The sequence below is a fragment of the Xyrauchen texanus genome, chromosome 45 (genome assembly GCF_025860055.1).
Source record: "Xyrauchen texanus isolate HMW12.3.18 chromosome 45, RBS_HiC_50CHRs, whole genome shotgun sequence".
Taxonomy (NCBI): domain Eukaryota; kingdom Metazoa; phylum Chordata; class Actinopteri; order Cypriniformes; family Catostomidae; genus Xyrauchen; species Xyrauchen texanus.
In genome coordinates, this window is record NC_068320.1 from 26,524,913 (window position 1) to 26,669,091 (window position 144,179).

Consider the following 144,179-nt stretch of genomic DNA (forward strand, 5'->3'; position numbering starts at 1 on the left):
GTAACCACCCAGAACACTCTAGTAACCACATAGCAATGTATTAAAACCCTTCATAACACCTTAGCAACCACTTACAAAACGTAAGTAACCACCCAGAACACTCTAGTAACCACATAGCAATGTATTAAAACCCTTCATAACACCTTAGCAACCACCTAGCAACCATTTACAAAACCTAAGTAACCACCCAGAACACTCTAGTAACCACATAGCAATGTAATAAAACCCTTCATAACACCTTAGCAACCACCTAGCAACCACTTACAAAACCTAAATAACCACCCAGAACACTCTAGTAACCACATAGCAACGTATTAAAACCCTCAGAACACCTTAGCAACCACCTGGCAACCACTTACAAAACCTAATTAACCACACAGAACACCCTAGTAACCACATAGAAACTACCCAGAACACCTTAGCAGAGTTGCTACCTATGTAGAGCGTTCCAAAGCATTGACTTGTGAGGTTCCATGACAGTTAGTATGCTGCCTTAGAAGGCAGCTGTCTATGTAGACAGCAGCTAGATGCAAATGAGAGAGCTAATGACAACTGCCAGGCCAATTTGCCCTTGTGCTTGTGTTCATGTGTTTTCATCAGAAAGTTTCTCCCATCCCCTGGCAAGCAGATAACAAGAATGAAGCCTGATTGTAATGCTTGAGCAACAGCGATTTGTTCAGGCAATCGGTCACGCGTTGGATAAAGGTAGAGTTCCTCCAGGGCTGACTTACAAGGAAATAAACTAAACCACAACAAAAGCACAAGTGAGAGTTAGTCAAGAGAGAACAGCCAGCAGGGACTGAAGGGACTTAATCACTTTAGCTCAGAAGAATCGCTTCAGAGGACATCTTGTTTTTGTTCCAGTGAGGCACTTACAATGGAAGTCAATGGGGGGCCAATATGCAAATGTATAAATACTCACGGTTTTAAAAGTATAGCCACAAGATGTAAACAATATATGTGTTAACATGATTTTAATGTGATCAAATCACTTACTAACCTTCTGTGTAAAGTTATAGCCAATTTTACAACTTTGTTGCCATGGCAATGTTATGTCAACAAACCCCAAAATTATGATTTTAAACAACTTTACCGCTCAAATAATACGCACGTTTTACAGTAGATTTAATTTAAGTGCTTTTATAAATTTGTAAGCCTCACATTTGTGCCTTAAACCTCCTGAGACCCGAGTGTGACTGCTGTGTGCATTTTCCAATTCCCTTTTTTTATTTGTGATGTCCTCATATGTGGACAGCGGGACTAAGTTGTGAAATTTGAAATAATACCAAGCTATAGAAAGTCCAATTTTTTTTTTTTTTTCTTATCAGATTGTTTATGTTTGCAGGAGTGTTGATTATTCACATTTATGAGATGTTAATCAGAAATTTGCATAATTTATTCAGATCCAGCATCATCCAATCACAGCCAACCATGTTAAAATAAAGTGATTATAAATGGTGAATCTATGTACTGATGATCATCGTCCCATGTGTGTCAAACATGTTGAGTGATCCAAACATCATCTGCAGCCTGAAACTGAACTTTTGATCAGATTTTAGGAGTGAATGCACTTAACTGCATAGAGAGCTATAGGATGCTCCCTTGCTCCCTATTTAGTGCATGACTTAACCTTCAGTGTGCTGTCTGTCTGCACTGGTCTCAGAACAGTTATAGGAGAGATATAGGATGCTCCCTTGCTCCCTATTTAGTGCATGACTTAACCTTCAGTGTGCTGTCTGTCTGCACTGGTTTCAGAACAGTTATAGGAGAGCTATAGGATGCTCCCTTGCTCCCTATTTAGTGCATGACTTAACCTCCAGTGTGCTGTCTGTCTGCACTGGTCTCAGAACAGTTATAGAGAGCTATAGGATGCTCCCTTGCTCCCTATTTAGTGCATGACTTAACCTCCAGTGTGCTGTCTGTCTGCACTGGTCTCAGAACAGTTATAGGAGAGATATAGGATGCTCCCTTGCTCCCTATTTAGTGCATGACTTAACCTCCGGTGTGCTGTCTGTCTGCACTGGTCTCAGAACAGTTATAGGAGAGATATAGGATGCTCCCTTGCTCCCTATTTAGTGCATGACTTAACCTCCGGTGTGCTGTCTGTCTGCACTGGTCTCAGAACAGTTATAGGAGAGATATAGGATGCACCCTTGCTCCCTATTTAGGGAATGACTTAACCTCCAGTGTGCTGTCTGTCTGCACTGGTCTCAGAACAGTTATAGGAGAGATATAGGATGCTCCCTTGCTCCCTATTTAGTGCATGACTTAACCTCCGGTGTGCTGTCTGTCTGCACTGATCTCAGAACAGTTATAGGAGAGCTATAGGATGCAACCTTGCTCCCTATTTAGGGAATGACTTAACCTCCAGTGTGCCGTCTGTCTGCACTGGTCTCAGAACAGTTATAGAGAGCTTTAGGATGCTCCCTTGCTCCCTATGTAGTGAATGACTTAACCTCCAGTGTGCTGTCTGTCTGCACTGGTCTCAGAACAGTTATAGGAGAGATATAGGATGCTCCCTTGCTCCCTATTTAGTGAATGACTTAACCTCCAGTGTGCTGTCTGTCTGCACTGATCTCAGAACAGTTTGAAATGCAACTTATTTTCATCCTAACTCCATATAAAGCCTCCGAAAGCAACTTTTTCCAGCTTTTGGATGCATTCATTGATTCTCAATGGGAAAATGCACAGTAAATATAACTAGATAGGTACATTTCCTGAAGAAAATGTGAGTGGTGCTTGCCGTGGCAAAACTCGTCAAATAGCCTGCTTGAAAAGAACAGAAATTGTGGTCATAAATAAATCAACCCAGAAGTCTGTATAATTTTCTGGTGCAGAAATATGTGATTTGTTACTAGGTTGCTAGGGTAAGCCCATGTGGTTGCTATGCAGTTAGCAAGGTAATACAATACATGGCTCCTTTCCATCCTGAGTGAAATAATTCAACCCAAAAATCTGTACTGTTTTCTGGTGCAGAGATATGTGATTTGTTACTTGGTTGCTAGGGTAACCCCATCTGGTTGCTAGGCAGTTACCATAGTGATACTAATCAAGTCTCCTTGCCATCCTGATTGAAATAAGTCAACCCGGAAGTCTCTACGTTTTTCTGATGCAGAGATATGTGATTTGTTACTCGGTTGCTAGGGTAACCCCATCTGGTTGCTAGGCAGTTACCATAGTGATACTAATCAAGTCTCCTTGCCATCCTGATTGAAATAAGTCAACCCGGAAGTCTCTACGTTTTTCTGATGCAGAGATATGTGATTTGTTACTCGGTTGCTAGGGTAACCCCATCTGGTTGCTAGGCAGTTACCATAGTGATACTAATCAAGTCTCCTTGCCATCCTGATTGAAATAAATCAACCCGGAAGTCTGTACTCTTTTCTGGTGCCGAGATATGTGATTTGTTTCTCGGTTGCTAGGGTAACCCCATCTGGTTGCTAGGCAGTTACCATAGTGATAGTAATCAAGTGTCCTTGCCATCCTGATTGAAATAAATCAACCCGGAAGTCTGTACTCTTTTCTGGTGCCGAGATATGTGATTTGTTTCTCGGTTGCTAGGGTAACCCCATCTGGTTGCTAGGCAGTTAACATAGTGATACTTATCAAGTGTCCTTGCCATCCTGATTGAAATAAGTCAACCCGAAGTCTGTATGTTTTTGTGATGCAGAGATATGTGATTTGTTACTCGGTTGCTAGGGTAAGCCCATCTGGTTGCTAGGCAGATACCATAGTGATACTAATCAAGTGTCCTTGCCATCCTGATTGAAATAAGTCAACCCGGAAGTCTCTACGTTTTTCTGATGCAGAGATATGTGATTTGTTACTCGGTTGCTAGGGTAAGCTCATCTGGTTGCTAGGCAGTTACCATAGTGATACTAATGAAGTGTCCTTGCCATCCTGATTGAAATAAGTCAACCCGGAAGTCTCTATGTTTTTGTGATGCAGAGATATGTGATTTGTTACTCGGTTGCTAGGGTAAGCCCATCTGGTTGCTAGGCAGTTACCATAGTGATACTAATGAAGTGTCCTTTCCATCCTGATTGAAATAAGTCAACCCGGAAGTCTCTACGTTGTTCTGATGCAGAGATATGTGATTTGTTACTCGGTTGCTAGGGTAACCCCATCTGGTTGCTAGGCAGTTACCATAGTGATACTAATCAAGTCTCCTTGCCATCCTGATTGAAATAAATCAACCCAGAAGTCTCTCTGATTTTGTGGTGCAGAGATATAGTTACTGCTAAACGGTTGCTAGGGTACTCTGTTTAGTTGCTAGGGAGTGGCTTGGCAGCTGCCAATCATGAATCTCCAAAGGCTGCTTGTCAGTATGAATGATATAAACCAACTCCCATGCCTCTGTGACATTCAGAATGGAAGATATCCCTCTATGGATTTTGGTTGTTAAGGTGCTCGACAATGGTTGCTAGGGAGGGGCTAGGAAGTGTTGATTTGATGCATGATTGGCTGTTTGCTGTCCCGAGTCAAACGAGACCACCCTTGTGTTTCTATGACACTTCTATCCGGAGATATCCCTTTGATCTGTTTCAATAGAAGTCTATGGGACTTGTTGCTAAGGTGCTCTTAATGGTTGCTAGGGCGTGGCTTGATAGCTTCACAATGATCCTGAGAGACTGATTGGTCGTCTGAGTAAAATGAGCCCACCCCCTCGTCTCTATGACACTGTGATCCAGAGCTATGTTCAATACAAATCCCTATGCCTTTTCATGTCATGGGCCGTCCTACACCATTATAAGTCAATTGGGGCATTTTTGGGCAGCTCCTGCCCCCAGGGGTGCAACTTTTACCCCATATTGAGGTATGCTCTTACAGAGCCTGCCAGCCTCTTCAAATGTGGCAAATCACACGTTTCTGTGAAATCCTCGCTCGGAGCTGTGACGCCTCAAAGTTTGTCACAATGTTAAGTCTATGGGATTTTTCGGCCGCTTTTTTGCCCCTGGGGCAAATACCGTACCCCCGATCGCTTATAAAAGTCATAGCACACGTGTCCTCAATAGGCCGTTCGATTTGACACCTCATTTGTGGGTCTACGCCAAACGGTGCGGGACGAGTTAGGTGCCGAAGTTTTGTACGGAGATAGAATAATAATAAAAAGAAGAAAAATAAAAATAAAAACTAGATAGGTACATTTCCTGAAGAAAATGTGAGTGGTGCTTGCCGTGGCAAAACTCGTCAAACAGCATGTTGTAACTTGAAAAGAACAGAAATTGTGGTCATAAATAAATCAACCCAGAAGTCTGTATAATTTTCTGGTGCAGAAATATGTGATTTGTTACTAGGTTGCTAGGGTAAGCCCATGTGGTTGCTATGCAGTTAGCAAGGTAATACAATACATGGCTCCTTTCCATCCTGAGTGAAATAATTCAACCCAAAAATCTGTACTGTTTTCTGGTGCAGAGATATGTGATTTGTTACTCGGTTGCTAGGGTAACCCCATCTGGTTGCTAGGCAGTTACCATAGTGATACTAATCAAGTCTCCTTGCCATCCTGATTGAAATAAGTCAACCCGGAAGTCTCTACGTTTTTCTGATGCAGAGATATGTGATTTGTTACTCGGTTGCTAGGGTAACCCCATCTGGTTGCTAGGCAGTTACCATAGTGATACTAATCAAGTCTCCTTGCCATCCTGATTGAAATAAGTCAACCCGGAAGTCTCTACGCTTTTCTGATGCAGAGATATGTGATTTGTTACTCGGTTGCTAGGGTAACCCCATCTGGTTGCTAGGCAGTTACCATAGTGATACTAATCAAGTCTCCTTGCCATCCTGATTGAAATAAATCAACCCGGAAGTCTGTACTCTTTTCTGGTGCCGAGATATGTGATTTGTTTCTCGGTTGCTAGGGTAACCCCATCTGGTTGCTAGGCAGTTACCATAGTGATAGTAATCAAGTGTCCTTGCCATCCTGATTGAAATAAATCAACCCGGAAGTCTGTACTCTTTTCTGGTGCCGAGATATGTGATTTGTTTCTCGGTTGCTAGGGTAACCCCATCTGGTTGCTAGGCAGTTAACATAGTGATACTTATCAAGTGTCCTTGCCATCCTGATTGAAATAAGTCAACCCGGAAGTCTGTATGTTTTTGTGATGCAGAGATATGTGATTTGTTACTCGGTTGCTAGGGTAAGCCCATCTGGTTGCTAGTCAGATACCATAGTGATACTAATCAAGTGTCCTTGCCATCCTGATTGAAATAAGTCAACCCGGAAGTCTCTATGTTTTTCTGATGCAGAGATATGTGATTTGTTACTCGGTTGCTAGGGTAAGCTCATCTGGTTGCTAGGCAGTTACCATAGTGATACTAATGAAGTGTCCTTGCCATCCTGATTGAAATAAGTCAACCCGGAAGTCTCTATGTTTTTGTGATGCAGAGATATGTGATTTGTTACTCGGTTGCTAGGGTAAGCCCATCTGGTTGCTAGGCAGTTACCATAGTGATACTAATGAAGTGTCCTTTCCATCCTGATTGAAATAAGTCAACCCGGAAGTCTCTACGTTGTTCTGATGCAGAGATATGTGATTTGTTACTCGGTTGCTAGGGTAACCCCATCTGGTTGCTAGGCAGTTACCATAGTGATACTAATCAAGTGTCCTTGCCATCCTGATTGAAATAAATCAATCCAGAAGTCTCTCTGATTTTCTGGTGCAGAGATATAGTTACTGCTAAACGGTTGCTAGGGTACTCTGTTTAGTTGCTAGTGAGTGGCTTGGCAGCTGCCAATCATGAATCTCCAAAGGCTGCTTGTCAGTATGAATGATATAAACCAACTCCCATGCCTCTGTGACATTCAGAATGGAAGATATCCCTCTATGGATTTTGGTTGTTAAGGTGCTCGACAATGGTTGCTAGGGAGGGGCTAGGAAGTGTTGATTTGATGCATGATTGGCTGTTTGCTGTCCCGAGTCAAACGAGACCACCCTTGTGTTTCTATGACACTTCTATCCGGAGATATCCCTTTGATCTGTTTCAATAGAAGTCTATGGGACTTGTTGCTAAGGTGCTCTTAATGGTTGCTAGGGCGTGGCTTGATAGCTTCACAATGATCCTGAGAGACTGATTGGTCGTCTGAGTAAAATGAGCCCACCCCTCGTCTCTATGACACTGTGATCCAGAGCTATGTTCAATACAAATCCCTATGCCTTTTCATTTCATGGGCCGTCCTACACCATTATAAGTCAATTGGGGCATTTTTGGGCAGCTCCTGCCCCCAGGGGTGCAACTTTTACCCCATATTGAGGTATGCTCTTACAGAGCCTGCCAGCCTCTTCAAATGTGGCAAATCACACGTTTCTATGAAATCCTCGCTTGGAGCTGTGACGCTCAAAGTTTGTCTCAATGTTAAGTCTATGGGATTTTTCGGCCGCTTTTTTGCCCCTGGGGCAAATACCGTACCTCGATCGCTTATAAAAGTCATAGCACACGTGTCCTCAATAGGCCGTTCGATTTGACACCTCATTTGTGGGTCTACGCCAAACGGTGCGGGACGAGTTAGGTGCCGAAGTTTTGTTAAGAGAATAATAATAAAAAAAAAATAAAATAACTAGATAGGTACATTTCCTGAAGAAAATGTGAGTGGTGCTTGCCGTGGCAAAACTCGTGAAATAGCATGCTTGAAAAGAACAAAAATTATGGTCATAAATAAATCAACCCAGAAGTCTCTACGCTTTTCTGATGCAGAGATATGTGATTTGTTACTCGGTTGCTAGGGTAAACCCATCTGGTTGCTAGGCAGTTACCATAGTGATAGTAATGAAGTCTCCTTGCCATCCTTATTGAAATAAGTCAACCCGAAGTCTGTACTATTTTCTGGTGCAGAGATATGTGATTTGTTACTCGGTTGCTAGGGTAACCCCATGTGGTTGCTAGGCAGTTACCATAGTGATACTTATCAAGTCTCCTTGCTATCCAGAGTAAAATCAGTCAACCAGGAAGTCTCTACGATGTTCTGATCCAGAGATATGTGATTTGTTATTTGGTTGCTAGGGTAACCCCTCCTTGTTGCTAGGAAGTTACCATAGTGATACTTATGAAGTGTCCTTGCCATCCTGAGTGAAATAAACCAACCCAGAAGTCTCTACGTTTTCTGATGCAGAGATATGTGATTTGTTAATTGGTTGCTAGGGTAACCCCATCTGGTTGCTAGGCAGTTACCATATTGATACTAATGAAGTGTCCTTGCCATCCTGGTTGAAATAAATCAACCCGGAAGTCTGTACTCTTTTCTGGTGCCGAGATCTGTGATTTGTTTCTCGGTTGCTAGGGTAACCCCATCTGGTTGCTAGGCAGTTACCATAGTGATAGTAATCAAGTGTCCTTGCGATCCTGAGTGAAATAAATCAACCCGGAAGTCAGTACTATTTTCTGGTGCAGAGATATGTGATTTGTTACTCGGTTGCTAGGGTAACCCCATCTGGTTGCTAGGCAGTTACCATAGTGATAGTAATCAAGTGTCCTTGCCATCCTGATTGAAATAAGTCAACCCAGAAGTATGTACGTTTTTCTGATGCAGAGATATGTGATTTGTTACTCGGTTGCTAGGGTAACCCCATGTGGTTGCTAGGCAGTTACCATATTGATACTAATGAAGTGTCCTTGCCATCCTGGTTGAAATAAATCAACCTGGAAGTCTGTACTCTTTTCTGGTGCCGAGATATGTGATGTGTTTCTCGGTTGCTAGGGTAACCCCATCTGGTTGCTAGGCAGTTACCATAGTGATAGTAATCAAGTGTCCTTGCCATCCTGAGTGAAATAAATCAACCCGGAAGTCAGTACTATTTTGTGGTGCAGAGATATGTGATTTGTTACTCGGTTGCTAGGGTAACCCCATCTGGTTGCTAGGCAGTAATCATAGTGATAGTAATCAAGTGTCCTTGCCATCCTGATTGAAATAAGTCAACCCGGAAGTCTCTACGCTTTTCTGATGCAGAGATATGTGATTTGTTATTTGGTTGCTAGGGTAACCCCATCTGGTTGCTAGGCAGTTACCATAGTGATAGTAATCAAGTGTCCTTGCCATCCTGATTGAAATAAGTCAACCCAGAAGTATCTACGTTTTTCTGATGCAGAGATATGTGATTTGTTACTCGGTTGCTAGGGTAACCCCATGTGGTTGCTAGGCAGTTACCATATTGATACTAATGAAGTGTCCTTGCCATCCTGGTTGAAATAAATCAACCTGGAAGTCTGTACTCTTTTCTGGTGCCGAGATATGTGATGTGTTTCTCGGTTGCTAGGGTAACCCCATCTGGTTGCTAGGCAGTTACCATAGTGATAGTAATCAAGTGTCCTTGCCATCCTGAGTGAAATAAATCAACCCGGAAGTCAGTACTATTTTCTGGTGCAGAGATATGTGATTTGTTACTCGGTTGCTAGGGTAACCCCATGTGGTTGCTAGGCAGTAATCATAGTGATAGTAATCAAGTGTCCTTGCCATCCTGATTGAAATAAGTCAACCCGGAAGTCTCTACGTTTTTCTGATGCAGAGATATGTGATTTGTTACTCGGTTGCTAGGGTAACCCCATCTGGTTGCTAGGCAGTTACCATAGTGATAGTAATGAAGTGTCCTTGCCATCCTGAGTGAAATAAATCAACCCGGAAGTCAGTACTATTTTCTGGTGCAGAGATATGTGATTTGTTACTCGGTTGCTAGGGTAACCCCATCTGGTTGCTAGGCAGTAATCATAGTGATAGTAATCAAGTGTCCTTGCCATCCTGATTGAAATAAGTCAACCCGGAAGTCTCTACGCTTTTCTGATGCAGAGATATGTGATTTGTTACTCGGTTGCTAGGGTAACCCCATCTGGTTGCTAGGCAGTTACCTTAGTGATACTAATGAAGTGTCCTTGCCATCCTGATTGAAATAAATCAACCCAGAAGTTTCTCTGATTTTCTGGTGCAGAGATATAGTTACTGCTAAAGGGTTGCTAGGGTACTCTGTTTAGTTGCTAGGGAGTGGCTTGGCAGCTGCCAATCATTAATCTCCAACGGCTGCTTGTCAGTATGAATGATATAAACCAACTCCCATGCCTCTGTGACATTCAGAATGGAAGATATCCTCTATGGATTTTGGTTGCTAAGGTGCTCGACAATGGTTGCTAGGGAGGGGCTAGGAAGTGTTGAGGTGATTCATGATTGGCTGTTTGCTGCCCCGAGTGAAACGAGACCACCCTTGTGTTTCTATGAAACTTCTATCCGGAGATATCCCTTTGATGTCTTTCATTAGAAGTGTATGGGACTTGTTGCTAAGGTGCTCTAAATTGTTGCTAGGGCGTGGCTTGATAGATTCAAAATGATCCTGAGATACTGATTGGTCGTCTGAGTAAAATGAGCCCGCCCCATTGTCTCTATGACACTGTGATCCAGAGCTATGTTGAATACAAATCCCAATGCCATTTCATTTCATGGGCCGTCCTACACCATTGTAAGTCAATTGGGGCATTTTTGGGCAGCTCCTGCCCCCAGGGGTGCAACTTTTACCCCATTTTGAGGTATGCTCTTACAGAGCCTGCCAGCCTCTTCAAATGTGGCAAATCACACGTTTCTGCGAAATCCTCGCTCGGAGCTGTGACGCGTCAAAGTTTGTCGCAATGTTAAGTCTATGGGATTTTTCGGCCGCTTTTTTGCCCCTGGGGCAATTACCGTACTCCGATCGCTTATAAAAGTCATAGCACACGTGTCCTCAATAGGCCGCTCGATTTGACACCTCATTCGTGGGTCTACGCCAAACGGTGCGGGACGAGTTAGGTGCCGAAGTTTTGTACGGAGATAGAATAATAAAAAGTATAAAAATAAAAATAAGTATGTGAGATTACAATAGTGATGCTTTGCAAGCACCACTAATAAATAACTAGATAGGTACATTTCCTGAAGAAAATGTGAGTGGTGCTTGCCGTGGCAAAACTCGTCAAACAGCATGTTGTAACTTGAAAAGAACAGAAATTATGGTCATAAATAAATCAACCCAGAAGTCTGTATAATTTTCTGGTGCAGAAATATGTGATTTGTTACTAGGTTGCTAGGGTAAGCCCATGTGGTTGCTATGCAGTTACCAAGGTAATACAATACATGGCTCCTTTCCATCCTGAGTGAAATAAGTCAACCCAGAAGTCTGTACTGTTTTCTGGTGCAGAGATATGTGATTTGTTACTCGGTTGCTAGGGTAACCCCATCTGGTTGCTAGGCAGTTACCATAGTGATACTAATCAAGTCTCCTTGCCATCCTGATTGAAATAAGTCAACCCGGAAGTCTCTACGTTTTTCTGATGCAGAGATATGTGATTTGTTACTCGGTTGCTAGGGTAACCCCATCTGGTTGCTAGGCAGTTACCATAGTGATACTAATCAAGTCTCCTTGCCATCCTGATTGAAATAAGTCAACCCGGAAGTCTCTACGTTTTTCTGATGCAGAGATATGTGATTTGTTACTCGGTTGCTAGGGTAACCCCATCTGGTTGCTAGGCAGTTACCATAGTGATACTAATCAAGTCTCCTTGCCATCCTGATTGAAATAAATCAACCCGGAAGTCTGTACTCTTTTCTGGTGCCGAGATATGTGATTTGTTTCTCGGTTGCTAGGGTAACCCCATCTGGTTGCTAGGCAGTTACCATAGTGATAGTAATCAAGTGTCCTTGCCATCCTGATTGAAATAAATCAACCCGGAAGTCTGTACTATTTTCTGGTGCAGAGATATGTGATTTGTTACTCGGTTGCTAGGGTAACCCCATCTGGTTGCTAGGCAGTTAACATAGTGATACTAATCAAGTGTCCTTGCCATCCTGATTGAAATAAGTCAACCCGGAAGTCTCTATGTTTTTGTGATGCAGAGATATGTGATTTGTTACTCGGTTGCTAGGGTAAGCCCATCTGGTTGCTAGGCAGTTACCATAGTGATACTAATCAAGTGTCCTTGCCATCCTGATTGAAATAAGTCAACCCGGAAGTCTCTACGTTTTTCTGATGCAGAGATATGTGATTTGTTACTCGGTTGCTAGGGTAACCCCATCTGGTTGCTAGGCAGTTACCATAGTGATACTAATGAAGTGTCCTTGCCATCCTGATTGAAATAAGTCAACCCGGAAGTCTCTATGTTTTTGTGATGCAGAGATATGTGATTTGTTACTCGGTTGCTAGGGTAAGCCCATCTGGTTGCTAGGCAGTTACCATAGTGATACTAATGAAGTGTCCTTGCCATCCTGATTGAAATAAGTCAACCCGGAAGTCTCTACGTTTTTCTGATGCAGAGATATGTGATTTGTTACTCGGTTGCTAGGGTAACCCCATCTGGTTGCTAGGCAGTTACCATAGTGATACTAATCAAGTCTCCTTGCCATCCTGATTGAAATAAATCAACCCAGAAGTCTCTCTGATTTTCTGGTGCAGAGATATAGTTACTGCTAAACGGTTGCTAGGGTACTCTGTTTAGTTGCTAGGAGTGGCTTGGCAGCTGCCAATCATGAATCTCCAAAGGCTGCTTGTCAGTATGAATGATATAAACCAACTCCCATGCCTCTGTGACATTCAGAATGGAAGATATCCCTCTATGGATTTTGGTTGTTAAGGTGCTCGACAATGGTTGCTAGGGAGGGGCTAGGAAGTGTTGATTTGATGCATGATTGGCTGTTTGCTGTCCCGAGTCAAACGAGACCACCCTTGTGTTTCTATGACACTTCTATCCGGAGATATCCCTTTGATCTGTTTCAATAGAAGTCTATGGGACTTGTTGCTAAGGTGCTCTTAATGGTTGCTAGGGCGTGGCTTGATAGCTTCACAATGATCCTGAGAGACTGATTGGTCGTCTGAGTAAAATGAGCCCACCCCCTCGTCTCTATGACACTGTGATCCAGAGCTATGTTCAATACAAATCCCTATGCCTTTTCATTTCATGGGCCGTCCTACACCATTATAAGTCAATTGGGGCATTTTTGGGCAGCTCCTGCCCCCAGGGGTGCAACTTTTACCCCATATTGAGGTATGCTCTTACAGAGCCTGCCAGCCTCTTCAAATGTGGCAAATCACACGTTTCTGCGAAATCCTCGCTTGGAGCTGTGACGCTCAAAGTTTGTCTCAATGTTAAGTCTATGGGATTTTTCGGCCGCTTTTTTGCCCCTGGGGCAAATACCGTACTCCCGATCGCTTATAAAAGTCATAGCACACGTGTCCTCAATAGGCCGTTCGATTTGACACCTCATTCGTGGGTCTACGCCAAACGGTGCGGGACGAGTTAGGTGCCGAAGTTTTGTTAAGAGATATAATAAAAATAAAATAAAAACTAGATAGGTACATTTCCTGAAGAAAATGTGAGTGGTGCTTGCCGTGGCAAAACTCGTGAAATAGCATGCTTGAAAAGAACAAAAATTATGGTCATAAATAAATCAACCCAGAAGTCTCTACGTTTTCTGATGCAGAGATATGTGATTTGTTACTCGGTTGCTAGGGTAAACCCATCTGGTTGCTAGGCAGTTACCATAGTGATAGTAATGAAGTCTCCTTGCCATCCTTATTGAAATAAGTCAACCCGGAAGTCTGTACTATTTTCTGGTGCAGAGATATGTGATTTGTTACTCGGTTGCTAGGGTAACCCCATGTGGTTGCTAGGCAGTTACCATAGTGATACTTATCAAGTCTCCTTGCTATCCAGAGTAAAATCAGTCAACCAGGAAGTCTCTACGATGTTCTGATCCAGAGATATGTGATTTGTTATTTGGTTGCTAGGGTAACCCCTCCTTGTTGCTAGGAAGTTACCATAGTGATACTTATGAAGTGTCCTTGCCATCCTGAGTGAAATAAACCAACCCAGAAGTCTCTACGTTTTTCTGATGCAGAGATATGTGATTTGTTAATTGGTTGCTAGGGTAACCCCATCTGGTTGCTAGGCAGTTACCATATTGATACTAATGAAGTGTCCTTGCCATCCTGGTTGAAATAAATCAACCCGGAAGTCTGTACTCTTTTCTGGTGCCGAGATCTGTGATTTGTTTCTCGGTTGCTAGGGTAACCCCATCTGGTTGCTAGGCAGTTACCATAGTGATAGTAATCAAGTGTCCTTGCGATCCTGAGTGAAATAAATCAACCCGGAAGTCAGTACTATTTTCTGGTGCAGAGATATGTGATTTGTTACTCGGTTGCTAGGGTAACCCCATCTGGTTGCTAGGCAGTTACCATAGTGATAGTAATCAAGTGTCCTTGCCATCCTGATTGAAATAAGTCAACCCAGAAGTATGTACGCTTTTCTGATGCAGAGATATGTGATTTGTTACTCGGTTGCTAGGGTAACCCCATGTGGTTGCTAGGCAGTTACCATATTGATACTAATGAAGTGTCCTTGCCATCCTGGTTGAAATAAATCAACCTGGAAGTCTGTACTCTTTTCTGGTGCCGAGATATGTGATGTGTTTCTCGGTTGCTAGGGTAACCCCATCTGGTTGCTAGGCAGTTACCATAGTGATAGTAATCAAGTGTCCTTGCCATCCTGAGTGAAATAAATCAACCCGGAAGTCAGTACTATTTTGTGGTGCAGAGATATGTGATTTGTTACTCGGTTGCTAGGGTAACCCCATCTGGTTGCTAGGCAGTAATCATAGTGATAGTAATCAAGTGTCCTTGCCATCCTGATTGAAATAAGTCAACCCGGAAGTCTCTACGTTTTTCTGATGCAGAGATATGTGATTTGTTATTTGGTTGCTAGGGTAACCCCATCTGGTTGCTAGGCAGTTACCATAGTGATAGTAATCAAGTGTCCTTGCCATCCTGATTGAAATAAGTCAACCCAGAAGTATCTACGCTTTTCTGATGCAGAGATATGTGATTTGTTACTCGGTTGCTAGGGTAACCCCATGTGGTTGCTAGGCAGTTACCATATTGATACTAATGAAGTGTCCTTGCCATCCTGGTTGAAATAAATCAACCTGGAAGTCTGTACTCTTTTCTGGTGCCGAGATATGTGATGTGTTTCTCGGTTGCTAGGGTAACCCCATCTGGTTGCTAGGCAGTTACCATAGTGATAGTAATCAAGTGTCCTTGCCATCCTGAGTGAAATAAATCAACCCGGAAGTCAGTACTATTTTCTGGTGCAGAGATATGTGATTTGTTACTCGGTTGCTAGGGTAACCCCATGTGGTTGCTAGGCAGTAATCATAGTGATAGTAATCAAGTGTCCTTGCCATCCTGATTGAAATAAGTCAACCCGGAAGTCTCTACGTTTTTCTGATGCAGAGATATGTGATTTGTTACTCGGTTGCTAGGGTAACCCCATCTGGTTGCTAGGCAGTTACCATAGTGATAGTAATGAAGTGTCCTTGCCATCCTGAGTGAAATAAATCAACCCGGAAGTCAGTACTATTTTCTGGTGCAGAGATATGTGATTTGTTACTCGGTTGCTAGGGTAACCCCATCTGGTTGCTAGGCAGTAATCATAGTGATAGTAATCAAGTGTCCTTGCCATCCTGATTGAAATAAGTCAACCCGGAAGTCTCTACGTTTTTCTGATGCAGAGATATGTGATTTGTTACTCGGTTGCTAGGGTAACCCCATCTGGTTGCTAGGCAGTTACCTTAGTGATACTAATGAAGTGTCCTTGCCATCCTGATTGAAATAAATCAACCCAGAAGTTTCTCTGATTTTCTGGTGCAGAGATATAGTTACTGCTAAAGGGTTGCTAGGGTACTCTGTTTAGTTGCTAGGGAGTGGCTTGGCAGCTGCCAATCATTAATCTCCAACGGCTGCTTGTCAGTATGAATGATATAAACCAACTCCCATGCCTCTGTGACATTCAGAATGGAAGATATCCTCTATGGATTTTGGTTGCTAAGGTGCTCGACAATGGTTGCTAGGGAGGGGCTAGGAAGTGTTGAGGTGATTCATGATTGGCTGTTTGCTGCCCCGAGTGAAACGAGACCACCCTTGTGTTTCTATGAAACTTCTATCCGGAGATATCCCTTTGATGTCTTTCATTAGAAGTGTATGGGACTTGTTGCTAAGGTGCTCTAAATTGTTGCTAGGGCGTGGCTTGATAGATTCAAAATGATCCTGAGATACTGATTGGTCGTCTGAGTAAAATGAGCCCGCCCCATTGTCTCTATGACACTGTGATCCAGAGCTATGTTGAATACAAATCCCAATGCCATTTCATTTCATGGGCCGTCCTACACCATTGTAAGTCAATTGGGGCATTTTTGGGCAGCTCCTGCCCCCAGGGGTGCAACTTTTACCCCATTTTGAGGTATGCTCTTACAGAGCCTGCCAGCCTCTTCAAATGTGGCAAATCACACGTTTCTGCGAAATCCTCGCTCGGAGCTGTGACGCGTCAAAGTTTGTCGCAATGTTAAGTCTATGGGATTTTTCGGCCGCTTTTTTGCCCCTGGGGCAATTACCGTACCCCGATCGCTTATAAAAGTCATAGCACACGTGTCCTCAATAGGCCGTTCGATTTGACACCTCATTCGTGGGTCTACGCCAAACGGTGCGGGACGAGTTAGGTGCCGAAGTTTTGTACGGAGATAGAATAATAAAAAGTATAAAAATAAAAATAAGTATGTGAGATTACAATAGTGATGCTTTGCAAGCACCACTAATATAAACTAGATAGGTACATTTCCTGAAGAAAATGTGAGTGGTGCTTGCCGTGGCAAAACTCGTCAAACAGCATGTTGTAACTTGAAAAGAAAAAAATTATGGTCATAAATAAATCAGCCCAGAAGTCTGTACGATTTTCTGGTGCAGAAATATGTGATTTTTTACTCGGTTGCTAGGGTAAGCCCATGTGGTTGCTATGCAGTTACCAAGGTAATACAATACATGGCTCCTTTCCATCCTGAGTGAAATAAGTCAACCCGGAAGTCTGTAGTGTTTTCTGGTGCAGAGATATGTGATTTGTTACTCGGTTGCTAGGGTAACCCCATCTGGTTGCTAGGCAGTTACCATATTGATACTAATGAAGTGTCCTTGCCATCCTGGTTGAAATAAATCAACCCGGAAGTCTGTACTCTTTTCTGGTGCCGAGATATGTGATTTGTTTCTCGGTTGCTAGGGTAACCCCATCTGGTTGCTAGGCAGTTACCATAGTGATAGTAATCAAGTGTCCTTGCGATCCTGAGTGAAATAAATCAACCCGGAAGTCTGTACTCTTTTCTGGTGCCGAGATATGTGATTTGTTTCTCGGTTGCTAGGGTAACCCCATCTGGTTGCTAGGCAGTTACCATAGTGATAGTAATCAAGTGTCCTTGCGATCCTGAGTGAAATAAATCAACCCGGAAGTCAGTACTATTTTCTGGTGCAGAGATATGTGATTTGTTACTCGGTTGCTAGGGTAACCCCATCTGGTTGCTAGGCAGTTACCATAGTGATAGTAATCAAGTGTCCTTGCCATCCTGATTGAAATAAGTCAACCCAGAAGTATCTACGTTTTTCTGATGCAGAGATATGTGATTTGTTACTCGGTTGCTAGGGTAACCCCATGTGGTTGCTAGGCAGTTACCATATTGATACTAATGAAGTGTCCTTGCCATCCTGGTTGAAATAAATCAACCTGGAAGTCTGTACTCTTTTCTGGTGCCGAGATATGTGATTTGTTTCTCGGTTGCTAGGGTAACCCCATCTGGTTGCTAGGCAGTTACCATAGTGATAGTAATGAAGTGTCCTTGCCATCCTGAGTGAAATAAATCAACCCGGAAGTCAGTACTATTTTCTGGTGCAGAGATATGTGATTTGTTACTCGGTTGCTAGGGTAACCCCATCTGGTTGCTAGGCAGTAATCATAGTGATACTAATCAAGTGTCCTTGCCATCCTGATTGAAATAAGTCAACCCGGAAGTCTGTACGTTTTTCTGATGCAGAGATATGTGATTTGTTACTCGGTTGCTAGGGTAAGCTCATGTGGTTGCTAGGCAGTTACCATAGTGATACTAATGAAGTGTCCTTGCCATCCTGATTGAAATAAGTCAACCCGGAAGTCTCTACGTTTTTCTGATGCAGAGATATGTGATTTGTTACTCGGTTGCTAGGGTAACCCCATCTGGTTGCTAGGCAGTTAACATAGTGATACTTATCAAGTGTCCTTGCCATCCTGATTGAAATAAGTCAACCCGGAAGTCTCTATGTTTTTGTGATGCAGAGATATGTGATTTGTTACTCGGTTGCTAGGGTAAGCCCATCTGGTTGCTAGGCAGTTACCATAGTGATACTAATGAAGTGTCCTTGCCATCCTGATTGAAATAAGTCAACCCGGAAGTCTCTACGCTTTTCTGATGCAGAGATATGTGATTTGTTACTCGGTTGCTAGGGTAACCCCATCTGGTTGCTAGGCAGTTAACATAGTGATACTTATCAAGTCTCCTTGCCATCCTGATTGAAATAAATCAACCCAGAAGTCTCTCTGATTTTCTGGTGCAGAGATATAGTTACTGCTAAACGGTTGCTAGGGTACTCTGTGTAGTTGCTAGGAGTGGCTTGGCAGCTGCCAATCATGAATCTCCAAAGGCTGCTTGTCAGTATGAATGATATAAACCAACTCCCATGCCTCTGTGACATTCAGAATGGAAGATATCCCTCTATGGATTTTGGTTGTTAAGGTGCTCGACAATGGTTGCTAGGGAGGGGCTAGGAAGTGTTGAAGTGATGCATGATTGGCTGTTTGCTGTCCCGAGTCAAACGAGACCACCCTTGTGTTTCTATGACACTTCTATCCGGAGATATCCCTTTGATCTTTTTCAATAGAAGTCTATGGGACTTGTTGCTAAGGTGCTCTTAATGGTTGCTAGGGCGTGGCTTGATAGCTTCACAATGATCCAGAGAGACTGATTGGTCGTCTGAGTAAAATGAGCCCACCCCCTCGTCTCTATGACACTGTGATCCAGAGCTATGTTCAATACAAATCCCTATGCCTTTTCATTTCATGGGCCGTCCTACACCATTATAAGTCAATTGGGGCATTTTTGGGCAGCTCCTGCCCCCAGGGGTGCAACTTTTACCCCATATTGAGGTATGCTCTTACAGAGCCTGCCAGCCTCTTCAAATGTGGCAAATCACACGTTTCTACGAAATCCTCGCTTGGAGCTGTGACGCGTCAAAGTTTGTCTCAATGTTAAGTCTATGGGATTTTTCGGCCGCTTTTTGCCCCTGGGGCAAATACCGTACTCCGATCGCTTATAAAAGTCATAGCACACGTGTCCTCAATAGGCCGTTCGATTTGACACCTCATTCGTGGGTCTACGCCAAACGGTGCGGGACGAAGTTAGGTGCCGAAGTTTTGTTACGAGATAGAATAATAATAAAAGAAGAAAAATAAAAACTAGATAGGTACATTTCCTGAAGAAAATGTGAGTGGTGCTTGCCGTGGCAAAACTCGTCAAATAGCATGCTGTAACTTGAAAAGAACAGAAATTATGGTCATAAATAAATCAACCCAGAAGTCTGTATAATTTTCTGGTGCAGAAATATGTGATTTGTTACTAGGTTGCTAGGGTAAGCCCATGTGGTTGCTATGCAGTTACCAAGGTAATACAATACATGGCTCCTTTCCATCCTGAGTGAAATAAGTCAACCCAGAAGTCTGTACTGTTTTCTGGTGCAGAGATATGTGATTTGTTACTCGGTTGCTAGGGTAACCCCATCTGGTTGCTAGGCAGTTACCATAGTGATACTAATCAAGTCTCCTTGCCATCCTGATTGAAATAAGTCAACCCGGAAGTCTCTACGTTTTCTGATGCAGAGATATGTGATTTGTTACTCGGTTGCTAGGGTAACCCCATCTGGTTGCTAGGCAGTTACCATAGTGATACTAATCAAGTCTCCTTGCCATCCTGATTGAAATAAGTCAACCCGGAAGTCTCTACGCTTTTCTGATGCAGAGATATGTGATTTGTTACTCGGTTGCTAGGGTAACCCCATCTGGTTGCTAGGCAGTTACCATAGTGATACTAATCAAGTGTCCTTGCCATCCTGATTGAAATAAATCAACCCGGAAGTCTGTACTCTTTTCTGGTGCCGAGATATGTGATTTGTTTCTCGGTTGCTAGGGTAACCCCATCTGGTTGCTAGGCAGTTACCATAGTGATAGTAATCAAGTGTCCTTGCCATCCTGATTGAAATAAATCAACCCGAAGTCTGTACTCTTTTCTGGTGCCGAGATATGTGATTTGTTTCTCGGTTGCTAGGGTAACCCCATCTGGTTGCTAGGCAGTTAACATAGTGATACTTATCAAGTGTCCTTGCCATCCTGATTGAAATAAGTCAACCCGGAAGTCTCTATGTTTTTGTGATGCAGAGATATGTGATTTGTTACTCGGTTGCTAGGGTAAGCCCATCTGGTTGCTAGGCAGATACCATAGTGATACTAATCAAGTGTCCTTGCCATCCTGATTGAAATAAGTCAACCCGGAAGTCTCTACGCTTTTCTGATGCAGAGATATGTGATTTGTTACTCGGTTGCTAGGGTAAGCCCATCTGGTTGCTAGGCAGTTACCATAGTGATACTAATGAAGTGTCCTTGCCATCCTGATTGAAATAAGTCAACCCGGAAGTCTCTATGTTTTTGTGATGCAGAGATATGTGATTTGTTACTCGGTTGCTAGGGTAAGCCCATCTGGTTGCTAGGCAGTTACCATAGTGATACTAATGAAGTGTCCTTTCCATCCTGATTGAAATAAGTCAACCCGGAAGTCTCTACGTTTTTCTGATGCAGAGATATGTGATTTGTTACTCGGTTGCTAGGGTAACCCCATCTGGTTGCTAGGCAGTTACCATAGTGATACTAATCAAGTCTCCTTGCCATCCTGATTGAAATAAATCAACCCAGAAGTCTCTCTGATTTTGTGGTGCAGAGATATAGTTACTGCTAAACGGTTGCTAGGGTACTCTGTTTAGTTGCTAGGGAGTGGCTTGGCAGCTGCCAATCATGAATCTCCAAAGGCTGCTTGTCAGTATGAATGATATAAACCAACTCCCATGCCTCTGTGACATTCAGAATGGAAGATATCCCTCTATGGATTTTGGTTGTTAAGGTGCTCGACAATGGTTGCTAGGGAGGGGCTAGGAAGTGTTGATTTGATGCATGATTGGCTGTTTGCTGTCCCGAGTCAAACGAGACCACCCTTGTGTTTCTATGACACTTCTATCCGGAGATATCCCTTTGATCTGTTTCAATAGAAGTCTATGGGACTTGTTGCTAAGGTGCTCTTAATGGTTGCTAGGGCGTGGCTTGATAGCTTCACAATGATCCTGAGAGACTGATTGGTCGTCTGAGTAAAATGAGCCCACCCCTCGTCTCTATGACACTGTGATCCAGAGCTATGTTCAATACAAATCCCTATGCCTTTTCATTTCATGGGCCGTCCTACACCATTATAAGTCAATTGGGGCATTTTTGGGCAGCTCCTGCCCCCAGGGGTGCAACTTTTACCCCATATTGAGGTATGCTCTTACAGAGCCTGCCAGCCTCTTCAAATGTGGCAAATCACACGTTTCTGTGAAATCCTCGCTCGGAGCTGTGACGCCTCAAAGTTTGTCACAATGTTAAGTCTATGGGATTTTTTCGCCGCTTTTTTGCCCCTGGGGCAAATACCGTACCTCGATCGCTTATAAAAGTCATAGCACACGTGTCCTCAATAGGCCGTTCGATTTGACACCTCATTTGTGGGTGTACGCCAAACGGTGCGGGACGAGTTAGGTGCCGAAATTTTGTACGGAGATAGAATAATAATAAAAAGAAGAAAAATAAAAATAAAAACTAGATGGGTACATTTCCTGAAGAAAATGTGAGTGGTGCTTGTCGTGGCAAAACTCGTCAAACAGCATGCTGTAACTTGAAAAGAACAAAAATTGTGGTCATAAATAAATCAAACCAGAAGTCTGTACGATTTTCTGGTGCAGAAATATGTGATTTGTTACTCGGTTGCTAGGGTAAGCCCAAGTGGTTGCTATGCAGTTACCAAGGTAATACAACACATGGCTCCTTTCCATCCTGAGTGAAATAAGTCAACCCGGAAGTCTGTAGTGTTTTCTGGTGCAGAGATATGTGATTTCTTACTCGGTTGCTAGGGTAACCCCATCTGGTTGCTAGGCAGTTACCATAGTGATACTAATCAAGTGTCCTTGCCATCCTGATTGAAATAAATCAACCCAGAAGTCTCTCTGATTTGCTGGTGCAGAGATATAGTTACTGCTAAACGGTTGCTAGGGTACTCTGTTTAGTTGCTAGGGAGTGGCTTGGCAGCTGCCAATCATGAATCTCCAAAGGCTGCTTGTCAGTATGAATGATATAAACCAACTCCCATGCCTCTGTGACATTCAGAATGGAAGATATCCCTCTATGGATTTTGGTTGTTAAGGTGCTCGACAATGGTTGCTAGGGAGGGGCCAGGAAGTGTTGATTTGATGCATGATTGGCTGTTTGCTGTCCCGAGTCAAACGAGACCAGCCTTGTGTTTCTATGACACTTCTATCCGGAGATATCCCTTTGATCTGTTTCAATAGAAGTCTATGGGACTTGTTGCTAAGGTGCTCTTAATGGTTGCTAGGGCGTGGCTTGATAGCTTCACAATGATCCTGAGAGACTGATTGGTCGTCTGAGTAAAATGAGCCCACCCCTCGTCTCTATGACACTGTGATCCAGAGCTATGTTCAATACAAATCCCTATGCCTTTTCATTTCATGGGCCGTCCTACACCATTATAAGTCAATTGGGGCATTTTTGGGCAGCTCCTGCCCCCAGGGGTGCAACTTTTACCCCATATTGAGGTATGCTCTTACAGAGCCTGCCAGCCTCTTCAAATGTGGCAAATCACACGTTTCTACTGAAATCCTCGCTTGGAGCTGTGACGCGTCAAAGTTTGTCTTAATGTTAAGTCTATGGGATTTTTCGGCTGCTTTTTTGCCCCTGGGGCAAATACCGTACTCCGATCAGCTTATAAAAGTCATAGCACACGTGTCCTCAATAGGCCGTTCGATTTGACACCTCATTCGTGGGTCTACGCCAAACGGTGCGGGACGAGTTAGGTGCCGAAGTTTTGTTAAGAGATATAAAAATAAAAATAAAAATAAAAATAATAAGTATGTGAGATTACAATAGTGATGCTTTGCAAGCACCACTAATAAGTATGTGAGATTACAATAGTGATGCTTTGCAAGCACCACTAATAAAAATAAAAATAAAAAGTATAATAATAAGTATGTGAGATTACAATAGTGATGCTTTGCAAGCACCACTAATAAAAATAAGTATGTGAGATTACAATAGTGATGCTTTGCAAGCACCACTAATAAAAATAAAAATAAAAAGTATAATAATAAGTATGTGAGATTACAATAGTGATGCTTTGCAAGCACCACTAAATATGCATTTATTAATGTTAATGAATAGAACCGTATTGTACAGTGATCAAATAAAATATATCAAAAATGTATATTAAAATGAACCAAAATGACCCACAGATGTGTTCATGTTTATTCAAAATAAATAAATACAAATTTCCACTTTTGAGGGAATAGTGTCCCACAATCCACGTATGTGGACATCATGTTTATCAGGGCGCTGGCACGCGAAAACTTAATGGATTTTTTAAAGCGGCATATCAAACGAAACTAGAGACTCTCCTCTTTACAACCAAACAGGTTTCAATTTAAAAACATAAAGCGGTTTCTCACCGGAGGCACTTTTGCTTGCTCTGCACCTGTAGAAGCGCTTCAAGGAAATTAACATCATCCTGTTGTAACATGTGACTCGGTGCGCCAGAATTTTAACCCTTAAATGACAGTCTAGACTCTTGTGAACAGTATTCATTCAGTTTAAATTCATTGAAATTATGCTTTGCTTATAACAAAGCCAAAATACAACGTCCACGCATGTGTACATAGGGTTGCACGAGGTCAAACCCTCCAAAAATAGGCCCCATTCACTTCCATTGTAAGTGCCGCACTGTAACCCAGATTTTGAAAGGAGGGACGTGTTTTTATTATTTATTTGTGGTAATCAAGTTTGTCACTAATGGAATATTCCTTTAAGTACTTTTGCATTATGTTTCTATTTACATACCTGTATCACAGCCATTGCTGGTGTTTCAGTAATACAGATGTCCAGCTACACAACACCCCACATGATTCTGACAGCATGAAAGCCACTGAGAAACCGACAGAAATGAAGGCACAAACACATGTTCAGAGCTGAGCATTGATCACACAGCGAGAGCAACAGTGTACAGAGATAATGAGCTCTGCGTACAGACACCCATGAGCCTCTGCTCTGACTCCTGCCACTTACAAGCAACACACAACAGGAGGCGACACAGAATATCAAAGTGAACCTCTGGTGAGTAACAATACTGAGTGAGACACTGGATACTTGGTTTGCAACCGTAACCTAATGGTTGAACATCGTTAGCTTGGAGACCAGTTTTGCTTGTATCCACTCGGGGGTTTGTAAGGGTACAATTATTTGAAACAGTATGTATTATTGTGGCGTACATTATCCTAAATGATGCATTGTTTTACGCTTCAACTTTGTGGCATGTAATTCTAATGTTAATCTATTTCACTAATAAACTTTAAATAGCCAGTTATAATAACAGCCAGTTACTTATTATTATTATAACTACATTTAAGCATAGCAGATGGTTTTAAACATGTATGCCATTCATTTGAAACCATTGCTTTTATTTAGTGTGCAAGACTGCCATCTGTTGGAGAGTTTGGTAAGTGTGCATTTGGCTTCTGGTAACAAGGGACAAGGGTGACTCTTAACACCTGTTTGGCCCTGTTGGAAGTTGTTCAATGGATTGCTCAATAGATTCATTGTCTTAAGTCATTTTTATGTGTATAACGCTTTAAACAACACACATCGTTTCAAAGCAGCTTCACAGAAAATCGTGCATTAGTGGCGTTTTGTTTGAACTTTGTTTAAAACCCTTAAATAGTCAAAGTAACATGTTTTAAGAGGGCAGTTTTACTTAAGAAGCGACAAGCTCTCATGAAAATACTGAACCGGGACACTTGAATCAGCTTATGTTTGAGTTGAGAACATGTTTATATGCGTAAAGTCCCAGTGATATTCAACAAAGTCATCAAATAGTGCTCAGATCACATTGCAACGAAATGTTCAAATGCATTGAGACTTCTTCACTCGGTTAACGTATGCATGACAATTCTTCAGCATTTGGTCTCGGCATAATGACACTGTGTACAGTCCATCTATGTTCACTTAATCCAATCGTGTTGGGACTATGTGAAGAATATTTATTGCATAAAAGTGTCGTTGAAGCCGGGCTGGGGATTTCCAGTTCCCTGCATGCGTTTGCATAGGAATGGATTTGGGTGAGTAAAATGTAAGTGTTATTTGAATATATGTTTACACAGAGTGTTAATGCGTCTTGTCATGTTTCATTTTTTTAGGAGGTTACAACTGTGGAGAAAAGTGGAGCCAATGTTTAGCTCAATGTTTGGTGTGGCCATCTTTGCCTTTAAAACAGCCACAATTCCCCTAAATACACCTGGACGGTTTTACTTGGTTGGTGGCAGATCGGACGTTCAAGCTTCTTGGAGAATTCGCCGCAGTTCTTCTAATTATTTCGTCTGTCTCAACCGCTTCTGTATCGTCATATAATCCCAGACTGACTTGATGTTCAGAGGGAGGTTTTGAGGGGGCCATGACATCTGTAGCAGGGCTCCCTGTTCTTCTATTTTATTCTATTCTACTTGCAAAAGGAATGTTTGCTTAAAATGTAAATTTTCCATCATGGCTGGACTGGGAAGAGAAATCGGCCCGGGATTTTACATGGCAACTAGGCGGGGTATTTCTGCATATCGTGGCGCCGTTTTGTGGTCCGTTCACATTCGGATGTTTCGCGGTACACTCGGTTATCCCGCAGGCAAGTCCACCCCTGTTTGGCCCCAAAGTGCGTCGGCCCACCGGGAAAATTCCCGGTATGCCAGACTGCCAGTTCCCATTGACACACAAAAATTTAAGATATAAATAACCATCTTAAAACAAATGTTTTTGTGAAACATCTGAAGTGCCCAAGATTGTGCACAGAACTGTGTGCATATATATATATATATATATATATAATATGCTAATGTGTTTATAAGGTTCAATAGTTATTTAAACTGATAAAATTTAAGTTAGGTTAACTCTATTCATTTAGGTTTTCGCTACACAGAGTATTTGAGTAGAGCCTACATTTTCATTTTATATTATTCCAAAATTAGTGTGAAAAACTAGTTTCATACCATTTGGATTTTGACCTTTGTAAAAAGAGTAAAATGCATGTACAATTTATGGAAATAGCCACATTGAGAGCCGTACATTTCAGGGATTTAACCATATAGGGCCTTAAAAAGTTTGTTCTGAACCAGAATCTAGAAGGATGTCTTTAAAGGTGCTTTAAGCGATTTTTGGCCGTTCTACTTCCACGAGACTGATCCGTTGGATTAGACACGCCCCCTCTTTCCAAAACCCAAAGATGTAGAAGTGGCTGTCAAAACCAACTGCAGCAAAACAGCGCCCTCTACTGACAACTGTTATGAACAACATGGCATAAAAACGGCATTAAGCCTCAATAATTCGCTGCAACTACAATACTATGAGAACGCGTGAAATGATTGACAGGTCAAAAGCGTCAGAGGCTGCAGGCACATTTTTGTTTGTTGTTTACAGAGTCTAGTGATGTCACAGAGACCGGTGAGATATCTCACAACACTTATTTCAATAATATATTTCAGGGAGTACATTTACATTTACCTTTGGCAGACACTTCTATCCAAAGCAACCTGGAGTTAAGTGTCTTTCTCAAGGACATAATGGTGGTGGCTGTGGGGATCAAACCAGCAACCTTCCGCTTACCAGTTCTGTGCTTTAGCCCGCTACGCCAACACCTGGAGTTACAGGCGACAATTATTAGACACATGGTTGGCATATATGCAATAAGGGGTGCTAAAGTCAACTTTTAATCTCGTCATCACTTGATCAAAATCATCCTTTACGTATTTCTTTCACCAGTAAAAAATAAATAAAATGATCAAAAACAAAACTGAACTGGGAACTGTAGTCGAATTGACACAGAATGACCCTAAAATAAATGGTAAGAAGACACCCTAAAAACCTGATGCACTTACATAGAATTCATAAATCAACTACGCTTGTATCTCCATGCATCTGTAACACAATGTGTAAAAATTGAACCCAAATACGTATTTATCTCATGTTAAACAGTGAAAACAGACCCAAGTTTTGCTTTTTAATTATTTTTTGCCATGCTACAAAAATAGAGTTGGCACTGAATGGCAGAGGATGTAATGGTGTACATATCACAAAATAAAAACATGTTTTGTCTTGTTTTAAAAAATACAAACATTTCTGCTAAACTTATATCAATTGCCAGTATATCAAATACAAATATCAAAACTAGTTTCCATACAATGTCCATAAATTGTGGAATACTCGCACCTCTCACACACACACACACACACACACACACAATGCATATTAACTGAAATAAAATAAAAAAACTCGACCCATGCAAGGGATATTTGAATCAATCACTCGATTTCTCACATCCTAGAAAAAAGGATTTGGCAAATAATCTATATTTTTTGCAATTATTTCGATAGCACTCATTTGTTTCTAAAATTAATGAATGTTTGGTACACGTAAATGTTCCTATATTTGCACAGTCTCTCTCAAAATGGTAGAAAATAACATGATAATAATGCAATTCGAGCGTAAAATAAACTTTACAATATAAACAGGATGTATAGAACAGTCTACAGTCTGTTTGGAAACTTTTAAGAGTAACATTCAAGCTTGCTTTGAATGATACAAGCACTTTAGCCCGTAAGACACAGTGATGCATATGAAGGGAGACTCCACACACAGCACCTGATACATTCTCCCTCTGAAAACAGACAAATACTTCTATTCATATTGTTGCAATGATCCGACTATCCTACTGATGCACTTGATGAGCCTTTCCTGCACAGAAGGGATCCATGAGATCTGCAACATCTCACCAGGCGCTGCTCTGAAAGACATTACCGGATCGAAGTGTACCCAAACAGGGCAGCGAGAGTGTCTTTGGTGGACAGACGCGAGCGGAGAGATAAAACACATGCCACTGTTCAGAGAGCAGAAGGGTTATGGAGTAAGAATGAGCATTTAAAGTGACTGCAGTGTACCGTGTGATTCTAGAATACCGTGAGCATCATTTATTGCTCTCAAGTGCAAAATGAGTGTTTTACATCAAGTAACTAAAATGTTTTATTTCAAACACTTCGACATCAAAACAGGAGAAAACATCACAGCATTTGTGAATGAGGTCTGGAAAACCGTTGTGCATCCTCATTTATACCTGTCGTGTTATTTTCCGTTCCGTACCTGCCTTTACGTCACGTGACGTTTAATGAGCGTTTATTTGTCTGTTGCAAATACATCGTACGTATGCGAATCAGTAAATCGCTGAAGTACAAAACAACAGCACATCTGCTGTGTGTGCGGGCGAACATATCTGAACTGGAGAAGAAATATGTTTCAAAAAGAACAATGAAGCTCATTTTAGGTCCATTTTAAGCATTTTTATTGTTATTTTCATGACATTTTATTCATGTCCTCCACCAAAATGTCAAATAAAAAAAAAATATTATTAAAACGTTTTTATTCAAGATGGTGGTATTTATTGTGCCACCTTCAATTTATTATTATTTAAACTATATATATATATATATATATATATATATATATATATATATATATATATATATATATATATATTTTTTTTTTTTTGGATGGGTAAAAGTATTTATTTACGATGGTGGTTTTATTATTTAAATGGCATTTTTTAAAAGTATTTATTCACAATGGTATTATTTATCACAATACTGTATTATAGTCAGGAGAATCTGCTCTAAATCCCAATTGAGAAAAATGGGAATCGAAAAAAAAAAACTCAAACTAAAATATCCCAATGCATAATGGAAAATTGGAATTTAGGGGGGCAAATTTGTGTTTTCCCCCTTTTCTCCCCAATTTGGAATTCCCCATGCGCTCTTAAGTCCTCCTGGTGGCGTAGTGAGTCACGTCAATCGAGGTGGCGGAGGACGAATCTCAGTTGCCTCCACGTCTGAGACCGTCAATCCACGCATCTTATCACATGACTTGTTGAGTGCGTTACCATGGAGACGTACGTCGCATGTTTGGAGGCTTCACGCTATTCTCCACGGCATCCACATACAACTCACCACACGCCCCACCCGAGAGCGAGAACCGCATTATAGTGACCACAAGGAGGTTACCCCATGTGACTCTACCCTCCCTAGCAACCGGGCCAATTTGGTTGCTTAGGAGACCTAACTGGAGTCACTGGATTCGTGACTCCAGGTGTGGTAATCAGCGTCTTTACTCACTGAGCTACCCAGACCCTGGGGCAAAGTGCGCTTAATTGTCATGAAAATAATGTCACAATATTAAAAATTGTAATGGTCATAAAATAGGCTTCAATTTCTTCAATTGGACAAGCAAAAGCAACTTTATTACTGAATTCATAAAAGAACCGCAGCAGTGATCAGTGCCGGGTCGAATCACATGGGCAGGTCCGTGCTGTTGTGTCGAGTTTTCCTGGATGTGCCGTCGTCACGTGGCTGTGCTTTCTGCAGGCTGGACATAGCGGCCGTGCGTGCGATGTCTATAACCGTGTACAGCTCTGTCCGCCGCGTAGGGGTGGGTGGTAAGGGTGTGGTGGGTGTTTGAGGCCCACTGGAGTCCGATACTTTGTCCATCTCCAACTCAATGTAGTTGAGCTGCCGGAGCGGGTCGCCCACCCCGAGCCTTCGGAGGTCAAAGTTGAAGACTGTAGGTTGAGCGCTGGAACTTTGGAGGTTGTGCGCGCTGAACTGCACCGTGACGTTTTCTGTGTTGACGTAGTTGTGTTGGGGGTCGAAGGAATGTGGCAGATGAAATCCGTTGAGAGAGGGCGACTTGAGTTCCTCTTCGTCCTCTGCCTCGCTGTACGGTTTGCGAGTCTCCCACACGGGAGGCAATGCTGGCAAGTTCTCGTAGTTGAGCAGTGCAGTCCGCCTCTGGGCGGAGTTATTGGCGTTGTGGGTGTCGGGTAGAGGCACTGGGGGTCTGTTGCGTCTAGGAGGGGCCACTCCATTGTATTGCTCGTGCGACGCCTCCTTTCGCTCGTCGCTGTCATAACCGGTGTCGCAGTCTGTCCCGGATCCCGCGCAGCCATTTACGGTCTTTCCAGCATGTTTTACACTAGAACTGACCGCACCTAAGTCCTGCTCGCTGAAATCTCGCGGCCTCTCTTTAAGCAGCATTTGTCGCTGTACAGGGGTGGGGCCTAACACAAACGTAACACTCTCTGGCTCCAAAACCACCTGCGGTTCGACCTCATTGGGCGATGCTGGAATCGCGCTCTCTGAATTAGGCGTCTGGATTTCCAGAGGGGCGTGGCCACTGGTGCGACAGCGCCGCTCATCTTGCAGACCTGTTGTGTTGACATAAGTGTGCACCTGCAACGACAGTTCATACAATATTTATCAAAAGATGAAGAATATGAAATAGTAGTGCTGCTTACCCATGCAAAACTCACCGCCTAAGTGCTAGGGTGTTGCTATGTTGTTGCTAGGGTACTCTGATTGGTTGCTTAACAGCCCAGGTTAAAAGAGCCAACCAGTTTTGTGTATGTGTGAATGAAAGACCAACTCATGTTGCTCTGTGAGGATAAATTCCACATCGGTGCATCATTTTTGTCTTTGAATAAAATGCCCTTATTTTATCATGTCCCATTCATTAATTTCGACCTATTATTTTATGCAACAGAAATAACATATTTTAGATGATGATAATATGCAAAATGACAAAAACATGCATGAGATATTTTGAAACATGTATAAACTACTTCATGTATCAAACATGTTAGAGATGAATGTTTATGTGTAAGATTAAACAGAAGAAAACTGCCCTGAAAACCTGAATAGAATACACTGAATATACTGAATTAGCAGCTACGTTATAGAAGTACTCTTTTGTGAATTCTGTTTAGGATTTTGTGTTACATGTCATGTGTTTTTAAGTAAACAGCGTATTCACAAAGCAAGTTACACATTCTGACTAGTACGTAACTTAGTTTAAGTTCAGCTGCTCAATGGCTTCATTGTGCAGATATTACATTTTTGTTGTGGATATACTGTACCTGACTATTGTCACACATATACAGTGTATACATATATACAGTGTATATATATACACTGTATATATATATATATATATATATATATATATATATATATATATATATATATTAGGGCTTCTGATTTAACGCGTTAATAACGTGCGATTAATTTTACAAAAAATTATGCGTTAAAAAAATAAACTCATTTAATCGCAATGCTTTCCTGAGAAATGCAAATTTGTAGTACCACCTGTTTACTCCAGAGGGCAGTAAGTGAAACTTCAGCTGTGTGGGCAACGCGCAGTTTATACAGTGAAGAAAACAAACATCCAGAAGCACAACACAAACATGCATCTCAGTTGCCTCCGCTTCTGAGACCGTCAATCCCCGCATCTGATCACGTGACTCGTTGTGCACGACACCGCGGAGACTCACAGCACGTGGAGGCTCATGCTACTCTCCACGATCCACACACAACTCACCACACGCCCCATTGAGAGCGAGAACCACTAATCACCACCACGAGGAGGTTACCCCATGTGACTCTACCCTCCCTAGCAACCAGGCCAATTTGGTTGCTTAGGAGACCTGACTGGAGTCACTCAGCACGCCCTGGATTCGAACTCACAACTCCAGGTGTGATAGTCAGCGTCAAAACATGCTAGGCCCCCTAGTAAATATATTGCAGTATAATTGTTTTCTTGTCAAATTTTAATTAAAACCGCTTGATTATTGCCATGACGCATTTTTTTTTGTCTCATCATCGTTATCATAGACAAAGTCCCAAAAATCCTTTGTATACAAATATTTTCATCTATAGATTTAGCTTGAGTCCTCCCTATAATGTACAGTTAGTCTATACATTTTTTCACCTGTTTTATCGTCTGCTATGTAAGCAATAAATGCTTAGATTATAACAGCACCCCTTAAAAATATCAAAAAAATTTACCATTTCATCATTTAGCAGTAGCGGGTGTGTTGACTCCTCCCCGACTGATGGTAACCTAGCACTGCCCACTGACGGGTGACGGCTCGAAGGCCGTGAGGAACTGTCGCCAAATGACGGGTAACGTCCGACTGCGTTTGCTACCGTTGGGACAGAGTAACCAGGAGCTAAGGAAAGAGCAGTAATGGGGTTAGTAAGGTCAGTATTACCGTGAGGACAGAAGTGTGTTTATGAGTATATTCTTACTGGTGGGAGTGTGTGGTGTGACTGGAAGCTCCGGCTCCTGCACTGGTTCCTCCACAACACTGATGCTGTTGTTGTGCATGATGTCCTGCAGCATGTTGAAGATGTCCTCAGCTCGCGCACACTTAAATGCAAATATACCTGTGGAGAAAGCGAGAGGGTTATGAGTAAACAACACCAACAAAACACACACGAACAAGAGCACAGGAATGGCCGGTGACCGCGAGGGGATGAGGGGCTCCTAACCGACCACCTGGAGCGGTCAGGGCCGCTGCCAGGAGCGGAAGAGACCCCTTCCGTCCACTGGAATGCGGCGGGGCGTTCCGTCCACCGGGGGCTGGAGGACTGCCTCCGATCTGCCCAGGAAGGCGCGGCTGTTGTCCGCTAGAGCGTGGAGTGGCTGAGGACCAATCTACGGCATATCGGAGAACCGGCTAATAAATAATAGTTTAATATGAAACTGAACAAAAAGACAAACACACACACGTGTCGGACAGCTGCCCGTAACTCTCTCTCCCTCGCACTGATGTCTCCGGTCGCCCTTATCCCTCTCGGGCTTCATCAGCCTAATTAGCCCTCTGCCCTGCCACAAACCTCACAAATTTCACTCTAAATCTTGACAAGATTGATCCTAATGCTTGATGCATGTGTAGACCACTAGATGGTACAAGGAATTGTAATCAAGCTTGAAATCATGATCGCCAGAGTTATATTTTGGTCTGTTCTCACCCAAAACCGATTATATCACTTCTGAAGATATGGATTTAACCACTGGAGTCTTCTGGATTACTTTTATGCTGCCTTTATGTGCTTTTTTTGAGCTTTAAAGTTTTGGTCACCATTCAATTGCATTGTATGGACCTACAGAGCTGAGATATTCTTCTGTTTTCTCCTCTTTTCTTCCCAATTTGGAATGCCCAATTCCCAATGTGCTTTAAGTCCTCGTGGTGGTGTTGTGAGTCGCCTCAATCCGGGTGGCGGAGGACAAATCTCAGTTGCCTCCGTGTCTGAGACGTCAATCCGTGCATTTTATATTATGTGGCATGTTCAGCGCGTTACCACGGATACGTAGTGCATGTGGAGGCCCACGCAATTCTCTGTGGCATCCACGCACAACTCACCACGTGCCCCACTGAGAGCGAACCACATTATAGCGACCACAAGGAGGTTACCCCATGTGACTCTACCTCTCCTAGCAACCGGGCCAGTTTGGTTGCTTAAGAGACCTGGCTGGAGTCACTCAGCACACCCTGGATACGAACTCATGACTCCAGGTCTGGTAGTCAGCATCAGAGCTACCTACGCCCCTTGAAATATTCTTCTAAAATTTAAATGATGAGAGAATTTTCATTTTGAGGTGACCTATCCCTTTAATAACAGTAACATATCTTTATTAATGTTGAACATATCAGGATTCCTTCACACAGAGAGGAGCAGAAGAGAAGAATGTAAATAAATATAACAATATAACATTTGTATAGTAAAAGCAGAACTGGGCCCAACAGAGAGAGAATGAGCGTCAAGCATGTTATACAGTGACCATGAGAATCAAAAGTCTCACCTTGACCAGTTTGGCAGCGCCGGCCACACTCAAAAGAGAAGAGGTTGGAGTCGTAGCCATAGCGACGAAGGCAGAGGTAGGGCCACTTCACAGCGTCTCGTTTGCGCGTGTGCAGAATGAGCTCTTCCTCGGTTAACTCCATCACGCCCGACCCCAGTTCATTTCCATCATCGTCCACATTTATCACCTACAGAGCACACCGGTTTTAGGCTCTACACACTTCTAAACCCAATTTAATACTCTTAATATGACTGCTGAAATCAGAATCTGTACACTGTGTGCACATACACTACCACTTAAAAGTTTGAACACACTGGACTGAATTGATGTTTTATGTGTTTAAGCACAACAATGACTAAAGGTATTTATAGCACGCAGACATGATTTTAGTCATGAGATTTCACAGAATGAGTTTCATTCTGTGTCATTTGAGTCATCATTGAGTCTGTGTCATGTATTTGGCGCCATCTCCTGGTGAACATATGTAACATTGTGCTTTATGTTGCATCTGATTATCTTGTGTGTGGTAATGGTGCGTTATATGTTATGTTCATTGGCATTGGCATAAGTATTCAGACCCTTAACTCAGTACTTAGTTGAAGCACCTTTGGGAGCGATTACAGGTTCAAGGCTTTTTGGGTATGATGCGACAAGCTTTGTGAAACAAGGATTTGGGGATTTTCTGCCATTCTTCTCTGCAGATCCTCTCAAGCTCTGTCAGATTCAATGGGGACCGTCAGTGGACAGCTGTTTTCAGGTCTCTCCAGAGATGTTCGATTGGGTTCAAGTCCGGGCTCTGGCTGGGCCACTCAAGGACATTCACAGAGTCCCTAAACCACACTTGTGTTGTCTTGGCTGTGTGCTTTGGGTCATTGTCCTGTTGGAAGGTGAACCTTCGGCCCAGTTTGAGGTCATGAGCGCTCTGGACCAGATTTTCATTAAGGATATCTCTGTATTTTGCCGCGTTATGCTCTCCTTCAACGCTGACCAGTCCCCCAGTCCCAGTGGCTGAAAAACACCCCACAGGATGATGCAACCACCACCATCCTTCACCGTTGGGATGGTAACGCACAGGTGATGAGTGGTGCCTGGTTTCCTCCAGACATGACATTTGGAACTGAGGCCAAACAGTTCAATCTTTGTTTCATCAGACCAGATAATCTTGTTTCTCACAGTCTGAGAGTCCATTAGATGCTTAATGTGTCTTGCATTGAGGAGAGGCGTCAGTCTGGCCACTCTGCCATAAAGCCCAGATCGGGGAGTGTTACAGTGATGGTCGTACTTCTGCAAGTTTCTCCCATCTCCACACATGATCTCTGGAGCTCAACCAGAGTGACCATCGGGTTCTTGACCACCTCTCTTACCAAGGCCCTTCTCCCCTGATTGCTCAGTTTGGCCAGGCGTCCAGCTCTAGGAAGAGTCCTGGTTGTTCCAAACTTCCATTTAAGAATTATGGAGGCCACTGTGCTCATTGGGAACCTTCAATGCAGCCGGAATTATTTTTTGTAGCCTTCCCCAGATCTGTGCCTCTACACAATCCTGTCTCTGAGCTCTGCAGGCAGTTCCTTTGACCTCATGGCTTGGTTTTTGCTCTGATATGCATTTTCAGCTGACATTATATAGACAAATGAATTGAATTTGCCACAGGTGGACTCCAATCAAAGTGTAGAAACAAGTGTCAAGTGTCATAGCAAAGGGTCTGAATACTTATGTCAATGTGATATTTCAGTTTTTTCTTTTTAATACATTTGCAAAGTTATCTGGTTTTTGCTTTGTCATTATGGGGTATGGAGTGTAGATTGATGGGGACATTTAAAGCATTTTAGCTTAAGGCTGCAACATAACAAAATGTGAAAAGAAAATGAAGGGGTCTGAATACTTTCTGAATGCACCGTGATAGTCAAAGACATATACTTAGCTATTAGTTGCTATATTTATGTCAGCGAATAAAACGATTAGGATGCTTGTATTAAATTACGGACATATACAATTAAAAAAATATATTTTACTAGTTTTTCATCATTTTGGTGACATTTTAGCTTTTTTTTTTTTTTTGTCTATATATTACATCAATAAATATGGTGTATTGAATTTGCATATATTATATTGCATATATACAGTATATTGTTACATGTTTGTTGTTTACATCCCTAATTTGTACTATTTACAAGTATTTACATAGATATGTACTGGAACAAGTGCTAAAACTGTACTGTCTCTTTAAGACCAGCGACAGGGACTTTGACACTAGTGTTTGTTTGGTCGAATGGCTTCTTTACAGCATCCACGCTATGTGTGGTTAGATATACCGATGTCTATATATCGATGATTGAATGTATCGACACAGCCCTAGTAGTGTATGTAGTATTCAGTATTGTAACAAACACACTTACAGTAAGTGTCCCACCTTCTTAGATGCTCACCTTGAATTTATTGTGATGGTTGTCAGGGATGATCTCTTTCTCGGGACAGCTACAGCAGCTCCCCATGGCGCCTTCAACACACCATTGGACCCCTGCGCATTAGAAACGAGAGTGAGAGAAAGGCAAGAGAAGGGCTTGAGATGGAGAGGTGTAGCAACATTATAGACGATTTATAGATTTGCATTTACGAAAAACCTCCAGCAGAGGCCAGCAAAGTGCTCACCTACATCCAGCCATCAACACACACTGCTGTCACACCTCAACATCTCCAGCGTGTGTGTGTCTGTGTGAGCGAGAGAGATCAGCTTCCTGTAGAGAGAGAGAGAGAGAGAGAGAGGATATCCAGGTGAATTTTGGAACTTAGGTTCCAGTTCCTCCCTGTCGTTTGCATTGATAGCACAAATACACACCTGTTTCTACGCCGTAAAGGGCAGAAAATCAGAGACAAATGGATCAACCACAGTTTTGGGTCAAGGCTGGTCGCTTTAAAACAAGCATGAGAAAAGACCAGAGATTCAGTCCCACGGCTGCCCCGCACAATTTCATAATTAATGCGCACTCGGATTTGAACATATTCTACCATCTATCTCACACACACACGCTTCTTTACATTAGCATTTATAGAAACACTTCCAATATTATAAACGTTAACATATAACAGTACCATTTTCATCGGTTTAAACAAGATATTTAGCATAAAAAGCGTGACAAAATTAACAAATGTCACTTTAAAAATAGCCCAAATACAATACAGACTTGGGGGCTGTTCATTCTTTAATTGCTGTTTTAGGTAGAGGTAGACAGATATATCGGTGTTACCGATTAGTAGCTTTTTTTTATCGGTGTTACCGATAGTTGCTTTTTGGAACTATCGATTATCGGCATAAAACTATGTCAATAGTTGCCGATAGTGCTTTCACCATTTAGTCATTTCAAAATAAGAGTCCCGGGTGTGTTTCGGGCTTGTTTCGCGTTATGCACCAAATCAAAAACATATATATATATAATCTGGTTATTATTGGGATTTTGGTTGAACAAAAACTGCATCTGGGATTTTATTAATTTTGGACTCTTTGTCTTTGCCTGTCATAGGGAAGAGTGAATGGGATTGTGGCATGGCGGAGGGCGGGGCCGGGTCGTGATCCTACACACCCGGTCCCGTATTAGGCTAATTAAGCCTCCGAGGGATAAAGGTCGACTGCAGAGGATCGTGCGGGAGAGAGAGATCGTTAACGGACATGTCCTTCATGTGTGTGTTTATGTTGTCTTTTAAGTTTATCATTAAAACTATTATTTATATCGTCAAGCCGGTTCTCGCCTCCTCCTTTCCCGCATGATCCTCAGCAGTCGACCTTTATCCCTCAGAGGCTTAATTAGCCTAATACAGGACCGGGTGTGTAGGATCACGACCCGGCCCCGCCCTCCGCCCTGCCACAGGGATTACATTTTTTTTTTTTACATTCTATAAATCAATGTGAAAAACTATCGGATGATTAATCGGTTATCGGCCGGTCCCACCGCCATAGTTATCGTATCGGCAAAATCCACTATCGGTCGACCTCTAGTTCTAGGTAAACATTAACGATGTGCGGATCAACTAATTTGACTAGCGTTTAAGCGAAAACCTTGGAGTCGACTAATCTAAAAAGAAAGAATCCATCAGAAAACAGTCAAAAAACATTCCAACAGCCAAATCAGACGCTAATTTCAGCTGAAAATGGGGCATTTATCTGCGACGTGCTTGCCTTGCATTATTACCACTGTAGGCTACATTAAATATAGAGCATGACATATATTTAATGAATCAACGTTAGTGAATACAGGCATATTTAATGAAAACAACTGGATGAATAGCGCAGGACCAATAGCAACCAATATGGCCAGATCTAAATGTAAATCAAAAGTAAGTAAACGTTACTTAACATAATAAAACAGTGAAAATAACTCTACGAGAGAGAGAAAATGCACTGAAAAGCCTATGATGTACAGTAATACGACAGCTGTTTGGTTAAAAACGTTAAAACCAATAAAAACAAAATAGCTATAAGGCCTGTGAGAAATGTACAATACACCTAATGTATTGTTCTGAACATGACGTGCACACAGAATTAAGGATAGTTTAGCCAGTTAAGCCATCTGCACATTTATGAAAGTAGCCTTGTTGATCAGCAGGCATGCCCAGCCTAAACTGTATTTCTAGGCTACTTACGCAAAAAGCATACATTTTTGATGAACAAAATTAGCATGTCCTCATGGTGTGGTGAAAGACGGGACCTCGCTCACCTGAGGCGATGAAAACAGCCCGCTCGGCTGGAAAATAACTTGCAAGCACGCACAGATTTAAAGAAGACTCAAATGTGAACACAAGTGATTTCTATAGCTACATTGCTGGTCTTGCTAGAGGACTTTTTCAGCTTGAGGTGAAATTAAACTTTGTCAGCTCCAGATATCCTCTTTTTAATAATATTTGTATTATTAATTATATAGAAAATGTGTAACATTAGCAAGATGGTCATTTAAGCGCAGCCTTAGTAATATAAAGCCAAACGTCAATGTGTAAAAATGTTGAACAGTTTAATGGGGAAAAATATTGACCGAATATTGAGCAATTCCAGTGTCGACTAGCAGCATCAGAACCGTTAAGTCGACTAGTCTCGCTCCTCCCTAGTAAACATGCACTAAAACAAATTTGTTTATTTGAGAAGTGACCAAGAAATTGTGTGGAATCTTAAATATTTCTTATTCATTTACTGCCTTAGCCTTAATTGTTCAAAATCCTGAAACTCTATTGCCATGTTTAATTTAGATTTTGACTTTTTGGATTTTCTCCCATTTTCTCCCCAATTTGGAATGGCCAATTCCCAATGCGCTCCAAGTCCTCGTGGTGGCGTAGTGACTCGCCTCAATCCGGGTGGCGGAGGACGCATCTCAGTTGCCTCCGTGTCTGAGACCGTCAATCCACGCATCTTATCACGTGGCTTGTTGAGCGCGTTACCGCGGAGACCTAGTGCGTGTGGAGACTTCATGCTATCTGCCGCAGCATCCACGCACAACTCACCACGCGCCCCACCGAGAGCGACAACCACATTATAGCGACCACAAGGAGGTTACCCCATGTTACTCTACCCTCCCTAGCAACCGGGACAATTTGGTTGCTTAGAAGACCAGCCCCCCCTACATTTAATACAAATTTAGCTTGAGAGTCACCATCACTGTGTGGTTTATTGTGCGGTAAGTCTGGTTCTAGAAGTAAAAAATCCCATAAATTTATCCCATAGACTCATTGATTTTCAAAGATAAATTATAAACCTTTAAAGACAAACCTACCGTGAGCTATGAGGTTGTTAATCGATGGTATATACTTACGTTGAAGCCATCCATCTACGTTATCTCAACTATGTTCGTGTTTGATAGCAGAATTCATGGTAAACAACTACATTACCCATGGTCCACCACAGAAACATCCACCAATCAGAGAGCAGTGTCAAACGAAACCCTTGAAACCACCGCGCGCTCCCATGATGCACTGCGAATGGCGTAATTGAGTCAGTCTAAACTACTTATAAATTTGTACATATGGGTATATTTTGCAATAAACATCAAATATATTGTTTCTACACAGATGCGCTCTACTGAGGGTGCATGCAGGGTTGACAATATCAAGGAATAATAGTGGTCTTCTTATTTACATCATGCGTCATTTTGAAAGCAAAAAGCAACAAATAAAACCCGAAATTAAGGTTTTCATCCGCTCAACTGCGCAGCGCGACCAAAGCAAAGCGGATGCGTCCACTCGCGGGATTCACCGAAAGTGAGGCATTGCCCGAATTGATTTGCGCCGCCGGCTTGTGACGCACGAATGGCTTAATCACTCTTCTGCTGACTATACCTCGTCACACTTTAATATTGTTTAGATTTGTTCATGCATGCCATAGGTTGCCGACCCCTGGACATCTTTAAACATTGTAATGGCACGTAAAGTTGTAAGAGGTTCAGCTTAAAAATATGGCTCCAGACCCCCTGTTTTATGCTCCATTCTGCAGCATTGTGTTAAACTAAACGGCCCCATACTTAGAGTCAAAGTCAATTTTTTATAGTGACAAACAATGCAACAGAAGCGATTGCAGCATGACCTAAAGCACAGTTCATTATGTCTCCTCATGAGTATGAAACGTGAATAATTAATGAGCTCCAGTAAAGCTCTGCTCTAGTTTACAGTTCATCTTTCTGCAGGAAACACACGGCTCACAGATTCACTCCATTTTCAGAGATCAGACCATTTTATAATCATCCAGGGAAAATTCTACGGTTTTACATTCAATTAAAAATATTATAATTTACTACACTACAGTCGCTAAAACTTGGCCACTTGGGCAATAAATGACATCTTCAGTGTTTCCCCCATTTACAATGACCAAAATACATGATTCAAAGTCACCGTGTTTACAATACTTCTATTTTCAGCTTGTGTTTCAACAGCACAATTCTCATGTCTACACTTAAAATACAATTCCCTATGTAGTAAAAACAAAGATGAATTTCGGATTTTGCGTTGTGAGCTTGTAATTGCACCACCATCTAAATTCTACAAGCAGTCTGTGAGCTTCATGACCTTCTTATCTCGACTCCGTCTGGACACCATGTTACAGGTCACACCTCCTTTACGCAAAATTAACCCATTTTTCTTCTATATTTAATGACTGAAGTATGTAGGGCTGAGAGTGGAGGGTCGGTTACTGGTAAATGCCGTGTCCCACCTGCCCAGGTACATGGAGGTCATGTGATCACAGCTCACATACTGTTTGCATTCCAGCAGTTGGACATCCAGCAATTAGAACAACTAATAGAAACATTCCCTAACAGATATGTCATGTACAGAAAGGCCACAAGAGCAAGAGAGGGGTGAGTGTGTATTCCAATAGTCTAAAGTGGTTTTCAGTGAATAATGACAAACTTCAGCCAAAAATTATATTTCGACTAGTCTGTCCTTTTCTTTAAAAAAGCCAAAATCGTTGGTCCTGGGTAGCTCAGCAAGTAAAGACGCTGACTATCACCCCTGTAGTCGTGAGTTTGAATCCAGGGTGTGCTGAGTGACTCCAGCCAGGTCTCCTAAGCAACCAATTGGCCCGGTTGCTAGGGAGGGTAGAGTCAAATGGGGTAACCTCCTCGTGTTCGCTATAATGTGGTTCGCTCTCGGTGGGGCGTGTGGTGAGTTGTGCATGGATGCCACGGAGAATAGCGTGAAGCCTCCACATGCACTAGGTCTCCACGGTAACACGCTTAACAAGCCACATGATAAGATGCGCGCGGATTGACGGTCTCAGACGCGGAGGCATCTGAGATTCGTCCTCCGCCACCCAGATTGATGCGAGTTACTACGCCACCACGAGGACTTAGAGCGCATTGGGAATTGGGCAATCCAATTTGGGGAGACAAAAAAGCAAAAATCGATGTTACAATGAGGCACTTACAATGGAAGTGAATGGGCCACTTTTTGGAGGGTTTAAAGGCAGAAATGTGAAGTTCTATAAAAGAACTTTCATGAATTCTTTGAATAAATCTTGTGGATCGTTTGAGCTGTAAAGTTGTGTAAATCGTCATTTTTACAGTTGGGTTTGTTGACATCGTCATGCAATCGAAGTTGTAACATTGGCAATAATTTTACACAGAAAAGTTTAGCAAGTGACTATGACACTAAAATCATGTTAACACACATATTGTTTACGTCTTGAAACAGTGAGTATTTTAACGTTTACGCATTGGAACAGTTCACTTTAATTGTAAGTGCCTCACTGTCACCTCAATGTTTGCTTTTTTATTTTGTTTGTTTACGAAAAGGAGGTGCAAGTCAAAACTAGCTTTTGAGGTAATCAACATTATGCCACATTGAGCTTAACTTCTACTAAACCCGGAATATTCCTTTAAGGGTTCCACACGGATTTCAGAACATCAAGGAGAGTTAAATGATGAAATAATTTTTTCCATTTTTGGGCTAAACACTTTAGTTATTGTAAACAATAAAGCAGACTCCAACTTTAAAGGGATAGTTCTCCGAAAATATGTATGCACCCTTATGATGTCCTAAACCCTTCAGTTGTGAACTAAAGGAGATTCACTTTCATTGCATCTATTTTCCATACAATAAATGTGACAAAGTCGTATGGGTTTAGTGAGTAAATGATTACAGAATTGCAATTTTTGGGTGAACTATCCATTTAAGGCATCACTACAGATATAATGTGTTCTGATAACTGTAGTCTGAACTTCACTCTTGTATAACATCATTTTCACAATGTGCCAATTATGATTTCACTGACGATCATCAACACGCCCACAACAGTTTCACAGCAAACGCCCACCACAAACTCACCAAATCCATCTAGTCAGAGCTCCCACAACCTCCCTAACTCAGTCAGTGTTTGAATCCGTACGGCAGCAGATCTGGTCGGATCAGTCAGCGGCTCTGGCTCTGAACGTCTACATTCACTCATTCCTGCTGCATGTTTGGGCAATTATCACCCCACGTAATGAGGGAGGTCATGACTAGCCTACAATATCCCGCTAAACCACAGAGCATGACTCAGCCTCACTGGGACTCATATTACAACACTAATCTAAACTCAGAAAGGTCACACGACTCCTGTGCTTTAAACTACAGAGAGGAAAAACGCTGAAACCAAGCTGCTGTTTTAAGAGTTCATTATAAGGCGTACAATGGCGTCTGTAAATCATGTTAAGATTTAAAATTTGATTTGTAGATCAGCGTTTGAAAGTTAATAAGAAACAGCTCTATAATTTAACATGTCGAAGTAAAATTGGATAATTAAAATGAAAGAATTTTAGGACATGATTGGTCTCTGTGTGACAGGTGGACTTATTGAGCTCAACTGATGGCACTGGCAAGACAGACAGTCCGACTAAGCTGATCCACCAATCAGAACGTTCCTTTCAGACGTGATTATATATTAATGTGATACAGAAATACTCAAACCAGCCCGTCTGGCACCAGCAATCATGCCACGCTCCAAATCACAGAGATCAAATTTTTTTCCCCATTCTGATGGTTGATGTGAGCGTATCTGCATGATTATATACACTGCTTCACGCTATCTGCCGCAGCATCCGCGCACAACTCACCACACGCCCCACCGAGAGCGAGAACCCCATTATAGCAACCAAGAGGAGGTTACCCCATGTGACTCTACCCTCCCTTGCAACTGGGCCAATTTGGTTGCTTAGGAGACCTGGCTGGAGTCACTCAGCACACCCTGGGATTCAAACTAGCGAACTAGCAAACTCCAGGGGTGGTAGCCAACATCTTTACCACTGAGTTACCCAAGTTGCTTTCAAGTACACTACTACACCACTTCTTACGCAAAAATAACAACATATCTAAAGGTGACATTTCTTATTTCATTTAATTCTGCGTAATTGTTGTTAATAAGAAATTTAAATGACACATTTTATCCCAAGAAATTGCAAAAAAAAATACATTTAATAGAAGTATCGGTATTGAAGATATTGGACTTATTGGTACCGGATCGAAAAGAAAATAGTGGCATTGCCCATCCCGACCTAACAGTAAAGTTGTTTCAGATGCTGATATTTGGCTATTTTGAGTTTATCAGCATTGGACAATATTTGTTCCCGCTTGGTCATTTAACAGAAGTGGTCATTCCTATATTGTAACAGTGCCCGCACACTTTTTCAGACGTCTGGATTCCGGAAGTATTTTCCCCATTCATTTTTTCCATAGACTTTCCATTAAATCCTTCATGAAAGAGTTGTGAGCCATGAACCGAACCAACTTACGTCCTTCATGAGGGAACAAACTACAATCCCATGATGCATTGCGAATGATGTCATTGAATACAAAACGATGGGAATAAATACAAATATTGATTTAAGGCTGTTGATTAAAAGTATAGAAATAATATATTTTACGTTTATTGCAAAATATTCCGATATGCACATATACAGTAAGTAGTTTAAGGGTGACGGGAGACCGACTCGATTACGTCATTCACAGTGCGTCATGGGAGCGTGCGGTCGCTCCGGGGCATGTTTCGTGGGTTTCGTTGGCCGCAGTTCTCTGATTGGTGGATGTTTCTCTGCTGCACCATGGGTAATGTAGTTGTTTAGCATGAATTCCGCTATCAAACATGATTTTTAAACAATGAAGTTGAAATATCATGGACAGATGGCTTCAGCGGAAGCATATATACTATCGATGAACAGCCTCATAGTTCACGGTAGGTCTGTTTTTAAAGATTTATAAGCTACCGTTGAAAATCTATTGATGTATGGGATAAATGAATGGGATTTTTACTTCCGGAACCAAATTGTTGCGCTCTATTGCCAATGAATAATGCAGATTTCATGTTTTCATATATATTACATATATGGTGGCGTAGTGGGCAAAAGCACATAATTGGTAATCAGAAGGTTGCTGGTTCGATATCCACAGCCACCACCATTGTGTCCTTGAGCAAGGCACTTAACTCCAGGTTGCTCCGGGGGGATTGTCCCTGTATAAATGCACTGTAAGTCGCTTTGGATAAAAGCATCTGCCAAATGCATAAATGTAAATGTAAAGCAATCTTCCCAATTTTGCGTAAATCGTATTTGCTTAATTGAATCAGATATATTGGCATTATATTGGCCACTAGCCACCTTGCTCTATATATAACGGTATCAGCACTGGCATCAAGTCTACTCCTTTTGGGTCAAAGATTTCTTTTTACAACATGTTTTGCAGCGGTTAAGTATTCTAACCAATCCCAGACACGTGAGCCATGAAATGGCGAATCAGAGATGCTTAAATGAGTCAGTTAGTCCAATTAGAAATGACAACCGATCCCAATGCACACATTTTAAACAGTCTAAAGCTCAGACAAAAAGTGAAACACATAGTCGCTAATTTGGAATTATTTTGGATGTGTAATATGGCGCGCAAATCACTTTTAACAAGCAACGCGACAAAACAACAACACTCCCATTATTATCAACAAAATGTAGACATGGTGTAAAATAGTGATTTATTGTGCCGTGTAGACGGCTTAATTGAGTTTTTAATGAGAGCATGTTGTCATGCTACTACTCTGGCCAATGAGAAGTTAATTTACTGATGTATAAAACAGCATAAAGTAATTAAGCTCAGCTTGTTTTGAATCTGTCGCCTACATAAAAATATATGGCATGAAGTTGAACAAATAAGTATTTAATGTAACTTCTATTAATCTGCATTAATAATCACAATTACAATATCAAGGGAAATAACTGACGATTGTGATTTTTGTCATATTCGTGCAGACCTATTGGCCCTTAAAAATACCCATATTGGGCGACCATTAGTCATGAGACGTGCGTACTGTACACAAGACCTCCAGGGAACGATGGACAACTCGCCAAACACTTTAATTAAAAACCACAGGGGAATTGCTCCAGTTAAGATTGCACTCCTCTGACATCATCACCCTAAACAGACACCCAAAGACGAGGGTTATGAGTGTTTTGCAAACTGTATGACGGCTGAAGCCACTGTGTCTCTCCCCCGCACAATGTTCACATTCCACAGGGCACAGGGTGTGGATACAGAGGTAGTTAAAAAAATGGCTTTCTATCTCTCTCTTTCGCTCGCCCACTCCTTCTCTATTGGTTCTGCAGAGGCTTGTCAAACAGCAGCCAATCTGTGACTCACTGGATTTGCATTCTGGGAACGGTGTGGGGTCACTGGAGCACTGAAGTGTTATTCTGCATTTGTAAAGAATTCTAATAGTATAAACGCTCTGCTGGAAAAAGTGAGTCAGGAGAAGGCTCTTAACTAGCACTTTAGAGCACATATTAACAGCCATTTGATGCCATCTTATGCTATTTGGTTCAACGTCTTGCCAATTTGCATTTAAATGTATTAGCTGTCCCACGGCTCTGATGAGTTACTTACAATTGTAGTGTCACATAACAATGTGCTGTTACAATGCATGCCATGCCTCCTATTTTAAAACACTCATAACAAATTCCAGCGTAACTATCTATTTATATCCGTTGCACAAATACCATGAAATTCAGGAGTAGAATTAGAGGCTATACTGTAATTATTCTCCAGTAAAAACTAGTTTTAAAACTTTTCTGAACCTGTAGCATTTTAAACAAATATATACGGGAACCGTATATAATTACTTGATGGTTGTTGATAAGACAATGTTGTAAGAACTATTTAATAACATTTATTAATTCATAAAATATCTCATTTTAAAGGCTGTGTAAACACATATTTAAAAAATGCAATTATTTCCACTATTATTTTCACTTGCAAATGAGCATATTATTCGGCACAAATATTTGACAGATTTACATTTATGCACTTGGCAGACGCTTTTATCCAAAGTGACTTACAGAGAGCCCTTATTACATGGACAATCCCCCCCCCGGAGCAACCTGGAGTTAAGTGCCTTGCTCAAGGACACAATGGTGGTGGCTGTGGGGATCGAACCAGCGACCTTCTGATTACCAGTTATGTGCTTTAGCCCACTACACCACCACTCCAGACAGATGTTTTAAGCGCTTTACCGGTAGTAGTGAACTACCTGCAGCAAACCTTTGGGGACAATGAAGAGTTTGCCGCAAAGCTCTTTAACATGTGAAAATTACTAAATTAATGAGTGGCGAAATTTGTGGCAACTCTAGATTTGTTTTATAAGTGGATGTACGGTGCACTTTCATGTGGCGCTTGGATGTGCACTGTACATGCACTGTGCAAATAATGCTAGAAAGTCATGAGTCGAGGATTAGCATGAGCTAACCCCACACCTTTGAACATGGCATTCCAACCCTGGGAAAAAACACATCCCAATGCAACTCCCCTCCAATAACTCCAATCTTGCATTCTTCCTTATGGAACGCAATATCCAGAGTCCCAATTCAGATGTAAAGCTACACTTCTTTCCTTCTCACTGGAATGTAAACACTATTTAACATTTGGTTTCTTGGGCTTTCGGGGTTTGGAAAAATAGGATGCAGAAATGCATGCTTGCTTTAAACCATCTATTTCCAAAGGAGGGCTGTAGATAGATGTGACAGACAGCTTGACTCCATGATGAATAAGCGCCACGGCACACCCACTCATTACGACAAAGATTTATTTCAACTTTAATAGCTCTGACAGAGAAACAGTCCAGACAAGCATTTGCCTAAGTGCTCTAGTTCTCACTAAGGGTTTGTCCTCAAAAACACCAGAGGAAAGAAACAAATCTGATCTATTGATTAGACACTCGTAATAAACTTTTAGAGTGGATGGGGAAAGATTGAAGTGGGATTTATCAAGAGCAGAGGATAAAGTAGGGAGGTGGTGGAGTATCTGGATGCCCATATATTAGAGTCAGTAATTAAGAAATAAATTCCACCATTAGGCTATTTAATATGTTTGTATGCACTTGAAATTAGGGCTGGGCTAAAAAATTTTTTTTTTTATGTGGTCAATTCGATATTGATTCTCAAAAGCCATGGCTCGACCTTTTACTCTGTGCGACCCACCACTACAATAAGAGGAAATCACACAAATTTGCAACTAAATTTCTCACTATGCGACAAAAAATTTATATATTTGGCAACTGGCTGGAAAATGTTGAATTATTTGTCAAGAATAGACTGTACCTGGGGGGTAAAGATGCTGACTGCACCCCTGGAGTCACGAGTTCAAATCCAGGCCGTGCTGAGTGACTCCAGCCAGATCTCCTAACAACCAAATTGGCCCGGTTGCTAGGGAGGGTAGAGTCACATGGGGTAACCTCCTCGTGGTCACTATAATGTGGTTCTCGCTCTCGGTGGGGCGCGTGGTGTGTCGTGTGTGGATGCCGCGGGGAATAATGCGAAGCCTCCACAGGCACTACGTCTCCACGGTAACACGCTCAGCAAGTCACGTGATGAGATGCGCGGATTGACGGTCTCAGACACGGAGGAAACAGAGATTCCTCCTCCGCCACTCGGATTGAGGCGAGTCACTACGCCACCATGAGGACTTATGGTGCGTTCAGACCAGAGGCGTTGAGAGCGCCAAATTGACCGGAAGTCATTCATTTTCTACGGCAGTCAGCGTCTCTTGGCGGTGAAAAGTGGCGCATCCGTGGCCGGTGCGTCTTAGCCGTTGTGGGCGTCAGAGGATTATGGTAATGAGCTTTGACGCAGTTTGGCGGCAACCTATTAGCGTATAAGTGCTCCGCTCTAGCGAAGTCAAAAGATCACAACTGTGTAAACTTTGGTTCCCACCAAAACATTAGAAACTGATTATTGCCGTGGCAGGTTTTCCCGTAATATACGATCTGTCCCTGTTTGCTTACAGGGATATAAATTTGAAAATGATGCGTGGACAAAGGTGTCTGAAATTGTTGGTGTGCCAGATGAGTTGATGAAGTGAATATTATGGTTAATATAAAAGATTTCATGACATTTACATTTATGCATTTGGCAGACGCTTTTATCCAAAGCGACTTACAGGGACAATCCCCCCCGGAGCAACCTGGAGTTAAGTGCCTTACTCAAGGACACAATGGTGGTGGCTGTGGGGATCAAACCAGCAACCTTCTGATTAACAGTTATTTTCTTTAGCCCACTACGCCACCACCTCTCACTCATGAGGCTATACGCTACTTGTGATAGGTCGGCAAAGAGATACCGGTTGACATGTCTGGATGTTTTGTGGCCCCTTTAAATATAGTTCACAAAACCAAACATTCAGAACAAATGTTGCCATCTATTTCAACAACATCAGAGCATCCACGAATCTTCAATAGCATTGTTGGCAGGGCAACCAGAACGAATTTTGATGCTCTCGGCCTCCTCTGGTTTGAACGCATGGTTAGAGCACATTGGGAATTGGGCATTCCAAAATGGGGATTTATCCTTTTTTATATCAAAACCAAATCTGAAGAAGTACATTGTATTATAGTGCTCAAAACTATATACAAATAAAACATTGAATAATGTAAATTATACATACACATACAGTACATGCATTCTCACATTAAGCAGTTATCAGCCTATAGAACCCTTTGTGCAAATGGGTTCTAATTTGTTTGTTTGTTTTGTAAACCTTTATAAATAGAACCTTTTTGGCATAAAGGGTTCTAAAGAACCCTACTATTATACAGGTATATAGAACCCTAAAGAACCCTAAAGAGTGTAAAGAGAAATAAAGGCATAGTATAGAGGAGATAAAGCCATTCAAGTCTCTCTCGTTAAAATGCGCTAATTTATAGACACTGTTTACAGAGATGTCAAATTTCCTTAAAGAGACAGTACTTGTTTTAAACAAGTGTCAACAAATAAATAATGCCTGTAAATAGTACACATGCAATTAAACAATAAAAATATAACAAATATAATATATGCAATGTAAAAGGTTTATTGATTAAATACATTGATTTATTCATTTTTATAAAGCTAAAATGTTAAAATGATGAAAAACTAATAAAATATTATTATAAAAAAAAATAAATGAAATTTCATAATGTACATATTAGAAGGTCTCCTGTATATTAAACCACATTATCTGGGAGATCATTTATTTAATATGGAAGCAAAAGAGACATTATAACTGAAATATACCCATATGAATCTGGATCGAATCGGAAGTCTGTATCGAAACCCAGCAGTACTTGTAATAAATTCCTCTTCTTTTTTTTCTTGTGCATTTGATCTATTGTTAATGTCAATGAACCTAAAAGGATAACATAGAGTATATTTTGTTATATAGCCCTGAGAATCAAATGCAGGGGGCAAATATTGCTTCTGATACTGTTGTGTAAGCATTCACGGTTCAAGTCAGTCATGTACTTTGCAAATAAAATCGAAATCGCGAATGTACGTAGTGTTATGTTCTTTTAAATTAAATACATAAATAGTCTGCATGTGCTGCTCGCTGCTTGTGTGTAAGGTGTATGGTCACAGCTCTGTAGTGTTACACATATTACTGTATTTGTATGTATGTAGGCTGGTTCTTTTTAAGAGGACTCAGGTGTGAACACCCTTCCTTGAACCGTATTTTTATTTTCTATGAGGCACGTTTGCACATGACTTAATATGTTAATAATCATTTTGCAGTTAAAATTAATCACAACTAGATTAGATAATCATTCAGCCCTAGTGTACAATACTTGGGTCAATAAAGCATACAGATGGTGAAATACCCTTTAGTAATAGCATGATACATTATTTGGCTATGAGTATGATCAGCCATATGTGTAAAAGCAGCACACAGATCCCACTCGAGTGTGTGTGTGTGTGTGTGTGTGTGTGTGTGTGTGTGTGTGTGTGTGTGTGTGTGTGTGTGTGGGATGGGTAAGAGGCAAAGAGCTTTTCAGTGAGTGTGCACACTAATGTTGTGCTCTGTTGGTATACACAAAGAAAGAGAGAGAGAGTTCTTCCTCACGCTGTCGTGTCACCCTGGTAACCCAGCACTCCCAGTATGGCCAGCTGGTGTATGCTGAGCGACTCACACACATCAAACAAGCCCGCCAAAGTTTACTTTAACTCCCCAGAAAGAGAGACATCGTGTCAGAGCGGGGGAGGTAACAAAAGTTGTGTTTTTTTCACTTGCACATAGGCTACTCTTAAAAAAATAAAATATGCGTAAATGGAAATTTGGAAGTATTTGCGTGCCGTTTCAAAAATCTTTGTATTCAAACTAGTTCAAATAGTTTTCACCCTTTTAAAGATGTTCCCTTTTTTAAAACTTGTTCAATTAAATGTGATTATCCAATGCATCCCATTTTATTAATTTTAAACAATGTAAATTACTTCTAATACAGGCCTTTTTTTAAAAGGAAACTTTGGGGTGAATCTCATGTCTGGGCTATATTTCACCCAAAATTAAAAAAGTCATACAAAATTATATTTCAACTGCAAAAAATTAACTATTACAATCATTTAATTATATTTATATATACTAATTAAATGATTGTAATAGTTAATTTATATATATCTATATATATTAATTGTCATGACAATAATGTCGCAATATAACAACTTCTAAAAGTTTCTAAAATCCGGCTTTACTGTCATCATGCCACTTTTTTTTTATTTTTGGGCAAATGTGGAAAAAACTGATTTCCGGAATCTAGTCATAAAAATTGCATTTACCAATAAAACTCTACAAAAATAAATTTTACAGAATTTGAAAGATTTTGCTCACATTTAAATGGACGTATAAAATTTAAAAATTACCACAAAATATATTCCTACTGTATATTCACTGTAATAATAATATCATAAAAATGTATATTTAAGCTAAATAAATCCAATGTTGTATTTTAGATAATAGTTTATTTCATTTGATAAAAATAGTGCAATGTTATGTTAAAAATGAATTGTACTATTTTAATTTGATTAAGTATTATGACTTCCTTTGATTAGACTTGTAAAATGTAATTAAACTTTAAAAACATGGAATTTAGAAAATTGAAAATGGAAACACGGAATATAGGAAAATAGAAAATGGAATTTGTAAAAAATTCAAACCGACTTCAAAGGCCCCTACTAATGTGACCTGGACATGTTTTTGTAAGATTCGCCCAGTTGAAACTATGAAATAGAGGCTATTAGCTCCTCACATAGCAAACAAGCTTAAGCTTGTGTGGGAGGCGCAAGATCAGAAAGCGAGCGGCCGACCTCTCTGCAAGATCCTTCTCAAGAGAGGACAAGAGAAGGGGGAGGGAGAGAAAGAGAGAGATAAAGAGAAGTGATTGCTCAAGAGAATCCATCTGAAATACAGATATCAAGCATGGTTCAGCTCAGTCACTGAGGACAAAGAGGGCAGCCGCTGACCCTGTGTGCTTTTCACAGCTGACCTGGTGAGAGTTAAGCCGCGCTGAATCCAGGATCATATTTTAAACTCCCACTTGGTGATGTCAGCGTCAAATTACAGTGCACGCTGTAGTCCACAATAAAACATTTGAGCTATTTAATGCAGAAACATTCCCAGCAGTGATCACAATTGGATTCTTTTCAGCTACGGTATATTTACCGCAAAACTCGACCCGTATTTACGCGTGTTAGTGGAGGAATAGTTTAAGAAGACCTTGGGTTATTCATGTTCGCCTTGTCATGTGTATGTTTATTTACTGGAAGCTTTTATAATGAAATAATGAAATGCTTCAATGCAGAAAATTACTTGAACTATTTTTATTAAACGTGGAGTGGTGGTGGTGTAGTGGCTAAAGCACAGGCTGTTAATCAGGGCTGTTAATCAGAAGGTCATTGGTTTGAACCCCACGGCCACCACCATTGTGCCCTTGAGCAAGGCACTTAACTCCAGGTTGTTCCGGGGTGATTGTCCCTGTAATAAATGAATAATTGCACTGTAAGTCGCTTTGGATAAAAGCGTCTGCCAAAATGCATAAATGTAAATGTAAAATTAAACATTAATACAAATCGATAACATAAACCAGGAGAAACTCTAGGATTTGTTCCCCATTTATTAACAAATCAATTATTTCACAACTTCTATAGTTTAAAGTTGTATCAAACACCACAAAAATCTATAACTACAATGTCACTACAATGAGTGAATTAATTCAAGATGATGTTTCTATGTAATTTATGGGGCTTTTCCACTGCACGGTACAGCTCGACTCGACTCTGCTTGCTTTTTTAGGGTTTTCCACTGTGGATAGTACCTGGTACCTGGTACTTTTTTAGTACCACCTCGGTCGAGGTTCCAAGCGAGCCGAGCAGATACTGAATGTGACGTAAAAACCCTGAAGATCACTGATTGGTCAGAGAGAATCGTCACTACCGCCGTCACTGGATTTACGACACGGGACATCAACCCGCTAGTTTTAAAGTTAGCAACAGCGATAACAGTATCGTTTGTTAACGCGACTTCCGAATTGTAAATAGAAATGGATGTGCGCGACACCACGCCTTGGTCAATAATCAAGGTGCAGACGGTCCTCTTGTTAGCGACGAACAAAACGACACGAAACGAAAACATCTTTCAGGAAGTGTCTCAGCTGTTGGATGCACACGGCTACCACCGGACCTACCAACAGTGTAGGGAAAAGTTATAAAAACTTAAGTGACTACAGAACCATGAAGGACCACAACAGCCAGAATGTGGAAGTGGTTTGACCAAATGGACGCTATCTATGGAACTAGACCGGCGAGCAATGGGAGGGAGAGTGCCCGGGACTCGGCCACGGGGTTATTTGAGTCCACGATGGAGGATGGTATGTTTTGTTATGTTAACTCTATGTTCTGCTTGAAAGCTTCACTTTATTTAGTCGACCAGCTACTGGAAAGTTTGCTTCTAAAACAAACAGGCCAATTTAACTGTTACACTTGTGTAAAATCACCATCAACAACTGCTTTATGCAACACAATGAGCTAGTAGCTAACAGCTAGCGGTTGTGCTATTGTTTATGGTCTGTAATGTTTGTGACGCGTTTAAGATGATGTCACGGCAGTAGAGGTGGCGCAATTATGACGATCAGCCTATAATCCCAACCACATTGAGGCGGCACTAGGCAGTGGAAATGCAAGCTCAGAAATGTAAAGAGTCGAGTCGAACCGTAACGTGCCGTGGAAAAGTGATATTAGATTTGTTCACGGATTTGTTTTGTGACCATTTTTGTAAATCACACCTTAACCAGTGTTTGCCATCAAATAAACATCTTTTATGTGTTTTGAGTAAGAAATTAAACAATTGATAAAGCACTGAGTCGTTCACAACCGAAACAAGTCCAATAATACTTTAAATGTATCAGAGTGTGTTAAAAGTATCATCAGCATTTTCCCCACCAATGACAACAAAGCATAGCTATGATTTTGTGAACTGCTGTGCATGACTATACAAAAAGAAAACAATATTAGACTATAATTAATAATAATTGGTTCAATTGCCTCCTGATGTCATTGTGAAGTCATCAGTCACTTTAACTCATAATTCATCCAACCACTTTCTCTCCCTGAATGAGATTACCAAAGCAAATGATTGACAAAGGACAAATCCCCTCCTCTCCTTCAGTCGGTCAACAGATCCTAATCCTCGCTCCTACAGTGAAGGGTGCAGTTGTTAAGTGTCAATGTAAATCAAAGATATGCTCCTTCACAGCCCGCACTCGAATGCTGTTGGCTCGTGCTATAGTCAGTCTTTACAGGCATGAAAAGCCACTAAAGTGGTCTCGTGCTTCAAACTAGCGCTCGTTGAATTTAATAGCGAGAGATGTTAGTGAACGAGAAATATGAGTTGGTGTATGGAGGAGAACAAGAACGATTTGTTTGCTTTTTGATTCGTTCAAAAAGACTGTTATGTTCACGAAAGAAACATCACGACTAGAAGCAGTGTAGAAAGCGCATACTAAGCGTTGCGTTGCCTCAAGGATATTTATGAACCATGTGAAATTTCAGCGCTAATGTTGAATGCATATTATGGAAACACTGGATTATAATTGAATGCCAGGTAAAGTCAATTGTGGCTGGGTTATTCACATTTGCCCAAGTTACTCCCTTAAAATGCTCCAAGGAGTTGAGTGTGAGATATTCTTCAGTTCAACTTTAAAGTTTACTCTAAAACCTTAACAAACAAAAGGAGCTTTACTGTTCAAATCGCAAACTGAAGGTTATGTGATGAATGGTTCTGGCTCTCCGTCTCATTGTTGAATGATTCTTCCAATGATGATTCAGCACAATTCTTCCAACATGGATATTCTGATCAAAGAATTACAGAAATGCTAAATGAAGCTATTTCACTGCAAACTGAGCCACTGAAAAGACCTGGACGCCCTTCACAACTCTTCCTTTATTCTACAGAACTCAGAATTGTCTCAAAGCCGATACATTTTAATCTGAGTATAATTTTTTTTTTCTGCCATGCATAAACACATACAACCGTATCAACTCTAACAAGTTCCTGATGAGTTCCGTTTAACCAAAAAACTTAGCCAAGCTCACTTAAGTGAGGAAGGTGGCAAACCACCTAAAACTATGCTAAATACTTTATTTATCATTGATAAAACATAAGCAACAACCCATGTGCAAAGTGCCCATTCTATTAGTGCCAGTTCCAAAATCTAGCCTATCGACAGCATCGTCAAAGGAAATAATTTGTTTTCAAAAAAACATTTAAATTAATATTTTGTGGCAAGAAATGGTATGGAAACCCTCTGGAATGAACAGATTAATAAATGTCATTCATTGTCCATAAAATGGGATCTCATCTTCCTCTAATTCACAACTATAGACAAACACAATGTGCTTATGCTAACAACACACAAACAATAATAATCTTTCATGTCTTTATCAAACACGTCCCATTAAACATTCACAGTGCTGTGGATAAAGTAAGCAAACCCTTGGATTTAATAACTGGTCAATCCTCCTTTGGCAGCAATAACCTCAACCGAGTGTATCCGGTAGCTGCGGATTTGACCTGCACAAAATTCATCCTCACAGAACTGCTTCAGCTCAGCCATATTCGCAGCATGTCTGGTGTGAACGGCTCTCTTGAGGTCATTCCACGGCACCTCTATTGGGCTCTGAATGGGACACTTCACAAGGTGCATTTTCTTTTTTTGAAGCCATTCTGTGGTGTCACTATCCTGCTGCAACTTCTATTGAGCTTCAGCTGACGCACAGCCACCCTGACATAATCCTGTTGGATATCTTGATAAACTTGTGAATTAATTTTTCCCTCGATGATGGCAAGCGCTCCAGGACTCGAAGCAGCCCCAAATCATGATGCTCACTCCATCGATGTTTTCATGTCGTATGCGTTGCCCTTTTTATGCCATATGTAGTGCTGTGTGTTTATCCCAAAGAATTAAACCTTAGTTTATCAGTCCAAAAAAAACACTATAGTACTAAATCATCTCCATTTATTGACAATTTGTCTAACTGTGGACAGATGAATTTCTAACGGCCACTTCTAGAGAGAGTACCTATAGTACTAAATCATCTCCATTTATAGACAGTTTGTCTAACTGTGGACAGATGAATATCTAACGGCCACTTCTAAAGAGAGTACCTATAGTACTAAATCACCTCCATTTATAGACAGTTTGTCTAACTGTGGACAGATGAATATCTAACGGCCACTTCTAGAGAGAGTACCTATAGTACTAAATCATCTCCATTTATTGACAATTTGTCTAACTGTGGACAGATGAATATCTAACGGCCACTTCTAGAGAGAGTACCTATAGTACTAAATCACCTCCATTTATAGACAATTTGTCTAACTGTGGACAGATGAATATCTAACGGCCACATCTAGAGAGAGTACCTAATATAGTACTAAATCACCTCCATTTATAGACAATTTGTCTAACTGTGGACAGATGAATATCTAACGGCCACTTCTAGAGAGAGTACATATAGTACTAAATCATCTCCATTTATAGACAATTTGTCTAACTGTGGACAGATGAATATCTAACGGCCACTTCTAGAGAGAGTACATATAGTACTAAATCATCTCCATTTATTGACAATTTGTCTAACTGTGGACAAATGAATATCTAACGGCCACTTCTAGAGAGAGTACATATAGTACTAAATCATCTCCATTTATAGACAATTTGTCTAAGTGTGCAGATGAATATCTAACGGCCACATCTAGAGAGAGTACCTAATATAGTACTAAATCACCTCCATTTATAGACAATTTGTCTAACTGTGGACAGATGAATATCTAACGGCCACTTCTAGAGAGAGTACCTATAGTACTAAATCACCTCCATTTATAGACAATTTGTCTAACTGTGGACAGATGAATATCTAACGGCCACATCTAGAGAGAGTACCTAATATAGTACTAAATCACCTCCATTTATAGACAATTTGTCTAAGTGTGCAGATGAATATCTAACGGCCACATCTAGAGAGAGTACCTAATATAGTACTAAATCACCTCCATTTATAGACAAATTGTCTAACTGTGGACAGATGAATATCTAACGGCCACTTCTAGAGAGAGTACCTATAGTACTAAATCACCTCCATTTATAGACAATTTGTCTAAGTGTGCAGATGAATATCTAACGGCCACTTCTAGTGAGTACCTATAGTACTAAATCATCTCCATTTATAGACAATTCGTCTAAGTGTGCAGATGAATATCTAACGGCCACTTCTAGAGAGAGTACCTATAGTACTAAATCACCTCCATTTATAGACAGTTTGTCTAACTGTGGACGGATGAACATCTAACGGCCACTTCTAGAGAGAGTACCTATAGTACTAAATCACCTCCATTTATAGACAGTTTGTCTAAGTGTGCAGATGAATATCTAACGGCCACATCTAGAGAGAGTACCTAATATAGTACTAAATCACCTCCATTTATAGACAATTTGTCTAAGTGTGCAGATGAATATCTAACGGCCACTTCTAGAGAGAGTACCTATAGTACTAAATCACCTCCATTTATAGACAATTTGTCTAACTGTGGACAGATTAATATCTAACGGCCACATCTAGAGAGAGTACCTAATATAGTACTAAATCACCTCCATTTATAGACAATTTGTCTAAGTGTGCAGATGAATATCTAACGGCCACTTCTAGTGAGTACCTATAGTACTAAATCATCTCCATTTATAGACAATTCGTCTAAGTGTGCAGATGAATATCTAACGGCCACTTCTAGAGAGAGTACCTATAGTACTAAATCACCTCCATTTATTGACAATTTGTCTAACTGTGGACAGATGAATATCTAACGGCCACTTCTAGAGAGAGTACCTATAGTACTAAATCATCTCCATTTATAGACAATTTGTCTAAGTGTGCAGATGAATATCTAACGGCCACATCTAGAGAGAGTACCTAATATAGTACTAAATCACCTCCATTTATAGACAATTTGTCTAAGTGTGCAGATGAATATCTAACGGCCACTTCTAGTGAGTACCTATAGTACTAAATCATCTCCATTTATAGACAATTTGTCTAAGTGTGCAGATGAATATCTAACGGCCACTTCTAGAGAGAGTACCTATAGTACTAAATCACCTCCATTTATAGACAATTTGTCTAACTGTGGACAGATGAATATCTAACGGCCACTTCTAGAGAGAGTACCTATAGTACTAAATCACCTCCATTTATAGACAATTCGTCTAAGTGTGCAGATGAATATCTAACGGCCACTTCTAGAGAGAGTACCTATAGTACTAAATCACCTCCATTTATTGACAATTTGTCTAACTGTGGACAGATGAATATCTAACGGCCACTTCTAGAGAGAGTACCTATAGTACTAAATCATCTCCATTTATTGACAATTTGTCTAACTGTGGACAGATGAATATCTAACGGCCACTTCTAGAGAGAGTACCTATAGTACTAAATCATCTCCATTTATAGACAATTTGTCTAAGTGTGCAGATGAATATCTAACGGCCACTTCTAGAGAGAGTACCTATAGTACTAAATCATCTCCATTTATAGACAATTTGTCTAAGTGTGCAGATGAATATCTAACGGCCACATCTAGAGAGAGTACCTATAGTACTAAATCACCTCCATTTATAGACAATTTGTCTAACTGTGGACAGATGAACATCTAACGGCCACTTCTAGAGAGAGTACCTATAGTACTAAATCACCTCCATTTATAGACAGTTTGTCTAACTGTGGACAGATGAATATCTAACGGCCACTTCTAGAGAGAGTACATATAGTACTAAATCACCTCCATTTGTAGACAATTTGTCTAAGTGTGCAGATGAATATCTAAGCTCTTACAAGGCATGGTCCACATCAGCAGATGCTTCTTGTGAATAGCAAACTAATCGACACCTACAATCTCGTTTTGTTAACTGGAAGCCAGGTTTGCGAACTCCTGACTCTAATTAGCTTTGTTGATGTCATTAGCCTGGGGGTTCATACTTTTTCCAATCTACACTGTAAATGTTTGAATGATGTATTCGATATGTACACAAACAATACAATAATGTGTGTTATTAAAGTTATTAAAATTTAAAACCATATTTTAAGACAAACGTATACACAAATGCAGTTAATTCCAAAGGGTTCACATACTTTTTCTTGCCACTGTAAGTGCTTGTTTCATTTCAGCTATTTTTTGTAGATCTTATTTACTGTAATTACAACGTTATGTATCCTACAGGTCAGCATTACATCAACTATTCGTCAGTGTTCTCTCTAGATATCAGTATCTGCAATTGAAAAACCCAAATCACTCAACCACTAATTGACACACAACACTATTAAATGCTTAACAGTCATAAACGTTTACTTTCACGTTCCCAAATCCCAAAATGAATATAGACAAGTTAATGCATTCCAAGCATCGTTCTGCTGATAAGAGTAAATAATGTGAATTGTGCCCGAGAAAATGTAAAATGTAATAACGGGACCAATAAAGGCAGTGCTGAGTCACTGGACAAACAGCACAAACACAGACTGAGGTAGCATGTGTTACACTGTGTATTCTGCACGCTGTTAACAGACTACTCTTATGATCTGTAGCCATGCAATCTGGCTTTTCCATCTTAATCTTCACATCTATCAACACAAGCACATTTGTAGCATGAAGAGTTGCCCTCAAGCCACTTACCTTTAGGTTTCTACTCAGACTTGTAGAATCCTTGAACCGCACATATCAGTGTGAAAAAAGGTTGTGGTTTTTCTTTGTCATCACACCCAAAGTTTCTTCACTTAAGTGCAATCATTTTAGTTAACTGCCATGACTTCAGATGTGACCTAAAATACACCACACCCATTACAAACGTGCCAAATATGTACCAATAAGCTCCATGCCATCTAGACGCATATCAATCTTATAAGAAGGTTTCTTTGATGGGCAGGTCTCCAGTCATTGTATTCATTATTAGTGGTCAAATGCCGAAGTAGGAAAGTAGGATAGCCGATAGCCAGTTTAATGCTGATAGATAAAACAATTTAAAGAGTGCAAATGCGATACACACCAAATTGCAAAAAAACGTATTTCACACTATTTACTCAAAATTCACAAAATTTTACATTTGCATTGCTCAAAAGTGCTGTTGAACTTCCAGATCCTTGTCACGTGAGGCATGTCCACCTGGGTCAACAAGTAAGAATCGGCTAAACGGTTACTTTAGCATGGTCAGGCTTCAGGCTGGGTTCTAGAAACCACTAAATCCTTATGGAGCTCTGAGAATGAATGCTGGTGGTGGAGTGTTACGAATCACACCGATAAAAGCTGACTGTTAGTACTACTTAAAGGTGCACTGATACTGAACATTGTTTACAAATCATTAGATGGAACATGTATAAAGAAATGTTGAATAAAAGATTGCTAAAATGTGACAAAATGTCTATATAGCAGTTAATGTGAATGGAACGGTGCTTTAAAACATGTTTATTATAGCAAGCTAAAGAATGGTCTGTACGTCCTTACAATGCAAGTGAATTGTGATCAAAGGTTTACCGCTCAAAAAAGCATATAAAGGCAGCATAAAAGTAATCCAATATGACACCAGTGGTTAAATCTATAACTTCAGAAGCAATATCATAGGTGAGGGTGAGAAATTGACCAATATTGAGCAATATTTAAGTCTTTTTTTACTATAATTGTGAGATTTGTAGAAACTAATAATGCATTATAATCTATAAATAGGTAAGTATTATAATGCATTAAAATATATGCATAGGTAAGCATTAAAATGCTTTATAATATATGAATAGGTAAGTATTAAAATGCATTAAAATATGTGCATAGGTAAGTATTATTATGCATTAAAATATATGCATAGGTAAGCATTAAAATGCATTAAAATATATGCATAGGTAAGTATTATTATGCATTAAAATATATGCATAGGTAAGCATTAAAATGCATTAAAATATATGCATAGGTAAGTATTATTATGCATTAAAATATAATAATATGTAAGTATTAAAATGCATTAAAATATATGCATAGGTAAGTATTATTATGCATTAAAATATATTCATATATAAGTATTAAAATGCATTAAAATATATGAATAGGTAAGCATTAAAATGCATTAAAATATATGCATAGGTAAGCATTAAAATGCATTAAAATATATGAATAGGTAAGTATTAAAATGCATTATAATATATTAATATGTAAGTATTAAAATGCATTATAATACATGAATAGGTAAGTATTAAAATGCATTATAATATATGAATAGCTAAGTATTAAAATGCATTATAATATATGAATAGCTAAGTATTAAAATGCATTATAATATATTAATATGTAAGTATTAAAATGCATTATAATACATGAATAGGTAAGTATTAAAATGCATTATAATATATGAATAGCTAAGTATTAAAATGCATTATAATATATGAATATGTAAGTATTAAAATGCATTATAATACATGAATAGGTAAGTATTAAAATGCATTATAATATATGAATAGCTAAGTATTAAAATGCATTATAATATATGAATAGCTAAGTATTAAAATGCATTATAATATATGAATATGCAAGTATTAAAATGCATTATAATATATGAATAGCTAAGTATTAAAATGCATTATAATATATGAATAAGTAAGTATTAAAATGCATTATAATATATGAATAGCTAAGTATTAAAATGCATTATAATATATGAATAAGTAAGTATTAAAATGCATTATAATATATGAATAGCTAAGTATTAAAATGCATTATAATATATGAATAGCTAAGTATTAAAATGCATTATAATATATGAATAGGTAAGTATTATAATGCATTATAATATATGAATACGTAAGTATTATAACGCATATACAATGTTACCAAACATTTCTAATTTTATTTTTTATTTATTTTTTCGTATTATTTGTAGGTATAGGCTACTTTGATTTGAGTTTATTGAAACACACATGCTTTAACACGTCGGGGTCACACTTTCTTACACTAGAGAAAATATAAGTTTTAATCTCTGTTTTACACCAAATTAACCGACCCAAAAGAGAAAATATAAGCCCCAAAGTATTGTTTTGTTTGTATTATATAATAGTAAGCGAAGCTACTATGCTAATTACGTAGCCAGCTAATAACTAATAACAGCAAAGCGGTTTTAATGTTATGAAATATGAAGTAAATGTGTACTTACTATAGTCATATCATGCGTGTAGATGAGGCCAATAAACGTGTTTTTCCAGTCAGATGTATGAAATCTCTTCACAGGACTCATCGCCCGAATGAAACTCCCTCACACAGACCAAAACCAGCTAAACTTATCCATCTCTCCATCGCTCACACTCCAGAAACAGGAAAAAGAAGAGGAGGAAACACTTAAAAAGGTAATCCCGACCGATACGTGAAGCCTGGTTGTTTTCGTTGTGATTTTTGTCTAAATAAATTCTAATTTCGCTTGATGAACTGCAACAGATCCAATGTGAGCTCGAGCAGCTCCGTTCTGACTCTCATCAGGCCCAAGAGAGAGAAAGAGAGAGAGCTGCCCCATTACCAGAACCCCTCTACCAAAAATAAGCTTACAAGGTTCAATAGTATCCATCTGCAGAGCCGCAGAGTCATACGTCACAGCAGTTTCAGGCCAGCAGCTATGGAGTTAAATATATGCCACAATTCTGCGCGCGCAAGTTGAAATTGTGAGTGCAAAAAATTTTCTGCATGCGCAAGATTAAATTTTGTGCGCACATAAATGTTTCTGCATACACAAGATGAAATAGAGCAAACAATAAGTAATTTTGCATGGTTAAGATGATATTTTGAGCACACATGAATGTTTCTGCACGCACATGATGAAATAGAGCAAACAAAAAGTTATTTTGCACATGCAGGATGATATTTTGAGTGCACTAAAATGTTTCTGCACGCACACAAGATAAAATAGAGCAAACAAAATGTTATTTTGCACGCGCAAGATGATATTTTGAATGCACAAAAAAAAGATTCTGCGTGCACAAGATGAAATTGAGCAAACAAAAAGTAATTTTGCATGCGCAAGATGATATTTTGAATGCACAAATATTTTTCTGTGTGCACAAGATGAATTAGAGCAAACAAAATTTTATTTGAAAAGTTTATTTGAATGTGAATTTGCTCAGAATTCTTACATTTTGCTTTCTCCTCCTACCCACTCTGCGTGCAAAATAACTTTTTGTATGCTCAAAATATTGTAAACAATTTTTGTGCACTCTAAATATAATTTTGTGTGTGCAGAATTGTGGCACAAGTATAACTCCATAGAGATTAGGGCGGAGCTAATGGCAAAACAACAATCATGGCGGAGAACACTTTGTTGTCTTAGTAACATCTTAATAAATCCATCGTTATTTGGTGAACAGTGAATCTATATTAATGCTTATTTTTGATATGCTTACTACTGAATATGTAGGTGTGTTTTTTGTTATTCTTATTGAAGCTTGAATTTTTTGTCATGCTTTATTAAATCAAATATTTTTCAGGGGGGCATTTCGATTACCACTGCAATACTCAAACCAGCCCGTCTGGCACCAACAATGTGATTATCGAATCAGCTAATTGTGTGGCAGCAGTGCAGTGCATAATCTGGTGGTTCGGTTAATGTTCACATCAACTATCAGAATGGGGAAAAAATGTGATCTCAGTGATTTGGACCATGGCATGATTGTAGCTGCCAGATGGGCTGGTTTGAGTATTTCTGTAACTGCTGATGTCCTTGGATTTTCACGTACAACAGTCTAGAATTTACTCTGAATGTTGCCAAAAACAAAAATCATCGAGCCAGATATTTGCTGGATTCCATTTCTAAGATAACGTTGCCTAGTGTTGCAGTTTGTTGTCTCTGTTGAATAGCGGAAGAGAAGGTATTACTGAGCCAAGGCTCTCGGGAGCATGCTTAAATGTCACATCCTTTGGATTTTCCGCTCCCTTCACATGAAAATCAGTCTACAGGCATTAATAGGCAACCTAGGAAGTCCGGGAAGGGCTCATTTTTTAAATTGCTTGAAAATGTTTACATACTGCACCTTTAAGAATATTACATCAGACTGAAAGTAATCAAATGGTCTTACAGAACTATTAACAGTGTATACTGATTATAACCAGCATATTGGCAACACTCTTCCATATAGAACTCAAAATGGTTCTCGTTCGCTTCATATTTGGAACCCCTAAAAGGTTCTAAATAGAACCCTTTTTTTTTAATTCTGGAACCATATCTGGAATGCCCAATTCCCACTACTTAGTATGTTCTTGTGGTTACTCGCCTCAATTCGGGTGGCAGAGGACAAGATTCAGCTTATCATGTGACTCATTGTGCATGACACCGCGGAGACTCACAGCATGTGGAGGCTCATGCTACTCACCACAACTCACGCCCCACTGAGAGCGAGAACCACTAATCATGACCACGAGGAGGTTACCCCATGTGACTCTACCCTCCCTAGCAACCGGCCCAATTTGGTTGCTTAGGAGACCTGACTGGAGTCACTCAGTGCGCCCTGGATTCGAACTCGCGACTCCAGGGGTGATAATCAGCGTCTATACTCATAAAAAGAATATTAAAGGCTTCCTTGAGCAAAGTGAAAAGATTATATAGACCCTTTATGGTTTCCCAACATGAATCGTAACATGTGGTTTTGTTTAGTTTTTAAATTTCATTTTTGTTTTATTACTAGAATAATGTTTAATTGATATGTGAATTAAAAAGTTAATGTGCAAGATGGGTTATTTTTAACCTATCTTGCACATTTTTCCATTTTTATGGTTTATATTTATATTTTACCCTCTAGATGAAAAATTCATCCACCTATTTATGAACTCTTATAGACAAATCTCAGAAGAGGGTTGCAATAACTGACCACTGGTATTTTTAGGATGAAGGTGCTGTTATGATTGCACTTTATCAACCTCTTGTGGAGCCAAAAAGCACAACATCTTTTAAATCGAAGTCTCTTTAGCCAGTTTCCCAACCTTTTGTGTTTTAAAGATTCAAGTATTGCAACATAATTGCAGTATTAAAATCTTGTAGAGCATTTGCTTTTGTTTCACACATGACAATAAAAGAGCTCAAGCTTAACACTATGCATGTGCACAATTGTATTTTTACTCTGTGTTTGTGCATTGTGGGATTTAAATGTATCCAAATGGCTCGAGTGTTTTGAATACGTTCACTAAAAAACATTCAGGTCCATTTAATGATTCAGTGACCATTTCTGGTGATGCCAGCAGGTGACAAATGAGTGTCCTGTGTGAAATGAGTTGGTCACTGAATCAACGATCAAAAGAAAATGTTAATCCTTTAAAATGTGTTTGTCTACAGACCTACAAAGAGACTTTAGTAGAAGTTTTTGAGCATTATAAGAACAAAGCAAATCTCTCATTTCCCTACAGTTTGTAAGCTGCTGACGGGCGCTTTAAGGTACCTTTGGTCCCACGGGCTCTCTGGTCCGCAGATGTCCCCTTCCATTTGTGGATCTGGGGAGGGAGGAGGGGGGCTACTGTGCTTTGAACAAGCACTACACAGATGTCGTTAAGGGTTGTGCACTGTCACCATGTCAACAACCACGTCTCCCGCTAAAAGCGTTTAAACATGCTCCTCCCGCGAACATGGATGGGGAAAATGGGCCCCATGGCTGCAACCTGGGTCCTGTGGGAGTTGTAGGCCCCTGGGCTTCAATCCGTATAAGCCTGTGCATTAAGGCGCCCCTGACTGCTGAGCATAACTTCTCTCAAAAGACAACAATAATAGTCTTATATACAGTTTATCGACTGCACACGAACATAGAAATAAATAACAGGAGCTGACATTAAACACAGCTTTACATATTTAACACAGATCTACTAATCTGCTTAAATTGCCAATCACACTATTCCCTCACAAACATGATGTAAAAGCACCACTTAATGAAGACTTGTGCGCTGATATAAACTCCACTTACAATGTGTTTAACAGAAGGATTGTCCTTTGTTTTTTCTCTGCAGTGCATTTCACGTAATGCTGCCAATCAAGAACGATATGCAGATTAATAACTCTCATTTGTGTATTACTCTAGATTACTCATTTAGATCAACATCAATGCTGATAAAATACATGAATTAATGAGCATTGTTGAAAGAAACTTTGTAGAGATGAACGGAGCGACGTTGATTAGACTGTCTGACTGACGGCTGTTACGTAAGGGTTGTTTCGGCTCATGAAACTCACCTGTGATTGGCTGGAAGGTCGCTCAATCAGCCCAAAGTAACAAAACGCAAAACATAATGTATAAATCCACCATTTGGACTTGGTATGGGTTTAGCTTGGAAAAGTGCGGGGGGACAGAAATCACCTTTTTTAAAGAAACCGGGGGACGTTTTCCCCACGTCCCGCACGGATGCTACGCCCTTGCCATTAAGTACCCCCATCAGTAAAGCAGAAGAACCCAGGGGCGTAGCACCAAATTTTGGGCCCTGGGTACAAACCATCTTGCTGGGCCCCCGTACCAAATATGTATGTATAGAAAACTGACTTCTAAGGGGCCCCCCCTGCCTCGGGCCCTGGGTACTCGGTACCCTTTACCCCCCCAGTCCGACGCCCCTGGAAGAACCCCTTCATCGACACAAAGTCAAAGACTATATCATTTAACATTATGATGAATTAATCGGTCTGTAATCCGTCCCTGATTTTACCCACCCATACAAATTACTTGTGTGTGTGTGTTTGTGTGTGTATGTGTGTGTGTATGTGTGTTTGCGTGTGTGTGTGTTTGTGAGTGTGTGAATGTGTGTGTGTATGTGCATGTGTCTGTCTGTGTGTGTGTGTATGTGTGTGTATGTGCATGTGTCTGTGTGTGTATGTGCATGTGTCTGTGTTTGTGTGTGTTTGTGCATGTGTCTGTGTGTGTGTGTTTGTGAGTGTGCATGTGTATGTGTGTGTATGTGTGTTTGCGTGTGCGTGTTTTTGTGATTTACGAGGACAATTTTGTAAGTTACAAATTAGTAATTACAAGGGTATTATGTATATAAATGTGATTTATGAGGACATTTCTAGTGTCCCCATAATTCAAATCGCTTAAAAATCATACTAAACAATGTTTTATTGAAAATGTAAAAATGCAGAAGGTTTTCTGTGATGATTAGGTTTAGGGGTTGTGTTAGGTTTAGAGGATAGAATCTATAGTTTATACAGTATAAAAGTCATTATGTCTATGGAAAGTCCTCATAATGATAGGTAGACCAACATGTGTGTGTTTGTGAGTGTGTGAATGTGTGTGTGTGTGTGCATGTGTCTGTGTGTGTATGTGCATGTGTCTTTGTGTGAGTTTGTGTGTGTATGTGCATGTGTCTGTGTGTTTGTGAGTGTGTCTGTGTATGTGTGTGTGCCTGTGTGTGTGAGTGTGCATGTGTTTGTGTGTGTATGTATGTGTGTATGTGCATGTGTCTGTGAGTGTGTGTGAGTTTGTGTGTGTGTGTGCATGTATATGCATGTGTCAGTGTGTGGATGTGTGTATGTGTCTGTGAGTGTGTGTGTGTATGTGTCTGAGTTTGTGTGTGTATGTGCATGTGTGAGTGTGTCTGTGTATGTGTGTGTATGCGCATGTGTTTGTGAGTGTGTATGTGTTTGTGTGTGTATGTGCATGTGTCTGTGTTTGTGTGTGCATGTATATGCATGTGTCAGTGTGTGTGTGTATGTGCATGTGTCTGTGTGTGTGTGTGTGTATGTATATGCATGTGTCAGTGTGTGTGTGTGTGTGAGTGTGTGTGCATGTGTGTGTGAGTGTGTGTAAGCATACTTGGCAATAAATCTCATTCTGATTTCTGATTTATTAAGGAAAAATTCAACTGGAAAAATAAAAGTTACAAAAACAAATTTTGTAAGAAAGAAAATGTTTTATTCATACAAAAATGCACTTTTGTCAAGTAGATGTGAACTCAAAGTCTCAATGAATACTCAGAGTTTGTGTTTGTGGTTAAAAAAGGCCATCCCATGTTATGACATACACATTCAAAACTGAAACGATCCATCCAGCAAATGTTTTCTCTTATAAAGCAAATCCCGCAAATGTCAAGCGCGACGGTTCAGTCTTTCTTCATTATGTCCACAGTTACGCTACGGGACAGACACATTTGATGTTGTGAAAGTCCTCAGTGCTCTTTCATCTGGTCGTCCTCCTCCAGTCTCCGTATCTCTCCCTTCAGAAAGTTGATGTTTTCTCTGGAAGCTTTCAATCGCTCCTTCAGCTCTGTGATCTCCAGACTCGTCTTCTTCTTCGCTGCCTCCAGTTTTTCTCGTGTTCGCAATTCCAACTCTGCAACTGCAAGAACATTGAATGTTTAGATCATGATTGTTAACACAGGATATAAAAGTACTGTTTATTAGGTATGCATCTCTTAGTATTTACACCGTCTTGTTTAAAGCTGTCCATTAGGAGCTATAAAGGTATATAAGTGACTTACACTCTGTCTCGTGTTTGTAAGCGCCTAATGTCAGCTGTCTGGTGGTGTTTAGAAGCTGTTGCATCATGGCTGTAGGATCTTGAAATATCTACATAGAAAGAGAGAGCAGTCATTGCACACCATGTTTAAAACAGATTATTGATGTACTATCCTTAAAGCCAGCATCATTTAAAGGGACAGTTCACCCAAAAATAAAATTTGCGTTGTCATCACTTACTCACCCTCATGCCATCCCACATATGTATGACTTACTTTCTTCTGCTGAACACAAACTAAGATTTTTAGAAGCATATTTTAGCTCTATAGGTCCAAACAATGCATACGACTCCAGTGGTTAAATCAATATCTTCAGAAGCAACATGATCAATATATAAGTCCTTTTTTTACTATAAATCTCCACTTTCACTTTCTTCTGTTTTTGGCGGGTCGCACTCTTTGTGCATTTCACCACCTACAGGCAAGGAGAAGAATTTGTAGTAAAAAAAAGGACTTAAATATTGATCAGTTTCTCACCCACACATATCATAGTGCTTCTGGAGACATGGATTAAACCACTGGAGTCATATGGATTGCTTTTATGCTGTCTTTATGTGCTTTTTTGATCTTGCCACCATTCACTTGCATTGTTTGGACCTACAGAGCTGAAATATCCTTCTAAAAATCTAAATTTGTGTTCTGCATAAGAAAGAAAGTCATACACATCTGGGATAGCATGAAGGTAAATGATGAGAGAATTTTCATTTTTGGGTGAACTGTCCCTTTAAGATTATTTGCTACTCCGTATTGTCAATTCGTGCTGCTCTGATCAACTTCGCACCATCTCGTCGTAGAACTCAGATACAACGGTCTTCTTTGGCATGGCACTGGAGTCTGACTGGAACAGCTTCAGAAGATGATACAAGGTGACCTGCAAAAACAATAGCACAACATCAATCTTCTGCATTTATGGACCGTTATGCCCAAAGTTGTATTCATTTTCAATGAGAGAAGGAAAGTCATGTATCGCATCTCACCGGTCTCTCATTTGGATCGATGAAGAAGATTTTTATGATGATCTCAAATTCTCCCCATCCAGTCTCTGTGATCTCATACGGTGGCTTTGTAACCACTGAAACAAGAATACTGGGTTTTATTAACAACAACATTATAGTACAATGACATTATACTCAGTGTTGGGTGTAATGCATTATTAAGTAATTATTTACTGTAATCAAATTACATTTATTACTCTTAATGTTTCAGTCATTTAATTACAGTTACTTCTATATATACTCAAGAACAATTCTATATAAACAATAGTGAATTTAAAATCAAAATTTAACATCTAACGTTAAAATGTATGCGTTCTAATGTAACGCCGCCCCTTTAAATTCTTTGGCCAGTTCATGAATAATTTATTTGATTGTATATGATTTATTTGAAAGAATTAAAAGAACAGTTTCATGTCTATCCTTGTATTTTTAATCTTGATCAGGGTTTTAGAAAGTAATTAGTAATAAGTTAAGTATGCAGTTACTTTTCAGACAGAGTAATTAGTACAGTAATCTGATTACACTGTAGAAGATGCGATTAGTAGTTAGTAATTAATTACTTTTTTAACTTTTACTTTTAGTAACTTACCCAACACTGATTATACTATAATAATAATTATAATATATATATATATATATAATATATGTTGAATTGCACACCTCTTAAAGGGTTCCCATAACTTTCATGCAATTTGAACTGTATTTTTTTGACATAAGCAGACATGTCCTGAAAATATCAGAAGGAAAAATGTCAGTATACCAGTTTAAACTTTTATTTTGCTGACTTAATATTAATATACACCACTTAAAATTAAACTAGTTAGTTGTTAACCTCATTTCTGTAGGGCTTCACATAAACTGTCCACTGATGAGTGTGACCATCTTCTTCTCTTTTCTTGCCAAAATATCGCGCAACGTTTCCAAACACGATGGGTTTCACGAGAGTCACTCCCTGGAGATAAAGTTCACATAATAAATTATAGCTATTATAAATCAATTACTCTATAATCAATTCTGCCACAACATTTCAGATCAAAACAATGGCATAAACATTAGCCGCATCATACTGTAGCCACCTTCACTCGTCCCCCTGAATCTGGACCAAATTCAGCCATCCTCTTAAACATAGTATAAAGAGGGTCAAGAGTTATATTCGTATTGGTTTATATAAAATAAGTACAGTTTTGAACTGAACTGAATTACTGTATCTAACTGCCATTAAGCTCAAAATGTGTTTTCTTCAATGAAAGCGTCCAGATGTTGCGGCGTGAAGTCGTCTTCACTAAGCTCTCTAGCGGAACTTGATGTGTTTTTCAAATTAAGAGTCTGCACAAACTTTAGTCTAGGAAAAATGCTTCGTACAAAGCGTGCCATTTTCTTTTCTAAAACAATGTGGGGGATTCCTTAAAAAAATTAAATTAGATTGAGAAAGATGCATGGCAATTTTCCCAAACACGCTTACATATCCAGATCTTTAGATCAAAAATGCAACAAAATGCTCAGATAATGTCACATTTCCAAAATATTTTCAAGACAATTAGCAAATAATAAAATAAAATATATTTTAATACATTTTTATGTTTTATGTTTCATAATTCAAAGAGATAATGCAACAAATTAGGACAAATCTAGAACAAGATTAGTTATTTTCACTTTCACTGAAATTTCATGATGCAACTGGCTGTCACACACATATTGACCTACACATAATCTACACTTCAGCTACACCTAAATTACACAAACATATTTTCTCAGACACTTATTGAGTCTGACACACAACTTGCATTATTTCAGCAGTACACCCAAATGACAATAGTCATATCATACTGTTCATGTGTTACACTTGCTATAGTTTATTTAATTGTTGTTTCTATGTCAGCTAGCAATGCCAAATGTAAATCAAATCAATCACTGAAACACCAGCACCACCTTGAGTAAGAAATATCAAGTAAAATATGTACGTATACATGCAAATAAAATACTGATACACCATTGTTGATAATTGATTGTTGTACAGAAAATCAACTTATAATATTTATTTGTATGAATATAGTACCCATTTATCTTGTTATTAACAAATAAATAGACATCAGGTGACATGTAAACTTAAATAGATATGATCATAAAGAAATTTATTATTTATGGGTGCGAAAAAAGCAATGTACATACCTTGGGTCTCTAAAGTCCCTATACACTTTTGGTACTTAAAAACCAGGTATGTGTTTAAGGATTATTATTAAATGTAACAAACAGTGTTGGGTGTAATGCATTACTAAGTAATTAATTACTGTAATTAAATAATTTTTCATCGAAAAAGTAAAGTAAGGGATTACTCTTAATTTTTCAGTAATTTAATTACAGTTACTTCTGATGTAATTGTGTTAAATAAATATCGCCGCCCCCTTAAATGCTTTGGCCAGTTCATGAACAATTTATTTTATTTATTTTAAAGAATTAAAAGAACAGTTTCATGTCTATCCTTGTATTTTTCATCTAGTCGAGGTTGATAAGGGTTTTAGAAAGTAATTAGTAATAAGTAATGCAATTACTTTTCAGACAGGGAAATTAGTAATATAATTACACTGTAGAAGATGTAATTAGTAGTTAGTAATTCATTACTTTGTTAGAGTAAATTACCCAAAACTGATAATAATTAAGAAAGCTGTATAGCATTATGAACGCAAACATTAACTTTTGCAGTGATCAATGTGACAGAAAAGTGCTTCAGTACCTAATAAAACTCTAATGGTTAAATATATAGAATACTGTACATATTCATCCATGATTTGGTGTTGATAAAGTATTTTTTACATTTTGTGTTTTATTTTAAAAACATTACAAAATGCTACTTCTAAACTATTTAAACACAATCAAAAGCCTATAATAATATTTGATCATTATTTTGTAATAATGATTTAATATTTTATAAGAAACATTTTTATTTGAGGATGATGATGTAATTGGTGATAATCACTCACTATTTAAAAATATATATACAAAATTCAAACGGACGTTCTGACCATTGTTTTGAAATAGTTTGGCGAGTCTCGGTTGTTTTTGGCGGGTGTTTCTGACTTCACGCGTTGACGTATTAATTACACGCACAGAGGAGGAGGAGGAAGCAGAAAATGGCGGACGGTGTTGACCACATCGATATTTACGCTGATGTAGAAGAAGAGTTTAATCAGGTTGGTTTTACTTTTAACTCTTTCTATTTGCCTCACATTAAATCTCCTAAATTTGCACATATTAATTTAAAGGCACCTATAGCATGCAACGCTGTCTGGGGAATCGTTGGGGCGTCTACTAGCTGCGCTAAACCGAGTTTACTTACAAACTGAGGGTTAAAATAGTAATCCGGTTTATTTGTGATTATTCACCAAGACTGTGTTTCTTACATTGTTAATATTAGCAATTTTTCTCGTGCGTGTGGTGCGAAATGCAATTAATTGCGTGCGTTCATTGTTTATTGTCTCGCGCAAATCCTGCAGGCCTCTCGCGATTGATCAATTTAACAGATCGATATAATCTATAATAATTTTTCACATTTCAATCGGCTCTTGAAGAATAAGGGACTCTTGTAAGGACACTTATTTTTGCACAGTTTGCTCTTCGATTTTATTAAAAATGCTAATTAATTTCCGATGTAAGGGTTCAAATTAGGGCATCAATGTAATTGTCTGTGTTTACCATTGGCGTCTGTTTAACTGCATTATGTACTTTTATACCTGACGTCACGTTAGCGAAAGTACTCGAAATAAAACCGCAAACTTGTCTTCGTAATATTCCATTAAAGTGTATCAACTTATTCTGCCTTCGAAACGACTTTCCTTTTCGGCTGACGTCACCAAGCCCTCTTATTTTTCGATCCGTCCGACCACCTGTAGAGTTTCCACTATTTTAAAATTGTGCTTTCCATGATTGGAAAATTCATAGAAAGTAATCCTAATTAGGTGGTCATGTAAATGTGCTCATGGTTATTATGATTTCCGTATGAGCTGTTATTTTATGGGGATATATGTGTCACAATTATGCACGCGGAAAGTTATATTATGATATTTTGAGCGCACAAATTCTGTACACGCAAGATGATTTTTGAGTGCACAAAAATAAATTATTTGTACACACATGATATTTTGGGCACACAATTTTTTGTATGCCCAAGATGATATTTTGAGCACGTATAACATTTTCTGTACGTGCAAGATATATATTGAGCTCATTAAGTGTTATTTTGCACATGCTTGAACTCCGTTTTGTTATTTATCTTCTTGCAAAGATAAATTCATTGTGAGGGCGCACAAGTTGAGGAGGAGATGTGCAAGTGCATGTGAGATTCTCCGTCCGATTGCATTTAGTTTTTCTCAATACCGTAGATAAGCAAATGTACATGGTATGATAACTGTTCATTTTCATACTGTGGTATACCGCTGCAACCCTAGTGCACACAGACATTCTTTGCATGCTCGAACTATAATTTTGTGCATGCAGAATTGTGGCACAAGTGTAACTCCATATTTTTGCAGCTTAATCATAAATGGCCTTTTTGGACCAGGCAGGTTGCTTGCATTGCAAATGTTAGAGCTTGTCGACATGGTGCGTGAATCATTTTTACTGCCGAGTTGATTCATGTTTTACTCTTTCCTTGTCACAGGAATCAGATTATGCTATTCATGATCAGATTGACCTGTACGATGATGTCATCTCACCATCTGCCAATAATGGGGATGCCCCAGAGGACCGCGATTACCTGGATAACCTGCCTACACCGGGGAACGCTGAGAATACCAAAGGGGCTCCACCAAATGTCGTCTACACCTACACTGGCAAAAGGATCGCTCTGTACATAGGAAACCTCACATGGGTAAGTCCTGTGTGGTATAAAATAATTAAATATACGTTTGAATCTGTTTGGGTTACATGACCTGTTTGCACATCATGGTAACCCCCAAAAAAAAAGAGCTTCAGACTGGAGGCATTTTGTGTTTTTTCTCCATTCACAGTGGACCACAGATGAGGATTTGACAGATGCGATTCGCTCGATAGGCATCAATGATGTGCTGGAGCTCAAGTTTTTTGAAAACAGAGCAAACGGACAGTCTAAAGGGTCAGTGAACACAAAGCTGTGCCTACACCCCGTTAACATTTGGTGTCCATATTAGTGATAGGCTGGTAGATTGGCCTAGCCAATTAATCAATGAATTGAGGCAAGTGTTTAAAATTCTGTGTTCAACAGGTTTGCTCTGGTCTGTGTGGGTTCTGATGCCTCTTCAAGGAAGTTGATGGATCTGCTGTCTAAACGGGAGCTGCACGGACAAAACCCAATCGTCACCCCATGCAATAAACAGTCGCTCAGCCAGTTTGAGATGCAGTCACGAAAAAGTGAGAACCTGATGTCTTCTGTCCAACAAAAGAAAACTCTCTTTATTAATAAACTAGTGTTTTGCGCTCTGCAATGTTAAGATTTGTTTTCATCCACACAGGTACACAGTCGGGGCAGATGTCAGGAGAGGGTAAGGCCGGGCCCCCAGGTTTGGGGCTACGCAGTGGTTTCCCTCCTGGCAGGGGTCGAGGGCGTTTTCCTGGCACTCCTGGTCCAGGAGGAGACCGTTTCCCGGGCCCGATTGGACCTGGCGGACCTCCACCACACTTTCCTGGTAAGTCTCTATTGGGACGTTGTTTATTTTAACAGGTTAGTCCCTTTCGAGAGGGTCTTGGACAATGGCAGCATAAAACATTACAACAGTAAACACAACAAACTTCAGTCAACTACACATTAAAACACTGACACGGGTCATCATTTATTTCGGTTTGTATATACTTGAGTTTGTAATGCCCACTTTACACAATCCAGTCAATTCAGGATGGATCAAATCAAGTCCCACCCAACATCTTTCCATGTTGAATATTTTGTGTTCCTTGGAAATGTCAAATTTAACAATTAAACAATTCATGGTGGCTTTAAAGATGCCATCATTAGTATATATTAGGGTTGCTCCGATACCAAAAATTTGCCCTGGTACCTCCCTGTATCGATACTAAATCGATACGTCGGCAACAGAGCCTGAAATTACACAGAAAAGGACTTGATTAAAATAACGGCATAAAGTCTTACAGGTTCAAATTCTGTGTTTTCCCATTTTAATTTGACTAGATTCCATGTTTTATCCCCAAAAAATTTACATTTTGTTTTTGGTCAAATAAAATGTTGCACCAACGGAGCTTCACGGTATACAGGCAAACATTAATTAATATTGCTAATATTCAGTACTTTTGCATTTGTGATATTTCTTATTCTTAATAAATAATGATAATAATAAAACCAATTATTTTTAAGTAATTATTAAAAGTTGTGTTATTGCTGTTACCTTGAATATAAAAAATGTCTATACCGTAGTAATACTTTTTCTATCACAGTGATTTTAATTTTATCCATCTAGCTAAGCAGAGCTTTTATTTTGGTGATACTTTGTGTTTCGAAGGTAGTTTTTAATGAGCTCTACATTCCAAATGAAATGCTGAGTGTTCATGTAAATTCATATAAGTGTTCACAGCTGCTCAAACACTGAACATACCGCATTGAGCATCAAACGTGATTGGTGTATTAGGGTTCCCGCGGATCCTTAAATGGTTAGTTCACCCAAAAATTTTAATTAACCCATAATTTACTCTCCCTCAACCATCTTAGGTGTACATGACTTTCTTCTTTCTGCCAAACACAATCAGAGTTATATTAAAATGTATCCCATCTCTTCCAAGCTTTATAATGGGAGTGAATGGTACCTTAGATTTTGAAGCCCAAAAAAGTTATCCATATGGTTCCAGGGGGTTAATAAAGGCCTTCTGAGGTGATACGATGCTGCTTTGTGCTTTCCCCTTGTTATTGGCAGTTTGGTTGCATCATAAACTGACTCTGGAATTTAAGAGGCTTGTAGCCTCTGTCTAGCCCTCCCCATCATTTATTTTGAGATTGTGTTGGTTTGTTTCGGTATGGGGATACGGTATTCATTTTATTTGTTCAGGTCTTGAAAAAGGTCTTAAGTTTGATTTGAAAAACTCTGCAGCAGCCCTGTGTATGTGTCTAGTGTATAACCGAGGGCACAGTGGCACCTCTCGTTAATTCTGAAGCGTGCAGCGCATGCAGACTGTTTATTTAATTAAATGAAATCCTTCTGCTTTTCAGTGATCACACTTGGCCATATAAAGATTTTAATTGTCAAATAGTCATTCATCTAAGAAAAAAAAAAATAAATAGGTCACATCCTGTTAAATTTAGCTGTTAGCACTATACTGGATTATGGTACATAAATTATCAACAAGATAATATTGCACCGTTTTAAAACGTTTGTTATTGCATTTTTTTAGCTACTATCAGTATACCGCCCAAACCTACTATAGATTACTAACACTTTGTCTTTGCTTTAGGTATGCCAGGACCACCCCGTCCTCCTGGCGGAGGTCCACCTGGGCCTCCAGGACCTCCTGGCCCCCCTCCACCTGGTCAGGTTCTGCTGCCTCCCCTATGCGGACCCCCAAACAGAGGAGACCGCCCCCCTCCACCAGTTATGTTTCCTGGTCAGTTTGGTCAACCTCCAATGGGTCCAATGCCTCCTGGCCCACCCCCACATGGATTCTGCCCTCCCCCTGGGCCCCCTCCCCCTCAACAGGCCCTTCCCCCTCCAGGACCCTTCCCTCCCCGCCCTCCTGGTCCCTTAGGACCCCCTCTTGGCCTCGCACCACCCCCTCATATGCAGGGACCCCCGCCTGGAGGACCCCCACCAGCCCCTCATGTCAATCCAGCCTTTTTCCCACCACCCGGAAACAACAACATGCCATCGTCCGACAGCAGGGGCCCACCACCCGGCGACCCTTACGGACGTCCGCCTCCATATGACCGTGATTACGGCCCTGGTGGCAGGTAAGGAGACACGCACCTTGTTTTCACTGTATTCAAGTTATTCTGGAACTAAATTAATTCTCCTGACTTTATTGCCTTTTTGACCTCTCAGGACGTTTGCATCCCTGTTTATATGAACTATAAATCTGTAAAACCTTTCAGTTTAAAGGTTCAGACTGAGGCAAATAACGCTAAAACACACTTTGTATTGGATGTCTGCCATAATACAATGTGTACAACACATGTTGACTGGAGTATTATGACCTGTTTGCGACACGTGGAGGTGTAGCCCCAAACTGACCATGAATCTTCCATCTGGCCTTTCTTTAGTAACTTCAGACGCCCTGTAGTATGTGGCTTTGAGCCCTGGATAAATGTTGATGGGCTGGTTGATGTGAAAAACTCTGGCCAGAACTTACACAATACAAGTGATCAAGGGTTAGTGATACAGTGTGATGTGTACTATTTGAACTAGCGAAAACAGCAAGTGTGCATCATCTCTGCAGTAATTTAAAACACGTGATGTGATTGTAATTCTGCACTAACGGCACCCCTCACTCTGTGTGATCAGCTATGGACTAATGCGGAGCTATATTTTTCTTTTGTTTGTGCATCTCAACCCAATTTCTTTTTCTCTTGTAGGGACATGGATGCGTCCCGCACTCCCCTGAGCGAAGCAGAGTTTGAGGAGATCATGAATCGCAACAGGGCGATCTCCAGCAGTGCCATTTCAAGGGCTGTATCAGATGCTAGTGCAGGTATTAAATGGGATTAAAATGCCACACACAGTGATTAAAATGCCCTAGTATTGCTGCGGCTGTTAATTGTGACTTGTGTGTTTGCAGCTGATTATGGCAGTGCTATAGAGACTCTCGTGACGGCCATTTCTCTGATCAAGCAGTCGAAGGTTTCAGCTGACGACCGCTGTAAAGTTCTCATCAGTTCACTGCAGGACTGTCTACATGGAATCGAGTCCAAATCCTACGGGTCTGTATCCAGGTAAACTTCTATTATGTTGTGTTTATTTGTTGACCAGCTGTAGAGGATTGTATTTACTGTATCTACTTCTGTACGTAGGGATGGGAAAAATACTAACCAATACATTTGGGCTGGGTTCTTACGGTCATGGGTAAACCTGGAAATGTCAGGGAGTTTTAAAATTGAGATTTCCAGTCCCTATTGATATATTTTCCATTGTTTACATGAGATCTCGCCTGAAAGAATTACCCTTCGTCATCGTTCTTCAACAAACTGCAATCTGAGCAACATTGATGTTGTAAAACTGTATATGATCTGATATATTAGACTCTCGTAAACAAAACCAGCCATCTCCAAAGTCTATTTTTAGAAATGTGGCGTAGTTTTATTCATAATAGCCGAGCAGTGCTGTCAGATTTAGTGTCGTCTTGAGAGGCGGAGCCTTAATTTTACTCTGTACGCTTCCAGAGATTTTACAGAGATAAAAACTTCAGTTGCTCTAACTTATAAGAAAATAACAACAAATATTAATTCTGAAACTTGGGATATAAAGCCCAAAGTGTCTTCTTTCAAAAGATACTGCAACTGTGTCCGTACTCCAAAGGGTCCCGTAAATACATCCATTTAAGTTCAGGTGTGTCATTTTCATGGTTTGTGCTCAAGGGGGTGCGTATCAACAGGTTCAGGTTGATGAACAAATGGTCACTTTTTACTTTAAACAGCCATTAAAATGCATTACAGATGTGACAATTACAGGCACGTCATATCAAATATGGATATTGAGAATCACACATCTCCTCCGTTTGTTCTTTTGCCACAATGATTCAGATAAATCGCTGACTTTTGCTTTGATCTATTACTTGTTACAAGCTGCTGCATTTCAGGGGTCGACTGATATTGGATTTTCTCGATACGATAACTTAGGTGGTGGAAAAGGCTGATTACTCATTATTCAGCCAATAGTTTTAAAAATCGATTAATAGAACGTTACAACGTTTTCTTAGTCTGCACTGATATAGAGGCCAGTCTAAAATGAATAAAATCCCAGAATTAGTTTTTTTTAAATTTTTTTTTACCAAAATCCCAATAATAATCTGAAAAGAACATTAGGTGCATAACATGAGACTTAACACTAAACAAGCCTGAAACACACCAGGGACTCTTATTTTGAAATGATGTAGACTTGGCTGTATTACAATGCTCTTTATTTTATATTTAACAAATTAAGCTTTTTAGATTTTTGCCGATTACCGATAGTTCCAAATAGCAACTATTGGCACCGATTTATCTGTAAAACCGATATATTGGTCCACCTCTACTGCATTCATAGACTGCATTTGGGAAGGGATCATTTTGACAAACGTTACGATTTGAATTGTAATGTGATCATCTAATAATGCTTCCCTGCGCTTCTCAGTGCATTCCACTTACTCCGCTAGAGGGCGCCACTTGCTCGCACAGCGCTGTCTGATGTGGTGAATGTAGACTTAAAAAACACATTCTTTCGTGGCTTAGTATTCACGACATATAGTGATTTTCAGGCTTGTTTCAATCCATCATGCAGCCTTGGTGGATATACAGATGTCTCAGAAATCAAAGTCTAAGTTTTAGCGTTTTGGATGGTTTTCCCTTCATGTTAGTGTCACATCTGTAATGTAGAAGTTCCAACCCTTCTCCCAAAAAGCTATTTTTGTCCCATTCGTAGCGCTTCTTTAATTTCCCAATCTAAACTGGATGAAAACTTAGACTGAACATTCTGATGTCTAGACTCGTTCTGCTGGTGTCTGTGATTTATACATACAAGTTCAGTAGTATATGGTAATGAGTACTTTAAATGTGATTGTTAAATGTTAAATTTCACATTTTCTTTCCGAATGTCATGTCTGTATCGCTGGATTTTCCCAGATGCCATTTTAATGCTTTTTAATATGGTTTATTTTAGCAGACGGGAAAGGTCGAGGGAGAGGGACCACAGTCGCTCTCGTGACAAGAGCCGTCGGCACAAATCTCGCAGCCGAGACCGCCACGAGGACTATTACAGGGAGCGCAGCCGCGAGAGGGACCGCCATCGTGAACGTGACCGCGAGAGAGACCGAGAGCGTGAGAGGGAATATCGCCACCGTTAGTTGGAGAGTAAGGTGTGTATGTTGTTTGTTTCTGTCTGTCTCTGCTATATTTCAGGATTATGTGACCTCCCATACTCTGATCTCAGCCAGCAGAGGTCAGGATGTGACAGGTAGGTGCTCAGGAAAGGTAAGGACTTTAACTTACAAAGTGACTATTCATGGTCTGCTTCTGATCTAAAATTGTACCAATGTTTATCAATGATAAACTCCAGCACTGTTAGAGAAAGCAGCACTTGTATCTGCGTATGAGCCGATGCTTTTCATTGAAAACTATTTGACTTTAGTGGAAAGATTTGTGTATTGAAACACTGTTTTAACAGTCATTATGCTTTGCGTAACTTGCTCAAGCACATTAGGATTTGTCAATTTAGTTTGAGGTTTGCTGCTAGTTTTATACTACCAGTACTCTAGTTTCTTGAAGCTAATTTTGCCAATGCAATGGGTCACTTTCTTCATATGAGGTCAAACCAAATTTTTCAATATGTCACTTAAATCAGATTTGGTGCTTTAAGCAAATCAAAGTTTATAACTCCTTGTCTAATTGGGGGGGGGAAAGGGAATTCAAGATGTATTGTGTTTTTTTGGATTGGCATTATGTAATGTAAATTCCATTTGTACTCGTATATGAGTGTAGAAAAATGTTTTGTTGTTTGATGAGAGGATTTGAGTGAATTTTGAACCCCCATTGAGAGAAAAGTGAATGCATATTAAAAGCATGTTATTCAGGCTGTGCATTGACATTGCTGTAGGCTGGTGTGTTGTTGAAATGATGGTAGTGTTTTAGTGTGAAGATGCCTATTGGTCTAAAGCTGCGTGCACACTGCCAGCAACTTTGTCGCTGCAGGTCGCCAGTGGCTGCCGGTGAAGTCGCTAGTGGGCGTTCCCACTACTGGTTGCCTAGTAACGTTTATAAATGACATCCACGGATGTCATTCCATTGCTCTTGACAGCAAAGCGCTTTTCTTGGCGCTAAAAGCAAACATTTTGGAGGGAAAAGACTAAATATAAATGGAATCAGTACATAAAATGCTTTATATCAAAGATGAATGAGAAACAAGGCGTGCTGTTTGCCATAGCGGCTGTTTATCTGAGGTGAAAACGCAAACGCCGGTCTGTCTGGGTCCATAAAACCATTCAATCTCGGTGTCATCAGCACGGCGAGTAGCACCGGCTGGTGCAAGAGCTGTGGCTGGATATACTATATCCATATTATAGAGCGCTGGAAAATTGCTAACAGCAAGAATTAGCCTTTCATCCATCTTTCCGTTACTGCAGGAGCTGAGAGTGAGAGAGAAGGATCACGTGAGCTCTCCCGTCTTCTCTCCTATTGGCTGTCGCTTCCGTTTGTCGCTCTTCATTTGAATAAAGTTGAACTTGTCTCAACTTTGTCGCGTCGCTGGACACGCCCACATCTAGTCGCCAACGGTCGCGACAGCTCGTGTCGCCGGAAGTCGCTGTGCTCTCATTGAATTTGAATGGGATGGAGTAGCTGTCGCGCGCCAAGTCGCTGGCAGTGTGTACGCAGCTTTATTGTGTTTAAATTGACTTGACGGGGTTGAATAGTTCTGAAAAGCAAATTAATCACGTTTGGCATTTAAAAATATGAGGGTCTACTTTCTCATCAGTTTCTGTCTTGTTGTATAAGGAAAGTCTAAATTGTCATGGTATAGTTGTTTCATGTGCATGGTTGTGCCTTATTTATTTTATTTCCTGGTTAAACACGTCTTTCTGTCAGAACAAGTTCAATGTATTTTGCTGTATGTTAGACGTATTACAGATGCACATATTAAGACAGAACTCAGTTTACAAATTCTTTCAGTGCATTTCTTAAATGGTTTTTAAAGATTTCTCGGTTGACGTAAATCCATACATTATGTTCTATGTTAACCGTTAACGTCCTGTTTGCTACTTTAGATGTAGCAGTTCTTCGCCATTCACATTAACAAGTTTTTAAAGCTTAACTGAAGATTTACAGAAGCAACCCAGGCAAATTCCACTCCTTAGTATGCGTTTCACACTAATATTCCCTATAATTATTACCCTCCCAGTGTTTTTGCTGTGAATGCAGAAGAACTGCTATGTTGCCTTTTATAAAGGGAGACTTTAAACACATTTTGTTATTGTTCTATCAGTAATCTTGTGTGCTCATGTTTGTAATGGTGCTTTGTAAGGCTATATGGTTGCTATTATTTAATTTGCAAAAGGTATTGAATAAATATTTTCATTATCACTAACGGTATTTAAAGTTACATCATCCTTGACTCAAATCCTGCTGTTGATTTGACAAATATCACCTGTTGCTAAATGAAAGTGTTTCTTAAAGGCAACATTTGTACTGTCAATTTGTATGTAAAAGTCACTTTGATATTGTTCATGGTACCATAAGGTCATATTTCAAAACTTGGATAAATCCACTGTTTAAGTTGTAAGTATAATCATTTCTATAGATGGCATTAAACTAACAGAAGTATGCACCCACAGCGGTGTGCGGGTGTCTGAATGTTCACAAACAGTATACCGTTTCTCGGCTGTTGTGAACCTCTTTTTACCCCTGAACGAAAAACGCAGCAGAACTTCTCTGGAAGTATATCGGGGCCCTTAACTGTAATTCCAACTAGTGAAAAGCTTTACAAATAGTTTTGGCCAATCTCAAAATTTGTGCTAAAGAAAATACCCAATGATTATTTTTTTTTCCATGTTAATTGACTGCAGATTAAGCCACAATCTATATGTGATTTATGCTGCATTAATCAGGAATTAGATTATTGATTTAGACGGCGGTGTTGAGGGGGGGTTGATGCATTCAAGACATTTGTTGCAATACTCAATAATAGTAAGATGCACATTTTTACATATATTTTAGACAGTTCTTCAGACCAGGTGTGATGTCAAGATAATTTTCCTTATGTACTGTACACTTGAGTATTTTAAAGCATTTGCTCTTTCCATGTGGGGGGTTGTTACAAGTGATAATTAAATGTTATATTCATTACAATCTGTTCAGGTTGCCTGTGTAGGTTTTTCTGAAGTTAGCCATTTTTCCTGAATAGTCCTGACACTGCCTTTTCATGAACTAGTTTGAAACGTCCTCCCATCCCTTTTCCTCTGTTCAGTGTTATGTACTTTCTAAGATGCATCACAGGGTTGGACAAATTGCATTTTAAGGATACAGATTGTACCACCACATCAGTTACGCACTGACATGAACTGTAAAGATTTGATGGAAAATGTGTTGTTTCTGAAAAATAAATGCACTAAAATAGTCTGTGATACCCATATACATGCATAATGTGAATTCGATTTGTTTGAATTTGCTGTAATGTGAAATCTGAGCACTGAGACATGTTAGCAATTTTTTGGCTAACTAACAGATGGGCAAATTTGTTGATGGATTATTTGTCCAACCCTGTCTCCAGTGTCCACTGAATCACTAGCATCAAGCACGTCAATCATTTGTTGTCTATTTGCTGATGACAAAACTCATTTGGCGGTGAATTGTACTTGAACGGTTTCTACGTTTTAAGGCGTTAAAATAAAAACACTAGATAAATCCATATAATGCTTTAAGTGGATTGAAAGCTTGTGTTTGACTGCTTGTTCTCAGAGATACAGTGGACACATCTGACCTTCCTACTTGATTATATGGTTCAAAAAGGAATTGCTGTTTGTGGAAGAAATATTTGAGGAGAATTCCCCAAAAATTATCATTCTCTCAACATTTACTCACCCTTATGATCCAATATGATCCCGTTTGGGGCAGAAGACATGGACAGCACTAGAGGTCAACCGATAATGGATTTAGCCGATAGCGATAACTAACTAAGCTGGTGGAAAAGGCAGATAATCGATCGTTTTTTAAATTGATTTACTGAATGTAGTATGCATAGTAAAAAATTTAGTTTTTTCTATCTGCTCAGAGTCCAACATAAATAAATATGGAGTGGTGGTGGTGTAGTGGTCTAAGCACATAACTGGTAATCTGGTAATCAGAAGGTTGCTGGTTCAAGCCCCACGGCCACCACCATTGTGTCCTTGAGTAAGGCACTTAACTCCAGGTTGCTCCGGGGGGATTGTCCCTGTAATAAGTGCTCTGTAAGTCGCTTTGGATAAAAGCGTCTGCCAAATGCATAAATGTAAATGTAAATAAACCCCCAGAAACAGTTTATATTGCAACCAAAATCCCAATGTTAACCATAAAGCAAAAATAACATTTGGTCAATAACACAAGCCCAGAAATACTCTGCGGACTTATTTTGAAAAGTCTGCGTTCCCATCTTACACAAACTCACACACAATATGCAATCATATAATCATCTACAAAGTTTGGGTGGACGAATAGGCCAATGACGATTAATCTGATTTATAGATTATTGATCTTATTCTTCCCATACTATGAGGGGCACAGACAGTGGCTACAAGAGTCCAAAATGAACCAAATTCCAGATTCGATCTATTGTGCAACCAAATCCCAATTATAACCAGAATAAAATAAGGACTTTTAATTACACTCTTATTTTGAAATGGACAATTGGCTCAGAATGCTCAAGATTAAAGTATTTACCAAATTGAGCATTTATAGCCTATATTCACCAGATGAAGGATTTTATGCATCACCAATATATGTATAAACCGATATATCGGTATAGCTGTAAAGTACGCATTGCCATATAGGCTAATAAATATTGTATGAGCAGTAATTCATCATCAGTGATCCGGTAATAAAAACAGACTTATAAAAATAATAATAATAAAAAACTATCGCTAACTATTGGCTTTTCAAATTTTGCAGCCTATAGACTAAACTCATGTCGTATAGATGCTGCCTTTTAATGTCAGTTTTGGAGCTTGAAAGTTTGGGACCCCCATTGACTTGCATTGTATGGACATGTACACATTATACATCTTTAAAAATATATTTTTTGGTGTGTTCTGCAGAAGTCATACAAGGTTGAGTAAATGAAGAGAATCATCCATTTTGGTTTGAAAACCATTCCTTTAAAAGTTCCACTGGAAAATATTTAATATCAGTTCAGATACTTTTCAGGTTTATAATTGTGATGAATATTTCTCTGCATTGAATTATGACATTTTATTTGATAACCTTTTTCTTTTGCACCGGGGTAACTGAGGTTTAGTTATTTGAGAGTATAAATAAATGCAAACATTCAAAAACGGACATTTTTACAGCATTGTGATTTGTGAAGTCACTTGTCAGTTTAAAATTAGTAGATTACCATAGTTTGTAGGGTGACTTGATTTTGACATGACATTTCATTGTGCTCCAAACATTTTGTTGCATTTTTTCACCTTTTCATTTGTAGATATTAAAGGATTAGTAAACCCAAAAATGAAAATTCAGTCATTGTTTATTCATCCCTGTGTTGTTATAACCCTATAAGTCTGACTTTCTTTTTCTGAACACAAAGGGAGACATTGTGTAAAAATGTTGTGCTCTGTGATGTCACAATGGCAGTTTATGGTGACCACCTCATCAAGCTTCAAAAGGACACTAAAGTATAATTCAGTTAATTATTATTAATTAATTATTCATGACGCTCATGATTGTTATGAAAGCATATGATAAGATTTAGTGAGAAACAAACTGAAATCTAATGTATTATTTAGTGAAAATGTTCCCTGACCGTTGATCTCCATGATGGTTCAACAGTTCACCCAGCCCCCTCACGACATTGGAGCGTTCAAGCAGAAAATCGTTTTGTTTATCTAAAAACGGTGATGGTGACAACAGAACACAGCTGCACACGAAACAGAGAACAGAACTTAATAAACATGTCTGAAGAGTTTGTAGTCAAAGAATTGATGCATTTCTATGCCCAGCTTCTTTTTTTTTTTTTTTTTTTCAATTTGGGATGCCCAATGCGCTCTTAAGTCTTCGTGATGGCGTAAGTGACTCGCCTCAATCTGGGTGGCGGAGGACGAGTCTCCGTTGCTCCCGCGTAGGAGACCGTCAATCCATGCGTCTTATCACGTGACTTATTGAGCGCATTACCGCGGAGACGTAGCACGTGTGGATCCTTCATGATATTCTCCGCGGCATCCACGCACAACTCACCACGTGCCCCACCAAAAGCGAGAACCACATTATAATGACCACAAGGAGGTTACCCCATGTGACTCTACCCTCCCTAGCAACCAGGCCAATTTGGTTGCTTAGGAGACCTGGCTGGAGTCTGTCAGTACTCCCTGGATTCAAACTCGCGACTCCAGGTGTGATAGTCAGCGCCAATACTCGCTGAGCTACCCAGGCCCCCAAATCTGGCTTAATGTACTATATATCTAATATGGTATACAGTTCATCGCAGACTGAGTTACACGTGCAATGCCGAAAATAGACAAGCGATCGAAAGAATGTACCGTAGCTCATCACTGCTGGTTAGGACAAAAACTCTGATTAACATAGAAATGATACCGTTTATCGCGTGTCATTTGCCATCAGTTTAGGACACGATGTGTCTGTGGTGTCCTGTAACAACCTCTGTTTCTGTTTTATTTCAGAGTACTTGGTTAAATGAAAAGGGGGAAAAAAAAAAAGGCTGTGCATAGAAATGCATAGAATTGTTTCTCACCAAATCTTATTGTATACTTTATCAAAGTATCGTATGTAACAATCATGAGTCTCATGAATAATTAATTAGACTTCTGAATGATACTTTTGTGTCCTTTTGAAGTTTGAAGAGGTGGTCAGCATAAACTGTAATTGTATGACATCACAGAGCACAACATTTTTACTCAATTTCTCTCTGTGTTCAGAAAAAGAAAGTAATATGGGGTTAGAACAACGCATGGGTGAACTATCCCTTAAATATGAGGGCTAAAAATGTGTAATTGGAATGCATTCAGGCATCTAAACATTTTGAGCAATAAGTACTTGATAACATATTGGTAAGGGTGGGCAGAATGACGAAACGGATTATAAAACGGGTATTAATTTCTGATTGCATGAGCTACAATCATTCTCTGTGTTTCTTCATTGTTGTTGTATGTAAATAAGGTAAAGCAGTCCTATGCCTTCTGTGTGTTTCTTAACACTGTATTGATGCAATGATTGCAGGGCTTGTCTTAAATATAACCTTACCGTAATTGTTCACATGTTAAAATAATAAAAAATATTTTTTTGTGCCTAACTATTAGATGTGTATTATTGGAAATTTTTAAATTGCTTAAGTAAATGAAAGCATTACCCTATTATGTCACAATGTTCCTATTTGAAACAAAATGATCTGCCCGTTATGTTTGATACTGTGACATGTGCATGCTTGTGTATGTGTGGGACAGTCTGAGCGTGTGTAGATGTAGAGGGAAAGACAGCTCTGTGTGTTTCTGGGTATTGTGCCCCAAAACAAACTGCCACCTTCATTTTGACACATTTCAGCTGAACGCAAGAGGAGGGGAGGAGACATCTGGAGCGCCGTGGATTCATCCGACAGCTTCCCTCAACACGGAGGCACCTGGACTCCGGCTTCACTCTGCAGGGCTACAATAGTGTTCTGTAAAATATTATATATATATACTCACTCTTAATTCCCTGCAGCTTTTTATTTTGACTTTTTATTTGAAAGTAGCTGTGTGCTAAAAGTAAGTTCAGCCTTTTGATGAAAACTACTTGCCTGCTCTGTTCAAAACACCGAAAACAACTTTCCGACTGCTATAATGTGTAAATTGTCAGTTTGCTAGATTTGTTTTTATAGGATGTTTTTGGTTTCATATTTTCTCCCTTTTTCCCCCCTCGTCCATTTATAATGTTTGTAAGTGTCTTATGCCTTGATTATTAAATAGCACCTGTGTTGTAATAAAGTGTGTATTGGGGTTGCTGCTTGTTCATACTGAATTTATTAATCTGCCATCTTGGTTATTGTTTTATGTAGATATTTTACCAAAACGATGCATATCATTTAGTTACAAATGATTTGCTGTTTTTATTTGTACTGAAATATGCACCTAAATTCCTAACACCCAAAATATACATCAATGAATCTGTACATTTTGAAGGGAACTCTCTCACGAAAATAATTCCTTAAATGTTGTCTGTGTAGGTTATCAAGAAAATACTCATTTTGAATTGTATGCAAATTATAATGAAATGCATTATGAGTTTAACGAAGCAAGATTGTTTAATGTTATGTAATTGGAAGCACATAATTCAAAACTGTCAAATATGCTGATCATTAATTGTTCCAGTCACAATATTTCAAATACTGTTGTAGTTTCACCCCTTTTTTTTCTCTTTGTTTTTAAAACGTAACTAATCAAGTTCAAAATGTGCTTGTAATTGGATTGCAACGTGTCTAATGCATGGACACATCATTGCCCCATGTGACATGTTTATACCTTGCTTTGTGCATATGCTTCAGGTTCATACAGTATGTGTGCATGCAGGCCAGATTAATACTCGTCATCTCTTGGATGCTGTTACAAATACTACGTTTACCATTTGAAGTCTTATAGCTTACATTTATTTACTTAATCATATGTTCTGACTATCCAATATTAGAGTGTAATAGTTTCTTTAGAGTTTAAAACTACATTTGAAATTGCAATGGATCATACCAAGTGTACACTTGTGATGTGTAAAGCAGTCTTTTTCTAGAGTAATGTAATATTTAAAAATCGATGCAGATCTCTGACTACTGTTGGAATATTTATAGCGGGTTTTGCAACCAGTTACTCTGCTGATGAAGTGGAACAGATACATTGTGTGTTCCTGTCTTCATTCTCAGTCATCTGGACTAAGAGGTAAGTTGATTTTCCCTTGAGTTAAAATTTCTAAAATTGCCAAATGTGTATTTAAGTTGCCCCAAGTGTATCAGATCCATTACTCAAGTGAATTCTACCTCACATTACAAATGAACTGTCTTAAGCTACTTAGTATCAAACTGTTTTCAGTGGTTTGTAATGAGGATCATTGTCTCAGGGATGCAGTTTGTCTTTCTTTGTTTACATAGTGTGTGTGTGTGTGTGTGTGTATATATTTAAAGTAGTTCAGGCCACACATTTGAAGTCCAGTGCATTAAATGTATCCTCTCCATAAGATATATTCAGAGAGAGAGGGTTTACAATTTGGACATTTTTATAAATAAATTTTTCCAAACATGATTTGTGTTTTTGTTTTATTGTCCTGTTTTTAATGCTTTGGATTTTAAAACATCAGAGTTATGATATAATGCAAAATGGGTATTGTTTTAAAGCTTAGAAGCTCTATTTTACAATGTGTGTGGGCATTAATTGGAGGGGAGGATTCCTGTTAAAACGAGCCCGCAAACATAGGCGGATGTGTAGATCATTAGATAATCCTTTCGAATCTCAATGTGCACTCGGCAGATAATGTGATAGCTGGTTAAAAACAAATGTATCTTTTCTGGATCAGATGACTTGGTTAGAAATGTTGTACGTTGTCCATCGTCTTGGTATGCTGAACCAACCATATTAGGATTCCAGAGGTGAAGGTCCTCAAAATATGGGCAGAGAGGATCAATCACTCAAATTACATATGGCCACCAGGAGATGGCGCAAAGTACATGACACCAACTCGATAGCCGTAAACTATCAGGCTAAATTTAGTATAAGCTATGACTAAGCACTTTGGGGCTGATCAGGGGGAGACTGGCCATAGGGAGAACCGAGCGGGTTGGCCGCGATAAGCTAATGAGCTGCCGCGTTATGCAGAACGGACCTCAAAATGGCGCCGCGATATGCAGAAAAGGGCCAATTTCTCTTCCCAGTCCAGCCCTGGCCAGTTGCGTTCCCATTGTTACTTCCGGGGGCTTCATCGTACCTTCTCGGGGGCCAATTACCGCCGATTACCCTTGGGCCAATCTTCCCAGGTTGTGTATCCACTGCACAGTGGTACAGGTTCGGGAAATAAAAAAATGGAGAAAAAAAAATGAATACGGGCACAGGAAAATTTGTTGTAACGCCCGATTGACAAAGTGGTGCCAAAAAATGTGCATGACATGGTTCGCTGAACTTTCATAGTGTGCTGGGACATTGCTGTTAGTGGAGAGACCACTCGGGACACCATGGCAGTCGGCGAGTTGTCAACGCTAACTTCGCTTAATGTTTACATTCGATATAAACTTGATATTCTTGATAAATACCCAACATGGTGCTTCAGCTTGAGCTTCCCTCTTACTTGTGAAATGGGCGGGGTGTGTGACGTTGGCACCGCAGAGGCGTATTAAGGGCGGAATTTTGGGCAGATCTGTAGTTAATGGCCCAATGGTGTAAATGCAGATTGATTTTGGTCTTGCGGCTTGAGGTCTGAGGCTATTGGCACTCAGACCTCAAGGCACTCAGACCTTTTCCACTATCAGACCTGATAGTGGAAAAGCAGACAATGATGACTCAAATGACACAGAATGGAACTGAATGAGATATTGTTACTCATGCCTGCATGCTTTGGAGAGAGATACCTTTAGTTGTTGTTTGCATGTGGAATTAGTTCTTATGTACAGTTTTGTTTGTTTGGAGAGGCTTTTGGACACTAGGATAAATTATGTTTGCAATGCTATAACTTTTGATTGCTTTGTTGTATCAACATTTTACTCCGTCACAGGTGATATGATTGTGAACAAAACTAAAGCAGTTTTTTTGGAGACACTTATTTACACCCTGAGAATATATCATGTCAAATCAGAAAAATAAATGTGATTTTTGGCTCAAGTTTGTGTGAGATTTTTCAGCAGTTTCTTAGGCTGGGAGTCTCTATATCATCATAAAAGTTGAATTTAAAATGATACCAAACAATTAACCCTCTCTGGTTTATGAGTTATAAGCCTTAATTTTGAGCATGCCACTGAAATTTAAGCATTCAGAGCTTAAACGGATAACAGATTCTTTGTACCTTTAATTTTGAAACCTGACAGACTCCAGAGTCCCAAGAATTAGACCCATTATTATTCTTTTTCAATGGTGGATGATGTCAAATCTAACACTGAACCCTTGCATTTGCATATTTTCACCAGAAGAGGACGTGTGTCCTGGTGAAACTGGACACCCATTTCAAATATGGTTAAATGATTAGTCATTGTTGAAATGTTTGAATGAAAATGAATCCTTAAATATGGGCGAGGTGAACTACACACAATAAGGTTTACATGCAAACTTGTATATATCTTCTCTCCCTTTTAAAACAACACAACAAATACAAATGCATTCTGGTGCTATTAGACATTATTTATCATTTTTATTAGATGAATATCTATTCCAGCAACCGTTCTTATTGTAGATTGCATGAATTGTCTAGATTGGTTTCCCCAAGATTAAGGGAGTGTCCTAACACTTGAGAACTTGCTAGACTGAATGTTTGCTAATCCAAATATGGGTGGAAACATTTACAAAGTTGATCTTGTGTTGCAAATGTGACGTATAAACGGCTTCCTTGAGGGCTTTTATACCTTCAAATAATGTACTGAAAACCTAAAATGACCTTTTATAATGGCAAATGCTATTCTGCTACTGTTATACGTGGATGTGTAGGTTAAATATGAGTGTGTTCCCATTGTAATGCTGTTTAAAAGTAACCTGAAGCTATTTCCACCTTATGTTCCAGGATGAACAAATGAAATGTGGGAACTGATGGAGAATGTGGTGGGAGTTTGAGTAAACGGGTCTGTACTAGCCTGCGGTAGTTGTGTAATCTGGGAGTGGTTTCTATCTACTCCGTAAACAAAGCGAGTGCTTCCCATTCAGTCCTGTTCTTGCATCTAAAGTAGCAGTGCAGACATGTCCTTGTGTTTTTGCGAAGTGGATGAACGGTCTAAAACACAAAGAACCTTGATGTTTCAACTGGCCTGTCTGAAGTAAAATAACCACAAAGACATGAAGGTTAACAAACCCATTCATCCTAATTGTATCTGATAGAACCAGTTATTTCCACCATGGCTCCAATTCCTGGATCAAAATGGTTCTCTGTTTGTAATTTTAAAGGATCTACATTTTATGAACCTTGATCAAATTATGAGCGTGTATCATTATTGTAGGTACGTCCAAACACAAACAAGGAATTCAAGTTTTCATATCCTAACAATAGATTTCTATTGGACATTCAAAATATTACCCAGACGGTTAATGGCATTGTTTAGAACAACAGGTTTTAGGGATTCAGTCAATCACAGCATGCAAGGAGTGCTACTTGGGTGTATAATAATTCCCGTTGGTGCACTTTTGACAAGGGATATTCTGTTCAGGTGCTCTATTAGTCCAATGCACTCAGAGTAGGTTTTACATTTTTTTAAAAGCCTTTATTAAGGAGGTCTGGGTATCTGAGCGAGTATTGACGCTGACTATCACCCCTAGAGTCTCGAGTTTGAATCCAGGGCGTGCTGAGTGACACCAGCCAGATCTCCTAAGCAACCAAATTGTCCCGGTTGCTAGGGAGGGTAGAGTCACATGGGGTAACCTCCTCGTGGTCGCTATAATGTGGTTCTCGCTCTCGGTGGGGCGCGTGGTGAGTTGTGCATGGATGCTGCGGAGAATAGCGTGAAGCCTCCACACGTGCTACGTCTCCATAGTAACTCGCTCGGATGCAGAGGCAACTGAGATTCGTCCTCCACCACCCGGATTGAGGTGCGTCACTACACCACCACGAGGATTTAGAGTGCATTGGGAGTTGGGCATTCCAGATTGGGCGAAAAAAAAAAAACAGCCTTTATTAAGTCATGGCTATTGGATTAAAACACGCCACAAACCGACGTGTTGCGGTTCACAAAGCCTTCATCTGGGTTTTTACTATGCGTTTGTACCCTTTAGGAGACCACTCTAAATATAAATAGGTCTTTGGGGTACAATTATTTTAATTAGAGGTGAGATTACCCGATGACACATCCAAAAGGGGGCGCTAATCACGAAAAAATTGTACGCTTAAAATGCTTGAGTACCCGGATACATAAATCCGGGAAACTCTACGTGGAATAGTTTGAAAGCTTAGAATCTGAATTTTTCATAGATTACCATAATTTCTGCATTTACTGCTTAAAATAACAAAAGGCCTTAAAACATCCACGTTGCAAATAAGTCCCACCTAGTGATTAATGAGGTCGAAATATAAATATGAATATAAGTCTTTAAAATAGCACTTAAATGGACAAATCACATATCAAATGAAAGCTCTCATTCTCTTTTATTTTTAAAAGATTTTAGTTTATTTTGTTGCACAAATACGACATTTTCAAAAGAATCACAATGTGAAATGATAGACATAAGACATCAAATACAAACGTCTCTTATGTGCCAATGACCGCTGCTATAAGCCTCAAATAGCTACAAAATGATATCTGCTTTAATCTGAGCAAGTTCTCTTTAAGATGAGCCTGTCTGTGAACTACTATGGCTGAATAATCCGAAATAATATGTTATACGTCAATGCAAATGGGATGATCTCACGCCTAGATTGAGCTTGTAGTCCAGTCAGAGGCCAAGATATTGGATGAAAACATGAAGATGGTGCAAGAACTGAATATTCGACTGAATGTCTATGGACGAGCACATCTGTGATGGCGGTAGAGTTAGAGCGCCACCTATACTTCAGATCTGTATGTTGTGATGGAAGGTGATAGAGGAAAAAACAAATTCTAGTACTTCCTGCCATCTAGTGGAATAAAATAAGACTATTTGGAGGGAGATGGGGATGAACAAATCCAAAACTGCATGCTTACAATGTTAGGATAAAAATTTTGATTTATTTATAAATGCATATAATATTATTTATGAATTATTTTATATTCTCAGCAGCTCTTGATCTACCGGTCAATTTTCGTTCCTACCCTCACCTATGGTAATGAAGGCTGGGTCATGACCGAAAGAACTAGGTCACGAGTACAAGCGGCTGAAATGGGCTTCCTCAGAAGGGTGGCGGGCTTCTCCCTTAGAGATAGGGTGAGGAGCTCAGTCATCCGTGAGGAGCTCGGAGTAGAGCCGCTGCTCCTTTGCATCGAAAGGAGTCAGTTGAGGTGGTTTGGGCATCTGGTAAGGATGCCCCCTGGCCGCCTCCCTAGGGAGGTGTTTCAGGCACATCCAGCTGGGAGGAGGCCTCGGGGAAGACCCAGGATTAGGTGGAGAGATTACATCTCCACACTAGCCTGGGAACGCCTCGGGGTCCCCCAGTCAGAGCTGGTTAATGTGGCTTGGTATAGGGAAGTTTGGGGCCCCCTGTTGGAGCTGTTGCCCCAGCGACCAGACTTCGGATAAGCGGTTGAAGATGGATGGATGGATGGAATTATTTGAGTCTTTTATTTTACTTGGGGGAATTTTCTGAAATATTGGACCAATGTTTTGCGATTATTCCTCCGTATGTGTAAATGGTGAGCGTTTAAATTTGAGTGAAAAATTGTCGGTAAAACGGCACCTTTTTTTTTTACTGAGGAATAATAATAATCTAGAGTGTATTTAAGTACTTAATGAATATAAATAATCAAGCATTCGTCTTTAGGTCTATTTAACACTAAAATTATTTTCCTTTCAAAAAGGAAAGCTGCTTGCATGTCAAAAACTGTGAGATCAGGCATTATCATTTAATGTGTGTGTGTCTAAATTCTTCTGAAAATCCATTAAGCTGCCTGTAACAGGCTATGTAATGGTAGGTTCCCACTGTGACAACTTACCCCATACTGTGTGATAATATGCCATGATAACGGATCCAAAATGTCTTGATAAACTGCCCCCCCACGCCCCCCTTTGGCAACAACAGAGTAAATATTGCATAGTTTATTTGTGACTTATTCATTTTAGCGTCTGCCAAATGAATAAATGTAAATGTATAGAAATTACTATTAAAAAAAAAAAGATGGAGTGCATGTGACAACTTGCCCCATTCCTCCTCATATGTCTCCGTACTCTCAGAAACATCTGATTGTGGGTTACAAATACAATCTTGAGCTTGTATGACAAGCAGGGACAACAAACGGTTCAAGGAACAAAAACAAAATCCGAAAATACTAAATGATTTTGCAGAACTATTTTTTTAATGACACCAAAGACCAGAGGATTTACCACAGTACATTTTCAGAACTACACCACTTCCTGATGACCAATAAATGTGAAACTGCTGAATCACATTTCTGACATGCTGAAGACCTTTTTAACAACTAGGGCACTGCTGTGGGACGTGACGCCACTCGAAAGCTCGTTCCAAACGAAAGTGAGAAAATGAATGGGCCCTTCCACAAGATGAAGGGCACACTCATACAGTAATTCTGTGTTCCCTTCGGAGTATCCACATCAAGGGCTCTGCACCTCATAGTGAGTAGGGCATAGGGAGTATCACTTGCAACGTGAATCCGCCCCACGATCTGCTGTAGCACGCGCTGTTAAATGTGCCTACGCTTAATTTTCTTTAATACCCCCGTGATTTACAAAGAAATATCATAACATGAAATTACAGTTATTATGAGATATAAATGTTGTTTTAACTATTTTAATTTAATTATTAAAATTTCTACTTTTTTTCTGGGTGACCAGAAGGGCACCTTTAGATTTTTGTGAATGAAAGGGGCACGTGCCCATGCTGCCCCCGTTCTGTGCACGTCACAGCTGCGCCAGAAGGCACAATCATATGGAGTTATACTTGTGCCACAATTCTGCTTGCACAAAATTATATTTTGAGCACATGAAAACATTTTCTGCATGCTCGAGGATATTTTGAGCATGAAAAAGGGATTTTTAGCAGTTTTTGTGCTCCCAAAATACCATATTGCGCATGCAGAAAAGTTTTTGTGCGCTCAAAATATCATCATGTGCTTGCAGAAAAGTTTTTGTGCGCTCAAAATATCATCTTGCGAGTGCAGAAAAGTTTTTGTGCGCTCAAAATATCATCTTGTGTGTGCAGAAAAGTTTTTGTGCGCTCAAAATATCATCTTGTGTGTGCAGAAAAGATTTGAGCGCTAAAAATATCAACATGCGCGTGCAGAAAAGTTTTTGAGCGCTAAAAATATCATCATGCACGTGCAGAACAGTTTTTGTGCACTCAAAATATTAGATTGCGTGTGCCGAATTGTGACACATGTATAGCTCCATATGTTCACCGCAGCTCTGTGAAGCGCGCACCCGCGGTCTGACAGCGGTGAGCGAGAGAGTGTCCGCGTTACTCTCATCAGCTGCGGTTCCTGAACGTCTACACCCGGCGTGATTCATGATCAAGGTAAGTCGAGATACACTACTGTATTTGAGGGCATAATGTAGCTTTTCTTTCCCTACCGTGTTTTAAAAACACTTAAAAGAGAAACGGGTCGCGGTTTGTTGAAGCATCCTTGAGGAAGAGAAGAATGCGTTTTGTGTAGAAGAGTGAGAGTCGAGATGCGTTCAGATGCTGTTTTAAACCGGATTGTATTTCATTCTGTTTCTATGGAACCACTTTGAACCAGTAATCCCGAAAAAGCGCACATTCCCTTCCCGTAAAGGCTACGGGACGCGTGGCAATTACAACAGCCTTGCGTTCCGTCTGCGTTAATTGTTAATTCTTGCTTTAGGGGCCGTTCACACAGAACGCAACTTTGCGCAATAAATAAAATGAATAGACCCGGCGTCACAAACGCAAGTGTCTTGCGTTGCGTTTTTAACAGGTGAAGTTCTAATAAAGTTTTATTACTTTCAGTGTCTGAAAGTTTAACCTAGAAAAACAGCGCAAAAATGTTTCCAGTGTGAACGGACGTCTTTTCCCGTTGCGTTTGGGTCTCGCTGGGTTTTTTAGGAGTTCAACTCTTGAAAACGCGCGTCCACAGCCAGGCGTACGTAGCGTTGCGCTCCGTCTAGCCGTTTTTTTAACGCATTCCCAGTAGCGTGATTAGATCCGCTGGTTTAACGGGCCGAGAGAAGATGACGGGACATGGGTCTCTTCAGCGCGGGAAGAAACGATTCATCTACTCGGACGGCACTATTAAATGTGACGCAGCTGTCACAAAATACCAATAGCAACTTGTTGAAAGTAATGTTACTTTAGTGTTTGGATACGAGTTGATGTGGCGGGATTATGGAGTTATATGTGTGCCACAATTCTGCACGCATAAAATTCTATTTTGAGCGCACAAATAAAATAATGCATGCGCAAGATGATAATTTGAGCTCACAAAGTTATTTTGAATGCACTTTAACTCAGTTTTGTAAAGCAATGTATCTTCTTGCAAAGATAAATTCATTTTGAGGCAACTAAAATACATTTTGCACTTGAATCAAGTTGATTTGTAAGTGAATTTGCTCCGAATTTAAAATGTTGTTTTCTCCTCTTACACACTCTGTGTGCAAAATAACGTGTTGCATGCTAAAAATATCATCTTGCGTATGCAAAACAATTTTTGTGCAATCAAAATATAATTTTGTGCCAGCAGAATTGTGGCACAAGTATAACTCCATACGGGATGACGCGAAAGATGATTGTGTGAGCGGTGTAACATCGCGGCAGAGATTCTGTTCAAATGTTACATTGTAGCGAAATGATTCTTAGACTGTGTGCTTGGCGGGAAGAATCATTTGCGCTACAATGTTGCATTTGAAGATGGATCTCACCAAAACATATCCGGCTCATATTTTATTCCAGGATGAACAGGAGGAAGTCAAGATCATTTTAGTACAACATTGTGACACTATTTTAATGAAAATGAAGCACATTCCCTCAACATATTCTCATGTTTTTGACTGTTGTCATAAAATATATTTGTCAAAAAAATGTCTTAATGGACCTTCAACATGCTTTATATCGTTGTCACAATTATATATTTAATTTGACTCGTGATTTAGTGCTGAATATGACCCTGACATGTTCTTGACAGTTTTGTCAGATTAACCCATAAACGGAGGGCATGATCAGGTTTAATCTACAGTAAATGACACACATGGTTGATCACAAATATACAGTACTTTGTTGATGCCTGAAGGGATGTTCCAGCAACAGCAGAAACAACATTGAACAGAAACTATTCGACATTCAATACACTGACTGCAACACACACTCTGACATACATGGACTCGATATGCATTAGTCTGCTGTAGTTTTGCTCAGCATGCATGTAAACCCTGTAAAATCATGCAGCATTAAAGCCCAGGACACCCCCTGGTTCTCAAGGGCCCCCTTGTAGTCAAGGGCCCCTGTGCATCGGCCCGGTCGGTAATCCGTCCCCATGCTCGTCTGTAAAAAGTTACATCCAATATTTCTTCTGTCATGACCATGTAAAGTACGGGATACTATGGCTGCAAGTGTCATAGTACATATGATGCCTTAAAATGCTTCCTAGATAGGCAGTACACTAGTTTTGGCCAAAAACAGGCACTGAAGTTTTAACCAACCCTGAACTAAATCTTCAGTCTGCACATTATATGTGACTTATGGGATGTTTACTTTGGCCTACTTTTATCATTGTAGATAAAGTGCTGGGATAAGTGAGTTTGAAGCTTTTATATTTACAGTGCACACTTCCCCGTTCTCGTTTTAGTCATAATAGATTTTGTAGTCATTTTAACTCTATATTTCCCTCTGGACTGCGCTATAATTAATGTGACTTGGAAGTGCTAGTTACACTATAGGCCTAATTAGCCAGAACCATGCCTGGCCGAACTGTACTTGCCATACATCTCTGTCCTATTAAAAGTGAATTTGCATTGATTTTATTTGTTTAAAGTAGCCATTCATTCTAACAACATGGAAGACGATGCTAAATAGTCTAATAGTCTTGATTTATTTTGTTGCTAGATAGATCAAGACAAACTGTGATGTTGTCTTGATAAAGGCTTGTCTAAAAGTATAACGATTTGAAGGTTGCAGATAGATATATAAGCTGCGTTTCGAAGGCCGGGTCGCATTTGTCTGCCGTATACGTCACAGAGAGCATGTAGGACACTCCAAATGCAGCCTTCGACTGCGTCATTCTTTTACAGGAATTCGGAGGATACAGGAAGTGTATCCTTTGTTGGCACTTACAACCCACTATTCTTAGCATTAATGTAAACATTCATAATTTCTTTTAAAAAATTACTCCAATTTACCCGATGTTCAAATGCAAGAAATGTTCATTCCCGTGTAGAAGTACCTCAGTAGACAGGTGTGAACTTACATTTCCATTTTGTCCTATGGAGGCCATCCCGTTTAACCTTGTACAACCCTGTGTCCTCCTGCGAGGACATTGTTTTGTCTTCGCTATACCTGTACGATATGTGTGACACTCTTGTACTACCCGCTCCGTACGGGACTCGAACCTAGGTCTCCGGCATGGGAGGCGGGTGTTCTAACAAGGAGGCTAAAGGCTACAGCCTCTAGCATCAATCGCTAGTGCACCTCTTGAGGTCATGAGAGTGAGGTTTACACACTGCACAACTATCTACCAGCTGGCTCCCGTTACATATGCATCATTTTATTTAAATCAACTGATCTTAGTTTTGGACACACAGTACTGTCAGTAAAGGGTTAAACTTTTGATGCACCGAGTCATGTGACAAAACAACTTAGCGCCGACCAGAGCGGAATTTGTCTTTGGGAGAAGTGGCAACAAAACTACATCTGGTACAAAACCTCATTACGTTTTTACATTGAAACCTGTTTGACTCGAAAGATTAGACTCTCCAGTTTCATCCGATTTGCCATTTTTCAAATTTGAGCGATTTATCGTGAAACGGCACGCTGTTAAACACAACGACCTCTATAGTGGACAATAGCGCTATTTTTCCATAAAATATCCAATATTTACTGTCATTATCACATAGAATCAATGGATGCATCCAAAAGCTGTATAATGTGTCTTTCAGAGGCTTTATATGGAGTCAGGATGAAAATAAGTTGCATTTCAAACTGTTCTGAAATCAGTGCAGACAGACAGCACACTGGAGGTTATGTCATGCACTAAATAGGTAGCAAGGGTGCATCCTATAGCTCTCTATAACTGTTCTGAGATCAGTGCAGACAGACAGCACACTGGAGGTTAAGTCATGCACTACATAGGTAGCAAGGGTGCATCCTATAGCTCTCCTATAACTGTTCTAAGATCAGTGCAGATAGACAGCGCACTGCAGGTTAAGTCATGCACTACATAGGGAGCAAGGGAGCATCCTATAGCTCTCCTAGAACTGTTCTGCGATTTTTCCCTAAAATATCCAATATTTACTGTCATTATCACATAGAATCAATGGATGCATCCAAAAGCTGTATAATGTGTCTTTCAGAGGCTTTATATGGAGTCAGGATGAAAATAAGTTGCATTTCAAACTGTTCTGAGATCAGTGCAGACAGACAGCACACTGGAGGTTATGTCATGCACTAAATAGGTAGCAAGGGTGCATCCTATAGCTCTCCTATAACTGTTCTAAGATCAGTGCAGATAGACAGCGCACTGCAGGTTAAGTCATGCACTACATAGGGAGCAAGGGAGCATCCTATAGCTCTCCTATAACTGTTCTGCGATTTTTCCCTAAAATATCCAATATTTACTGTCATTATCACATAGAATCACACAGACAGACAGCACACTGGAGGTTAAGTCATGCACTAAATAGGGAGCAAGGGTGCATCCTATAGCTCTTCTATAACTGTTCTGAGACCAGTGCAGACAGACAGCACACTGGAGGTTAAGTCATGCACTAAATAGGGAGCAAGGGTGCATCCTATAGCTCTTCTATAACTGTTCTGAGACCAGTGCAGACAGACACCACACTGGAGGTTAAGTCATGCACTAAATAGGGAGCAAGGGGGCATCCTATAGCTCTCTATGCAGTTAAGTGCATTCACTCCTAAAATCTGATCAAAAGTTCAGTTTCAGGCTGCAGATGATGTTTGGATCACTCAACATGTTTGACACACATGGGACGATGATCATCAGTGCATAGATTCACCATTTATAATGGATCACTTTATTTTAAAATGGTTGGCTGTGATTGGACGATGCTGGACATTACTTTGAATCTGAATAAATTATGCAAATTTCTGATGTAATGTCTGTAACATCTCAAAAACATGATTAAACAACACTACTGGACACATAATAAACTATTTGATGTATAGGTATTATTTAAAAATTCACAACATAGTCCCGCTGTCCTCTTATGTGGACATAAGGATCTATTTGCTCTCTCGCTCTCGTCCTGAACAGGACGCGTCGTGTTGCTTCTCGTCCGGTGTGCGACTGCCTTTAGTCTCTAGGCTTTGGTCCAGTGTAAGTTTATGGGATTTATGTTATAAGAAAGTGATGAATGTGCATTGTGTTCGTGAGACAAAACACAATAAATCCTTAACCTAAACAGTCGTCAATGATGGTGTTACTGGTGTCTGTTGTAGCTTTTTTTTAGCATTGTTGCTAGCACCTGTCTTTGCCCATCAAGAACTATTGTCTCTCCCGCGCCACTCCTTGTGTTGAAAGTGTTCAACCCTTTATCTGAGTCAACAAAGGATCTACAGTAGCATGTGGGGGTTCAGAAACTGAATTGGCTCTTGCCGTCAGGACGTGAACTAAGACTGTCTTGTCTCGAGTCATCTAGAGTTGCTACATTCTCTGATGTGAATCTGGGAACAGACAGTTGGTGCTTGGGTTGGGTGAGGCCGTGTGAACTAATGACTGATGTTGAAATGGGATTTGAAGCTTCCTTTGGCATGTCATGACATATTTTAAGGCAATCAGTGTACATGCTTTTTCTAAGTAAACTTAATTTGTCAAATTAATTAAAAAAACAGTTTTTATTTAATTATTCACATTTAGCTATAGCACGTCTTAGAATCTCAGTTAGCCATATGGCACATTGGATTCTCTTCATTACTTTTTAGTGCACATAAATCGTCACTTTAGTAAAGTAAAATTGAGTAGAGATGAGTGACATCATTTAACAGGCTCCAAGTTCACCAGAAGTAACATTAATCACCCTCATAATGACTTCGCACACATCACTGGGCAATAATGGTCTTAAAGATATTGCGAAATCCAATTGCATTGTCAGCTGTGCTGCCGAGGGTTGCTTTATTGATTTTGGTTTAAAAATTTAATTCATTTATTGAAACAGGGAAAACAATAAAGATATTTCTAGTCAAATTGCACTTTAAACATAAAATAAATAAAGTCATCAAAAAATCTTATTGCCACGCTCCCATCACATTTTTCCCCATTCTGATGGTTGATGTGAACATTAACTGAAGCTCCTGACCCGTATCTGCATGATTATATGCACTACACTGCTGCCACATGATTGGCTCATTAGATAATCGCATGGCATGATTGGTGGTGCCAGATGGGCTGGTTTGAGTATTTCTGGGATTTTCACACAGTCTCTATAATTTACTCCGAATGGTGCCAAAAACTAAAAACAACCAGTGAGCGGCAGTTCTATGGATGGAATTACTGATAAAGTCTACAGTAACTCATATAACCACTCTGTACAATTGTTCTGAGAAGAATATTATCTCTGAATGCTGGGTTGGTGCTGTTTTGGCGGCACGAGCGGGACCTACACAATATTAGGCAGGTGGTTTTAATGTTGTGGCTGATCTGTGAATGTTTTGTTTGAAACATTTCGATTGGAGAAAAGAGGGTAGGAAGAAACACCTTGAATATTCCTTTAGAAATTCATTTCAGAAGTGTTCACAGGGACAAACCAAAACTAAAGAAGTTCAATTATTTGAAATATTGTTAGATAGCGAATATGATTTGCATCTCTGGGTACTCTCATTAGAAGTGGCCGTCCAGCCAAGATGACTCAAAGGGCACACCGCAGAATTTACCTCAATGAGGTAAAAAAGAGTGACCGCTAAAGACTTGAAAGAATCATCGGAACTGGTTAACATCTCGGTTCATGAGTCTACTATATGGAAAACATTAAACAGGTGTGTGTTCATGGCAGGACACTACGAAGGAAGCCGCAGCTTTCCAACAAAAACACTGCAGCACGCCTGATGTTTGCCAAAGACCACCTTGACACGCCACAAGAGTGTTCACACACTCTTTCTTGCCTCTGTATGTATGTTGCTGCTCTGTGTAGTGTGTATTCATGCGCACTAATGACTGCAGGCTGATGTCAGTACAGTAGTACTCTTATTTATTCTGCACGTTACATTTCAGTGTGAACCGGAAGCATTTGTTACCCAAGATAAATGAGTTTTGTGTATAATGATCATACAGTACTTTTGGGACTGGCACTGATACCACAGGTGTTAGTTGTTGTCCTGCGGGACAAAATTATGCTTCTTGAATTAGAGCTACAGGCTTATGGGAGATCTGTTTATTTCTCTTTTATGAGAAAGTGTGCAGGATCTACGAAATTGTTCAGGTATTTCTCGTCTCTCCACTATTCGTGTCTTGTGTTATCTGCCCCTATATTTGTACTTTCTTGTCGTCTCTTCGTGTTTGTTGCCATTATCAGTGACGGCTTCTTAAGAAACCAGAGTCTCATCCCTCCCCAAGGAGCCGTAAATATGATCCAGACCAGCTACTGTCTGCAGCGGTTAACACAATCAATGATCTGCACTATCGTGAAACATTTAACTTACAGCTTCATCTCTATGAGGAGCATGTTTGACTTCCTTTCGATTGCCACAGAAAACATGTTTGAGTCATGCCACACTTGTAAAAACAAACTAAATTGGCATTACATTAATGGACTTTTAACTCTATGGGGCAAGACATTTCAGAAAGGCAGAAAAGTTAAGATTGTATTTTTGTTTATAAATATATATATATATATATATACACATACATACACACCGATTAGCCACAACATTAAAACCACCTGCCTAATATTGTGCCACCAAAACCGTGCCAACCCGCATCTCAGAATAACATTCAATATCAGGCAGGTGGTTTTAATGTTGTGGTTGATCGTGTGTGTGTGTGTATATATATATATATATATATATATATATTATACACATACACTAGCAGCCAAAAGTTTGGAGTAATGTACAGATTTTGTTCTTATGGAAAGAAATTGGTACTTTTATTCACCAAAGTGGCATTTGACTGATCACAATGTATCGTCAGGACATTAATAACATGAATAATTACTAAATAAACTCAATAAACATAACTTCTTAAACTACTTCAAAGAGTTCTCATCAGAAAATCCTCCACGTGCAGCAATGACAGCTTTATAGATCCTTGTTATTCCAGCAGTCAGTTTGTCCAGATACTCAGGTGACCTTTCACCCCACACTTCCTGTAGCACTTGACCTTTCACCCCACACTTCCTGTAGCACTTGCCATAGATGTGTCTGTCTTGTCGGGCACTTCTCACACACCTCGCAGTCTAACTGATCCCACAAAAGCTGAATGGGGTTAAGATCCATAACACTCTTTTCCAATGATCTGTTGTCCAATGTCTGTGTTTCTTTGCCCACTAAAACCTTTTCTTGTTTTTCTGTTTCAAAAGTGTCTTTCTTTGCAATTCTTCCCATAAGAGTCTTCTCTTTACTGTTGTACATGAAACTGGTGTTTAGCGGGTAGAATTCAATGAAGCTGTCAGCGGAGGACATGTGAGGCGTCTATTTCTCACACTAGAGACTCTCATGTACTTATCCTCTTGTTTAGTTGTACATCTGGTCTTCCACATCTCTTTCTGTCCTTGTTAGAGCCAGCTGTGCTTTATCTTTGAAGACAGAAGCCTACACCTTTGGATGAGATCAAGCCTTCATTCCTCAAAACAATGATTGACTGACGAGTTTCTAGAGAAAGCGGTTTCTTTTTTGCCATTTTTGATCTAATATTGACCTTAAGACACGCCAGTCTATTGCATACTGTGGCAACTCATAAACAAACATAAAGACAACGTTAAGATTAATTTAATGAACCAAATATCTTTCAGCTGTGTTTGATATAATGGCAAGAGATTTTCAAAGAAGCACCAAATGATCAATTGATCATGATAACTCGAGGATAAGGTGTTGGACTGATGCTGCTGTCTAGATTCGATCAAAAATGACTTTGATCAGATAGTGATGGTGCTGTTTTACATCAGTAATGTCCTGACTATACTTTGTGAAAAGTTGAACGCCACTTTGGTGAATTAAAGCACCAATTTCCTTCCGAAACAGCAAAATATGTACATTATTCCAAACTTTTGGGGGCAGGACTTCTTTTCTATGCAGATTAACTTCTGGTTATGTGTTACTGATGTAATTCCTAGGTGGATCTTTTTAAATTGTAAACAGTCCCTTAGTAGCTCTCAAATCTTATCCCCTTTTCCAATATATCAATATTACAATATATCGTATGACTGCAGAAGACTTAGAATAGAGCATACAAGTCATCCTTTTTGGAGCTTTGCTGTAAAAAAATACACCACCCACTGGAAAACAGTGGCTCAGACATTCTTCAAAATATCTCCTTTTCAATAAACGTGGAAAATTATATGAGTTTGGATCAACTTGAGGATGTAACTAGAAGTATACATCATTAAAATTCACATTTTGCGTGAAATTTTTCCTTTTGCTTGTATTGAACCCTGGAAAAAGCAGAGCTTGGGTGTGCATCTGTTAGCAGCTACTATAAATAAAACCACTTCAGTTGAAAAACCTTCAATAATTATGTTGCACCACTCATCCTTTTTTCCTGTTTGAGTTGACTGTTTCCTGTGAGGTCATCAGTAAGCATGCTTGCAAGCGTAAATTTTGTTCACCGCTATAATTGAAACTCTCCATGTGGTTATTGGCTGGTGACAGGGACTACGTATTAGCTTGTATCAGAGTTGCATCTGCATTCTTGGAAGGGGGGGTGGAGAGAAGCACACCTCTGCAGGCAAAGTTGCTTGCGCCAGTGCTTTGCAAATTTCAAGCCCCAAAAAATAGATGTGATGCATCTGTGTTGTATCAAATTGCACAGTTGAAGTTGTGCATAAGAAACTGAATTGGTGTAGTTGACGCATGTTGTAAGCTGCGCTGAAAATAGGTTTGATAATGTGTGTTATGGGTCCGTGGGGACACTGGTTTGTTTTGAGGTGGTGGAAAGGCAAGGTAAACCTCATATATAGGGTAACTGTGCCATTGAATCCCTGCTGACACTACTAGGAACTACTGAAACCCAAGAGCTGACGTGTGTGTGTGTGTATTTGTGAATATGTGGGTTTGTTCCTTTTGTACTGTCATACATATCACACAAATGATCTCATGTAGCCGCTAATAGACTGATATATCATCCAGGCTGATTAACTGGCCGATATATTTCAGTATATCAGTTTTACTTGTATTGTTAGCTTGGCGCTAATAGTTTTGAGAAATAAATTTGAGCCTACTGTTGATAATGGAAGCTGTCAAACCACCAATTTGTTTAGAGCTTTTGAAACACCCAAATAGTCATTTATGCAAAAACAGGGAAAACTTAAAACCCAGTCATGGGCGTCTATAAATGTGCGACCTTCAACGACATCAGAGAAAAACACTTTGTATCATGTTGTAGTCACTTTATTTTGCATTTTTGCAAATCTGTTGTCTCGTTCACAACTTGTTTATATCCAAACAGAACAGGATGTTGTGATTCGTTTTCATATGGTTAATAAGGGAAAACAGATCTTTGATGTTTTGTATTTTGAAACTCTGTAGAAGTGTGTTGTGGTTGTGTGTAGGATGTGTTGGTGCACATGAATAATTACTTGGGAAAATTGGAAGCAAAAATGGTACTTAAATGTGGAACGCTTCATAACATTATCTTCATACCAAATGAAAATACTAATAAAACTATTGCTTTCAATTCGTCTTATGTCTGTCGTCACAAATCTGTTTCTAGTGTGTGTGTGTGTGTGTGTGTGTGTGTGTATAAAGCCTGTGACCTGAGAGGAATTCACGAGTGGAATGTTTGCGTGTGTGATGGAATGAATGAATGTTTGAGCAGCGGGCAGATTCTTTCACGGCATTCTGCATGTTAATCCTATCTGACCTACAGCTGATCTTGACTTCCTCTCTTTCTTTTTTCTGGTAACTGCACTGTCTATCTCTCCACATTTGGGTGGAACAAATGAGAACATGTCCACGTCTACAGTTCAGAGAGATCGGCTGCAGTCAGACGGAGCTAATACACGGCAGGACTAGTATCAGAGATGTAATAGTTGGCTGAAAATATTAGAGGGTAGACCCAAGGGCGTAGATTTGGCTTGAACATTTTGGTGGGGTTGCAGCGTGAAGCATTTACATGTTTCCATTGATCATAGTATCAATATTGGGGGGGTTGCACTTGCTTGTATTTGATTATTATATGGGGGGGGGGGGTTGGCTCCCCTGGAATCTACGCCCTTGGTTAGACTTTAATATTGGTTTTACCGATTTATCAGTGCCGATAGTTGCTTTTTTGGAACTATCGATTATCTGCAAAAATCTGTGCTGCTAATTGCAGATAGTATTTATTTATTTCCTTTGTTTCTCTGTGGCCGGAGCTGAACGAGTCTACAATAAGAACGGCTTGGTTCTACAGTATAACAGCAGCCTTTATAATAAATAATAAATAATAACAATGACATCTCATGGGGATTTGCTGTCTCTAACTCTTTCATCATTGACTGTATTCATCCATATTTTTATCTTCAATGCATATTTTATGTTAATGAGACAATCAAGATGTATCAAATGCAAAGAATAATGCTAAATGTGCCCCATCCGCACATACATCATAAATTCATAGACTCTATTTTAAGTGTGCGAGCGTTGGGGGGGGGTTTGGGTATCTCGGCGAGTATTGCCGCTGACTACCACCCCTGGAGTCACGAGTTCGAATCCAGGGTGTGCTGAGTGACTCCAGCCAGGTCTCCTAAGATACCAAATTGGCCTGGTTGCTAGGGAGGGCAGAGTCACATGGGGTAACCTCCATTTATCCTATGAAGGCCATCCTGTTTAACAGCAAACCACATGATATGATGCGTGGAGGCAACTGAGACTTGTCCGCCGCCGCCCGGATTGAGGCGTGTAACCACGCCACCATGAGGACTTAGTAAGTAGTAGGAATTGGGCATTCCAAAATTGGGGAGAAAAGGGGGATGATATAAAATAAAAATAGAAAAGATTGCAAGCGTTACACACATTGCAATGCCTTATAAGTCAGTGGGCATGGCAATTCAGTTTTGGTATTTTCGTGCAAGCATGCGCCAAGTCTACGCGCAAGTGGGTTTGGCGAAATCATGCACGCAATGTGTAGAAGGCTGGACCAAGTGAGCGCGAAGCAATCATCTGTGTTCCGCGACTCTAGTAAGGGCAGCAGACTTTCCCTAGGGTAAGATGGTGCCCCCTAGGGAGTTGGTGCCCTACGCAGTCTGCGTAGTCTGCTTATTGGGAGAAGTGGTACTGGGTCCCATTCAAGGTTAAATGGTCACTGATCATGAGCATTATGCGTGCTCTGTGTAGCAGATTACAGAAAGCAGAGCTCTCATTAACCTTGAAGTGCACAGCACATGCAGACTATACGTTTATATAATTAAATTGCAGCCTTTCGCAGTTTAATAAGCACATTAAACCATATAGCAAACTGCTTATCTGGAAGTGAGAAGCTACCATCAAACAGAAACTGAAAGGGCGCCACTCCAAAATAAAAGCTTCCACCAAAATAAAAGCTCAGATTAACTAGGCCAGAGTGTTATGGTGTTATGCCACATCTCCGTAAGCGAAATGGGGGGCCTGGGTAGATCAGCGAGTATTGACGCTGACTACCACCCCTGGTTCTCGCTCTCAATGGGGCGTGTGGTAAGTTGTGCGTGGATTGTGGAGAGTAGCATGAGCCTCCACATGCTGCGAGTCTCCGCGGTGTCATGCACAACGAGCCATGCACCCCATTAAGAGCGCGAACCACTAATAAGAAATAACATAAATGTTTTTGTGTAATGTACCAGCTGCATGGTGAAGAGAGATGCATAAACACATGTTACATCTCTCATCTCCATCTCTAGTTCCATCCAGGGTCGGAAATTAACGGAGACTCTGAGCAAATCCCATGCAATCCGATATAGTTCCAAATTAATATATGCATTGCGTTCTTCATTGGAATTTCCGCTGAACATTATTTGTTTTGTTCTGTCCATTGTGCACCAAGTCAGTGGTGGATGTTCGCACCATAAACTGATGGGCACTCATGCACCGCATAAGTTCAGTATCATGCTCACGTGCAAAAATTATCAAATGCTACAATGTAGTTAATAATATTATTAATAATAATAATAATAATACCTGGATATGTTAAATAGCCGTGATGTTAAATAGAACGTGACTAATGAAACCATAATAATTTTAAAGAACATTAATGGCCACTTTTGGTGTATGAATCATATCTCTGACTAATGTTCATTGTTATTAAATTGGTTTGCATGAGTTGCTTATAAGATCTTCATTCCAAATCTGGAGAAATGCTGTCACCTACTCTGTGTCGGTGCCTTTGTTTTGTAGGCTGTTAATTTAATGGACAAAATATTTGTAAATGTGTGTTTGAGAAAACTAATTGTTTCAATGCACATTGTGCAATGTAGAGATCATTCATCAAACACCTATTCACTGTTGTAAAGTCCAGTCAAACTGTAGTATCTCTTTAAAATGTTGAAGAGTTTTGACTAGTAAATCAGGTGAATTAGACGCTCATTCATTCTCTGTCTCATTCTCTTCTCTCTCAGCATTCAGGTTAGGAAGGAGTTCATTTTTCACACTCATCATGGCCTCTATCTCGGAGTTTTACGCGGGGAAGAACGTTCTGATCACGGGTGCGACGGGCTTCATGGGGAAGGTGCTGATGGAGAAACTTCTGCGCTCCTGCCCGGACATTAATGCCATTTACATTCTCGCACGGTCGAAGGCGGGCCAATCCACGCAAGAGCGCGTTCAAGACATGATGAAGTGTAAGGTGAGAACACCGTTCGCTGTATGTGTGCTTGGGAATTAATTTAAAGGGATAGTTCACCCAATCATTGTATGATTTCTTAAAAGCTTCCTAAAATCTCCTTTTGTGTTCCATGGAAGAAAGTAAGTCATATGGGTTTGTAATGACAGTGAGTAATTAATGACAGATTTGGATTTTTATGATGAACTATCCCTTTAAGCTTTCAAAATATTATGTTCTGGTCACTTTAGGCCCACGTTAAAATCCTCCATTTAATTGTTTCCCAAAATATGTGGTCAAGGAGAGCGTTTTTTGTTTTTGGTGGAGTTAAACGCCTTCAGGTGGATGAGAGGTAGAACTAGACTAATTGTCAATATGCTAATAAATACAGTCTTGACCAACACAAAATAGATTTCGTTTGAAAGCTTAGAAGCTCTACTTTAAAATGCATTTAGGCTTTATGACCAAAACTGAACAACTGTTTTGAAATTTGCAGACAAATCAGAAATGCTCCGTTTTGATCATTTATTTAAATTATTGCAATCAGTAAAAACATCAAACTTATCAAATAGCCATGTGTCATATATTGTTGGAAAGCTCTAGAAGTGTAGAATACAACCAGCCTAGTAACCATTTTACTCACAGACAAAAATATAGCGAGTAATAGCTAAATATATGTCTTTGACAATTATGTTGGTGTTGCTTATATGCCTTTTTTTTCGCTTATATATTTATGAATAGTAAATGGAACATATAATAACACATACCATTACTTAGAGTGCCACACAAGGTAATCAGATGTGTAGATCATTAGATAATCCACATGAAGCACAATGTTACATATGACCACCAGGAGATGGCGCCAAATACATGACACAGACTCAATAATGACTCAAATGGCACAGAATGAAACTCATTCTGTGAAATCTCGTTACTAAAATCATGTCTGGATGCTATGCAAACCTTTAGTCATTGTTGTGTTTGCATGTGTAATTAGTTCTTATGTACTTTTATTATGTTTGGAGAGGCTTTTGAACACATGAACACGTTTTTGGACACGATGATACATTATGTTTGTAATGCTGTAACTTTTGATTGCTTTGTTTTTCGAAGGCACCTTATTTACACCCAGAGATGTATAATGTCAAACATGAAAAATAGGAAAAGTGTACATGTTTGGCTAAATTCGTTTTTTGCTATTTTCCAGCAGCTTCTTAGGCTGAGAGTCTCAGTATGTATAATCTATTCAAATGTTTTAATGATAAAGTTTTCTTTACAATGATACCAAACACTTGATAGCTTTTTTTTTTGTGTGTTGTTGTCGAGTTATAAGCCTTTAATTTTGGGTACGCCACTGAAACAGGAAATCTTTAAAATCACCTTAAGAGCTTAAAGGGTTACACGAAAAAGAATCATTGTGGACATTCTTTAATATTCTAAAACATTTTGTCTTCTCACTCTGTTGACTTTTTTTCTGATCTCTTTTCAGAGCCATCTTTGTGTTATACGATATTTTAGTCTTTGTGATTGGATGACATTTGATCGTGTCCTAACATTGACCTTATTTGGTTAACTGAGCAGGATGTGTTATGCCTTGAATGGTTAATTGCATCACATTGAGCTGAACCAGTACAGGTGAACAAAGGTTCCCCTTGATCCATCTGTATTTACTTGTATGTGGTCATCAGGGCTTTATCTTTACTGTTTTCCCTGAACTTGATACTTTGAAAAACCAGCCAGTGATCTGCAGGAGAAGGTAATGCACTGCTTTCCCTAGGGCCATATTGTAAAATGCTCTTTGATTGTTGCCATAGCAACCTGACCACAAACACCATCCATGTATCATTTAGAACTCAAACTGCCTTTCCATACTCTGTTGTGCTGTGACCTCATAATTAGACTGACTTATAGCCATGGGCATTCACACCGCAAACGCCAGGAAGGGGCGTGCATTTAAGTTTTGTAACTTGAATGTAGATAAATGCAAATATGTGATTTGGCTTGCGTACCGAAATAATCCATTCTCAAAAGAGTTTGAACACACAGTACACACTCATCTAAAGTGACCTCTGACAGAGTAAGTCTGGGCTGTAGCCAGCGTTACACAGAATGAAGCTGAACTATTATGAGACAGATGATCATCATGAGATCAGATGGACAGATTCTATCAACACTGTGGAAACTCTCTGACCTCTGATATAAACCCTCATTAGGGCTCATCACAGAGACCATACAGCTGCTGTGTGTATGAGAGTGTGTGGGATGTAAATGTGGGGAGAGCTTAGAAACGAAAACAGACTTGTTTTATTTTCAGTTCTGATTGTTTCAGGTCCTTTGGGATGAAAAACTGAATGTAGGAAGCTATTCAATATCATCAAACAACCCTTCTATTGTATTTTAACACGTTCATTATATTCTGTCCTCTACTCTTAATATACATACTGTAATTAACGGCTTAAACTCTGAAGCATTTTTGGGCGGCCCCCATCCATTTTTCACACTCAAATTTAAAGCGCATCATTTATACATACTGTGGACTAACTCCCTAAAATTGGTCATTTTAATTTAACTTTTTGATTCTTTAGAAAAAGTTTTAAGTGGTATTAGTGCAACAAAAGCTTCTCCTGAGAATGAGAGCTTTCATTTGAGATATGACTCGACTATTTAAGTGCTATTTTAAAGACTTTTATATTAATATTTCTGTCACATGACCACTAGGTGGCGCTGATTTGCGACGCGGATGTTTTGAGGCCTTTGATATTTTAAGTAACATAAATGCAGAAGTGATGGTTATCTATGAAAAGTTTATACAAGTTAGATCGATCGACAGCATTTGTGGCATAATATTGATTACCTCACATAAGTTAGACTCCTCCCTCCCTTGAGGTCACAGTGAGACACTTACAATGAAAGTCAATGGGGTCATTTCTGGAGGGTTTAAAGGCAGAAATGTGCAGCTCATAATATTATAAAAGCACTCACATGAATTATTTTGTTTCAACTCGTGTATTTTTTGAGCTGTAAAACTTCTTACGGTCATTTTAGGGTTTACGGCGTTACATCGTCATGGCAACGAAGTTGTAAAATTTGCTATAACATTATACAGAAAGGGCTAGCAAGTGATTATATGGCAGTAATGTCTTGTGGCTATACTTTTGAAACTCACTGTGATCTTGATTTCTGCTTCAAGATCACATGGGACGGGAAAGTCGAGACTTTTTTTTGTGGTAATCAATATTGTCACAAATTCAGTCGGTTGAGCTTAACCTACATTGAACCCGGAATGTTCCTTTAAATAAGCATTGAGGTGTGTTTGGCGGCTCTGAGGTGAATTATTCAGTCTAACTGAGAGAGGGATATTGATCTACCTGTGATAAAACATGTTCTTACTGGATCATCTTCACTGGAGTGTTCCTTACAGAGGCAACTCATCCTTATTTCTTTCTTTTTTTTTCTTTTTTTAATATTTATTCAAAGCATATAATCCTTAGCTAATTAAATGCAAGCTAGAACAGAAATATATCACTGTGCATGTGTGTGTGTGTGTGTGTGTGTGCGTGCGTGCGTGTGTGTGCATGTGCGTGCATGTGTCATAACCCAAGTGCACAGCAGAAAAGGAACTGAGGAATTATGATCTCACACAGCTTCTCTCTATTCCACACACACACACACACACACACACACACACACACACACACACACACACACACACACACAACTGTATTATTTGTGCCAGAGGGCCCTGTGGTAGACTGGTACCAGCATACTGCCTTCCCACCATGTGCATCTTCCACCACAGAGAAACCAAATGTTTTTTTTTAAATGCCTGACCTCAACGACCTCTTGACCTCAATACACCATATTGCTTTTCTTTACTTCCTTCTTGAACATTTTGTCAGGACTTGATTTTTTTTGTGTTCTGTCCATTTAATCTGGTAAAATTGGAGTTTGCTTAAAGCGTTTGAGTTGGGACTGCATGAATACTTTTGTGGCGTTGACGAAACTGGGCAGGGGATTTTCATTTCCCAGCATGCTTTGCATGGGACTGGTTAGGGAGAGTGAATGTTAAAATAAAGTATTATTTTATGCATTATTGAGCAAGATGAGAATATTATGAGATGTGTTCACTTTTCAGATTCTCTTATATTGGTATTTAAATATTATTTACAGTGTCTGTTTGGCTGTTTTGGGAGTTACTATAGAGCGCAAGGCCTTTGTAGGACAAACGGAATGTAACGGTTGTTATGACAACACGGCACTCTTTAACAAGCGGGAGCGCTTTGAGTGAGAAGGGAAAAAATTCCCTTTAGAAGGGAATGTATGAGGTCAATTTTAGAAGGCTGCATTCGGAGTGTCCTACTCGCTTTTCTGAAACGAGATCGCCTCGATGACGTATGTGGCCGACAAATGCGACCTATGGCGGATGCATCCTTCCAAGCGAGATGCATCCATTGACTCCCAAAAGAAAGAATTATGATTCTGAACACCTGAAACGAGTCGTTAGTAATTCCAGACTTACTAACTGTACTAACCTACGTAATTTGGTAACAAATAACCCCGCCTCTGGTCTTCATTGTCTGCTCGTGAACAGCTTTGTCCTGCCCACAAACACTCCACTAAGCGGTAGACCAATCACAACAGACTCTTACATCTGACCAATCAGAGCAGAGTAGGCTCTCTGAAAGGAGTTTAGAATGAATCCTTTAGAACGGATCATTGAACGAGTCACTGGAGAAAAAAGGTAATGCTGCAATTAAAATTATGAGCAAATTAAAGTGTTTTTTGAACTTGGATGCATGTAAATCTACTGTATGAGACCTTTAAAACAAAATTAGGCATGTTTAAAAAATATATTGTTTCTATACTTATAATCAATAACCTTAAATCAATATTTTTATATATTCCCATCATTTTATTTCAATGACATCATTCGCAATGCATCATGGGATTGTAGTTTGTGTCCTCTTGAAAGACGGCAAGTACACAGTCTTGTACTTTTGCCTTTTATGTTCGATTTACAAAGTTGGTGATGTTGTGATTCACCTCACAACTGGTTGGTTCGGTTAATGACTCACAAATCTTATGAACAATTTAATTACAAGTCTATGGAAATCTCTGGGCGGCACTCTTGCTCTCTATTGTGGTGAAGAATGGGACTTGTACTTGGGTTGAGGATGGAAGTACACTTTCACGTGATATTTAATTTGAGTGCTACTTAGCTCTATATGTTAGTTCTATATGTTAGCTCTATATGTTAGCTCTATATGTTAGCTCTGTATGTTAGCTCTATATGTTAGCTGCTAAGTTAGCGCTATAAGTTAGCTCTGTAAGTTAGCTCTGTAAGTTAGCTCTGTAAGTTAGCTCTGTATTTTAGCTCTATATGTTAGCTCTATAAGTTAGCTCTATATGTTAGCTCGTTAGCTCTATAAGTTAGCTCTAAGTTAGCTCTATATGTTAGCTCTATATGTTAGTTCTATAAGTTAGCTCTATATGTTAGCTCGTTAGCTCTATATGTTAGCTCGTTAGCTCTATATGTTAGCTCTATAAGTTAGCTCTATATGTTAGCTCTATATGTTAGCTCTATAAGTTAGCTCTATATGTTAGCTCGTTAGCTCTATAAGTTAGCTCTATATGTTAGCTCTATAAGTTAGCTCTATATGTTAGCTCTATAAGTTAGCTCTATAAGTTAGCTCTATATGTTAGCTCGTTAGCTCTATAAGTTAGCTCTATAAGTTAGCTCTATATGTTAGCTCTATATGTTAGCTCTATATGTTAGCTCTATATGTTAGCTCTATATGTTAGCTCTATAAGTTAGCTCTATATGTTAGCTCTATATGTTAGCTCTATAAGTTAGCTCTATATGTTAGCTCTATATGTTAGCTCTATAAGTTAGCTCTATATGTTAGCTCGTTAGCTCTATATGTTAGCTCTATAAGTTAGCTCTATAATTGTTAACTAATGATTAACAAAATAAAGATTAATTGAATAAACATTAGTAAATTGAGTTTGACAAACCTAATAAAGTTGAATTTAAACTTCCATACATAGTATATTTGTAGTTGGCTCAATGAAACTCAATTAAAGGGACAGTTCACCCAAAAATGTAAATTCTCTCATCTTTTACTCACCCTCATGACATCCCAGATGTGTGTGACTTTCTTTCTTTTACTTTCTTTCCAGAACGTTGAAGCTCCAAAAAGCACATAAAGGCAGCATTAAAGTAATCCATAAAACTGCAGAAGGTTTAATCCATGTCTTCTGAAGCCATCCAGTCTGTTTTGGATGAGAACAGACCAAAATATAAATATTTTTCACTATAAATCTTTACATCAGCAGAGTTCCATGGCGATCATGATTTCAAGCTCCGTTACACCTCCTAGTGCCATCTAGCGGTCTGCACATGCATCAAGCTCTAGGAAGTGTAATCGAGCTTGAAATCATGATTGTCTCTGAGACTGCAATGGCAAAATGTTCAGTGAAAAAAAAGTTATTTTGGTCTGTTCTCACCTAAAACTAGCTGGATGGCTTCAGAAGACTTGGATTAAACCACTGGAGTCTTATGGATTACTTTTATGCTGCCTTTATGTGCTTTTTTGAGCTTCAAAGTTCTTTCCACCATTCACTTGCATTGTATGAACCAACAGAGCTGAGATATTCTTCTAAACATCTTCATGTGTGTTCTGCAGAAGAAAGAAAGTCGTAGACAGATGGCATGAGGGTGAGTAAACGATGAGAGAATTTCCAGTGCACAAAGTTTTAATGAAACCGTTTCCTGTCATTGCATGTGTAATGGTTTGTGTGTCTATGCTATGCATGTGTGAGTGTGTTGGGCAGTATTGCTTAGATTTTTCAGGGAGCTAAAGTTGTAGAGGTTTCAGCATTTCCCAGCACACAGGGTGTGTTGTGTTTTTGTTGCCCAGCGACACAAACCGCAGCAGGAAGTTTGCCGATGTAACTGTTTACAGCTTCCTTAACACTTTAAAACCCTTTCACAGGTGGAGTTAAGCAATCTGATGCCTTCCACTTGTACTCAATGAAAGCGTACATTTATTTATTTTTATTTGCAGTAGTTTGCGTGTTTCTCGACCTTTGAAGTGCTTTTCTGACCACTGTCTCCAATCTATCACACAGTGTGTGTGTGTGTGTGTGTGTGTGTGTGTGTGTGTGTGTGTGTGTGTGTGTGTGTGTGTGTGTGTGTGTGTGTGTGGCAGTTATGACGAGATTTATTCAGTGAGATTATATTACTGGACTTGAGAACTTTGGCTTTATTCCTGTAGTCGTTTTTAGTGCTGCTCTTGTACATACTTTCTTCAAAATGTTTTCTTTGGGTTTGGAACGACATAAGGTGGAGTAAATGAAGGCAGATGGATGACACGTTGAAGTGCATCTCATCATTGTTACACACACCTTCGACAAGATCCTCAACTCGCTAAACGATTGCATTGCCAAAGCTGATTAAATCTCCCCTTGTTCTGACACACAGACTGCCTGCATGTATTCCCAGTGAATTTCCTAGCAGTTTTTCCCTGGCAAAAAGCCAAGAGGAACTGGATTGTGAAATGTCTAGTGCTTGACAGAACTGTGTGGAAATTCCTTGTACATCTTTTTACATACTTCAATTATCAGTAATTAATTCCACTCGAACTGAAAGGTGTAAACGATGAAGCAAAGTTTAAATAGTTATTTCAACCGTGGGTGTTTCTGTTTTTGGTGTTTGTAAACAAGTAAATTTAAGATTTCGAACATGACTGACTTTGATCGCCTTTACACTCCAAAGACGGTGTTGCATTAAAAATTGACGAATACTTAATGTCACAACAACGGCAAGGACATTTTGTCATCATGTACTCACCCTCGTGTCACACTTTCTTTTATTCGATGAACACAAAAGGAGATATGTTTAGTGTTTTAAGGGGCTGTCAGTCTTCATAAATATAAAAACATCATAAAAGTATCTTTTATACTTACATATACTTATATGATACTTCTGTGTTTTGTTTTTGTATTTTTGGTGCTTTACTGACCCAGTCCCCATTCACTTTCATTGTTTGGAAAAGATCGGCCAGGATATTCTCCTTTTGTGTTCCTATAGAAAAAAGTCAGTCATACAGGTTTGGAACAACATGAGGGTGAGTAAATAATATAGACAGAATATAGATGTTTGTTTTCCACTGAAGCAAAACTGTAAACCTAAACATACTTAAAACTTTCACACTAATCCTGCCTTTCAAGCACAGTTATTTCCTTCAGAAAAGCTCTTAGTTGTTCCACTTATATAAATGTATAATAAATGCACACAGTTTGTGCTCAAGACCGAGAGAGACACTATTAAGGCTCAACAGCTGTTAGATTAATAGCGCAGCATCTGTCCTGCTCGCGGCAGGTGCCTGCTGGTGGGGTCACAGGGGGTCGGTTATTACGTCCGTCTCTGATATACAGCGAATGATTCTGATTGGCTGCCGCTGTAAGAATGTGCCACAGTCAGAACCTTGGAATTGTGGGTAACATAAGTCATGTGTGTGTGAGAGGATACTGCGCCATCGCAAATCCTCTTTTGATATCAGATTACCCAGCCAGACATCACGGCACGTTCTCTTCTGCTCAAGTCACATGCGAGTGATCGCATGGAGCATTAATGACGTGCACGCATGTTTCATGTCACGCTATCCTGTATGAAAGCACTACATGCACGTGTTAAATGCACACACACTTGTGGTGAAAAGGAATCATTTCATATAGTTGAAGATGGTGACATAATATGTCCGTGTCATATTTGACCACAAAATTAATGAAAAAAGATTAGACAATAAATAAAGCCTATTTTAGACCATTTTAGGACAGGATTCTTTACATCGTGACATGAGTTTTATGACATTTAACCTCATTTTTGTTGTATTTTTTTCTTTATTACAGTAAAAACATGACTAAAATGTGTATTATTTAAATCCGCATAAACTAATAACAGCTCAACAAATACTACTGCAACGTGTGAATATGTTACAATTTCTTTAGCATGACATTGAGAATATAATTTTGGTGTTTAACTGTCATGCAAATATTGTCACAATACAAAAAAAGGTCCTGCCATTTTTTTTTATGCATAGTACACTTAAATCTGGAGTGAAATATGACCCGGACATGATTTTGAAAGGTTTCGGAAGATTCATCCAAACACAAGGAATATTTTCACTTTCTTTAATAAAAAATAAAAAATCATATTAATATAATTTCATATAATTCACATGTTTTGTCACTCTCCACACTCTCTTTATAATTATTTTGTAACGCTGACACCATCATGTCTATTGTTGTTTTTTCGCAGTTGTTTGATCGCGTGCGTGAAGATCATCCAGACTTTCACGAGAAGATCATTCCCATCAGCAGTGAGCTCACGCAGCCGGCGTTGGCCATCAGTCCAGAGGACATACAGAAACTCACTTCCTGTATCAACATCATCTTCCACTGTGCCGCCACCATCCGCTTCGACGAACCGCTCAAGTAAGAGACTTGAACTACAACCCTCACATTACACCTTTACTCATCATAAAACTGGGCCATATATTCATTATTCATAGTATAGTTATTAAAACTTGTGAATAATTGTAATCGCACTAAATGTAATAACTGACACAAGCATGATGCTAGACTTGGACTAATTTCATGTTCGCTGCTTGTCTTGTGAATCTTAAGTATGAGAGCGATAAGATCGATGTTTTATTCAAGATTTAAGCTACATATCTGTTTCAATGAAGCAATTAAAATCTCAGTCGTTCATTTATTTCAATTATTCATTTGCGTCATGATGCACAAACATTTAAGGAAGTCCCTGCGTCATATTTTGCATGTTATGAAATATACTAGTAAATAAAATAAGATATATGGTGGTAAATATTTATTTGTATAATTTTTTAATGTTATACTGATGGCTAAATTAAAATGTAAATGATTAAAAATAATTCTTCCTTGTGTTTTAGTGAAAAACAGTGTGGGGGAAAAAGACCCATATATATATTTTTACTGTGTAATTATTATAATTTTTTTTTTATCTATCCCATTTTCTCCCAATTTTGGAATGCCTAATTCCCAGTACTTAGCCGGTCCACGTGGTGGCGCAGTTACTCGCCTCAATCTGGTTGCCTCCGCTTCTGAGACCGTCAATCCGCGCATCTTATCACGTGACTCGTTGTGCATGACACCGCGGAGACTCACAGCATGTGGAGGCTCATGCTACTCTCCACGATCCACACACAACTCACCACACGCCCCATTGAGAGAACCACTAATCACCACCACGAGGAGGTTACCCCATGTGACTCTACCCTCCCTAGCAACCGGGCCAATTTGGTTGCTGAGGAGACCTGACTGGAGTCACTCACCACACCCTGGATTCAAACTCACGACTCCAGGTGTGATAGTCAGCGTCAATACTCGCTGAGATACCCAAACCCCTTTTAAGATACAAAAATGAAAGTTTGTTCTGAACCAGAGACTGAAAGGATGTTAAGATATCTTTAATACTTTTAGAGTTATGGGCACTGCAACTTTTGGAAAACCAACACAAACATTCTTTATATTTATATCATATTTATAAACACAACGTTTGAAAACATAGCTTTCTCATTAAAGAAAATGATGGCCAAATCTGACCACAAGGTGGTCACAATCTCTGTCCTGACCTCTGCACACTGTGAGGAGCACAATAACAGTGACACGAGAGAGAGAGAGAGAGAGAGCTTAAGTAACAGAGAGCTTGTGTCTCTGACTGAGTTACAGGTGTTACACAGTTGGATGAGTGAGGAATAAATAATGAAGCACTCACTCCAGAGAATAAAAGAGAATAAAACCTCATAATTCACCACACAAACATCTGCTCTCAAGGTCATGACTTATGACCCTTTGCAGAATTCCCTACAGGAAACTTAAATATGCATTAGTAATGTGTTGTTTAAAAATCAACCGGAAACTTTGTTCTCAATTTACTTCCATAATGTGATGTATGTCCAAGAAACGGGATATTCAACTAAAATAATTAAAGTAGGACGGGACTTGATTTTATCCAGAGGGAAGGGACTGAATAGTGAGAAGTGTTCTCTAGATGAATGGTAGTTGGAGGGGAGGGGTTAATAAGAGGGCTTGGTGACATAATCCAAAAACGAAAGCAATTTCAGAGGCGGAGCAAGTTTTTACTTTTTTGATCAAATTGTTTTTGAAACATTGAACCAGGAATGTGTATTAAGAAAGTAGTCAAATTATATATTTTTTTATTTCACTACCTGTGTAAGAGTGTTCCTCCAATGTTTGTCCCAGGGGTTCATTCTTATTAGCAATAACAGATTATATATAAAAAAAATCTTACATTTACAACTAAATTGCAACTTTTCACCAGACCACCATTATTAATTTTTCGTACTTTTCAAATGCTTTCAATATTAAATCCATTATAAAAAATACTTATACAAAAATGACCTAAACCTAAACTTTGAGGGAAATAAACAATTAGTCATTTCTATCAGTTTTGACGTTATTTCCCGCACACCAAACAATTTTGTCCCAATTAAGTTTTTTCAAAAGGTAGTGTACTTGTTTTTTTGTTTTTTTTCTCCCCTTTTCCCAATTTTCTCCCCAATTCGGAATTCCCAATGCGCTCTAAGTCCTCGTGGTGGTGTAGTGACTCGCCTCAATCCGGGTGGCAGAGGACAAATCTCAGTTGCCTCCGCGTCTGAGACCGTCAATCCGTGCATCTTATCACGTGACTTGTTGAGCGCATTACCGTGGAGACGTAGCACATGTGGAGGCTTCACGCTATTCTCCACGGCATCCACACACAACTCACCACGTGCCCCACCGAGAGCCAGAACCACATTATAGCGACCACGAGGAGGTTACCCCATGTGACTCTACCTTCCCTAGCAACCGGGCCAATTTGGTTGCTTAGGAGACCTGACTGGAGTCACTCAGTACACCGTGAATTTGAACTAGTGAACTCTAGGGGTGGTAGCCAGTGTCAATACTCACTGCGCCACCCAGACCCCCAGTTAGTGTACTTGTTAACCAAGTGGACAAAAGTGTCAGCGAAGAGCATGCTTGAGATGAAATATGAGACAAATGATGTTTGATGAAAACAAAGAAAAATCAAGGTAAATATACATTTTTATTGGGCCTTTCTTAATATTTAATTTTGCTAAATTATGCAAAAAAAATTATATTAAATAATACGATATTTAGGATACATAAAATGTTAGCTATGAAATAGCCTTAGCAAGATAAGTGTCTGCAATTTTTATTTGACAACGTTAAATATCAACGGAAACGACACACTGGTGGGAATTTTCAAGACAAAAATGACATAAATCTCATCAAATCATAAAAGTGTGATTTTTTTTTTTTTTTTTTTTTTTAAATTTTTTTAAATTTTTTTTTTTATAACAAGACTAGACTTCCACTGAGCTGAAAATGCCATAAGTGTTTGTTCATGTTGCAGTCTGTTGTGTTGTATGTGATGTACGTTTGTTCCTGTATTCAGCCGTGTGGAATGCGTGTGTTTGATGCAGGCATGCGTTGCAGCTGAACGTCATCGCCACGCAGCAGCTCCTCTCTCTGGCGAAGCAGATGCAGCACCTACAGGCGTTCATCCACATCTCCACCGCATATGCCAACTGCAACCGCAGACATATCGATGAGGTCGTCTACCCGCCACCCGTTGAGCCCAAGAAACTCATTGACTCGCTAGAGTGAGTTCAGTTTATTAACATTACATGAAACTGAGTTACAATATTAACGGTGGAAGTGAACACATTTATCAAATTGATATGCCGTTAAATAAATAAAGTTTATTGTGCAACCTAAATCCCAATAATAACCCGAAAATACGAAGATTTGGTTCATAACGAAGGACTTTTAAATATAAACAAGCCTAAAATACTCCGTTACAATGCTCTATATGTAAGTATTTACCAAGTAAAGATTTTTAACAGCCTATAAATTGGACAGATGAAGGGTTTTGTGTATAAATATTTCATTATATGAGGTTTAATGAGGAATAAAGTTTGTTATTCACAATATATTGTTGTAGACGTTTCCAAAAAGTCAATTTTTTCTTTGCATGCTCTCGTTTCAATTTAGAATACTTGATTAATCAAAATAACAAAATATGCAGTGAAGATAAACAAGGGGATTAATATTGTTAATGATGAAGGATTTAGATACAGCAAATCCCCACGAAGTGTCAGTGATTGTTTTTATTCCACCTCTAGAGGCCGCTGTTATGCTGTAGAATCCTCCACACGGTATAATAAATTTTTTTTAAATATCGGCAGAAATTTTTACCGGTAACCGATAATTCTAAAATGCAACTAACAGCACAGATAAAATAATACAACTGATATATCGGTCTACCTGAGATTTGAGCAGATAACCACTATCTCAAATGCAACTATTGGCATCCATAAAATGCTAAAACCGATTTATCAGTCTTCCTGATATTTTTGCCGATAACCGATAGTTCTAAAATGCAACTATCAGCACCTATAAAATGGTCAAACTGATATCTGTCTACCTGAGATTATTGCAGATAAACAATAGTTCTAAATTGCAACTAGCAGCACTGGTAAAACCGATATGTCGGTCTACATGATATTTTTGCAGTTAACTGATCATTCTAAAATGCAACTATTGGCACGATAAAATGGTAAAACTGATATATCGGTCTTCCCGAGATTTTTGCAGATAATGATAGTTCTAAAATGCAAATATCAGCACCGATAAAACCGATATATTGGTCTACCTGATATTTTTGCCGATAACCGATATTTCTTAAATTCAATTATCAACACCCATAAAATGGTAAAACGGATATATCGGTCTACCTGAGTTTATTGCAGATATCTGATAATTCTAAAATTCAACTATCGGCTCCAATAAAACTGTAAAATCGATATATCGGTCCACATGATATTTTTGCAGTTAACTGATTGTTCTAAAAGTCAACTATCGGCATGATAAAACGGTAAAACCAATATATCGGTCTTCCTGAGATTTTTGCAGATAATGATAGTTCTTAAATGCAAATATCAGCACCGATAAAACCGATATGTCGGTCTACCTGAGTTTATTGCAGATATCTGATATTTCTAAAATTCAACTATCGGCATGATAAAATGGTAAAACCGATATATCGGTCCACATGACATTTTTGCAGATAACCAATATTTCTAAAATAAAATGGTAAAACTGATTTATCGGTCTGCCTGTAACTGAAACTACATAAACTGAATAAATAAGTTAATTATTTCACTCCGACAAGGCATGTTGAATTAGGTTGCTTAATATTATTGTGTATTATTTGTCTTTTTGTGTAGATGGATGGATGATAGCATTGTCAATGACATCACACCGCGACTAATAGGTGACCGACCCAACACGTACACATACACCAAGGCGCTGGCGGAGAGTGTGGTGCAGCAGGAGAGCGGCAAACTCAACATTGGCATTATCAGACCGTCCATCGTAGGTGCCAGCTGGCAGGAGCCCTTCCCAGTGAGTGATGGATCTACTGTCAGATGCTAGAATATAATGACCTCCTGACCTCTCTTACAAACTCTGAACTATCTAACTGTCAGAGCTGTTCATGTTTTATAACAGACAGTATATTTATAATGTGGAAGCAGTTTGTACTCCAAAGGAATGTTAAATATTAAGCTCACACAATCTTCTGTTATTGGACTTATCAGCTTCTCCAGATGTCATGTACTCAGTTATGTGAGCATTTCAATATACAGGAACTGATGTGTGAATTGTTCTGGCAACTTCCTCTCTCAGCAGTCGCCTCTTTTTTGGTTTTTATTACAGGGCTGGATAGACAACTTCAATGGACCAAGTGGCATCTTCATTGCTGTATGAAAGAATCTGTCTTTTTATTAATTAGTCTTATATAATTAATCATTTAACAGCCTCTTAAATGCCTCAATGAGTCTAATGCACATGACTGTTTGTACAGCCTGTTTGGTTAAACAAATGTATATACTGTATTTGTATGTATTGTTGTAGGCAGGGAAGGGAATTCTGCGAACCATGAGAGCTAGTAATGACGCTGTGGCGGATCTAATTCCTGTGGACATGGTTATAAACCTGACGCTGGCTGCTGGGTGGTATACCGCGGTACACAGGTGAGCACTGGCACTCATATAGCATAAACAAAACACTTTCTCTTGACTTGTTTGAGACTAATTAGCTTGAAATATCTCTCTGCATTTACATATATCTGTTGAAGAGGGTCATGGCAGATAGAGACTTCCTAATTGTAATCTTCACATTGCAGACCAAAAACTGTACTAGTGTACAACTGCACAACAGGCGGCATTAACCCCTTCCACTGGGGAGAAATTGGTACGTAATGCCTTTTTAACAATTTTGTGGTATTTGGAATACTATACATTTAGCAGGCTGCATACTGCACAGTATGAACGGTATGCTGCCTACTATTTTTAATGTATAGTATGTGCAACAGTACGCAACTAAAACTGTATATGCACACTTTTAGGCCATTTTGGTTCCTTAAGTATTTTTCCCCATTATATTTTTTTCCATAGGGATTGCATTAAATCCTTCATAAGAGTTCTAAATCATGAACCAAACCAACCAAAAAGACTTTGTATTTAATGTCTTTGCTGAGGGAATGAACTACAATCCCATGCAAATTACGTAATCGAATTAAAAATGATGAAAACAAAATGTATCGATTTGAAGTTGTTGGTTATAAGTATAGAATCAATCTATTTAAAATATATTTAAAGGGCCGTTGATCGTCCACGCAGTGGCAGATCACAAATAACAACACAGGATCGGTACATCCGAAAATCACACCTGCGGGACAGCTACAGGATGGCAACAACAACTGCCTGAGTTACACCAGGTATGCACAATCCCTCCATCAGTGCTCAGACTGTCTGCAATAGGCCGAGAGAGGCTGGACTGAGGGCTTGTAGGCCTGTTGTAAGGCAGGTGCTTACCAGACATCACCGGCAACAACGTCGCCTATGGGTACAAACCCACCTTCACTGGACCAGACAGGACTAGCAAAAAGTGCTCTTCACTGATGAGTCGCGGTTTTGTCTCACCAGGGGTGATGGTCGAAGGAATGAGCGATAGATACATCGAGGCCTGTACTCTGGACCGGGATAGATTTGGAGGTGGAGGGTCCGTCATGGTCTGGGGCGGTGTGTCACAGCATCATCGGACTGAGCTTGTTGTCATTACAGGCAATCTCAACGCTGTACGTTACAGGGAAGACATCCTCCTCCCTCATGTGGTACCCTTCCTACAGGCTCATCCTGACATGACCCTCTAGCATGACAATGCCACCAGCCTACTGCTCGTTCTGTGCGTGATATCCTGCAAGACAGGAATGTCAGTGTTCTGCCATGGCCAGCGAACAGCCCAGATTTCAATCCCATTGGGCACGTCTGGGACCTGTTGGATCAAAGGGTGAGGGCTAGGCCCATTCCCCCCAGAAATGTCCGGGAACTTGCAAGTGCCTTGTTGTAAGAGTGGGGTAACCTCTCTCAGCCAGATTGGGCAAATCTGGTGCAGTCCATGAGGAGGAGGTGCACTGCAGTACTTAATGCACCTGGTGGCCACTCCAGATAGTGACTTTTCTTTTGATTCTTTCAATTTTGACAACCTTTGTTCAGGGACACATTATTCCATTTCTGTTAGTCAGTCTGTGAAACTTGTTCAGTTTATGTCTTAGTTGTTGAATCTTTTTATGTTCATACAAATATTTACACATGTTTAGTTTGCTGAAAATAAAAGCAGTGGGAAGTGAGATGACATTTCTTTTTTTGCTGAGTTTATATTTTGAAACAGTGGCAAGAAATCGTTTGTTAACCCTTTGGAACTAGCTGGCTTTCTGCAATAACTGGTCATAAAATGCGATCTTAAGTAGAGACAAACACAATGTGCTTAAGCTAACAACACACAAACCATTATAATCTTTCATGTCTTTACTGAACACATCCCATTAAACATTTATAGTGCTGTGGAAAAGTAATTAGTATCATCCGAAAGCTTGCATTGTCCTATAGTTTGCTTTAGCAAATACTACTGAATATCTGAAACACTACTAAATGCTATTGTGGATTTACGTATTTATATTTGCTTGTTAGAGCATCACGTGATGTCCACATTCAAAAGGAATCCTCTGGAACAGGCCTTCCGTCGGCCCAACGCCAACATCACCTCCAATTACCTGATCAACCAATACTGGATCCTCGTTAGTCACAAGTTTCCTGCCCTCATCTATGACTTCTTCCTGCGACTGTCTGGACAGAAACCACAGTGAGAACTCTAGAGTGTCATAAGTGTACACTAACTAAATATATCATGCTTACAGTATCCCCAAAAAAGCATTTGGGCTCTTAAGTCACCAAAGTCTGAATGTCATTGCATTAGAATACATGCCACTGTTAAGAGACACGTTTGTGCTTTGTGTTTTCATTCAGAATGATGCGTATTTTCAACCGGCTGCACAAAGCCATCGGTCTGCTGGAATACTTCAGCAGTCAGGATTGGGAGTGGAACTCTGACAATATCACGATGCTGATGAGTCAATTGAGTCCAGAGGACAGGAGGGTAAAATTGTACACACTTTCCCAATTTGCCGATCAAACTTTAAGAATAAAGTATGTACTTTGCTGGTGATCGAAAGGACATACTTTTGAGCAGGGTTGGGGAGTAATGGATTACATGTAATGGGATTACATACAGTATTTAAAATACTAAATATTAGTAACTGGATTCCACTACAGTCACAGTTTAAATGTATATTTAGTCTTCAATTGGTAAACATTTATCCATTTATCCTTATAACATTCATACGAGCAGATAGAGGGCGCTTTTACACTGTTATAAGTGTAAAGGACTGAAAAGATGTTTATGACATTATTCCGGATGTTTCACTTTGAGAGGCTAATAGAGAATCCACATACAATCAGAAAAAATGTCATTGTGTATGTAACGGTGGCCAGCTGATAGATAGGCCTTTAGCCTCCTTGTTAGCGCACCCGCCTCCCATGCCGGTTTGAGTCCTGTACAGAGTGGGGCGACCAGGGCTGGTCACAGTGGTGCCGTGACCCGGATGGTAGTGAGGTTTAGGCGGCTGAGTGCAATGGACCAGCTGATAGATAGCTGTGCAATGTTTATAAACCTCACTCTCCTGACCTTGAGGTGCATTAGCGACTGACGCTAGAGGCTGTAGCCTTTAGCCTCCTTGTTAGCGCACCCACCTCCCATGCCAGAGAGCGGATAGAACAGGAGTGTCACATGTACACTATGTGAAGGTTTTAAAGTAAGTTTGGAGCAGTAGAAATAGTTAACCTTGTAGTTAACCTTTTAATGTAAATTGTGATGTGAACGTTTAGTTTTATGCTAAAGTGCTATTTCTAGCTCTTTTACATCCGCGTGTTACCGGCCACGATTAAAAAAGATTTTTATCAAGAAAATCCACGTTCGTTACAAATCTGTAAATATATATATATTTTCCTCTAGTAAGACATTTGATATTAGTGCAAAGAAATACTGCAACAACAACAAAAAACTTTGAATTGTTTTCCTTTTAAAAAAAAACAAGATACATTTACTAGGCTTTTTCTTTTTTCAGAAAATGTATTTTTAGTGTATTGTGCCTCACTGTACCGGCAGATTCGTTTTTCACTTGTTATTAACTTGTTTATTGTCAAGACAATTAATAAAAATCTGCCAGTTCCGAAGAAGTAATCCAAGGTATTTAGATTACATTACTTACCTTGAGTAGTCTAACAGAATGTGTTACAAATTACATTTTACAGAGCATCTATTCTGTAATCTGTAGTGGAATACATTTTCAAAGTAACCCTCCCAACCCTGCTTTTGAGTGTGTAGCAAAAGAGTTTGTTACACTACAATGCTACAACTTCTACAACTGCTATTCTTCGTCTTCACACGAACCAATTCAACAGGTCCCTCCTTTATTTAACAATAGGGTTACTGTGTTCATTTCATTATAGCTACAAGATGTAAACATACGTGTTAACAGGAGTTTAGTGTGATACAATTAACATTTTGCACAAAGGCATCATTTACATGTGGGACGGGTGGGACACATCCATACCACTTTTTGCCTTTGCCGATTTTGTCCCCACCACTTTTTGGCACAGGTTTCGTCAGGTAGGTGTCTAATGCAAAAGAAGCATCTCCAGTTCTTGTGCAGAAGTTTGTATTTCATGAATGTGTTATAAGTGGCGGTCCGGCACTGGACTTTATTTTTAATATTATAATGATCAGTGGCATTAAGTGACAGCGGGCGGCAAGGTTCTCTCATGCATGCAGACGTGCACTTTACACACCAGTGAAATCGCAGGCAAAATGCAAAACAGACGTGCGCCCGCTCATGATGCATCCACTGTATTGATGCAATCTTCGTTTACCAAAGTAAAAAAATTATCAAATAATTGTGACATTAATTGTATATATCAAACCAGCAATTTGACATTGTTTGCTTATACATATATATATATATATATGTGTGTATATTTTTGTGGTGGGCATGAATGGAATGCAGAATGAGAGATATACATCCAAAGCCTGATTCGATGTGCTTTTTCAATAAAATAATGTACAAAATTTTAACCAAGCACAAGATGCTTATATTCAGAAAATACTCATTATATATGGTCAGTAACAATATAATCTTTATTGTCACTTGTACTATATCAAAATCAGCAAAGAAAAAATCTTCTACCTCAAGAAATGCACAGAAACAGTTGGTGGCGGTCGATATATAGTACATTGCACAGGATTTTCAGGATCTGGATTATCAGCAAAATTGATTGTTAATGATTAAAAAAAAATCGTCCCCACCATTTTTTAAAACAAAGTGACGCCCATGATTGTGCACAATAACAAATACATAACATTTTGCATACAAGATGTTGAGGTAGTATTGTGTTTAATTGACCACGTCACTTCTCTTTGTGCTCATTCAGACCTTCAGCTTTGACGTTCGTCATCTGAACTGGCCAGAGTACATCGAAAATTACTGTATAGGCACCAAGAAGTACGTTCTGAACGAAGACATGTCCGACATTCCTGCCGCCAGACAACACTTGAGGAAGTACGTCTTTTACTTGGAGATGTCACTCTCAGCATCAGTTTTATAATGCTTGATTATAATGATTTATTATGCTTTGCTGATGCTTTTCTACCAGTGTGACTAACAAGACTAATGCTAGTCTATAATGCTAGTATGATGCACACTTTTAAGTGCTGAAACAAATCTTAGTGCCAAGTTCATTTTGCATGTGGCATCAGGTTAGCAAGCATGTTAAGTTTTTTATGTAATCAAATCTTTGAATTATGAATTGTCTCTTTCCTCAGGCTGAGAAACATCCGATACACATTTAACACAGCGTTGCTGGTGTTTATCTGGCGAGTCTTCATCGCACGCTCGCAGATGGCACGAAACATCTGGTACTTCGTTGTGAGTTTGTGCTTCAAGTTCCTGTCGTACTTCAGAGCGTCGAGCACGCTGACACAATGACCCCAGACCACAGGAAGTGTGTACCGTCCTCTGGGTACAAGAGAGGCGTCTTCAGCCAATGACACACACTCGATCCACACTGATGCTTCTTTAGCTTTCCTCCCCGGACGCTTGTCCAACCCAACCCCTTAACGCCGTCTTGATGACGCGTCCACTATTTTTTAAAGGTGTCCTCTTTTATAACGACTGTCCTTAAAACCAGTTATATATGCAACCGCGTTTTCCAGTGTTTCTTCACGTTTAATCGCCATCCAAAATCTGGAGATGTTGCCTTTTTGAGACTTCTGATGACGTTAGCCTTCTTATATACAGACAGCGTTCCATCATTGGATGTTTTTTTACCTGGAGCTTAAACGAGTGTACTTTGAGGCTATCCATGATTTACCACTAAAAAGCTTTGGCGATTTGGCGTGTGTTTGTCCGTTCTAATGTGTCCTCTGTTCTAATGCCATTTAATCAAGCCACAAAACTCTTTTACTACAGTGTCATGTGGCACAACAGTCAATAGTTAGACATTTTGGTTCTGGTTTATTTTTGTTTTGTTTTGCTTTCTACATTTAAAGGGAAGGACGAGTAAAACTGCAAAGTATCTGATGCTTATATAACATGCCACTTTTTTTATGTGTTGTCGCTATGAGTTACTACAACTATATGACCTTCAACCTGAAGTTACATTTTTTTTATTATTGCATAAAGAAAATAAAAACTTAATGACCATTACTATTTTTTCTTAATCATAAAAATAGATTCCTTCACTCAAAAATATATTTTAAATTTTACGCATTTAAATTTCATAACAAAATTCCATCAAATTAAATTGAGTACCGGTAAACTTTAACAAATAACGAAATAAATAAAAGCTCTAAATATTTAGTTTTATTAATAAAGTTGTGTTACAAATTTCACAATGGAATTTAGAATTTTGATGGAATTTTGTTATGAATTTGAAATGTGTAAATCGTAAAAATAAACCAAAATATTTTTTGGAGTGTTTACTATAAAAAATTATTTTAAGATTTCAGTTTCATATCAAAAATCCATCAAATTTAATTGAGTACTAGTAATCTTTAAGAAAGAAAAAAAGTTAAATAAATCAATATTTTAAGTTTTACTGATTACATTTTTTTCAAAATGACACAATGGAAATTTGATGGAATTTTGTTATGAAATTTAAATGTGTAAATTCTAAAATAATAATACTTAAATATATTTTTTTAATGTTTACTATAAAAAAATTATTTTAAGGTTTCAATTTCATAATGAAATTCCATCCAATTGAACTGAGTAATCTTTAATAAAATAAAATACAATATAAAGATTTAATAATAACATTTTGTTAAGCACTACACAATTCAATTTCATGCAATTTTGTTCTAAATTTGCATGCATAAATCATAGAAAATAGGTTAAATATATTTAAATAGAAATATAACTATACAAAGAAGAGTTTCCTCTACTTCAAGAATATAAATATATTTCTTTTCAGATAATATACATGAATGTACATATGTATTTTTTGCGAGGGTGAATCCAATGGCTGGTTAGGCGGTCTATGTCCAGAAATGACTGAGGGCTTCCCATATTTTTAAAGAAAAGGGACAAATTAAGAACAAATACTTGGAGGTACTGTTTATTTTGAAGCGTTGAGTCTTGATTTCAATGCCTTTTTAATAACTACTATTTAAAGTGCCCAATTTTGAATTAAAAGGGACCGTTTTTTGAAACTGGTCACATGACACTGGCCAACATCTGATTAATTTTTGTTTTAAGTCAACCTGAATTCAAAATTGACCTTGTTTGCACATTCCTGATTCTATCTGTGCATGTTGTTCCACAGAATATAATGTTTGTCTCCGTAATCTTTTATCAAAATGTATTAACTTGCTTCGCCTCTGAAACAACCTTGCGTTTGGATGACCTTATCAAACCCACTTTATTTTCCAGTGGTGCCACTCACATTTTTTCTCATTGAATTTTCTTTCTCCTCCGAAATGCATCACATTAATAAAGTAAAATGTGTTGTGAACATACTTTCATGTTGACTTTAACATCAACCCTTAAAATAAGAGGAAGTTTCACTTCCTCGAAACTAACACAAAGATATTTTATAAGGGAACGTCCCTAAAATATATTCAACTCTATGAAGCACGGCCTGAGGTTATTCCTTTCTAGATACACTTTTGTTAATTCTATTATTGGTAATTTAATTAAATTTCAGAAGCACGTTTATTAACATTTGCTATTTAATGCTTGTGAGATAAACCAAAATATGTGTATTTATCAAGTTTTCTGAATCAACAGTGATCAAATATAAAATCGACTCCCAAGATTACATTTTCAATTGTAACTTTAATACGTTTTTACAGCATCCAGACGGCAGGATTGACACTATTTGGACAGGATCATAAGTCTTGCTCTAGTGGAGTTATTAACTATAGAAACAACAGGCAGGACTTTCATTTTTGTACACTGTCCTCTTGTGGTCTCTTGCCAAATTGCACTTTTAGATTGCAGTTTTTAAGAAGTGTCTGCCTTCCTTTTGTCTGGTCTTTTGTATGTTTAGCACACAGTATTTATCATCAGCAACAACAGCACGTCTTCCTCAGCTTAGTTGTGAGTCTTTTGTACAATAGGCGAAAGGTCATTTTATATGCAATAAGGGAAGCTTGTTTGGTCTTCTGCACGTTCTGCATCAGTCTCGGTCGAAAAAGCACACGCACTAAAATATCCTCATACGACTAATAGAGCAATCCAGAGCATGAAATACACAGCCATGTTTTCTACTAGAATCAACCACCTTGATGTCTTAATAATGAACACCCCTTGATTTGAGTCAAGCTGAGCTCTACTGCCAATGTGATATCTACAATCTTAAATGTTTGTGCTCTGCCACAGAGACATATGAAACATGTTTTTACAACATAATTAGTGTTGTACAATGGGGTATTATCTAGACCGGAGGTTCTCAATTGGTTTTACATTACACCTCATTGGACCAATGGACCTAACCAAACCAAAAGACCCTATCAGGACAGACCTGTGAGCCATTATTGGGTCACAACCCACCAGTTGAGAACCACTAATCTAGACTATTCAGCTCTTTGGAGCAGAGTACTAAAGTTATTGTTGTATTGGGTTATTTGAAATATATCGATGTAACAGTGGTGTGTTTTCACCTTTAAGTTTTCTTTCTAATTCAGAATCTACAAATGAGGCCATGAGAAGGCAATAAAAAAAAATTTTTTAATGAAAAACGTGTCTTTTTTTAAAAAAGTTGTTTCGTCCCCTGGTCACATGTTTAGCATGTTTGCTTTATACATACAGGATTTACGCAGCAATGACGTAGTTGCTAGCATGGATTATGATCTTCCTCTACTCAACACTTGTCTAAGGTCGACATTTTGTTCTGTCAAACTTGTCAGGTTGAGCTCTTTGAATGAACTGTCCTTTGATCAATTGTGTGCTTGAGCATTTGTTGCAAAGATTTCATGAGAAAAATAAAGAGAAATTAGTTCACATGTACTGTATGCCTTAATTGCATATAGCACAATGACACACTGATCAGTCACATGTTCAACTAATAATCCGCTAGAATAAGTCATCAAAATGAAATGTGTTGCAGATTGGCCTACAACACGAAGTTGACTCACTGAACCCTGTGTAATTTCTGCTTGTATAACTTTAACTTCGCTAGTTTTTTTCTCCAAGCTACATGAACCCATAGGCAATCGTTTTCTATTAATACCACTGGATTAGTGAATGATTGGTGATTTAGAAAGGCATTCAAGTAGCTGAGGTCTTATCGTAATTAGCAGAATTCTGTCAGATAGAAGGGTCAAATATTTTTGTGTGATTACCACTGAAGTATAAACTGTATTTGACCATTGGCATAATCATGTTCCTTTGTATCACACTGCTCTCTCGCATGCCATGTCAACGCTAGTGTAAATAGCTCATTGGCATTATCTTGCAACTCAAGGTGATTAGCAACCTTGGAAAACTGCAGTACAAATGGCCTAAGGAGTGGAGGAATCCACGGTATTAAGTTTATTATGCTTAAGGTGAAAATATAAACATTTAATAGGTGGCTTAAACTCTGGAGCACCCAATTAAAGGTGCTGTAAGCGATTTTAGCCATTGTACTTCCATGAGACTGAGCCGTTGAGTTAGTATGCCCCCCTTTCCCAAAACCCAGCACTCCAAAAAGATACAAAATTAACTTATTTAGACCATCATAACGCAGAAACTGATGTTAAAAACAACAGAAGCAAAATAGCGCCCTCAACTGACAACTGTTATGAGAAACATAGCATAAAAATGCCATAACGCTTCAATAATTAGCTGAAGCTACAACAATACAGTAAGCATGTGCAAAATGATTGACAGGTCAAAAGCGTCGGAGACCGCGGACCCATTTTGGTTTTCGGTTTACAGAGTCTAGCTGTCACATATACCTCATGACACTTATTTAATTAATTTATTTCAGGGAGTAAGACATTTTTTCATACCTTTACATGATAAAATCGCTTGCACCTTTAAAGCAAGAAAACAAAATCGTTCGGAAGAGCAAGGAACCGGTAAGAGACACGAACAAACAAAATAAGATTTTACAACAGTGCTTTTTTGCTAAATATGTTAACTAACTAATGATTTAAAAATGCATTCTAGTAACAATATAAATGTATTATGGTTGCAGTTTTGCCTGGCTGATCGCTTTCTATGATGTGCTATAAAGTTAATCTTCAAGTAGCATTAGTTAGATTAGATTATTTCTTGACCATGCATTTAGTATTTGGTCAACTGCCAAATTAATTTGTTTTGTAAGTGTAATAAGCAAGATAATGTACAGTCAGCTGGCCATGGCAAACTAAATCCCTTCAAATAGAGGCTACGCTTAGTATTGCGGTAGTGGCGGGAATTTTGATTCCTCTCACGCAGTAACTTTTTTTTAACCGTTCGCCGACAAGATTTGTTCAGATTCACTCTATTCCATTTAATCAGATTACATATACCAGTAGATAACAATAAATCAGCGTCTTTCATGTTTTATGAGCGAGTCAGAATCTTCAATTGATTAATTTAAATGTTTTTCTCACCCGAAGCTTGTCTTATTTTCCTGTACATAAGCTCCAGAACCATCTTACACCTACAAATATATATATATATATATATATATATATATATATATATATATATATATATATATATATATATATTTAATCAGCTTCATCAATAACAACTTTGTCAACTGTCAACTCATCATGAAAAGACTTGAGTTAATAGACGACTTCAAAATCTTGGGCTGACGTTTTATTTACTGTACATTAGCGCCATCTTGCTTTGAGGGATAGACACGAGCTCCTAAATTACATTTAGTTTAATATTATGTTGTTTTTTCCAATGTGTTATCCACGAAACGATCCAAAAACACTTCGAAAACCCCATTGAACTGACTGTAAGTACTATATATTTATCAAAGCCTGTAATTCCCGCCAAAATTAAAAGATGGCTTTATTATCAATAAGGAACAGCAGGCTGTGGTTGTGCAAGTTTTGCTAATTTTTGGTTTCTTGGTTACGGAGTAAGTTGTTAGAATCAACATTTTGTCAACACATGACATCTCTTCTGTACATCTGTCTATGGAAAAAGGTTATCTTGCTTTGTTTTCATTAACTTCCACACCAATGCATAATTGTCAAAACAAAAGTAGTGTATTGTGGATTATTGTTTACTGTATGTGTGTGAATTTATAGCTGCATAATAGATCTACTGATATAAATGATCATATTAATGTTAGTAACTCAAATGCTCACAAACTATAATAATTACTCATTACGTCTACTCATTACTGGCATTCGCTCTGCTGTGCATTGAGCCTAAAACACCCTTAAGTGGTGACCGTATTCACAATGTACATTATTGAACATTCTTGCTTGATTTTCATGTTCATTTCACTGGATGTCTCAGTTAGCTGCCCGTCCATATAACAATTTTTTTCAGACTGGTAGTTTTATTTTGCTTAAGTAAATATAACTTGTATTTAATTATACTTTTAAATGACAAAACGTGCAAAAAGCTCAGCACTGCTGACCCTTATGGTACGAATGCTATAACCTGTAAACATGAAAAAAATGCCCAAAAAAAAATGCGCTGCTCAAGCTTGCGATGTGAAACGGCTGTGAAAGTGGAAAACCAGAAGAAGCTGACAGTGCTGTTCACACTAGAAATTTTCACTTAAATGGTTACACTGAGGTTAAGTTACCAAGTACTGACCTAGTTAGAAAACTGATTTGTACTTGAGTTATATAACAGACATTACCTTCTGACCCTCTGCAGATAATATCTTGAGTCTTTCAAGATATTAAAATCTCTCTACATTGACATTGAACATTATTTTCAGAGTCCATCTTATTAATTGCTGTAGGTCTCAAATCAAATCAAAATCAAATATCTCTATGGCATTGTTGAACTCCTACACAAAGGTTTGGAGGATTGAGTGACCAAGTTGGGTCCAGTTTTCTTTGCCTTCGCTTGCCTTGTAATGACATCTGCTCTTTAAAAAACCTAGCGATGGTTGATAGTTTCATACGTTGGATCTTCTGATGTCTGTGAGGACACATCTGTGATCTTTGCATTCTTGTCTGCTTGATCTTCCTTGGGGTCCATCACAGGTGTTGAGATGTTTTTCTCTGCCTTTGATGCTCCTGCAGAATTATTTTGGATCACGGCATATTCAGCCGTCAGAGACGAGAAGCCGATGATCTCTCCTGATGCTGGTTCAGTGTTTGTGAAGTCAATGGAGGAATAATGGAGAGATTCTTGAGTGACATCTCCACCATGTGACATCATGACTTTATTACCATAAACAAACTCTCCTTCGTCGTCCTGTACAACAGCCTAACATGGACGAAAAATAAGGTAGAATCAGTTGATAGGAACCTTATTACAGCAAAACCCTTGAGTCAACATGTAAAATGAATGTCTCCGAGGATTTATAATGCATGAAATCAAGAGTGTTTAACTCACTCTTGGAGTCAGAATGAGTCCGGTGTTATCTTCTTGTCTAGTCTGTGATGGTTTGAACTTCTGTCTTCTGGAAAAATAATTTTCAGGTTTTTATATCGGATTCTTATGCAGGATGTCATTCTACTTGTCTGTCCTCAAAACTCATATGTACCATGTACTCACCGTATGCAGAAGAGAATGATGCAAAAGATCATCATCACTGATGCGCCAATAGCAACTCCAACCAGCAGTGAGGGATGATGGAAACCTAGAGAGGAACAAAAGAGTGTTTGGAAATCATTAATAATTGTCCTGGAGGGGGCCTTGGGAGCTCAGTGGTAAAAGACGCTGGCTACCATCCCCAGAGTTCGCTAGTTCGAATCGGAGGACGTGCTGAGGGACTCCAGCCATGTCTCCTAAGCAACCAAATAGCAAACTATTTAGATATTAAAGAGATTGCTATGTTGTTTTTCTTTCCTATGAGAATCAGATAAAGATATTGTTTTGTGCAGCTTGAAATAGATCAATCAGTGAAACTCTGAACTAACCTCGAGGATCCTGTGGAGTTAAAAGCAGGTGAAACTGTTGGCTGGCAGTGCCATGAGTGTTAATGCTGAAACAATGTGGAGTGGGCGTGTCTTTGAGTGATTGATGGATGGTGAGGATGCTCCTCAAGCTTTTGTTCTTAAATTGCTCTTCACTGATGAGCATCTCCGTAGAGTTAATAATGGGGCGTCCAGACAGACGCCACTCCAGTGTAGGAGACGGATTTCCACGAACCTCACAGACACACACGATTACATCACTTCGTTTACAGGAGGAGGTGGAGATTTTAGGTGCATCTGAAAGAGAGAATGATCATTAACGTTATGATGATGGTGTATTATGATGAGCTCTAGACTTCAAAGCCGAAGTGTGGAATTTCTCCGGCACTAGCGGCACCAAACAGAATTGCAAAAGTAATGAAGATGAGTTGCCAAATTATACAGTACACTTGTACAGACTTCAGGACTTACAAGTAACATTCAAAATGACACTGCTTGAGTTTTGTTCTCCATATTTGTTCTGAGCTCTACAGTAGTATCGTTCATTGTGTGTTGTGTCAGTTGTATTGATGGTGAGATGTTGTCCAGTCTGCAGGTGTTCTTCAGTGTCTCTGTACCAGCTGTAGTTTACTGGGTTTCCATCACTGATGCAGGTTAGAGTCACTGAACGACCCTCCAACACAGAACCAGATGGATTTACAGTCACTGATGTGTTTTTAGGGGCATCTAAAAAAAACAGTTTGAGGAAGTGTTGATTTCTTTTTCAGGACTTAGTGGATACTTCACAGCTTCATTGTAGCCGCAAAAGAAATGAGTTCAGGCCTTAGACAAGAATCAGTCTTTAACCATAAAAGAGAGAGAGAGAGACCATAATAGTATAATGAAAGAGAAAACGAAATATCATATGCAATTTTTTTAAGCTGTGGTTACTGTTATTTCCTGAAAATTTACAAGATTGCACAACATCTTGGAAAAACACATTCATCAGTTTCATGTTATTAATAGTTTGTTAAAAGTTACTGAATTTATTAGTGGCCTTAACAACACTGAATTTTAAGCTCTTAATTTTTAAGAATTTTAAGGAAGGACTTTTCAATTAAAATCATGTACTTAAAATAAATGTTAGCCACGTGACTGATACATTTACCCATTAAAAAAGGAAGGATTTTTTCAGTTCTTGATTTCCAAACACCTCTGAAATTTCGTAAAGACAGATACAGCAGCAAACGGAATTGTTTAAAAAAAGTGTTTATATTCTGCCTAAAGATATTTGAGGAACTCTTGACAACTGATACAACATTAAAACTTTATAAATTTAAAAAAGAAAAAAAGGTCACTGGTAAAATTAATATTGGTAACATATGATGCCCTTCTTTAATAATTTTCATATTTATTTAGCGATAAAGCAAATAATGTTAATAACAAATGTTCTACTTAGTCTTTTGCAGACACTTTCGCCATGTCTTTAAAACATTTTTTGAAAGAAATATTCCAGGTTGAATATAAATTAAGCTCAAATAATAGTTTTTTAATTGATAGCATGCATGGATTTCCATCACTGATGCAGGTCTTATCAGAGTCATGGCATGCAATAGACTTCCATTGTAAGTGCATGCTATTTTGTAGAGGAACCGATAACACTGAGACTGATTCAGGCAAAAGGTCAGTGCTGGCATCACTAGATCTCAGTGCTACTTTTGACACTGTTGAACACTATATTTTCCTGGACAGATTGGAAAATTCGGTAGGGCTCTCTGGGATGGTCCTCAGTTTGTTCAGGTAGTATCTTGAAGGGAGGGGTTGCTATGTGAACATAGGCAACTATGAATCTGAGTGGACATCCATGACATGTGGAACGTTTGCACCACTCCTGTTCAAACTGTATTAGCCCCCACTAGGCCAAATTATGAAAAATAAAAAAAATTGTGTACCATAGCAAAGCAGACCACACACAGATTTACCTGTCGCCTTATCACCAAATGACTACAGCCCTATAGACACTCTGTGCTAGTGCACTGATTAAATTAACAGTTGGATGTGCCAAAAGTTTCTAAAGGCAAAAAAAAAAAGGTGAAATTTCCAAGATGAACAAGATTTGGTCTTAAGCCAAAAAATTTAAGCAAATCTTGGTGTCATTTTGGAGTCAGACCTTAGTTTCAGTAGTCACATCAAAGCTATAACTAAATCAGCCTATCTCCTCAAAAATATAGCGAGAATTAGATGTTTTGTATCCAATGTGTTCATGCATTCATCACCTCTAGGGTGGACTACTGCAGTGGTCTACTCACTTGCCTTCACAAAAAGACCATTAGACACCTGCAGCTCATTAAGAAGCCAGTTTCTAGGAGTCTCACCCGAACCCAAAAATCTGAGCATATTACTCCAGTTCTCATGTGTTTACACCGGCTTCCAGTTACATTTAGAACTGAATTTAAAGTACTATTACTTCTTTATAAATCGCTCAATAGCCTAGGAACGAAATACATTGCATATATGCTTGTTGAATATAAACCTAACATACCTCTCATATCATTAGTATCAAGTCAGCCAGAAATACCAAGGTTTCGCTCAAAACACGGTGAGACAGCATTTAGCTAGTATGCCACCCACAGTTGGAACCAGCTCCCAGAATGTGCTCTAACAGCCACATATAAGTCCAGATTGAAAACACATCTGTTTAGCTGTACATTTATTCACTGAGCACTGTGCTGCACTTACCGTTTGCACTGCATCATTTTCTTATAAATGTAATTTTATTTATCTCAAATTATTAATCAAAAGAAACTGTTATTATTATTAGTTTGTGTCGATGTAGTGACACTAGAGTTTGCCCTTTGGGAGTCCCACACACCTCTGATTTTTGAGAAAAGGCCAATGAGAATTGGCGAGTGGAATTTGCATGCCACTCCCTTGGACAAAGTAGCCGGAATCCAAGCACTCGTTCAGGTTTCGTACTGAGGAGCCGAGACAAGGTCCCAGCCATTTCAGCAGGTAGTTCAGTGATGTGGCAGGAGGGGCACAATGTCTCATTCTCGCCATCAGGGAATGGAGGTTACCGAGACTCAGAAATTCCTTGGAGCTCTGACGTCACTGGACTTCCTGTTGCTGACAGCACGCTGCACAAGTGTTTGTGTTTGTAGCCTGCTTGGGCTGCTCAGCATTGCTTATTGTTATTCTCGTACGTTCATCATTTTATCCTTTGTCATTTTACCACATGTTTCAAGTTTTCCACTTTTCTACTGTTTCATCTGTTTGTATTTTACCTGTTGCTACTGGCGCCTAGCTCGAGTCTGTGTTTGTAGCCTGCTAGTTTTTTAGCATCAATTATATATCTGTTTTCAGCTTTTAATCCTTAACATCTGCCATTTGTCAGTGTGCATCAGGTTTTCCCCCACATTATTCTCTTATTCAACTGTGTACATTTTCCACATGCATCCACTTTCTATTTTTATCGTGATTAAACAGCGTGCATTTTTCAGCACGCATCCGTTTTTCTCCTCTGTGTTACGCAGATTATTGCATTGATCTCAAAGCACCGCTTATCAAGAACAACCAACAACAACAAACAATTGCGTGAGGGAATCACATCAATCTCAAACCCTCACTGCTCAGGAACAACCAACAACAACAAACAATCGCTGTATGTCATGGCATCCGCTCATGTTATTTCTTCCTGCATTGCATGTCACATGTTTACAATAGCCTCCTCCGGCAGCAGAGAGGGATTCGGGTGGGAGACATGACATGCAATTCTACCCGTCCATGATGTCATAACCTAATAAAAATGGGTATTTGTTAAAAATATATATCTTCATGTTGTTCCTCTGACAAGATATTATTCCAGCATACCATAGCTGTAGTTGGTGTATAAAGACCTCTACTTCAAATTTTTATCTAAACATCAAAATTGTCATGTGGTGTGACTGTCCGGGATATGTGTGACCTTACTAATATGACAATATATATCAGCAAAGTATAAATAATTGATAGATTTACAGTTTAAGTAACAGAATTAGGATATTTCAACAGACACAGAAAGTGTTGATGTCTGTGTATGATTTTAAAGCAAGTTCTGGCCAAATACATTTTGTCTGTAAAATGGGCGTCATATGGTGTGACACTGCAATTTATATTTTGAACGGGCAATAATTTGGACATCATTATGATGAAGAGGTCCACACTCAACCAGGAAGTTGCAGTGTCATCTCTGGATTGGTTTGCAAGGTCAAGAGGTGAGTTCTGGCTTAATCATTTTTAATTAAAAAGCTCTGTATCTGATATGCTCACTAGTGGTCAATGTTTTGTGTCTTATGGTGTGACATTATTTACATAAAAATGAAACACTTTTATACAAATTTTACTTATTAATTCTTAAAAATCATTCCTGCCATGTGGTAATTTACATGCTAAGTATAAGCTAGCTGTTTTTAGTTAACCAAGAGATTAGCTTAACTGAACAAAACGTCATATGGTGTGACACTGTATCATATGGTGTGACTGTTTTTCTAAGTCACACCATATGATATATTTGTCACACAATATTACATACACCTTTTTTATTGATAAATAAATAACTATTCAAAACATATTAAATGAATTTAATAGTGAAAATTAAATTACCTATACAATTAATGTATTTCTTTTCAATTTTATACTTAATTTAACCATGTTTCACCATATTTGCAATGCTTTGCCTGTTAAAAGATGCAATGTTTTGTCTGTCAGGCAGAAATGTCAAGTAAAGAGAGGACACAAAAATACAGGGAAAGACTCAACGCTGACCATGAAAGGAGAGAGGAGGTCCTGAGGGAAAGGAGGAAAAAGTAAAGAGATCATGCCAGTTCACACAGAATAGACACCTACTATAGAGATGAAAGTTTAGGCCACAACATAGTGTAACTTCAACACATGATACTATTATCAAGATGGTGAAACTGAAAGGAACGAAAATATCTTAATTACATATTTTTCATTACCAGGTATAAAGAGAAGAAACAAAAGGGAAAACTCAAGGCATTCAGTGTACAGTCTCTTCCTCCTTCAAGACAAGAAAAAATGAGATGTGGAGAGATGCAAAAAAGAAATACAGAAAAAGGAAAAAAGAAGTGAATGCCATTATGAACCTAACCCCTCCATCTCTTGAAGCATCAGCTTTCGGCTTTTCAGCTTCAACTGATGTTTAAAGATCCCATGTGAAATGCACATTTTTGTTTTTGTTTAAAGATTCATTGGATAATGCAAATGATACATTGTATGTTTTTACTGTATCTGGTTTTACTAATATCTATGAATAGAGACTCCAGCCACTATTGTTAATTGCATTTCGGGTGCCAGAGCGTCTGACATCAAATAAAATGTACAAGTGCTGGTTAATGCTAAACGTAGATTTTCGGCTTCGGCAGTCGGATGTCACTAAATATAATGTTAAAGAGGTGTGTGAATTTGCAAAAATGATGTCAGATACTGTAATATGCTCTAGTCCCCTCCCTGCTCGTCGTGGTGACAAGGTTTATGGTAGATTAGTGTCACTGAATGGCTGGATGTCTGAGTGGTGTCTGGAGAATAGAAT

At 39.2% G+C, this 144,179-nt stretch overlaps 5 protein-coding genes across 11 annotated transcripts in view; 2 read left to right on the forward strand and 3 right to left on the reverse strand.

Moving 5' to 3' along the window:
- Positions 1–28,778: 28,778 nt before the first annotated feature.
- Positions 28,779–62,832, reverse strand: frs2a (fibroblast growth factor receptor substrate 2a). 3 transcript variants are annotated; one of them, XM_052118554.1, is made up of 7 exons: positions 62,438–62,832; positions 36,571–36,656; positions 36,348–36,439; positions 33,925–34,111; positions 32,367–32,504; positions 32,124–32,287; positions 28,779–30,512 (listed from the first exon to the last, which is right to left on the reverse strand). In XM_052118554.1, exons 3-7 carry the CDS (start codon positions 36,411–36,413, stop codon positions 29,574–29,576), a joined length of 1,494 nt encoding a protein of 497 aa, XP_051974514.1. In that variant the 5' UTR covers positions 36,414–36,439; positions 36,571–36,656; positions 62,438–62,832; the 3' UTR covers positions 28,779–29,573. The 3 variants fall into 3 exon arrangements, with proteins under 3 accessions (XP_051974514.1, XP_051974516.1, XP_051974515.1); XM_052118556.1 differs by lacking the exon at positions 62,438–62,832 and adding an exon at positions 59,923–59,973; XM_052118555.1 differs by lacking the exon at positions 62,438–62,832 and adding an exon at positions 42,718–42,810.
- Positions 62,833–68,079: 5,247 nt separating this feature from the next.
- On the reverse strand, positions 68,080–71,015 carry LOC127637690 (YEATS domain-containing protein 4). Of its 2 annotated transcripts, none has more exons than XM_052118900.1 (7): positions 70,808–71,015; positions 70,573–70,692; positions 70,401–70,467; positions 69,723–69,817; positions 69,527–69,616; positions 68,710–68,797; positions 68,080–68,567 (listed from the first exon to the last, which is right to left on the reverse strand). In XM_052118900.1, exons 1-7 carry the CDS (start codon positions 70,865–70,867, stop codon positions 68,398–68,400), a joined length of 690 nt encoding a protein of 229 aa, XP_051974860.1. In that variant the 5' UTR covers positions 70,868–71,015; the 3' UTR covers positions 68,080–68,397. The 2 variants fall into 2 exon arrangements, with proteins under 2 accessions (XP_051974860.1, XP_051974861.1); XM_052118901.1 differs by having other exon boundaries at positions 68,081–68,567; positions 70,817–71,015.
- A 1,832-nt stretch (positions 71,016–72,847) lies between these two features.
- On the forward strand, positions 72,848–88,556 carry cpsf6 (cleavage and polyadenylation specific factor 6). 4 transcript variants are annotated; one of them, XM_052118535.1, is made up of 10 exons: positions 72,848–72,928; positions 74,395–74,604; positions 74,744–74,847; positions 74,977–75,122; positions 75,224–75,397; positions 77,166–77,658; positions 78,280–78,395; positions 78,483–78,636; positions 80,558–80,753; positions 88,135–88,556. In XM_052118535.1, the coding sequence occupies exons 1-9, from the start codon at positions 72,869–72,871 to the stop codon at positions 80,739–80,741; spliced, it is 1,641 nt and encodes a 546-aa protein (XP_051974495.1). In that variant the 5' UTR covers positions 72,848–72,868; the 3' UTR covers positions 80,742–80,753; positions 88,135–88,556. The 4 variants fall into 4 exon arrangements, with proteins under 4 accessions (XP_051974495.1, XP_051974496.1, XP_051974497.1 ...); XM_052118536.1 differs by having other exon boundaries at positions 80,561–80,753; XM_052118537.1 differs by having other exon boundaries at positions 78,483–78,624.
- Positions 88,557–96,799: 8,243 nt separating this feature from the next.
- On the forward strand, positions 96,800–131,965 carry LOC127637525 (fatty acyl-CoA reductase 1-like). The gene is made up of 12 exons (XM_052118617.1): positions 96,800–96,894; positions 110,286–110,512; positions 119,811–119,986; positions 123,040–123,219; positions 124,846–125,023; positions 125,336–125,380; positions 125,534–125,652; positions 125,805–125,872; positions 127,651–127,822; positions 127,987–128,116; positions 130,507–130,634; positions 130,898–131,965. The coding sequence occupies exons 2-12, from the start codon at positions 110,324–110,326 to the stop codon at positions 131,058–131,060; spliced, it is 1,548 nt and encodes a 515-aa protein (XP_051974577.1). The 5' UTR covers positions 96,800–96,894; positions 110,286–110,323; the 3' UTR covers positions 131,061–131,965.
- Positions 131,966–136,287: 4,322 nt separating this feature from the next.
- The window catches only part of LOC127637236 (B-cell receptor CD22-like), a 157,510-nt gene continuing 149,618 nt past the window's right edge, over positions 136,288–144,179 (reverse strand). The window contains exons 9-12 of the mRNA XM_052118193.1: positions 138,614–138,845; positions 138,249–138,333; positions 138,087–138,153; positions 136,288–137,957 (exon numbers count right to left, since the gene is read on the reverse strand). Of these exons, the coding sequence (XP_051974153.1) occupies positions 137,625–137,957; positions 138,087–138,153; positions 138,249–138,333; positions 138,614–138,845 (717 nt within the window). The 3' untranslated portion in view covers positions 136,288–137,624. The remainder of the gene's footprint in view (positions 137,958–138,086; positions 138,154–138,248; positions 138,334–138,613; positions 138,846–144,179) is intronic.

What these genes read in the sequence shown, in the direction of transcription:
- frs2a (XM_052118554.1), bottom strand. Translation starts at nt 36,413, where the DNA reads ATGGGGAGCTGCTGTAGCTGTCCCGAGAAAGAGATCATCCCTGACAAC. An exon ending in CACACCACACACTCCCACCA is followed by an intron (nt 32,288 to 32,366) that starts GTAAGAATATAC and finishes CTCTTTCCTTAG; the next exon opens with CTCCTGGTTACTCTGTCCCA. An exon ending in TACTGCTAAATGATGAAATG is followed by an intron (nt 30,513 to 32,123) that starts GTAAATTTTTTT and finishes CTGTCGTTGCAG; the next exon opens with GTGCACACTTATGTCAACAC.
- LOC127637690 (XM_052118900.1), bottom strand. Translation starts at nt 70,867, where the DNA reads ATGTTTAAGAGGATGGCTGAATTTGGTCCAGATTCAGGGGGACGAGTG. An exon ending in GACGAGTGAAGGTGGCTACA is followed by an intron (nt 70,693 to 70,807) that starts GTATGATGCGGC and finishes CTTTATCTCCAG; the next exon opens with GGAGTGACTCTCGTGAAACC. An exon ending in TTACAAACACGAGACAGAGT is followed by an intron (nt 68,568 to 68,709) that starts GTAAGTCACTTA and finishes ATGTTCTTGCAG; the next exon opens with TTGCAGAGTTGGAATTGCGA.
- cpsf6 (XM_052118535.1), top strand. Translation starts at nt 72,869, where the DNA reads ATGGCGGACGGTGTTGACCACATCGATATTTACGCTGATGTAGAAGAA. An exon ending in TGAGATGCAGTCACGAAAAA is followed by an intron (nt 75,123 to 75,223) that starts GTGAGAACCTGA and finishes TCATCCACACAG; the next exon opens with GTACACAGTCGGGGCAGATG. An exon ending in TGTATCAGATGCTAGTGCAG is followed by an intron (nt 78,396 to 78,482) that starts GTATTAAATGGG and finishes GTGTGTTTGCAG; the next exon opens with CTGATTATGGCAGTGCTATA.
- LOC127637525 (XM_052118617.1), top strand. Translation starts at nt 110,324, where the DNA reads ATGGCCTCTATCTCGGAGTTTTACGCGGGGAAGAACGTTCTGATCACG. An exon ending in CGCTTCGACGAACCGCTCAA is followed by an intron (nt 119,987 to 123,039) that starts GTAAGAGACTTG and finishes TGTTTGATGCAG; the next exon opens with GCATGCGTTGCAGCTGAACG. An exon ending in GCTGGCAGGAGCCCTTCCCA is followed by an intron (nt 125,024 to 125,335) that starts GTGAGTGATGGA and finishes TTTTTATTACAG; the next exon opens with GGCTGGATAGACAACTTCAA.